General features: G+C 47.3%; 2 protein-coding genes across 2 annotated transcripts; both read left to right on the top strand.

Annotated features, from left to right (window-relative positions):
• The first annotated feature begins 3,216 nt into the window (after positions 1 to 3,216).
• LOC141047903 (uncharacterized) lies at positions 3,217 to 59,471 on the top strand. The gene is made up of 6 exons (XM_073543222.1): positions 3,217 to 3,372; positions 5,981 to 6,077; positions 6,791 to 6,870; positions 30,401 to 30,515; positions 33,246 to 33,468; positions 55,998 to 59,471. Exons 2-6 carry the CDS (start codon positions 6,032 to 6,034, stop codon positions 56,248 to 56,250), a joined length of 717 nt encoding a protein of 238 aa, XP_073399323.1. The 5' UTR covers positions 3,217 to 3,372; positions 5,981 to 6,031; the 3' UTR covers positions 56,251 to 59,471.
• On the top strand, positions 33,473 to 34,934 carry LOC141047952 (uncharacterized; the record flags this gene model as incomplete). Its single annotated transcript, XM_073543328.1, has 1 exon — positions 33,473 to 34,934. A coding segment is annotated over one exon (1,230 nt), but the record flags the coding sequence as incomplete, so codon positions are not given.
• Positions 59,472 to 119,743: the final 60,272 nt, after the last annotated feature.

Below are 119,743 nucleotides of genomic sequence, written 5' to 3'. Positions count from 1 at the left end.
GCTAAACGCTACAACTCCCAGCACGTCCCAGGAAGGAGCTAAACGCTACAACTCGCAGCACGTCCCAGGAAGGAGCTAAACGCTACAACTCCCAGCACGTCCCAGGAAGGAGCTAAACGCTACAACTCCCAGCACGTCCCAGGAAGGAGCTAAACGCTACAACTCCCAGCACGTCCCAGGAAGGAGCTAAACGCTACAACTCCCAGCACGTCCCAGGAAGGAGCTAAACGCTACAACTCCCAGCACGTCCCAGGAAGGAGCTAAACGCTACAACTCCCAGCACGTCCCAGGAAGGAGCTAAACGCTACAACTCCCAGCACGTCACAGGAAGGAGCTAAACGCTACAACTCCCAGCACGTCCCAGGAAGGAGCTAAAAGCTACAACTCCCAGCACCTCCCAGGAAGGAGCTAAACGCTACAACTCCTAGCACCTCCCAGGAAGGAGCTAAACGCTACAACTCCCAGCACCTCCCAGGAAGGAGCTAAACGCTACAACTCCCAGCACCTCCCAGGAAGGAGCTAAACGCTACAACTCCCAGCACCTCCCAGGAAGGAGCTAAACGCTACAACTCCCAGCACGTCCCAGGAAGGAGCTAAAAGCTACAACTCCCAGCACCTCCCAGGAAGGAGCTAAACGCTACAACTCCTAGCACCTCCCAGGAAGGAGCTAAACGCTACAACTCCCAGCACCTCCCAGGAAGGAGCTAAACGCTACAACTCCCAGCACCTCCCAGGAAGGAGCTAAACGCTACAACTCCCAGCACCTCACAGGAAGGAACTAAACGCTACAACTCCCAGCACGTCCCAGGAAGGAACTAAATAAATGCTACAACTCCCAGCACGTCCTAGGAAGGAACTAAATGCTACAACTCCCAGCACGTCCCAGGAAGGAACTAAACGCTACAACTCCCAGCACGTCCCAGGAAGGAACTAAACGCTACAACTCCCAGCACGTCCCAGGAAGAAACTAAACGCTACAACTCCCAGCACGTCCCAGGAAGGAGATAAACGCTACAACTCCCAGCACGTCCCAGGACGGAACTAAACGCTACAACTCCCAGCACCTCCCAGGAAGGACCTAAACGCTACAACTCCCAGCACCTCCCAGGAAGGACCTAAACGCTACAACTCCCAGCACGACCCAGGAAGGAACTAAACGCTACATCTCCCAGCAGGTCCCAGGAAGGAACTAAACGCTACAACTCCCAGCAAGTGCCAGGAAGGAGCTAAACGCTACAACTCCCAGCACGTCTCAGGAAGGAGCTAAACGCTACAACTCCCAGCACGTCCCAGGAAGGAGCTAAACGCTACAACTCCCAGCACGTCCCAGGAAGGAGCTAAACGCTACAACTCCCAGCACGTCCCAGGAAGGAGCTAAACGCTACAACTCCCAGCACGTCCCAGGAAGGAGCTAAACGCTACAACTCCCAGCACGTCCCAGGAAGGAGCTAAACGCTACAACTCCCAGCACGTCCCAGGAAGGAGCTAAACGCTACAACTCCCAGCACGTCCCAGGAAGGAGCTAAACGCTACAACTCCCAGCACGTCCCAGGAAGGAGCTAAACGCTACAACTCGCAGCACGTCCCAGGAAGGAGCTAAACGCTACAACTCCCAGCACGTCCCAGGAAGGAGCTAAACGCTACAACTCCCAGCACGTCCCAGGAAGGAGCTAAACGCTACAACTCCCAGCACGTCCCAGGAAGGAGCTAAACGCTACAACTCCCAGCACGTCCCAGGAAGGAGCTAAACGCTACAACTCCCAGCACGTCCCAGGAAGGAGCTAAACGCTACAACTCCCAGCACGTCCCAGGAAGGAGCTAAACGCTACAACTCCCAGCACGTCCCAGGAAGGAGCTAAACGCTACAACTCCCAGCACGTCCCAGGAAGGAGCTAAACGCTACAACTCCCAGCACGTCCCAGGAAGGAGCTAAACGCTACAACTCCCAGCACGTCCCAGGAAGGAGCTAAACGCTACAACTCCCAGCACGTTCCAGGAAGGAGCTAAACGCTACAACTCCCAGCACGTCCCAGGAAGGAGCTAAACGCTACAACTCCCAGCACCTCCCAGGAAGGAACTAAACGCTACAACTCCCAGCACGTCCCAGGAAGGAGCTAAACGCTACAACTCCCAGTACGTCCCAGGAAGGAGCTAAACGCTCCAACTCCCAGCACGTCCCAGGAAGGAGCTAAATGCTACAACTCCCAGCACGTCCTTGTTCTCTGAGTGTGAAGAGAACCCTGCGCTCCATCACTTCTAGTGATGGGTAGCTCCCGAAGGAGCCGGCTCTAAGAGCCGGCTCTTTATAGTGAATCATATGAGCCGGCTCCTGGCAGGGAGCCAATTGAAATTTAAACGGCTCTTTGCCAGTTCACGTTCCACAGTCAGTCCCCTCTTGCCCCGCCCCTCCCGGCAGTAGTCACTCTGATCTTATCCAGGAGACTGAGAAAGAATGCTCCTCCTGCTGCCGCACATAGCACTGACTCACAGCCCCGCCCCCTCCAATCTGTGACAAGCATTCCTTGCCCTCTTGTGATTGTTTTTAAGTTAACACACACGCTGTTATTTTGGAAATTATCAGGTTTAAAGGGGTAGGCTCAATTCTTGCCTTTCCCGGCTCCAGCGCTGCATTTTCTCTTCTGCCCCTGCCTCCGGGGCCGGAGATGCGACAGGCATGACATGCGCACAGAACTCGTGATTGGCCTCCGGGGACCGATCGCACAGCTCCGTGCTGTCACCGCCCGACCCACAACGGCACAAATTCCTTATCTAAATCCGCCTGGATGCAGATGCGACATGTGACGCTGCAGTTTTGCTGCAGACTGTTTGCAGCAGACAGCCCACAGCGAACTTGCGAAGTGTGAAGGTAGCTTTAAAATGTGGCACTGATAATTAGGGTCTTGTTGCTATTTTGCATGTTCATTTTGTGTTTGTTAGAGTTTTTACAGCAAATAATATAAAATCTGGTTATTCTGGAAACTATTCTGTTTTATGTCATAAATTGGCACATGTGTAGATTTTTACTAAAAGGTATACAATCATGGGTTAACACATACCAGAATTTGGCTTCAAATTTAAAGCCAAAGGTAATAGGAAATGAAGAGCCGTTTTCGGAGCCAAAAGAGCCGGCTCCTTTTGGTGTGCCGATCCAAAAGAGCCGGCTCACCAAAAAATCGCATTTTACCCATCACTAATCATTTCTCCTCACAGCACAGGCTCCTCCCCCTCAGGTCACATGGCTACCGTCGATGTCTCTGCTGCTGAGCTCCGCCCACTCACGTGACTGGTCACATCGTGATGACGTCTTCACAGGTCCTTCACTCCTATATTACCTGACAGGAAAATCTACAGAGAGTTAAGCACAGAGAAGAGGTAATGGCGGGAGATACATGGGGGCTGTGGGAGGTCAGTGGTGTGGGGGGCGCTGGAGATACATGGGGGCTGTGGGAGGTCAGTGGTGTGGGGGGGCACTGGAGATACATGGGGGCTGTGGGAGGTCAGTGGTGTGGGGGGCGCTGGAGATACATGGGGGCTGTGGGAGGTCAGTGGTGTGGGGGCGCTGGAGATACATGGGGGCTGTGGGAGGTTAGTGGTGTGGGGGGCGCTGGAGATACATGGGGGCTGTGGGAGGTCAGTGGTGTGGGGGGGCACTGGAGATACATGGGGGCTGTGGGAGGTCAGTGGTGTGGGGGCACTGGAGATACATGGGGGCTGTGGGAGGTTAGTGGTGTGGGGGGCACTGGAGATACATGGGGGCTGTGGGAGGTCAGTGGTGTGGGGGGGCACTGGAGATACATGGGGGCTGTGGGAGGTCAGTGGTGTGGGGGCACTGGAGATACATGGGGGCTGTGGGAGGTCAGTGGTGTGGGGGGGCGCTGGAGATACATGGGGGCTGTGGGAGGTCAGTGGTGTGGGGGGCACTGGAGATACATGGGGGCTGTGGGAGGTCAGTGGTGTGGGGGGCGCTGGAGATACATGGGGGCTGTGGGAGGTCAGTGGTGTGGGGGGCGCTGGAGATACATGGGGGCTGTGGGAGGTCAGTGGTGTGGGGGGCGCTGGAGATACATGGGGGCTGTGGGAGGTCAGTGGTGTGGGGGGCGCTGGAGATACATGGGGGCTGTGGGAGGTCAGTGGTGTGGGGGGCGCTGGAGATACATGGGGGCTGTGGGAGGTCAGTGGTGTGGGGGGCGCTGGAGATACATGGGGGCTGTGGGAGGTCAGTGGTGTGGGGGGCGCTGGAGATACATGGGGGCTGTGGGAGGTCAGTGGTGTGGGGGGCGCTGGAGATACATGGGGGCTGTGGGAGGTCAGTGGTGTGGGGGGCGCTGGAGATACATGGGGGCTGTGGGAGGTCAGTGGTGTGGGGGGCGCTGGAGATACATGGGGGCTGTGGGAGGTCAGTGGTGTGGGGGGCACTGGAGATACATGGGGGCTGTGGGAGGTCAGTGGTGTGGGGGGCGCTGGAGATACATGAGGGCTGTGGGAGGTCAGTGGTGTGGGGGGCGCTGGAGATACATGAGGGCTGTGGGAGGTCAGTGGTGTGGGGGGCACTGGAGATACATGGGGGCTGTGGGAGGTCAGTGGTGTGGGGGGGCACTGGAGATACATGGGGGCTGTGGGAGGTCAGTGGTGTGGGGGCACTGGAGATACATGGGGGCTGTGGGAGGTCAGTGGTGTGGGGGGGCACTGGAGATACATGGGGGCTGTGGGAGGTCAGTGGTGTGGGGGGCACTGGAGATACATGGGGGCTGTGGGAGGTCAGTGGTGTGGGGGGCACTGGAGATACATGGGGGCTGTGGGAGGTCAGTGGTATGGGGGGCACTGGAGATACATGGGGGCTGTGGGAGGTCAGTGGTATGGGGGGCGCTGGAGATACATGGGGGCTGTGGGAGGTCAGTGGTGTGGGGGGCACTGGAGATACATGGGGGCTGTGGGAGGTCAGTGGTGTGGGGGGCGCTGGAGATACATGGGGGCTGTAGGAGGTCAGTGGTGTGGGGGGCACTGGAGATACATGGGGGCTGTAGGAGGTCAGTGGTGTGGGGGGCACTGGAGATACATGGGGGCTGTGGGAGGTCAGTGGTGTGGGGGGCGCTTGAGATACATGAGGGCTGTGGGAGGTCAGTGGTGTGGGGGGCGCTTGAGATACATGGGGGCTGTGGGAGGTCAGTGGTGTGGGGGGCGCTGGAGATACATGGGGGCTGTGGGAGGTCAGTGGTGTGGGGGGCGCTGGAGATACATGAGGGCTGTGGGAGGTCAGTGGTGTGGGGGGCGCTGGAGATGCATGAGGGCTGTGGGAGGTCAGTGGTGTGGGGGGCACTGGAGATGCATGGGGGCTGTGGGAGGTCAGTGGTGTGGGGGGCACTGGAGATACATGAGGGCTGTTGGAGGTCAGCGGTGTGGGGGGCACTGGAGATGCATGAGGGCTGTGGGAGGTCAGCGGTGTGGGGGGCACTGGAGATGCATGAGGGCTGTGGGAGGTCAGTGGTGTGGGGGGCACTGGAGATACATGGGGGCTGTGGGAGGTCAGTGATGTGGGGGCGCTGGTGATACATGGAGGTTGTGGGAGGTCAGCGGTGTGGGGGGCACTGGAGATACATGAGGGGTGTGGGGGGCACTGGAGATACATGCGGGGTGTGGGGGGCACTGGAGATGCATGGGAGCTGTGGGAGGTCAGTGGTGTGGGGGCACTGGAGATACATGGGAGCTGTGGGAGGTCAGTGGTGTGGGGGGCACTGGAGATACATGGGAGGTCAGTGGTGTGGGGGGCACTGGAGATACATGGGAGCTGTGGGAGGTCAGTGGTGTGGGGGGCACTGGAGATACATGAGGGGTGTGGGAGGTCACCGGTTTTGGGGGGCACTGGAGATACATGGGGGCTGTGGGAGGTCTGCTGTGTGGGGGGCACTGGAGATACATGGGGGCTGTGGGAGGTCAGTGGTGTGGAGGATTCTGGGTAATAATGCTATCATTTGTGTGTCAGGTTCCCTTTAGGTGTCAAGACTTCGCTGTCGAATATCTAGGACACCAGGATATGTACGAGGACGTCATGATGGACGAACAGCCTCGCACATCACCAGGTGAGAGAAGACTTGTAGGCCGTGACCGAGCCCCGTTATATATAATGAAAGATGGATGGAATCTTCTGTGTATCAGAATTTATGTAATTGTTTGTATATTTCACGGTGGAGCCGATCACATCATCAGAAAATCAAGTAAGGGTCTGTGTACACGTTGCGGATTTGGCCCTGCGGATCCGCAGCAGATTCTCCTGCGATGTACAGTACCATTATAATGAATGGAAAACAACAAAGCGCTGTGCACATGCTGCGGGTTCATTTCCGCAGCATGTCAATTCTTTGTGCGCGTTCCACAGCGTTTTACACCTGCTCCATTATAGGAATCCGTGGGTGTAAAAACACAGCAGGTGGAATCTGCAGAAAATCCACAGGAAATCTGCACAAAATCCGCAGGTAAAACGCATGTCATTTTACTTGTGGATTTAGCGAAATCTGCACAGAAAAATCTGCAACGTGTGCACATACCCTAATGGGGAATATTGGTTCCCTCATAAATAATGCTCCATACATTAAACCATCGGCATGTTGTGAGTGACCCTCAGATCTTCAGTGCCGGGCTGACCGTATGAGCCTGGAGCATTTAGAAGCTCTACATTGTTATAAGACCCCGATCCCCAGGAACAGGAAATGATAAGAGAAGTATCTGATATATACAGTAGATGGATCTCCCACCGGTCATGGACTCCACCACTGAGTGTTTGTGTCTCCCACAGATGGGTCCAGGAGGAGAAACCCACCAGAGAGAAGTCCCCGTCCTCAGTGTACCCCGGACCGTGCAGAGGAGGATCATCAGGTAGATGGGGCTGAGCTCTATATGAGTCTGTAGCGGGGATGTTTTGCTCCTGTAGTCGTACTTGTCATAAATTTCCACTACATGAGGGTCACACTCTGGGAAAGGCAATGGATTATAAATTTTGACGTGTAAGGACAGAATGTAATAAAGTTTTACACTTTAAATGAAAGGTGCAGAGTTTAATAATTAGCACAAAACTGAACAACATGAAGAAAGGAAACGACTAAGAGAAAAAGAGAACTGAGACTGATCGCATCATATATGAGTAGGAAGCAGATGTTCATGGCTAAGGCCGCCATTACGCCTGCCAATGCCCAACACTTATTGGTCGTTGATTGGCTGTGGGTTTTTCTGTTGGTGATAATTTAACAGATTGTCCCTAGTCCATCCTTCTGTAGGAATAAGCAGTCATTGTTTTTGGCAGCAGAGATACTGTTTATACTGGACTATGCCCTGATGAGGACTAGGATTTTTGTTTATTTCACCCCATTAAGAAGCATTTTGCTCATTTGTTGAATGATCAGGAAACGACCTGCACCCAGGAATGCGGGTAGGGAATCTAGATTGGTGACTGAACCCCACATGGGCGACACCCCCATGACAGAAACATAAACTCTGCCCTCCTGACAGCACCATCAGAAGGTTGTCCTTCATATCCTTGATGGGGACAGAAACACACAAGAGGTTGAAAGGACACCCCCCCCCCCCCCCCCCCCTTCCACCCCTCAGTGTTTTTCCTGTCCCTATCAGGGAAGGACACAGAAGAAGTCTACTCAGATCTTCCAGTCGAGCGGGATCTCCTGATGCCTGAGGCATGAGGATCGAGATGGGGTCTGTGCATCTCTCCCCTTCCTTCTGCGGGAGGTCCTGCGGCCAACACCCCGCCAATCTAAGCAGTCTCAGCCTGTCTAATCGATGGGTGGCTCCTAGTGTAAGCCACTTTCCCTTCAGGGGGGCTCTTGGCTCTTGCTGCCCATCCCTGTCTGCGGCTCGTGTGCGCCCTGAAGATTGAAAACAGCACTTATGGTTACAGGGGGATGACTCGCAGATCTCTAGTACCCGGCATGTGTTCAAGCGTGGAACGCACTTCCAGGAAAAAAAAGGTGCCGAATCTTAAAATTAATGGGGACATGTGAGATAATACTATTTAAAGTATGTGCAGAGGGGAGCTGAGGTTCCAGTGCATTTAGACAGCCAGCTATGGAAGCACAAACTGCTAGCCGGTCTGATACCCCTGCTGAAACCCTGGTGCAAGTGAGTCATCCGGTTTTGGTCCTCGCACATTGTCACAATGTCTCTTCATCTGAGGTATATTCATAGTCCGATCCTTTTGTTCATTTGTAGGACAAGGACGCCCCTAAAAGTCCATGATGTCATCCGTGGCTACATCAAAAGGGAAGAGATGTGCCATGTGTAATAATAAGCTGCCGGACTCCTATGGGAAACAGCTGTACCCTGAGTGTATAGCCAAGGTGGTTAAAGATGAACACACCTCATTTATGACTGATATAAGGACCATAATGAAGAGAGGAGGTTCAAAATATTGTTACAGAATTATTTACCCCACAATCCACCCGGATGGCTCTCAGGCAAAGTAGACCGAGATGGGAGAACTACTCCTCTGAACTGATTCTATCAGGTTACCCTGAACAGGAGGAAAGGGAAGAATTTGTTGCAATTCTCAGAAGTTTCAAGTCACGTCTACCCTTTTGAGTCTGAGGATCTAAAATTATGTGAAGAAATCCCTAAAGTACAGTAGATATCCCTATAGCTTAGGGTAGCAAAGAAGGCGGCTATCCCCTTTGCGGACTCGTCATGCTTGAAACTTCTAATGAACAGAAAGGCAGGTGCGCTTTAACAGGAAAGAGTTTGTTGCATAATACGCTGATGGGGCTCCCCCCAGGTGGACCTGTTCGCTACAAGAAAAAATTCAGAAACAGAAAAATTATTTTCTCTCAATCAGGAAGACAAGCCGATGGGTAGACTTCCTGTCTCAAAACTGGAACATGGACCTGGCATATGCATTTCCCCCATTTCTCCTCATCCCAGCAATGCTGAAGAAGATACAGGAGGATCAAACCAAGGTGATCAAAATATTACTGTTGTGTCCCAGAAGGATCTGGTTCCCCTTACCGAGAAGGATGTCCATACAAGTTCCCATCTTCCTTCCAGAGAGGCACGATCTACTGGTTCAGGGGCCAATGCACCATCCAAACATGAAGCTCCTACAGTTGTCTGCCTGGATCCTTAGCGGCAGATCTTGAGGTCTAAAGGCCTCTCTGTCTCTATCATGGCAACGATACAAAAAAGCAGGAAACCTGTAACATCGGCACTATACACAAAAACATGGAGAAATTCTGTGCGCAATATCCCGAGGCGACAATAGCCGGATTTTCCCAAAATATTAAGACTTCATCCAAGCAGGGTTTGAGAACGGCCTAAGACCCAGAACTCTGAAAGTGTAGATCTCGGCTCTGAGTGTGTTTATGGACTATCCACTAGCAGGGCATCCATGGATTGAACGATTCATCGAAGCCACAGGCAGAATAAGACCCACGGTTACAGCTGTTAAAGCCCACCTGCCTTTCTGTTCATCAGAGATTTCAAGCATGACGAGTCCGCAAAGGGGATAGCCGCCTTCTTTGCTACCCTAAGCTATAGGGGTATCTACTGTACTTTAGGGATTTCTTCACATAATTTTAGATCCTCAGACTCAAAAGGGTAGACGTGACTTGAAACTTCTGGGAATTACCAGTCTCTTTTCTATGCCCTCCCACTCCTCCAGGACCATAGCTTTACTATGTCTAATAACAGGGAATACTCTGTTTATACGGCTTCCCAAAGCTCCGAACATGTCATGTTTTATCCTCCACCTCCATAGTATTTCTGACGGCTGATAGGAGTGTGTCACTATCTTCCCAAGAGAAAAGGTACTTTTTCTCTTCGGGGGGGGGGGAATTGCAACAAATTCTTCCCTTTCCTCCTGTTCAGGGTAACCTGATAGAATCCAGTTCAGAGGAGTAGTTCTCCCATCTCAGTCTATTTTGCCTGAGAGCCATCCGGGAGGATGGTGGGGTAAATAAATCCTGTCTTTGCCACTAGCCTTGATGTATCCCTCGACCTCATGCCCTGGCCTATGGCCAGTTGTGACCTTTGGTGATTTTGCATTAACTTTGCCAATAGCCTGTGTAGTGCAGCGGGGTGGGTGCAGTGTGAGAGGCAGTGACCACAGGGAAAATTCAATGTTAATGTCAAAAACTCACACAAGTGTGCAGCACTCTCTATCCTCCGGATCACAGCCAGGAAATGAGACAGTCCATCAATGCGACTGGTTGCCAAGGGCGATTGCACCACCGTATCCCGCTGCGGGGTGCCAGGAGTTCACTCTGCTGGGCTGTGTTACTCTCACACAGGCTAATCTTTTGCAGAGCCAACTGCACTGCTAGCTACAAACTCCACACCAACTCTCCCCAACCTTAACTGCAGGGTTTTCTCTCTAAACTGGAATCTGTGGCCATTGGACACTTGTACGATCCAGCCTCGAGGAAACGGACCAGCCCCACTTTTTTCCTGCAGTCTGTTTAAAAAAAAAATAAAAGCCCATACCGGGTTTTCCTGAACAAATGCCTTGGCCAAATAACGACAAGTTTCATGCTTCCTTTTATTTTGCCTTGTGACTCACAGGTGTCCTGCTGTGACCACAAGGTACTTCAGCAGATCTACTAAGCTTCTGAGCACATCCTGGGGGACACTTAGCAACCCTCACAAATAACACCAGTCGCTGCCTCGTGTACCCCCACTCTTGTTCAAACTTATGGGGTTCAACATTTGTCACCATATAGGGGGCCCGTGACAGTGCATCCGCGTTTACCTGTGACTTCCCCGCCCTGATGTTCTGCAATAAAATTTTGCAAAGACGGGAACCATCGAGTGACCCGCGCATTTCTCTCCTTGACATTCCTCATCCAGACCAAGGGTGAATGATCTGTTATCAAGCGAAATGGTCGACCAAGCAAATAATAGCGTAGAGACTCCAAGGCACACTCAATGGCCAGGAACGCCTTCTCCACTACGCTATAGTTTTTCTCTGCTGGGGTTATTTTCCTGCTTAGGTGACCAGATGCTCCTCTCCGTCCACCTCCTGCGACAGGACCGCTCCTAAGCCCACATTAGAGGTATTTGTCTGTACAATGAAGTGTTTTTGAAAGTTGGGGCTAATGAGGACGGGCTATCCGCTCAGCGCCACCTTCATGAATAGGTACGCTTCCTACGCCTGGGGGTTCCACCGAACCATGACTGACTTCTTTTCCTTGAGGAGATCGGTCAGAGGTGGTGTTCGCCCCAAAAAATTGGGTGTAAACCTCCGGTAATACCCAATGATCCCGAGAAACGCTCTCACCTGTTTGGTGGTAACAGGTCAGTGCCAGTTCTGAATGGCCTCGAATTTATTTATTTGGGGTTTAATTACCCCACGGCCGATCACATAACCCAAGTACCGGGCTTCCTCAAGCCTTAACGCACATTTCTTGGGATTCGCCATCAATCCCGCAGCTCTGAGCGAATCTACTACTTGTACCTGATTAAAAACATATGTGACATGCACAAGTGTGAACAAGTCAGTAAGACAATGCTCACACCACCCAATGGCTGAAACACAACAAGACAACACAAAATATCAAATTTGCAAAAATACTCTGCAGTAAAAAACATAAGTGATCAGCAAGTGTTGTATAACAAATACAGGGTATTTAGTTGATACGTTTTTTGCAAAAATTGTATGCCAAGCCGCTTCACCACGTCACGGTAACCCTTCACGAAGCAGTCCCTATCTAATGTATTTAAAACCTGAACATGTGAACAGTGTCTAAATGAACAGGATACTGACAGGCGCCTCCTAGTATATGGGCTTGTGGTGTAAGACAGCTCATTTATGTGCATGTCACACAGGAGACATGTTGCGTTTGGAGAGCACCTGATGTGCCCAAACAGCGGAAACCCCCAATTCTAACTCCAACCCGAACCCCAACACACCCCTAACCCTAATCTCAGCCCTAACCCTATCCCTAACCCTAATGTGAAAATGGAAATAAATACATTTTTTTAATTTTATGATTTTTCCCTAACTAAGGGGGTGATAACGGGGGGTTGAATTACTATTTATGGCTGTTTTTATGTTTGGCAGCTGTCATACGCTAAAAGACACTTTTTATTGTAAAAATAGTTTTTGCATCACCACACTTTGAGGGCTATAATTTTTCCATATTTTGACCCACAGAGTTATGTGAGGTCTTATCTTTTGCCGGACGTTTTTATTGGTACCACTTTCGGGCACGTGACATTTTTTGATCGCTTTTTATTCCGATTTTTGGGACGCAGAACGAACAAAAACCAGCGTTTCATGAATTTCTTTTGGGGGGTGCGTTTACACTGTTCCGCGTGTGGTAAAATTGATAAAGCGGTTTTATTCTTCGGGTCAGTACGATTACAGCGATACCTCATTTGTCTTTTTTTACGTTTTGGCGCTTTTATGCAATGAAAACTATTTTATATAAAAAAATTATTATTTTTGCATCACTTTATTCTGCGAGCTAGAACTTTATTTTTTCGCTGATGACGCTGTGTGGCGGCTCGTTTTTTGCGGGACAAGATGATATAATTTTTTTTTTTTTTTAAGGGGTTCACTAAAGGGGTTAACTAGTGGGACAGTTTTATAGGGCGGGTCGTTACGGACGCGGCGATACTAAATATGTGGACTTTTACTTTTATTGTTTTTGGGTTTTTTATTTACAAAAAAAAATTTATTAGGGATTTTTTTTATAAATTACTTTTACACTTTTTTTTTTTTTTTTTTTTCCCCACTTTATTATATTGTCCCGGGGGGGACATTACAATAAAATGTTACATCGCTGATCTGACAATTTGCATAGCACTCTCAGATCAGCATAGTAACATAGTAACATAGTAATTAAGGTTGAAGGGAGACTTTAAGTCCATCTAGTTCAACCCATATCCTATCCTAACTTGCCCTAACATGTTGATCCAGAGGAAGGCAAAAAAACCCCATGTGGCAACAGTAAGCTTCACATTGGGGAAAAAAATTCCTTCCCGACTCCACATACGGCAATCAGACTAGCTCCCTGGATCAACGCAATATTAAGGAGACTAGTGTATATACCCTGTAATATTATACTTTTCAAGAAAGGCATCCAGTCCCTTCTTCAATTTTAGTAGGGAATCACTCATTACAACATCATGTGGCAGAGAGTTCCATAGTCTCACTGCTCTTACAGTAAAGAATCCGCGTCTGTGAGTATGCTTAAACCTTCTTTCCTCCAGACGTAGAGGATGCCCCCTTGTCCCCGTCACAGGTCTAAGAGTAAAAAGATCATTAGAAAGGTCTTTGTATTGTCCCCACATATATTTATACATTGTAATAAGATCACCCCTAAGCCTTCGATTCTCCAAACTAAATAACCCCAAGTGTAATAACCTGTCTTGGTATTGCAGACCCCCTAGTTGCCTAATAACCTTGGTCGCTCTTCTCTGCACCCGCTCCAGTTCAGCTATGTCTTTCTTATACACCGGAGACCAGAACTGTACACAGTATTCTAAGTGTGGTCGCACTAGTGACTTATATAGAGGTAAAATTATGTTCTCCTCATGAGCATCTATGCCTCTTTTAATGCATCCCATTATTTTATTTGCCTTTGCAGCAGCTGCTTGACTCTGGCCACTAAATGTGAGTTTGTCGTCCACCCATACACCCAGGTCTTTTTCAGTGACAGTTTTGCCCAGTGTTTTACAATTAAGCACATAATTATACAACTTGTTCGTTCTACCCAAGTGCATGACCTTACATTTATCCCCATTAAAGCTCATTTGCCATTTATCAGCCCAAGCTTCTAGTTTACATAAATCCTCCTGTAATATAAAATTGTCCTCCTCTGTATTTATTACCCTGCAGAGTTTAGTGTCATCTGCAAATATTGAAATTCTACTCTCTATGCCCCCTACAAGGTCATTAATAAATATGTTAAAAAGAAGCGGGCCCAAAACTGACCCCTGTGGTACCCCACTGCTAACCGTGACCCAGTCCGAGTGTGCTCCATTAATAACCACCCTTTGTTTCCTATCCCTGAGCCAGCTCTTAACCCACCTACACATATTTTCCCCTATCCCCATTGTTCTCATTTTATGTATCAACCTTTTGTGTGGCACCGTATCAAAAGCTTTTGAAAAGTCCATGTACACCTCGTCCACTGCATTCCCTTGGTCCAGTCCGGAACTTACCTCTTCATAAAAGCTTATCAGATTAGTCTGACAGGAACGGTCTCTTGTAAACCCATGTTGATATTGGGTCATAAGGTTATTCTTCTCCAGATACTCCAGTATAGTATCTCTTAGAAAACCCTCCAGGATTTTACCCACAGTTGAGGTTAAACTTACTGGCCTATAATTTCCAAGTTCAGTTTTTGTCCCCTTTTTGAATATTGGCACCACATTTGCTATACGCCAGTCCTGTGGTACAGACCCTGTTATTATGGAATCTTTAAAGATTAAAAATAATGGTCTATCAATGACTGTGCTTAATTCCTGCAGTATTCGGGGGTGTATCCCATCCGGGCCCGGGGATTTGTCAATTTTAGTGATTTTTAGACGCCGCCGTACTTCCTGCTGGGTTAAGCAGGTGACATTTAATGGAGAATTTTTATCCCTGATCATGTTATCCATCATGGGATTTTCTTGTGTAAATACTGTTGAAAAAAAGTCATTTAGCATATTGGCTTTTTCCTCATCCTCCTCCACCATTTCACCCAGACTATTTTTAAGGGGGCCAACACTATCATTTTTTAGCTTCTTACTATTTATGTAGTTAAAGAATATTTTGGGATTATTTTTACTTTCTCTGGCAATGAGTCTCTCTGTCTCAATCTTTGCTATTTTGATTTGCTTTTTACAGAATTTATTTAATCTTCTGTATTTATTTAATGCCTCATCACTACCTACTTGCTTTATTTCTCTAAATGCTTTATTTTTATCTCTTATTGCGCCCCTTACAGCTCTATTTAGCCATAGTGGTTTCCTCCTATTTCTTGCAGGTTTATTCCCATACGGTATATATTGTGCACAGCTCCTATTCAGGAGGATAATAAACGTCTCCCATTTTCTTTGTGTATTTTTATGTCTCAGGATATCGTCCCAGTTAATTGCACCAAGATCATCTCTCATCCGTTGGAAATTTGCCTTCCTGAAGTTTAGTGTCCTTGTAACCCCTCTACTACACATCTTATTAAAGGATACATGAAAACTTATTAATTTGTGATCACTATTCCCCCAGTGACCCCCAACCCTTACATTTGATATGCGGTCTGGCCTGTTGGATAATATTAGGTCTAGCAGTGCCCCCCCCTCTTGTTGGGTCCTGAACCAGTGGTGAAAGGTAATTGTCTCTCATAGTGGTCAGACACCTATCACCTTTGCTGGAACTGCAGGTTTCGGTTCCCCAATGTGTTTCAGGGTAGTTGAAGTCCCCCATAATAATGACTTCTCCTTGAGTCGCTGCTTCATCTATTTGCTTTATGAGGATATTCTCTGTAGCTTCCATTATTTTTGGAGATTTATAACAAACCCCTATCAGTAATTTATTATTTTTCCCCCCTCCCCTTATCTCTACCCACAGGGACTCTACATTTTCATTAGATTCATATATATTATCACGAAGGATGGGTTTTAAGGATGATTTTACATATAAACATACGCCTCCCCCTCGCTTATTTGTTCGGTCATTTCTGAACAGACTATAGCCCTGTAAATTAACCGCCCAGTCGTGGCTCTCGTCCGGCCATGTCTCAGATATCCCCACCATGTCATAATTATGCTCCAACAACATTAACTCCAATTCCTCCATTTTGTTGGCGAGACTTCTGGCATTAGTATACATGCACTTTATGTATCTCTCTGTACCTCTATTCTTTCTTAAATTATTAACTGTTCTAACCCCACCCCCCCATGCCCCCCCCACCCCCAATGTCATTATTTGTGCCCAGGTCTCTATCTGCACTGTCTTCCCCTCCTATAAAATGAATACCTCCCCCCCTGTCCCTAGTTTAAACACTCCTCCAACCTTCTAGCCATTTTCTCCCCCAGCACAGCTGCACCCTCCCCATTGAGGTGCAGTCCGTCCCTAGCGTAGAACCTGTAGCCAACTGAGAAGTCGGCCCAGTTCTGCAGGAACCCAAACCCTCCTTCCTACACCAATTCCTGAGCCACTTCTTAACCTCCCTAATCTCCCGCTGCCTCTCTGGCGTGGCACGTGGTACAGGAAGTATTTCCGAAAATACCACCTTGGAGGTCCTTGCTTTAAGCTTACAGCCTAATTCCCTGAAATCATCTTTAAGGACCTTCCACCTACCTCTAACTTTGTCATTTGTGCCAATGTGCACCATGACCGCTGGATCCTCACCAGCCCCTCCCAGTAATCTGTCAACCCGATCAGCGATGTGTCGGACTCGAGCGCCAGGTAGGCAGCACACCGTTCGACGATCCCTGTCTTTGTGACAGATTGCCCTATCTGTTCCCCTAATAATTGAGTCTCCCACTACCAGAACCTGCCTGGCCTGCCCTGCTCTCCTATTTCCCCCCTTACTGGAGCAGACACTCCTCCGGCTTTCAGAGGACATGCCTTGCTGCAGCAGTGCTACTCCTGCACTAACACTCCCCTCATCTGCCAACTTTGCAAACTTATTGGGGTGTGCCAGATCAGGACTAGCCTCCCTGGTGCTCTTCCCTCTACCCCGCCTTCTAACTGTCACCCAGCTAGCTGCTTCATTATCCTGCAGCTCCAACCTAGCATCCCCCCCCTCATCTATCCCATTGAGCGTCTGCTCAGTGAGCAGAAGACTCCTTTCCATATTGTCTATGGATCTCAGTGTTACCAGCTGCACATTTAGATCCAGTATCTGGGCTTCCAAATGCACAACGTGCTCACATCTTGCACAGCAGTATGCACCCTCGACCGGCTGTTCAAGGACTGCATACATGCGGCAAGACGTGCACTGGATGGCATTGGCAATAGTGGAGCACATCCTAATGGGGATTGCACCAGACAATAAGATAAGCAAAAATAAAATAAAAAAAAAAAAAAGTATTACTATAACAGCAATTCAGTAAGACCTCCCTTGGAAACTCTCTGAATCTAAAGTCACTGAATTTCAAGTCACACACTTACCACAGTTCGCACTTATGCTCAGGTCACACTCAGCTCGTTCACACTCGCTCAGGAAGAAGATTTAAAAGAGTTTTTTTTTTTTTTCTTCCCCCTTTCACCAGCACACCACCTTGCTGCTCAATGCACTTCCAAAAGCGATCGGACAGGCGCTGCAGAGGCTTCCTCACTGCCTGCTGAGAGCCACCTCCCTGCAGGCCCCCGAAGGCCCTTGAGGCCATCTTGGATCCGGGGGCCTGCAGGGAGGAGACCCTCAGAGCAGTGCAGCACATCGTACTGCTGCGGGGGTCTCAGGGAAGCACGGAGGGAGCCCCCTCCCTGCGCGATTCTTCCCTAATCCCCGGTACACTGTGATCATGTTTGATCGAAGTGTGCCAGTGGTTAATATGTCAGGGGCGGTCCGTGACCTCCCCTGACACACAGTGCTGGGTGTCAGCTGTGATAATCAGCTGACACCTGGCTGCGATCAGCGGCGCTCCCCCACAGGAGTGCCGCTGATCGCTATGATGTACTATCCCGCCCCCAGTCACACGGGCCCTGGTACCGTGGACGGGATAGTACGTCAGATGTTAGAAAGGGGTTAAACTTTTTAAGTTTTTTTTTTTTTTTTTTCATATTTTTTAAAACTTTTTTTTTTTTTTTTTTTTTTTTAAATTTTGGCATGCGTCAATAGCGTCCATGAAAGGCTAGAAGCATCCACAACTTGATCGCCACTGCTACATAGAGGTGATGAGCAGATCGCCTATATGTCGCAGAATTATAGTATTGCTATGAGCGCAGACCACCGGAGACCTGGTTGTGATGGCAACACATCGCTGACCCCCAGTCACGTGACGGGGGTCGGCGATGCTCGTATTTCTGGCCCGGCGGCTGGAAGCGCTGGTTAAATGCCGCTGTCAGCATTTGACAGTGGCATTTAACTAGTTAATAGGCGCGGGTGGATCGCAATGCCACCTGCGCCTATTGCGGGCACATGTTAGCTGTTGAAAACAGCTGACGTTTTTCGGCTTTGATGCAGGCTCACCGCTGGAGCCCTCATCAAAGCGGGGGATCTGACCTCGGACGTACTATGCCGCCCGAGGTCAGAGAGGGGTTTAAGGTCCTGTCAGTGGCTCTTGTATTATCCACGCTGCTCTGCGCGGCCTGGGCATCCGTCAATCCGTCAAATTACTGGTAATTCTCATTTTCCATAAGTGATACTTTTTGGCTTTGCAGTTTTCTGGATCTACAATGTTCACATTCCAATGAGAACAGGGAACATAAAAATAAAATATATATTAGTAATAGTTTGTTTTATGCAGGTGTGCTGCAGGTGTGCTGCTGTCTGTCTATGAAGGACACACAGTGCATCACCCAGCTTTGCACATAAACTTGCCTCTGCACCTAGCATTCACATGGTATGCCTTTCAGCTAACCCCAGCTTACCCCAGTGTTATTTATGACCTTGTTTACTCTGGCTTGATCATATACATCTGGTCCACTCTTAATTGTCTGACCAAAATGAGCAGAGACCACTCCTCTCTGCTTCACACCTGACTGCACTTAGTTGTACATATATTGCAGAGCACAAGTCTGCATAGACTTCAGTCTGCATTGTGATTGCTATAAGTGTGTGCTAGAAGTGTGAAGATTAATTTAAGAATTAAAACCAGAATGGAACCAGAAGGGAACTGAAGGTAACTGGACACAGTCACTGTAAACAATGTTTCTGTTTGTTTTCACTTTCACCCCAATAATCCTTCACTTTCTGCTAATTCCCCTAATCCCTACTCCTAGTAAGGAACTGTTCATCTCTTCTTCAATCCTCCCCATCCACCTCACCTCCACCTCAAAACTGTTCCTTAACATACAATCCTCTGTCTCCAAACACAGACAGCCCCCTCATGCCCTCTCCTGCTCCCACCTGCTAACACTTTCTCTGCTCCTTCTCACTGCTGGCGATATCTCACCAAATCCTGGTCCTCCTCACCACATTCCCACAGTCATTTCTACCTCCCATCCACACTCTATCACAACCTTCCGTAACCTCTCCAACCTTATACCCATTCACCCAGCCCCCGCTTCCCCAGTCCCACTAACAGGAGCTCTGTGGAACGCTCGCTCTGTCTGCAACAAGCTTTCCTACATCCATGATCTTTTTGTTACTACCAAACTCTCCTTCCTCGCCATCACCGAAACCTGGCTCACCCCTTCTGACACAGCCTCTCCTGCTGCACTTTCGTATGGCGGCTTCCACCTTTCTCACACCCCCCGCCCCAGCAGCAAACATGGTGGAGGAGTTGGTTTTCTCCTGTCAGATACCTGCTCCTTCACCCCAATCCCACTGCCACCCTCTGTTACCCTCCCTTTCTTTGAGGTGCACTCTGTGCGCATCTACTCCCCCTCCAACCTCCAACTGGCTGTCATCTACCGCCCCCCAGGGCCAGCCACCACCTTCTTTGACCACTTCCCCACCTGGTTACTTCATTTCCTTTCCGCGGACATCCCTACTATCATCATGGGCGACTTCAACATCCCCATCGACACTTCCCTCTCAGCTGCCACTAAACTTCTATCTCTCACTTCCTCCTTCGGCCTCACTCAATGGTCTTCTACAGCCACCCACAAAGATGGCCACACACTGGACCTCATCTTCACCCGCCTCTGCTCCCTATCTAACCTCTCTAACTCACCTCTTCCTCTCTCTGACCACAACCTGCTCACATTCTCTTCCCTCTTCACTCCATGTCTACAATCCCCACCCCACAAACTTTCACACCCTCGCAGGAATCTTAAACACCTTGACCTACACTCATTCTCTGAATCCCTCCTCCCTCTTACAGATATAAGTTCCTTACACAATGCGGATGACGCTGCCGCTCTATATAACACCACAATAGCTGTAGCTTTGGAATCCGCTGCCCCACTTACACATACCAAAACTCGCAAAATCAACAGACAGCCCTGGCACACCAGCCTGACCAAAGAGCTGAGGCGAGCTTCCAGGGCTGCTGAGCGCAGATGGAAAAGATCCCACTCCAACAAGCACTTCATCGCATTCAAACAGTCCCTCACTACTTTCAAGACCACACTCGCCACAGCTAAACAAACCTACTTCTCATCTCTCATATCCTCCCTGTCTCACAACCCGAAACAGTTATTCAACACCTTCAATTCTCTCCTCCGCCCCCCAGCACCTCCTCCCTCCCCACTCATCTCAGCTGAAGACTTTGCCTCATTTTTCAAGCAGAAAATTGATAACATCAGGGACAGTTTTGGTCAACAACCCCCAGAGCCCTTCCTCCCGACTTCCCAGCCCTCCACCTTCAAAACCAACTTCTCCACCATTACAGAAGATCGACTCTCCACTCTACTCTCAAGATCACATCTCACCACCTGTGCACTCGACCCGATCCCATCCCACTTCATCCCAAACCTCACCACAGTCTTCATCCCAACCCTAACCCATCTCTTCAACCTGTCACTAACAACTGGTGTTTTCCCCTCAAGCTTTAAACATGCCTCCATCACACCTATCCTCAAAAAGCCCTCTCTTGACCCATCCTCTGTATCTAGCTATCGCCCTATATCACTTCTCCCATACGCCTCCAAGCTACTGGAACAACACGTCTACCTTGAACTGTCCTCCCATCTCTCTTCTTGCTCCCTCTTCGACCGCTTACAATCTGGCTTCCGGTCACACCACTCCACTGAAACTGCCCTTACTAAGGTCACCAATGACCTCTTAACTGCCAAGAGCAAGCGACACTACTCTGTCCTCCTCCTCCTGGACCTGTCGGCTGCCTTTGACACAGTGGACCATTCCCTATTATTACAGACCCTCTCATCCCTCGGCATCACAGACTTGGCCCTCTCCTGGATCTCATCATACCTAACAGACCGGACATTCAGCGTCTCCCACTCACACACCACCTCCTCACCTCGCCCCCTATCTGTCGGAGTCCCACAAGGTTCAGTCCTTGGGCCCCTGCTGTTCTCTATTTACACCTTTGGCCTGGGACAGCTCATAGAATCTCATGGCTTTCAGTATCATCTTTATGCTGATGACACACAGATCTACATCTCTGGACCAGATATCACCTCCCTACTAACCAGAATCCCTCAATGTCTGTCCACTATTTCATCCTTCTTCTCCACTAGATATCTGAAACTCAACATGGACAAAACAGAATTCATCATCTTTCCCCCATCTCAAGTGACCCCCCCTACGAACCTATCAATTACAGTAAATGACTGCCCACTCTCCCCAGTCCCACAAGCTCGCTGCCTCGGAGTAATCCTTGACGCTGATCTCTCCTTCAAACCACATATCCAAACCCTTTCCACTTCCTGCCGACTTCAACTCAAAAATATTTCACGCATCCGTTCATTCCTCAACCAAGAATCTGCAAAAACCCTAGTCCATGCCCTCATCATCTCTCGCCTTGACTACTGCAACCTCATGCTCTGTGGCCTCCCCTCAAACACTCTCGCACCCCTCCAATCTATTCTAAACTCTGCTGCCCGACTAATCCACCTGTCCCCCCGCTATTCCCCAGCTTCTCCCCTCTGTCAATCCCTTCACTGGCTCCCAATTGCCCAGAGACTCCATTACAAAACCCTAACCATGACATACAAAGCAATCCACAACCTGTCTCCTCCATACATCTGTGACCTCGTCTCCCGGTACTTTCCTGCACGCAACCTCCGATCCTCACAAGATCTCCTTCTTTACTCCCCTCTTATCTCCTCTTCCCACAATCGCATACAAGATTTCTCTCACGCATCACCCCTACTCTGGAACTCTCTACCACAACATATCAGACTCTCACCTACCATCGAAACCTTCAAAAAGAGCCTGAAGACCCACCTCTTCCGACAAGCCTATAATCTGCAGTAACCACCGATCGACCAAACCGCTGCACGACCAGCTCTACCCTCGCCTACTGTATTATCACCCATCCCTTGAAGATTGTGAGCCCTCGCGGGCAGGGTCCTCTCTCCTCCTGTACCAGTTATGACTTGTATTGTTTAAGATTATTGTACTTGTTTTTATGTATACCCCTCCTCACATGTAAAGCGCCATGGAATAAATGGCGCTATAACAATAAATAATAATAATAACGTAAGAAGCTTTTAAAAAGAGAAGTGTTGATAATTGATAGCTAACAAAATGCAACATGAATGCACAAAAGAAAAATGTAAACCCATCAGTATCTGGTGACCGCCCGTCCCCTCCATCATCAGTATCTGGTGACTGCCCGTCCCCTCCATCATCAGTATCTGGTGACCTCCCGTCCCCTCCATCATCAGTATCTGGTGACCCCTCCGTCTCCTCCATCATCAGTATCTGGTGACCGCCCGTCCCCTCCATCATCAGTATCTGGTGACCGCCCGTCCCCTCCATCATCAGTATCTGGTGACCTCCCGTCCCCTCCATCATCAGTATCTGGTGACCCCTCCGTCTCCTCCATCATCAGTATCTGGTGACCGCCCGTCCCCTCCATCATCAGTATCTGGTGACCCCTCCGTCCCCTCCATCATCAGTATCTGGTGACCCCTCCGTCCCCTCCATCATCAGTATCTGGTGACCCCTCCGTCCCCTCCATCATCAGTATCTGGTGACCCCTCCGTCCCCTCCATCATCAGTATCTGGTGACCCCTCCGTCCCCTCCATCATCAGTATCTGGTGACCCCTCTGTCCCCTCCATCATCAGTATCTGGTGACCCCTCTGTCCCCTCCATCATCAGTATCTGGTGACCCCTCTGTCCCCTCCATCATCAGTATCTGGTGACCCCTCTGTCCCCTCCATCATCAGTATCTGGTGACCCCTCTGTCCCCTCCATCATCAGTATCTGGTGACCCCTCTGTCCCCTCCATCATCAGTATCTGGTGACCCCTCTGTCCCCTCCATCATCAGTATCTGGTGACCCCTCTGTCCCCTCCATCATCAGTATCTGGTGACCCCTCTGTCCCCTCCATCATCAGTATCTGGTGACCCCTCTGTCCCCTCCATCATCAGTATCTGGTGACCCCTCTGTCCCCTCCATCATCAGTATCTGGTGACCCCTCTGTCCCCTCCATCATCAGTATCTGGTGACCCCTCTGTCCCCTCCATCATCAGTATCTGGTGACCCCTCCGTCCCCTCCATCATCAGTATCTGGTGACCCCTCCGTCCCCTCCATCATCAGTATCTGGTGACCCCTCTGTCCCCTCCATCATCAGTATCTGGTGACCCCTCCGTCCCCTCCATCATCAGTATCTGGTGACCCCTCCGTCTCCTCCATCATCAGTATCTGGTGACCCCTCCGTCTCCTCCATCATCAGTATCTGGTGACCCCTCCGTCTCCTCCATCATCAGTATCTGGTGACCCCTCCGTCCCCTCCATCATCAGTATCTGGTGACCCCTCCGTCCCCTCCATCATCAGTATCTGGTGACCCCTCCGTCCCCTCCATCATCAGTATCTGGTGACCCCTCCGTCCCCTCCATCATCAGTATCTGGTGACCCCTCCGTCCCCTCCATCATCAGTATCTGGTGACCCCTCCGTCCCCTCCATCATCAGTATCTGGTGACCCCTCCGTCCCCTCCATCACTTCTTCTTGCAGATCCTTCTGTCTCTTCGTGTGATCCCAGACAGATGGGGTGATGTGAGATCAGAGCTCGGTGGGGACGAATCATCGACTTCAAGACTCCTCATTCTTAATTATATTGGCTGCATGTTTGGGGTCGTTATCCAGCCGCAAAATAAAATTTGAGCCAGTTGAAGGGCTCCTTGATGGTATTACATGATGGGTATGTATCGGTCTGGATTGAGGACACCTAAGTCTTGAAGAAATTCCCAACTCCATATGCTGAAAAGCAGCCCACAAGCTTGCAGGACTTTCCACCTGTGTGACTGCTCCTGCTGACCCTCGCTCGTGTGCCGCCATTCGGGAAGATACTGGCTTCTGCTACAGCCGAATTGATGCTTTGGTGAAGGGCACCTGCTGTCATTTTTCGGCTCCCCAGTTCTGATGTTTTTTTGCAGAGTTGCATCACTCAGCCTTGTTTCCATATAGAAGGTTTGGACTTTTTACTGCAATTCTTCCCTGAAGACAACTTCTCCAAATAGAAGATGGGACTCGCTAGTTGCTGAAGGCACTGACGGACACCTTTTGATTTTGAAGAGCTTTTTTGGCCGACCAATGTGTCTACTGTCCTGAATATGGCCAATTTCCAGGACGTCCACCTGACAGCACCATGGAGGACGTCCTCCTCCTCCTTACAGGGACAGGAAAGCACACGAGAGGTTAAAAGGCCATCCCCACCCCCTTTCCCTCAGTGTTTTTCCTGTCCCTGCACGGAGGGACACGCGAGAGCTTACCGGAGGGGCCCAGGGGATCGTGCGGCCAGTCCAATCCTTCCCCTGTCAAGAGGTCCCGGGGCCGAAACTTCCCGGTGGGGAGTCCCTCGGCTACAAAGGCCAGGAGCAGTACGACGCTCCTGGAGGGAGCCGTTCCTCCCGGTGGGGGGGCTCTCGGCTCCAGGACGGGTTGGCTCCCCGCAGGCGGCTGGCCAAGCGGGCACCGACAGAAGTGGGCGCGGCGGGCCGAGTACCCGCAGGACGGCGCCGACGGCTGGGCACTGGAGGCCGGAGCGCCATAGCAGGCGGGGAGGTGGCTCCTTGCAGGCGGCGGGACCGGGGAACCGAGCGCGATCGCGCGCAGAAGCCCGGCAGGAAGTGGAGGTGCGGCTTACCAGCGTCACATCCGGTGACGTCAGACGCCAGTTTCAAATCCAGGGCGCGCGCGCGCTCCTGGACCACAGCGCTCTCCAGAGTCGTCACAGGTTGTTCCAGGCTGTGTGACTGCATTGGTCGCCAGGAGCAGGATGGAAGGCAACACTGCAGCTGGTGGAGGGGTAAGTGCGCATAGCGCAGACCACCCTCCCCACCCACCCCCACAGCCCAGATCTGATTAGGTACCCCTTATGTTATCAGGAAAAGGGAACCCCGGCAGAGTCCCCCTCGGGGAAGGACCCGGCAAAAGCCACCTCCAAGTCAGTCAGATGTCCGGTGTGCAGAGTAAAGCTGCCAGACACCTATAGCAAGACCCTATGCGGTCCCTGTACCTCCAGGGTCATAGGCGAGGAACAGCCATCTCTACTTTCCGAAATGAGGTCGCTGATAAGGGCAGAGATTCAGGCCTCTACAACCCGGCGTCGATCCCCCCAGCCCTGGGCCAAGTCGCAAGCGTCCAAGGTGGGAGCCAGTCCCAGTATCAGAAGCGAGCCCTAGCGAGGAATCCGATTTCCGAGACTCAGATCAGGAGGAAGAAGGCGAGATCCTGGGGGATAGTCAGGATCAGAACAGGAAGTACCTATTCAGACTGGAGGATACGGACTAGCTGGTACACACGGTCAGAAATACCATGCAGATGGAAGAAGTCCCTAAGCCACAGTCCAGACAGGACTTAATGTTTGGAGGACTGGTGTTCCACAAACAGGTGGTGTTCCCTGTAAGCGAGCACATCAAAGCAATGATCCTGGAGGAGTGGAAGGAAGCAGAGCATCGGTTGACACTCTCCCGAGACTTTAAAAATAGACTGCCCTTCGATCCCGAGGAAACTCGGGCGTGGGAAGAAGTCCCTAAGATCGACGTCCCAGTCGCCAAGGTTACTAAGAAGACGGCTATCCCAGCCGAGGACTCATCCGGTCTTCGAGACCCGATGGATAGAAAGGCGGACGTCTTGTTAAAAAGAGCATGGGCGACGTCGGCGGCCCTGATTAGAGCCAACATAGCAGCCACCTCGGTGGCTAGGTCTATGTTCCTGTGGTTGGGGCAGTTGGAGGAGCACCTAACCAACAAGACCCCGAGGTCAGAGATACTAGCATCTCTTCCTCTCTTGAAATCAGCCACGGCGTTCCTGTCGGATACGTCGGCGGAGTCGGTTAGGTTTGCGGCCAGAAACAGCTCCCTCTCTAATGCGGCCCGGAGAGCAGTCTGGCTTAGATCCTGGTCGGGGGATAACCCTTCTAAAGCAAAGCTATGTGCCATCCCCTTCTCGGGCCTGAGGGTGTTTGGTCCAGCCCTTGATAATATCCTTGAGCTGGTGTCCGATAAGAATAAGGGATTCCCGGAAGAAAAGCCCAGGCGGCCCCAGTCCTTTCGGAGAGGCTCCTTCTTCAGAGGACAGTCGGAGTTTAGGGGTCGGGCGAGGTCTAATAGAAGCTCCTTCAGCCAAAGTGGGAGGAACAGAGGTCCCCCATTTGCATCGACATCTAGATCGAGGAGACAATGACGCCATAGGCATTGGGGGGAGACTTCGCCACTTTGCAGCAAATTGGTCACGAGTCACCAACAATCAGTGGGTCCTCAGAACCATCAGGGAAGGTTACAGGATAGAACTCTATTCTCCTCCCCCCGACAGATATATTGCCCCCACTGTCGTCCGGGAGGACTCCGCAATGTGGTCGGATCTTCAGGACATGTTAGACTCAGGGGTCATAATACCAGTTTCACCGTCAGAAAGAGGGAAAGGGCACTACTCTTCCCTGTTTGCAATCACAAAGAAATCCGGCGAGGCCCGCACCATCATAAACCTGAAGCCACTAAATACTTGGGTCAGATACAGGAGGTTCCGGATGGAATCAATCCGATCCGCAATTCCTCTAATAGACAGGGACGCAGTTATGTGCACCCTAGACCTAAAAAAGGCATACTATCAGGTTCCTATCCATCCCTCATCCCAAGGCCTACTAAGGTTCGCGATCAGCTCACCAGCCCGGACCTGCCATTTCCAGTTCCAGGGTCTTCCATTCGGGTTGGCCTCAGCTCCCAGGATCTTTACGAAGCTGGTGGTAGAGGTGGTGGCCTACCTGAGAGATCAGGGTATTGTGATTGTCCCGTACCTGGACGACTTCTTACTGGTGGCAAGATCCAAAGAAGCGCTCATCCGAGACAGGATCCGAACAACTACTGTGATGGAGTGCCTGTGCTGGGTGATCAACTGGGAGAAGTCGGACCTCACACCAGACACCAGAAAGGTATTCCTGGGAGTCCTCCTAGACTCAGCCGACAGAATATCCTGGCTACCTGAGCAGAAGCAGAAGTCCATTCAGGCCAGAACCAGAGGCCTGTTGAAGCGTCAATGCTCCATAAGGGAAGCAATGGAGGTCCTGGGCCTCATGACGGCCTGCATCCAGTGCGTCCGTTGGGCCCAATTCCACTCGCGGTTGTTACAAAGAGAGATTCTCGCGAGGTGGGACAGGAGTCAGGCGTCGCTAGACAAACCCCTAAGGCTCTCAGGTCGAGTAAAGGAGTCCCTTCGCTGGTGGTTACAGTCCAGGAACCTTCAGGTGGGCGTGCATTGGACAACCTCTCCATACGTGGTAGTCACCACAGACGCAAGTGCGTGGGGATGGGGAGCCCACATAGAAGGAAAGATCTTCCAGGGGAAGTGGCCAGCAAGCATCAAGGCCAGATCCTCCAATTTCAAGGAACTCTTCGCGGTCTGGGAAGCGTTGCGGAGGAACCGGTCGGTACTAAAGAGTCGTCATGTCCGTATTTTATCCGACAATACAACGACAGTGGCATTTCTGAAACACCAGGGAGGAACCAGGCATCAACCACTACAGGCACTGGCGGAAAAGATATTCACGTGGGCAGAACGGACAGTTCGATCCGTGACCGCGGTACATCTAGAGGGTTCCCAAAACGAAGTGGCAGACTACCTGAGCAGACAACAGATCCACCCGACAGAGTGGGAATTGAACGTAGAAATCTTCGACCAGCTTTGTCAGCGCTGGGGGACCCCCAGTATAGATCTCTTTGCAAGCCGGAAGAACTCGAAGGTTCCCAGATTCTACTCCCTAAATCCGATGGACCATCCAGAAGGTGTAGACGCCCTGAGTCAGACTTGGGGAGAATCCCTCTCTTATGCGTTCCCACCACTGGCCCTCATACCGGCAGTGCTCAGAAAGATACGCGAGGACCACGCAAGAGTGATATTAATAGTCCCATACTGGCCGAGGAGAAGCTGGTTTTCCCTTCTGGGAGCCATGGCAGTAGAAGATCCAGTCAAACTGCCCCTGTGGGAGAACATCATCCACCAGGGCCCGATCCACCACCCGGACCCAGCAAGACTCCATTTGTCGGCTTGGATCCTGAGAGGGACATCCTGAAGGCAAAAGGATTGTCGGAGCAGGTCATATCCACCCTACAGGCCAGCAGGAAGCCGGTGACGTCAGCAATTTAGCGGAAGATATGGAAAAGATTCTGTCTGGAGGGTGGCAGGTCCGAGCTCGTGGCAGGCACCCCTGATCTCCCTAACATACTAGGGTTCCTGCAGGCAGGTTTTAATAAAGGCCTCAAGCCCAGCACTCTAAAAGTCCAGGATTCAGCTTTGAGCGCCTTCTTCGATTATCAGTTAGCTGCACATCCCTGGGTGATAAGGTTTATAAAAGCCACACAGCGCCTGCGCCCCACGATTAGGCAGCTCACCCCGCCATGGGACCTGGGCCTGGTACTTCGGTTCCTCTGCTCGGACACTTTCGCCCTTAGTGAGAAGATAGCCATCCCTGCTCTCACTCGTAAAACGGCCTTTCTAGTAGCCATTACCACGGCCAAAAGAATAGGGGAGATCCAGGCCCTATCCACTAAGGATCCATACCTCCAGATAAGGGAGGACAGTATAATCCTAAGGTTAGACCCGGCATTTACCCCGAAGGTAGCCTCTACAAGAAATCTGAACCAGGAGGTAGTGTTACCCTCTTTCTGCGATAATCCCCGAAATGAGAAGGAGCGGCGGCTCCACTCGCTAGACGTGAGGCGCGCAGTTATAGAATACCTAGAGGCCACCAATAGTTGGCGTGTCGACCCGAACCTGTTCGTTCTCTTTGGAGGTAGGAATAAAGGGAAGAAAGCCTCTAAGGCGTCCATCGCGCGTTGGATTACCTCAGTAATCTCGGATGCCTACCAGGCTGAAGGCGCCAGCCCGCCTGATTCCTTAAAAGCCCACTCTACGAGGGCAGTATCGGCCTCATGGGCCGAGCGGACGGGGGCGTCAGTTGATCAAATTTGTCGTGCGGCAACCTGGGCTAGTCTTAATACATTCTGCAAACACTACAAACTAGATGTGTTAGCTGGCCAACAAACCGCATTTGGGAGAAAAGTTCTCCAGGCAGTAATCCCACCCTGAGGAGGTGCTTTGGTACTCTCCATGGTGCTGTCAGGTGGACGTCCTGGAAAATAGGTATTAGACCTACCGGTAATGATGTTTCCAGGAGTCCATCCTGACAGCACGGGTAGTTCCCTCCCTGTTATGTTATACTATGTTGTATTATGTTATATCATATGCTGTAATATGATTGTTTCATTAAACTGTTACTAGCATCATCCACCTTGTGGTACTTGTCAAATCACTGAGGGAAAGGGGGTGGGGATGGCCTTTTAACCTCTCGTGTGCTTTCCTGTCCCTGTAAGGAGGAGGAGGACGTCCTCCATGGTGCTGTCAGGATGGACTCCTGGAAACATCATTACCGGTAGGTCTAATACCTATTTTCTTGGTATCCGTCATGCAGTACCATCCGGGAGGTGTCTGATTGGGTCCAAATTCATTCTGCAGCGGGACAATGACCCCCGAACATCAAGGCAATATAACTAAGAACAATCTTGTAAAGAAAAACTATGAATCCTGGAAGTGATGATGCGGCCCCACAGAGCCCTGGTGTCACATTATCCAGTCTGTTTGGGATCGTCCGAAAAGACCGAAGAATCCGCAGAAGCCTCATACACAGAAGATCTGGGGTTAGCTCTCCTACTGAGTTCCTTCAGAAACTGTGTGCAGGTGACACGAAGAATTGAGGAAGACGCCTGGCTGTCGTATCATACTGAGGGCATTTAGATTTCACTTTTCTTCATTAACAGTTCTTTTTTTTTTCTTCCATAAAATACAAACACTTCTACGTATGGATTTTTTCCACATCTGCACAGTACGGCATGTTATATTTATTAGGGAGAATAACGTCGTCTGTTCAACCGATACCAATAATTTTATAGTTTTTGTTTCATTCTTTCATAATGTCGAGAAATCTTTGTAAGGGGGAAAAAAACTTGCACGGGAGGCAGGAAATTTTCAGTCGTTGACGGGGTAAAATGTTTCAGCGGTTTGGGTAAATGGATGTCCATTTGTCCATCGCTTAAATTTTTGTCCCGTCGAGGTGGAAACAAATGCTTTAAAGAGAAGGGTGACACATATTTACAGCCCTCCTCCATGACACTCATCTGTTGGCTTTCTCCATCTCGCTGCCGTATTGTTCTGACGTTTTACACCTGCTGTATCAGGGGGAAGATCTGACTATTATTAAAGTGGAGGTTAAAGAAGAAGCCGATGAGGTGATGATTGATCCACCGAGTATGAACGAAGGGAAAGAAGGAATTCCTGACGAAGTCTCCGCAGGTAGGTAATACGGAACTTGGAAAGAGAACTCTGCCATTAGATGAGGTGGGGGGGGGTTCCACCATAGCGTTACTTGACTGTAATGTTTTGTGCCGTGATGTCCTGGATCTAAGGAAGCTGTAAAGGCCTATGGAAGCTCTCTCCCAGATGTTAGATGAAACCCATCATATGTAACACTTGGCATTAGTTTTTTGGGGAAAAATGGCTGCTCCGACCACTAGATTAATGCCAGAGCTAACAGAGGTGAGAACTAATGGAGACCATGAGATTTTTGAAGGGTAAGGGATTAAACTATATTAGTTCAAGTCACTTCAATTTGCAGAAGTCTCAAAACCTTCAATGCCCATGAAAAGGCTTCTTAAGGCTGGAATCACACATGCAGTACGGCCATTTGGGTGCAGGTTTTCGATCTAAAGAAACAAGTGGAGCCAATAGGAATAGAAAGTATAAAGGAAGGGCTTGTCCTCCTACCAAATCTATGTGACTTGGCTCTAAAAATGTATAAAACTGCTTGTTTTCAGCTTCACCAGTTCAAGCCTGACGCATTTTACCCCTCTTCCTGACCAGGACCATTTTCAGTTTTTTTCATACGTGCTGCTGAAAGAGAAAAAAGGAGAAGAAAGTGGAGTGGAGAAAGGGCTAAAAAGTTCTTTATAGATACTAAATAAAAACATTGTATATAAAATAAAAACAGATAATAGGCAAAAAAGGGAACCACAAGCATTGAGTCCTAAAGGTGGATAAGTATGGAAGGGAAAAAGGCCAAATCAGTGTATAAACCGCTGTGGTATTTATAACCCCTCACAAAACCATCCAACCAACAGTCAGAAATTCGGCCTAAAGTTACCATTTCTTACCCATTATGCAGGTTGTGGTCCCAAAAAATACCTATAGGAAATCTCCAACGTGTGTTTTCACTTGATATACCATTGATTTATAAAGGGGAGGGTTAAGAAAAAACCTTCAGAACTATATAACCTCTTTATCCCCGGTCACATGACCAGGGGTCAACCAATAGGATCCGACCGTCGGCGCTTGCACAGATCGACGCGTGCACTCGCCAACCATCCCCAGCCATCAAGCGGCCAGTGCACATGTCCAGGAGCGAGGACGTGTTGGTGTTGCCAAGGTTCCAGGACATGCGCAGGAAGAGTAAAGATGCTGGAAGAGAACACTGAAAAGCACACGCGCATACTGATCCCATCGGTAAATGGGTTAGAATGAGCTGAATGTGAATTATCATCTATACAGAGAGACTGGAATCATTAAATGAGTAAATACAGAGGAAAACAGAGTTCAGAATACAGTGATGGAGAAGGCACGGACGGTGAAAAACCTTTTGTACCATTTTGGGTCTCTTGCGTCACTGCAGAGTAGGTGCGGGAACACCCGGCCGTTTACAGTCTATGGTCCGTCTGTAAGGAGTTGTCCACTATTAGACATCTGTTGTGAGTTCATTTTCCGGTCCACCAGTTGTGAGTTCTCCTTCCTGGCTCCCTCTGGTGGTAACTGTAGGTAGTGAGGCTGATTTAATCAGTAGACATCTGCCACCTGATAATGAGGATGACGATTGGACCTCAGAAATCTCAGACTGGATTTAAGACAGCCGACGCCCTAGTCTGGTGCTGGTGATTCCTTCTGGCTTGTCAGCTCTTGGTTTTCAGCTCTGTTCCAGTCATCTAAAGCTAAGTTTTTCTGCTAATGTTCACACTTGATTTTGTTGGTCTATTCAGTTTTTTGTGTGGTCAGCCAGCCCCGGCTGGGGCTATGCTGAATTTCCACTCTTATTTATCTGTATTTGCCAATTTGCTTTTTGTCCCTTACTAGTTTGGCCTCTTTTTTCTCTGTCTCAGAATATTTCAGAGTGCTGATATAATGGGAGAAGTCTAGTGACTTCAGGGTTAATTTTGCTATCAGAAGTGTTGGACTTTATTTTTGTAGGGTTTTTTGCAGATTGCAGACAGTGTCTTTCCTTTCCTATCCTTTCTAGTTAGTTTGGGCCCCATCGTTTGCTCAGCCTATTTTCCTGCCTGTGTGTGCTTTCATCTTGTTTCACCGTCAGTACATGTAAGGGGGCTGTCTTTCCTTTGGGGTCTGCTCTGGGGCAGTTAGTTTTCCCCTTTTCTTGCTTCAGGCTTATTTAGTCCTCCGGCTGTGACGAAGCGTCTAGGTCCATCGTAGGTACGCTCCACGGCTGCTGCTAGTTGTGTGGTTAGGATCGGGGATCTGCAATCTGCATAGTTACCAACCTCTCTGGTTTTCTGTGACAGCTTGTTTTGTTTTTTTTTCTCCTCGGTGACCCATTCACAACAGACATCCCTCTATTATTTGTCTTACTATGCTGCATGAAAAAAAATGGCTACCTCCTCGATGCTTCTCCACTCCGTGCTATGTGTCCCCTAATGATGTCACACTACAGAAGCGCTGAATCCTTCACAATTATGTCTGCGCAGAACAGTGTTTCTTTTACTCGGACTTAATGGCAAATGCTAGAGCCAATGAGCAGCCACATACGTCACGAGACTGGCAAGGGATAACATGGCTCCCAGTGGAGGAGCAGCGCTGGTTTGGCAGGTAAATATCCATTTTTTTATGTTTTAATTTTACACCAAAATATAGAGGAAATCAATAAGTGGTCGTCCAACAATAGGTAATCCCCTTCATTGCTTATACGTTTCTCTATTTTATGATTTAGACAGATTTGACAAATATATCTTTTAATTTTAACAGAAACCCCCAGTGGAAATTCACAAGGAATCTTAGTGTTATCGCAAAATTATAAAGTAGAAGATGATGATATCATGCAGCCCTCCTCAGGAGAAAGCCTTCATGTAAATCCAGGACTTCACAGTCCAGAAAACTCCTCAAATAATGGAGAACCTTCTTCTGCTCAGTCACGGATTGCAAGAAGTCTCACAGGGAAGAAACCGTACACCTGCTCAAAATGTGGAAGGTACTTTCCAGATAAGCCACATCTTGTTAGACACGAGAAAAGTCACGCAGGAAAGAAGTCGCATTCATGTTCTGATTGTGGGAAATTGTTTACAACAAAATCAAATCTTGTTAGTCATCAGAAAATTCACACTGGCGAGAATCTGTATTCTTGTGCAGAATGTGGAAAATGCTTTACAAAAAGAACAAATCTTGTTATACATGAGAGATACCACACAGGGGAAAAGCCGTTTCCATGCTCCGTATGTGGGAAATGTTTTATAACTAAATATAATCTTGTTAAACATGAGAGAATTCACACAGGAGAGAAGCCGTATTCATGTTCCGAATGTGGGAAATGTTTTGTAAGCAAATTTAATCTGGTGGCCCATCAGAAAATTCACACAGGAGAAAGACCGTTTTCATGTTCCGAATGTGGTAAAGGTTTTATAAGTAAAGTTAATCTGGTCGCACATCAGAAAATTCACACAGGAGAGAAGCCGTATTCATGTTCTGAATGTGGGAAGTGCTATAAAGATAGAACAAGTCTTGCCTCACATGAAAGAATTCATACAGGAGAGAAGCCATTTTCATGTTCCGAATGTGGGATGTGCTTTAAAGATAGAATTAGTCTTGGTATACATGAGAGAAGCCACACAGGAGAAAAGCCGTTTCCATGTTCAATATGTGGAAAACGTTTTAAATATAATTCAAACGTTGTTGCACATGCGAGAACACACACAGGAGAGAAGCCATATTCGTGTCCTGAATGTGGGAAATGTTTTAAAACAAAATCAAATCTTGTCATTCATCAGAAAATTCACACTGGAGAGAGGCCGTATTCATGTCCACATTGTGGGAAGTCTTTTAAAGGGAAGGCAAATCTTGTTTCGCACAATAGAGTTCATTCAGGAGAGAAGCCGTATTCGTGTTCAGAGTGTGGCAAAAGCTTTACAAACAAAACAACTCTTATTGTACATGAGAGAACACACACAGGAGAGAAGCCGTATTCCTGCTCAGTATGTGGAAAAGGTTTTATAGTTAAATCGAGTCTTGTTAGTCATGAGAGAACACACACAGGAGAGAAGCCGTATTCATGTTCATTTTGTAGGAAATGCTTTACAGGCAAACAAAGTCTTGTTAAACATGAAACGCGTCATAGAGAGAAACCATATTCATGTTCACTGTGTGGGAAATGCTTTATAGATGACTCAGGTCTTAGTAAGCATCAAAAAAGTCACACCTCAGCGCTGTAAAACTACATTGCTAACCACTGAGTGATTGTGCTGTATTCAAAAATTCATCTACACGGCAAGAGGAGCTAGAGAAGCTAGAGCTAGGATGCAAACGGCCATTGTCGCCTCCGGATCAATAATTCATAATATGGTGAAAGTTTTAAGTTTGTCAGCGCATTTCGGAGTTGATCTACCTTTTTCAGACAGAATCGGCAGCACACAACCATTGACCTTTAAATCTAAACAGTCGTAATATTACAGTCACAATCGCATCCCCTGTTCAGCTGAATACTAATACCTACAACTGCCTGAAAGTTTTCTATTGTAACAATGGTCAAAAACAAAAAAAAATTGCTTACACCTAGGAAAACGATTAAGACCTTTACACAAAAATTTGATTCGAATGAATGTATTACAGTGGCATGTAAAAGTCTGAGCACCCCTGGTCAAAATTACTCTTGTGGTAAACAGTTAAGCAAGTTAAAAATGAAATGCTCTCTAAAAGGCCTAAAGTTAAAGATGACACATTTCATTTTGTATTTTAAATGATATAATTTTTATCTTTACTTTTTCAAAATTATGAAAGAAAATGGGCCAATGCAAAAGTTTAGGCATCCTGTATGGTTAGTACCTAGTAGCACTCCCTTTTGCAAGTTTCACAGCTTGTAAACACTTTTTGAAGTATTTCAGTTCTTGTTTGAGGGATTTTCATCCGTTCTTCCTTGGAGAATTCCTCCAGTTCTGTAAGATTCCCGGGTCGCCTTTCATCCTCTGCTATTTTGAAATCTCGCCACAGATTTTCAATGATGTTCAGATCAGTTTGTGCCTTTTGAGGTCATCTATTGTGGATTGTGATGTGTGTTTTAGGATCATTATCCATTTGTAGAAGCCATCCTGATTTCACCTTCGCCTTTTGACAGATGGTGTTTCGTTTGCATCAAGAATTTTTTTACAATTTCATTGAATCCATTCTTCATTCTACCCATGAAACGTTGCCCGTGCTATTGGATGCAACACAACCCCAAAGCATGATTGATCCACCCCATGCTTAATAGATGGGGAGATGTTCTTTTCCTGAAATTCTGTGCTTTTTTTTTTTTTCTCCACAGATAACCTTTTGATCATTGTGGCCAAAGAGTTTCTATTTTAACCTCATCGGTCCACACAAATTGTCTCAAATGCCTCAGGTATGTTTAGATTTTCCTTTGCATAGTTCGTACTGAATTTTATGGTGAGGGCGAAAGAGGTTTTCTTCTGATGACTCTTCTATTAAGACCATATTTGTGCAGGTGTCTCTGAACAGCAATGTACCACAACTCTGGAGTCTGCTAAATCTTTCTGGATGTCTTTTGTAGTCATGCAGGGGCTCTGATTTGCCTCTTTTTGCAATCTTATGAGCAACACTCACTGAAAATTTGCTTGGTCTTCCAGACCTTATCTTGACCTCCACTGTTCCTGGTAACTGCCATTTCCTAATTACATTTTGACCTGTGGAAAGGACAACTTGAAAACGCTTTGTTCTCTTCTTATAGCTTTCTCCTGCTTTGTGGGCCTCCACCATGTTCATTTTCAGAGTGTTAGGCAGCTGCTTAGAAGATCCCATGGCTGCTATTTTTTTGGCATGAGGTTAGAGGAGGCTGGGTTTTTATAAAGCTGGGAAATTTGCATCACCTGGCTTTTCCTAACGATGATAGTGAACAAGCCGTAACCCTAACAGGATAATTAAGGTCTGAAACCTTGGTCACAGTTATATGAGCACACAAATCCCCTAGGGCAGGGTTTCCCAACTCCAGTCTTCAAGGCACACCAACAGATCATGTTTTCAGGATTTCCTTAGTATTGCTCAGGTGATAATTGCTTCACCTGTGCAATACAAAGGAAATCCTGAAAACATGATCTGTTGGTGTGCCTTGAGGACTGGAGTTGGGAAACCCTGCCCTAGGGTGCCAAAACTTTTTCACTAGCCCATTTTACTTTTTGTAATTTTTTTTCTTTTTTTTTTTTTTTTTAAATAGGGGAAAAAAAATGACTTTTCCTTTTTGAATTTTAGGCAAAGAGTGTCTAACTTTAGCCCTTTTTAGAGATCATTTTGTCTTCAACTTGCTTAACTGTTGACAATAACATTAATTTTCACCAGGGGTGTCCAAACTTTTACATGCCACTGTATGGCCGATACTAGTACAACACACCATGTTGATGTTTGGGCTGATCCTCCCTTTATCCTCCACATCACAATGGTGCCTCCTGGAAGACAAGTCTCTTCCATAAGATTGTTGTAAAAGACATTAGCAGGATGAAAGATGAACCCCGGAAAGACGATTACCTAATGAAAGTAACGCCCTATAATCTGAGAAAATGATCAGAAAAGTAATTCTGAACGTTCTGCATATATTAAAGAAGCTGCACGAATTGTAGGTGCTGCACAATACGGAGACGCCTCCAAATTAGATATTGAAAACCAGTCAAAGGTTCCATTCCATTGTGGCTTCTTCATACACTGGAAACATTTTCTTTGCATTAAAGATTTTCAGTAACTTTATTTTTTTTTATTACCAAAACTTCACAAGTTTAATTCTTGTCTCCTTGTAAATTCTGGGGTGCGATCTGTTACTTCTGATTTGTCGCATTGATTTGTTTCTTCTGACATTCACTTTCCTTACATTGGATGTCACGTCTTTGTGTTCCGATATTGACCGCACTTCGGGATCACTGACCGCTAAGGCTGTGTGCACACGCTGCGGATTATGTGCGGATTCATCCGCGCGGATTTTGTAAAATCCGCAGGTGAAACCGCAGGTCAAAAGACCTGCGGTTTTACCTGCGGATTGCTCTGCGGTTTTGCCCTGCGGTTTTTCATCTCCTCAATGGAGGAGATGGCAAACCGCAGGAGAATCCGCAGAAAGAATTGACATGTCAATTCTTTCTGCGGATTGAAAACCGCGGAAAATTCCGCACCGTCTGCACTGCGGTTTTTGATTCCCATAGGGAATCATGGTACTGTACACCGCAGCAAAAACTGCTGCGGGTCCGCAGCGGCCAAAACCGCTGCGGAACCGCAGCAAAATCCGCAGCGTGTGCACACAGCCTAAGTTTTATCTATTTGGCAATAGCTTCATTCCTCAAAATCATTCAGTTCGTTTTGCAAGGTCTTAATTTTATATATACGCTTTTTTTTTATTTTTTTATTTAGAACCTTTTTATGAAAATCTTTTGAGCAAGTATGTGTATACAGTGCCTTTTAAAAGTATTCATCATACATAGTGGACTTTTCCACGTTTTTTTTTTCACAGCACAAATGTTAATATATTTTATGTGATATACCAACACTAAGTTGTAAGTATCGTATTTTTCAGATTATATGACACATAGAATCATAGTATTTTTCAGATAAGACACACTTTTTCCCCAAAAAATTTGGGGTGAAAATAGGGGTGTGTCCTATAATTCGAGTATACCTTACCGGCCGCGGTGGAGCAAGGTCCTAGGGTCGCTGCTGGAGGAGGCAAGAGTGACGCGTTGCCGCATGCAGGGATGAGGGGGTGTTTGGAGGTGCGACACTGCGGGTGTCCGGTGGTGCGGGGGCTCTACCGACATTTTGTGAAAGCATGGGACTCCTGCACTTCCATGGTTACATTGCGGTGGACTCCGGGAAAATGCCTGCAGGGGGCAGCGCATGAACAGATGGAGATCTCTGCACCAAGATCTCCATCTGCATATGCACTGCTCCTTGCGGCCATTTTCCCGAAGTCCACTGCAATGTAAACCATGGAAGTACGAGGAGCTCCGGGCTTTCACAAAATGTCGGCAGAGCCTCTACACCACCGGACACCCCTTTCTCCCAGTCTGGGGTCCGCAGCATCACCCCACTCCTGCCTCCGCCAGCAGCGACACCACTTCACCGCAGCCACCACCTCCCGTAAGCAAAAAAATGCATGGCTTGTAAGAAGCACCACCGTTTTATTTAAAAAAAAAAAAAAGTTTTTTTTTCCTATTTTTCTGAAAATATGGGGTACGTCTTATAAACCGCAAAATACGGTATTTATAAAGTGTAAAGGAAATTGTACTTGGTTTTCTAAATGTTTTTAAAAAAAATCTAAAAATGAAATTGTGATGTGCATTTGTGCACCCTGTAGACAGATACCCCTAACTCAAATCCTGAGTGACCAATTGCCTCTAGCAGTCACATAAGTAGTACATGGCATCCACCAGGGTTAGGTTATAAAACAATTGCCCAAGCTCTGGACATGTCACACAGCACTGTTCAAGTCATCATCCATGGAAGGAGTATGGCCCAACTGCAAATCTACTGAGATACAGTTAGGTCCATATATATTTGGACGGAGACAACATTTTTCTAATTTTGGTTCTAGACATTACCACAATTAATTTTAAACAAAACAATTCAGATGCAGTTGAAGTTCAGACATTCAGATTTCATTTGAGGGTATCCACATTAACATTGGATGAAGGGTTTAGGAGTTTCGGCTCCTTAACATGTGCCACCCTGTTTTTAAAGGGACCAAAAGTAATTGGACAATTGACTCCAAGGCTATTTCATGGACAGGTGTGGGCAATCCCTTCGTTATGTCATTCTCAATTAAGCAGATAAAAGGCCTGGAGTTGCTTTGAGGTGTGGTGCTTGCATTTGGAAGGTTTTGCTGTGAAGGAAACATGCGGTCAAAGGAACTCTCCATGCAGGTGAAGCAAGTCATCTTAAGCTGCAAAAACAGAAAAAACCCATCCGAGAAATTACTACAACATTAGGAGTGGCAAAATCTACAGTTTGGTACATCCTGAGAAAGAAAGAAAGCACTGGTGAACTCATCAATGCAAAAAGACCTGGGCGCCCACAGAAGACAACAGTGGTGGATGATCGCAGAATAGTCTCCATGGTGAAGAGAAACCCCTTCACAACAGCCAACCAAGTGACCAACACTCTCCAGGAGGTCGGCGTATCAATATCCAAATCTACCATAAAGAGAAGACTGCATGAAAGTAAATACAGAGGGTTCACTGCACGGTGCAAGCCACTCATAAGCATCAAGAATCAAAAGGCTAGACCGGACTTTGCTAAAAAACATCTAAAAAAGCCAGCACAGTTCTGGAAGAACATTCTTTGGACAGATGAAACCAAGATCAACCTCTACCAGAATGATGGAAAGAGAAAAGTATGGGGAAGGCGCGGTACAGCTCATGATCCAAAGCATACCACATCATCTGTAAAACACGGCGGAGGCAGTGTGATGGCTTGGGCATGCATGGCTGCCAGTGGCACTGGGTCACTAGTGTTTATTGATGATGTGACACAGGTCAGAAGCAGCCGGATGAATTCTGAGGTATTCAGAGCCATACTGTGTGCTCAGATCCAGCCAAATGCAGCCAAACTGATTGGTCGTCGGTTCATACTACAGATGGACAATGACCCAAAACATAAAGTCAAAGCAACCCAGGAGTTTATTAAAGCAAAGAAGTGGAATATTCTTCAATGGCCAAGTCAGTCACCTGATCTCAACCCAATTGAGCATTTCACTTGTTAAAGACTAAACTTCAGACAGAAAGGCCCACAACCAAACAGCAACTGAAAACCACCACAGTGAAGGCCTGCAGAGCATCAAAAAGGAGGAAACACAGCGTCTGGTGATGACCATGAGTGCAAGACTTCAGGCAGGCATTGCCAGCAAAGGGTTTTCAACCAAGTACTAGAAATTAACATTTTATTTACAATTACTTAATCTGTCCAATTACTTTTGGTCCCTTTAAAAACAGGGTGGCGCATGTTAAGGAGCTGAAACTCCTAAACCCTTCATCCAGTGTTAATGTGGATACCCTCAAATGAAAGCTGAAAGTCTGAACGTCAACTGCATCTGAATTGTTTTGTTTAAAACTCATTGTGGTAATGTCTAGAACCAAAATTAGAAAAATGTTGTCTCTGTCCAAATATATATGGACCTAACTGTATGGCCATCCACCTAGCTTGACATCCCAAGCAAGGAGAGCACTGATTAGAGAAGCAGCCGAGAGGCCGATGGTCATTTTGAAGGAGCAGCAGGAAGGAGAATCTGTCCACAGGGCAGTTGTATTAGTGATTGACTCCACAAATCAGGCCTTTATGGAAGAGTGGGAAGAAAGACATTTGTGAAAGACCTAAGGGGTCTCATGTAGGGGATATCAGCAAACGTGGTAGAAGGCTCGAGTCAGATAAGACCAAAGTAGAACTTTTGGGGCTAAATTAAAAATGTTATGTTTGGTGGAAAACTAACACTGCACATCACCTTGAAAACACCATCCCCACCTTCACACATGGTGGTGGCAGCATCTTGCTGTGGGGAAGCTTTTCTTCAGCAGGGGCAAGAAAGCTGATCAGAGTTCAGGGGAAGATTTATGGGGATTAATACAGGGCAATCCTGGAGGAAAACCTGTTAGAGGCTGCAAAAGGCTTCAGAAGGGGGGCATAGGTTCACCTACCAGCAGGGCAACAACTCTCAAAATCCTGCCAGAGCTACAATGGAGGGTATAGATCAGAGCATATTCCTGTGAGTGAACGGCGCAGTCACCGTCCAGACCCAAAACCCAGAGAATCTGTGACAAGACGTGAAAATTACTGATCACAGATGTCTCCATCCAATGTCACAGAGCAAGAGGGTAAAGAGGAAGGGGCAAAATGTCACCTCTAGATGTGCAAAGTTGGGAGAGACAGACCCTAAAAGACTGCAGAGAAAGGTGAGACAGACTCCAAAAGACTGCAGAGAAAGGTGGGAGAGACAGACTGCAGAGAAAGGTGAGAGAGACAGACCCCAAAAGACTGCAGAGAAAGGTGGGAGAGACAGACCCCAAAAGACTGCAGAGAAAGGTGAGAGAGACAGACCCCAAAAGACTGCAGAGAAAGGTGAGAGAGACAGACCCCAAAAGACTGCAGCGAAAGGTGAGACAGACCCCAAAAGACTGCAGCGAAAGGTGAGACAGACCCCAAAAGACTGCAGCGAAAGGTGAGACAGACCCCAAAAGACTGCAGAGAAAGGTGGGAGAGACAGACCCCAAAAGACTGCAGAGAAAGGTGGGAGAGACAGACCCCAAAAGACTGCAGAGAAAGGTGAGAGAGACAGACCCCAAAAGACTGCAGCGAAAGGTGAGACAGACCCCAAAAGACTGCAGCGAAAGGTGGGAGAGACAGACCCCAAAAGACTGCAGAGAAAGGTGAGAGAGACAGACCCCAAAAGACTGCAGCAGAGAAAGGTAGGAGAGACAGACCCCAAAAGACTGCAGAGAAAGGTGAGAGAGACAGACCCCAAAAGACTGCAGCGAAAGGTGGGAGAGACAGACCCCAAAAGACTGCAGCAGAGAAAGGTAGGAGAGACAGACCCCAAAAGACTGCAGCAGAGAAAGGTAGGAGAGACAGACCCCAAAAGACTGCAGCAGAGAAAGGTAGGAGAGACAGACCCCAAAAGACTGCAGCAGTGAAAGGTAGGAGAGACAGACCCCAAAAGACTGCAGCAGAGAAAGGTGAGAGAGACAGACCCCAAAAGACTGCAGAGAAAGGTGGGAGAGACAGACCCCAAAAGACTGCAGAGAAAGGTGAGAGAGACAGACCCCAAAAGACTGCAGCGAAAGGTGGGAGAGACAGACCCCAAAAGACTGCAGCAGAGAAAGGTAGGAGAGACAGACCCCAAAAGACTGCAGCAGAGAAAGGTAGGAGAGACAGACCCCAAAAGACTGCAGCAGAGAAAGGTAGGAGAGACAGACCCCAAAAGACTGCAGCAGTGAAAGGTAGGAGAGACAGACCCCAAAAGACTGCAGCAGAGAAAGGTGAGAGAGACAGACCCCAAAAGACTGCAGAGAAAGGTGAGAGACAGACCCCAAAAGACTGCAGAGAAAGGTGAGAGAGACAGACCCCAAAAGACTGCAGCGAAAGGTGGGAGAGACAGACCCCAAAAGACTGCAGCAGAGAAAGGTAGGAGAGACAGACCCCAAAAGACTGCAGCAGAGAAAGGTAGGAGAGACAGACCCCAAAAGACTGCAGCAGTGAAAGGTAGGAGAGACAGACCCCAAAAGACTGCAGCAGAGAAAGGTGAGAGAGACAGACCCCAAAAGACTGCAGAGAAAGGTGGGAGAGACAGACCCCAAAAGACTGCAGCAGAGAAAGGTGAGAGAGACAGACCCCAAAAGACTGCAGCAGAGAAAGGTAGGAGAGACAGACCCCAAAAGACTGCAGCAGTGAAAGGTAGGAGAGACAGACCCCAAAAGACTGCAGAGAAAGGTGGGAGAGACAGACCCCAAAAGACTGCAGAGAAAGGTGAGAGAGACAGACCCCAAAAGACTGCAGCGAAAGGTGGGAGAGACAGACCCCAAAAGACTGCAGCGAAAGGTGGGAGAGACAGACCCCAAAAGACTGCAGAGAAAGGTGGGAGAGACAGACCCCAAAAGACTGCAGCAGAGAAAGGTAGGAGAGACAGACCCCAAAAGACTGCAGCAGAGAAAGGTAGGAGAGACAGACCCCAAAAGACTGCAGCAGAGAAAGGTAGGAGAGACAGACCCCAAAAGACTGCAGCAGTGAAAGGTAGGAGAGACAGACCCCAAAAGACTGCAGCAGAGAAAGGTGAGAGAGACAGACCCCAAAAGACTGCAGCGAAAGGTGGGAGAGACAGACCCCAAAAGACTGCAGCGAAAGGTGGGAGAGACAGACCCCAAAAGACTGCAGAGAAAGGTGGGAGAGACAGACCCCAAAAGACTGCAGCAGAGAAAGGTAGGAGAGACAGACCCCAAAAGACTGCAGCAGAGAAAGGTAGGAGAGACAGACCCCAAAAGACTGCAGCAGAGAAAGGTAGGAGAGACAGACCCCAAAAGACTGCAGCAGAGAAAGGTAGGAGAGACAGACCCCAAAAGACTGCAGCAGTGAAAGGTAGGAGAGACAGACCCCAAAAGACTGCAGCAGAGAAAGGTGAGAGAGACAGACCCCAAAAGACTGCAGAGAAAGGTGGGAGAGACAGACCCCAAAAGACTGCAGCAGAGAAAGGTGAGAGAGACAGACCCCAAAAGACTGCATCCGTAAATGCATCGAAGGGTAGTTCTAGAAAATACTGACTCGGGGGGGGGGGGGGGGGATTGAGGTGGATTGGGCTTGAATACAAATGCACTTCTAAATTTTATATTTGTAAAATATAAAAAAAAACTATAATTTCCTTTACAGTTCATAAATACTTGCTACTTAATGTTGGTATCACATAAAATCTCAGTATTATACATTTAAATTTGTGTGTGTAATTGCGGAATATGTTAGCGCTATATAAAAATAAATATTTATTTTATTTAAAAAATGTGGAAAAGTTAGAAGGAATCTGTCACCCCATTTTAGCCCTATGAGCTGCGGCCACCACCGTCAGGGGCTTATCTCCAGCATTCTGTAATGCATTCTGTAATGCTGTAGATAAGCCCCCGATGTAACCTGAAAGAGAAGAAAGAGAGTTAGATTATACTCACCGGGGGGGCGGTCCGGTCTTAGCCCTATGGGTGTTGCGGTCCGGCGCCTCCCATCTTGTAGCGAATGACGTCCTCTTCTTTACTTCCCGGCGCAGGCGTACTTTCTCTGCCCTGTTGAGGGCAGAGTAAAGTACTGCAGTGCGGAGATGCTGGACCTCTCTGACCTGGTCGGGCGCCTGCGCCCTGTAGTACTCTGCCCTCAACAGGGCAGAGCTGTGCACTGGAGCCGCCACGGGAAGCAAGAAAAGTGACGTCACCACTACAAGATGGGAGGTCCCGGACCCGGACCGCCCCTGGGTGAGTATAATATAACTCGTTTTTCTTCTCTTTCAGGTTACATCGGGGGCTTATCTACAGCATTACAGAATATATTACAGAATGCTGGCGATAAGCCCCTGATGGCGGTTCCGGCAGCTGATACTCGAAAAATGGGGTGATAGATTCCCTTTAATGGAGGATGAAGATGTATATCCGCTCTGACAGATGTTTTGTGTTTTCTCTTTTCTACGTTTTTTTTCCATACATGTTAATTGTACTTTTAAAGTGAATGTGTCAATAAAAAACTTATTCTGTAGCAACTGAAAAAATATAAAATATTTGGGTTAATCAATTTTTTTATGGTCTAAAAATTAAAAAATAATTAAAAGTTTGATATTTTGAACTTTTTAACACTAGAGAGAGGAGCGGGGTCTGCGCCGTGTCTGATGTCTCTCCTCCCTTTCTGGCTGTTTGCAAAAGGATGAGGGAGAAGGAAGCTTATTATCACCCTGCAGAGACTCTGTGCTGGTGATTGCAAAGTTATACTGACATGTGGACAGAGGTGATGAGGTCGGCCGGCAGCGACAACAAATGCCAACACCTGCAAAAAATAAAAAATGTCAAAACACTACACTTAGTTTTGTTTTTAAAATAAATGATTTATATATTCATTTAATGCAAAAATAAAACGGCCTCACATAAAGCTCTGATTACACACGGGCTTGACGTCGTTTGAATTGCTGATGAAGTAGAACAGTCATTGTAAAGTCGGAGTGCCATGCTGATTACAGTAGGGGGGTGTCTTGTTAGTCACTCGGCCCAATAGAGGAAACCTGTATTCCCCCATGAATCGTCACCTAATCCTTGTGCTGCTCTTCCACTGGCCAAATCTCACAGTAACGAGCCATCAATCGCCATAATTGTGAGCGGCCGAGGGGTCCACCACCACTCGCTCATCGTGTATAAAATCTTTTAGGTGCGAAGAAAAAAATTCTCATTCAACTTTCAAAATTTCTGTAATGTAAATGGAGATCTTTCACTCATTCGACTATTAGACCAAGAAAAAGGTGGAAGGAAATTCAAGTTCTAAAATCGGGTCCCAAAGCAACGAGTAGTTCAGCCACGGAGCGTTGGACAAATTTATGGCGTAGGAAATAAATGTTCTCTTCATTCATACCAAGGTACTTCAGACCGAATCAGCGGAAATGTTTGTACAATAGTTAGGTCGTGTAGTTGATCGGCTCATTTGGCTGCACGCAGAGGTAGTCCCGGGAACACTGCGCCTTTAAGGATGCACTTGGTGTATTAGTACGGCATAAACCAAGGTTTAAGCACAAAAAATAAACACGGGCAAAACAAAATGGTAGCACTACGTGCAGTCCTTGCACTAGTGGGGGTCAGCCCACTCAGGGTTAGCAATGTCCTTGCACAAGCACTGTGTGCACAAACACTCTCCTGGACTCTTCCTCTCCAGGCCCTCAACAGCCCAGACTAAGGCCGGGGTCACACTTGCGAGAAACTCGCACGACTCTCGCGTCTCATTACCCGGCACCGCCACCGGCACTCGGGACCGGAGCGTGCGGCCGCATGTATTTCTATGCAGCTGAGCGCTCCGGTCCCGAGTGCTGCCAGCAGTGCCGGGTATTGAGACACGAGACTCGCGTGAGTTTCTTGCAAGTGTGACCCCGGCCTAACCCTGGAGCTCAGCTATTTAAGCTGTGAGAATCATGTGGGAATAGTGGATGAGGGCAGGTATATCTCACCCAGATTCCTTTCCTATGTGGCCTAGTCTGGTCAGTATCGCACCTGCTTACTAATGGATAATGGGAGGTGGATATAAAAGGATGCAAGCTGGTTGTGTGAGTGTCTCAGCCTGTCTGTGTGAGAGACACACATGAGTGGAAGCAGTGCCCACTGCAACTGTGGTTTGGCTGGACGGGAGAAGCCCGCCAGTTGGTAGTTAGGTTGTCCATTGTTTAGTTAGTGCCGGACAGGCAAGGATTTGTTTTATGTTTTATTTCCTTTTGCATTGCTTTCACCGTTAATAAACCTGACCCAGGGTCAGTTATACACGAATCCCAGCTCTGCGCCTGAGTTTCATGCTGAACGCACGTGACCTTTGACCCCAGTAAAGGCGATCTCGGAGTGTTTTATCACATTGTGGTGGAGAACGTGGGCATCACGTTGCAAGCATGAGCATTGAGGACGTGGTGAAAGCGCTGGTACAGTCCACCGCCGTCCAGCAAGAAGCTAATCGGGTGATGATGGCCCAGCTGAAGGAGTTGGTGGACATGACAGTTACCGATCGTTCGCTTCTCCAGCAGGTGGCGCAGCGCTTGGCAAGCTTACCTGAGCTTAACCTGGAAGCCGAGTCGAGAGTGATTCATGTGAGTCGGTACTGGCAGAAAATGACGACTGAAGATGACGTCGAGGCATACCTGACCACGTTTGAACGGACGGCGGTGCGAGAAAAGTGGCCGAAGGCACGATGGGCCGGCCTGATTGCCCCGTTTCTTTCCGGTGAGGCCCAAAAGGCTTATTGTGACTTAGAGCCTGAAGTCGCGCAGGACTTTGACAAATTGAAAGCCGAGATCTTGGCCCGGCTGGGAGTGACGACCGCTGTCCGTGCACAGAGAGTGCATCAATGGACTTATCAGCCAGATAAACCACCGCGGTCACAGATGTTCGACCTGATCCACGTGACGAAGAAGTGGCTATAACCCGAGGTGTTGACAGCGCCAGAGATAATCCAGAGAGTCGTCATGGACAAGTACCTGAGAGCTCTACCGCCAGCCCTGAGGAAGTGAGTAAGCCATGGAAATCCTACGACGGCAGATCAACTGGTGGATCTGGTTGAACGTTACTCCGTGGCAGAAGGACTCCGAGACGACGCTACCCCACCTCGTTCTTCATCATCTCCACGTGGAATCGGTAAGACTGTTCCAGGGAGTAGGGGAGATGGAAAAATCCCTAAGACAGTGGGGGAGGAAAACGGGACTGCCCGCACTGCGAGGCCGAGAGTAACGAACTATGGTCTAAGCAAGGGGCCCGTTAGGGGTTTCCGCTGCCAAGAGTTGGGACATATTGCTGCGAACTGTCCGGTCACTACTGAACCCATGCAGTGCGACCTCACAGACTCTAAAAACCGCATGTCTATGGTTGCATGGGTAGTGAGTGTGAATGCCGGTCAAAAGGATGTGGAAAAACACTTGTGTGAGTTAACTGTTGATGGCAAAAAGGTGGTGGCATTGTTAGACTCGGGAAGTGTGGTGACTCTGGTGAAGGCCAGTCTGGTGTCAGCCCCGACTGGACCATCAGACAAATTTTCTGTAACGTGTGTGCATGGAGACACCTGTTCGTACCTCACCACGGTCATATGCATTACTACTTCCTATGGGTCTGTGCAACATAAAGTGGGACTCGTCCCGGTGTTATTGCATGATGTTATCCTGGGCCGGGATTTTCCCCACTTCTGGCAATTGTGGGAGAATCAGTTGATACCCCAGGGTAATAGTGTACATGATTCTTCTCCCCGGGCGCGTGTGGGTCCCGAACCCCTGGAAGAGGTCTCCCCGGAAGACTCTGGGGAAGAGTCTGCGGGAAATGACCTGTCGTTCCCGTTTTCAGTCATGGCGTGTGATACGGAGGAGACCGGGGAAGAGGAGGAGGCCGACAGCCGTCCACCTCCCCGTTTGCCGGATTTGGAAGTTCAGAAAGATGACTTCCAAAGCGAGCAAATAAAGGATCCTACCCTTTCTCAGGCTAGGACAAATGTAAAAGTGATAAATGGGGTACCCATTGAACCTGGCTCTAGGCTGGCATATCCTTACATGGTTCTGGAGAATGATTTACTCTATCAGATAGAGAAAAAGGGGGAAGATACGGTGCAACTATTAGTCGTGCCAAAACCCTACCGGCGGCAGGTGCTGGACCTGGCCCACGGACATGTGATGGGAGGTCACCTGGGAGTCCAGAAAACCACCGAAAGGATATTACACTGTTTTGTTTGGCCAGGCATGCATCACGATATTCGAGTATATTGTGAGTCTTGTCCTGACTGCCAAGCCTCTGCACCTAAGCCCTGGTTCTGTAGCCCTTTGGTACCCCTACCTATTATTGAAGTCCCGTTTGAGAGGATTGGGATGGATTTAGTTGGGCCCCTTCCACGGTCTGCACGTGGACACCAACATATCCTGGTCATCTTGGATTATGCCACTCGTTACCCGGAGGCCATCCCTTTGCGTAACACGGCCACCAAGACGATTGCCAAGGAACTGGTGCATGTGTTTAGTCGGGTCGGTATACCAAAACAGATACTCACCGACCAGGGGACCCCCTTTATGTCCAGGATAATGAAGGAGCTCTGCAGATTGTTACAAATCGAACCGTTACGCACATCCGTGTATCACCCTCAAACAGACGGGTTGGTCGAACGGTTCAATAAAACTCTGAAGCAGATGCTGAGAAAGGTGATAGACAAGGATGGGAAGAACTGGGACTATTTACTTCCGTATTTGCTTTTTGCCATCAGGGAAGTACCCCAGTCTTCCACGGGATTCTCGCCTTTCGAGTTATTGTACGCCCGACGTCCTCGCGGACTGTTAGACGTTGCAAAAGAAACCTGGGAGGGTCAGGTCACTCCGTTTAAAACAGTGATAGATCACGTCACACAAATGCAGGACCGTGTTGCGGCTGTTATGCCTATCGTCAAAGAACACATGATACAGGCTCAAGGAGCCCAAAAAAGAATCTATGATAGGGGCACCAAGATCCGTACGTTTGCACCCGGAGATAGGGTGTTGATCCTGGTCCCCACGGTGGACAGTAAGTTCCTGGCCAAGTGGCAGGGCCCCTTTGAGATCAAGGAAAGAGTTGGTGAAGTAAACTACAAAGTATACCAGGCAGGTAAACGGAAACCTGAACAGATTTATCATGTAAATCTGATAAAGCCCTGGAAGGATCGGTCTGCCTTGTCAGCGGAGCTGGCCCGTCCTGTCTGCTCGCATGCCGTACCGGAGGTACGGGTTGCAGAGACTCTCTCGGAGCGGCAAAAGACTGAAGTCAGGCAGTTTCTACTTCACAACCAAAAGTTTTTCTCAGAAAAACCCGGGCAGACTATGCTAATGAAACATGACATCGTAACGGAACCTGGTGTCACAGTTCACGTAAAGCCCTACCGAATCCCGGAAGCGCGCCGTGAAGCCGTTTCCTGAGAAGTGAAGGCAATGTTAGAGTTAGGAGTCATTGAGGAATCGCACAGTGCGTGGTCCAGCCCGATTGTGCTAATTCCTAAACCGGACGGCACCATCCGGTTCTGCAATGACTTCAGGAAACTGAATGCGGTCTCAAAATTTGATGCCTACCCCATGCCCCGGGTCGACGAGTTAATAGATCGGTTAGGAAAAGCCTGGTATATTACGACCCTAGACCTAACAAAGGGGTATTGGCAGATCCCTCTGGCTGAGGCTGCCAGAGAAAAGACGGCATTTGCTACGCTGGAAGGTTTATTTCAGTATGTGTATATGCCGTTTGGACTGCACGGGGCACCGGCGACCTTCCAGAGACTGATGGATCGAGTCTTGAGGCCACATAGGCGGTATGCTTCGGCCTATTTGGATGACATTGTCATTTACAGCTTGGACTGGGAGGGGTGTTGTTAAACCCCAGGTTGATAAGATTCAGGCGGTTCAGGACTGGCCACAACCTGTCAACAAGAAGCAGGTGCAAGCCTTCCTGGGGATCGCCGGCTATTATCACCGGTTCATACCCAATTTTGCAGCCATCGCTACCCCCCTGACGGATCTTACAAAAGGGAAAGACTCCGTCATGATTAAATGGAGTTTAGCGGCTGAAGAAGCCTTCCATAGCCTAAAACGGGCACTTTGCTCTCAGCCCGTACTGGTGACTCCGGACTTCCGCAGCGAGTTTGTGGTACAAACGGATGCCTCTGATACCGGTATCGGGGCCGTACTCTCACAAGTGAGGGACGGAGTGGAACACCCAGTCCTCTATCTCAGCAGGAAGCTGAATAAACACGAGCAAAGGTATGCCGTCGTAGAAAAAGAGTGCCTCGCCATTAAGTGGGCTCTAGAGGCCCTCAAATATTACCTGGTGGGCCGAAAGTTCAGGCTGATCACTGACCATGCCCCTCTCAAGTGGATGCACTTGAACAAGGAACGGAATAGCCGGGTGACCCGGTGGTTCCTTGCCCTGCAGGCCTACACTTTTAAGGTGGAGCACCGCCCAGGGGTACAGATGGAAAATGCAGATGCCCTGTCCCGAGTGCACTGTTTGGCGGGTGTCATTGCTCGACCGGAGTGGTCTGAGTAGAGGGGGCGGATATGTGAGAATCATGTGGGAATAGTGGATGAGGGCAGGTATATCTCGCCCAGATTCCTTTCCTATGTGGCCTAGTCTGGTCAGTATCGCACCTGCTTACTAATGAATAATGGGAGGTGGATATAAAAGGATGCCAGGTGGTTGTGTGAGTGTCTCAGCCTGGGGACACAGAGAGCCTGTCTGTGAGAGACATACGCGAGTGGAAGCAGTGCCCACTGCAACTGTGGTTTGGCTGGACGGGAGAAGCCCGCCAGTTGGTAGTTAGGTTGTCCATTGTTTAGTTAGTGCCGGACAGGCAAGGATTTGTTTATTTCCTTTTGCATTGCTTTCACCGTTAATAAACCTGACCCAGGGTCAGTTATACACGAATCCCAGCTCTGCGCCTGAGTTTCATGCTGAACGCACGTGACCTTTGACCCCAGCAAAGGCGATCTCGGAGTGTTTTATCACAAAGCCCAGACCATGTGACTTCTCAACTGATCACGACTGTGACATCAGCAAGGTTCTGTCAGCACACGGCGGTGCCGGCTCTGAAGGTGGAGATATGGGGGGACACTCTCCCATCCGCTCCAGGAATGTCCTCCTAAAAATCAGCTCATAATATAACTTCACCCTCGCAACACTTACTGTGCTGGAGGAAATAACTCGATTTTATATCACTGACGACATGAGGTGTAGTGAAACGTATCTCCCCTCCAGCAGGCTACCAGTGACTTCATCACAATGTATTTAAATCTAATAGTATCGGGTCCAGTCAGAGGAGTAGGAAAGACTGGCACTGGGTGGTCAGATGGAGAAGTCTTTTATTGAGGAGATCAACACATGGCTGCAGGGCAGCGGGTACAGTGGTGGATGACGGCCATTTCGCATCAGTCAGATGCTTCTATGAGTCCCGTTCTTGGACCTGTGGAAGCGTCCAACTGACACGAAACGGCCGTTGATCCTCTCAATAAAAGAAGACTCTTCCCAGTCTGACCACCGAGTTTCCCTCTTTCCTACTTTTTTGACTAGACCCCATACGACGCTGTTTCATTTCTAGTGGAGCAGCGGAGTCTAAGAAGCTGTAATAACGGACATTTTTTGCTGTGAGCTGCATGAATTGATCATTAAAAAAAAATCCTCCCTTTTCTGATGGAAGCCCTCAGCGAGCGCCAGAGGATAGAGAGCAGTGAGTGCAGCAGACATACCTCCGTGCTCTTCGTCGTGTTACTCCAGGCGCTGCAGGGTGGCACCCAAGCAGACTTCTGCTCCTCACACCTGCCCAGCTCCTTACACCAGCCCTGCTCCTCATACATTCCCTGCTCCTCACACCTCCCCTGCTCCTCACACCTGCCCTGCTCCTCACACATTCCCTGCTCCTCACACATTCCCTGCTCTTCACACATTTCCTGCTCTTCACACATTTCCTGCTCCTCACACATTTCCTGCTCCTCACACATTTCCTGCTCCTCACACATTTCCTACTCCTCACACCTTCCCTGCTCCTCACACCTCCCCTGCTCCTCACACCTCCCCTGCTCCTCACACCTCCCCTGCTCCTCACACCTCCCCTGCTCCTCACACCTCTCCTGCTCCTCACACATTCCCTGCTCCTCACACATTCCCTGCTCCTCACACATTCCCTGCTCCTCACACCTCTCTTGTTCCTCACACATTCCCTGCTTCTCACACATTTCCTGCTCCTCACACCTCCCCTGCTCCTCACACCTCTCTTGTTCCTCACACATTCCCTGCTTCTCACACATTTCCTGCTCCTCACACCTCTCCTGCTTCTCACACATTCCCTGCTTCTCACACATTCCCTGCTCCTCACACCTCCCCTGCTCCTCACACCTCCCCTGCTCCTCACACCTCCCCTGCTCCTCACACCTCCCCTGCTCCTCACACCTCCCCTGCTCCTCACACCTCCCCTGCTCCTCACACATTCCCTGCTCCTCACACATTCCCTGCTCCTCACACCTCCCCTGCTCCTCACACCTCTCTTGTTCCTCACACATTCCCTGCTTCTCACACATTTCCTGCTCCTCACACCTCCCCTGCTCCTCACACCTCTCTTGTTCCTCACACATTCCCTGCTTCTCACACATTTCCTGCTCCTCACACCTCTCCTGCTCCTCACACATTCCCTGCTTCTCACACATTCCCTGCTCCTCACACCTCTCCTGCTCCTCACACATTCCCTGCTCCTCACACCTCCCCTGCTCCTCACACCTGCCCTGCTCCTCACACATTCCCTGCTCCTCACACATTCCCTGCTCCTCACACCTCCCCTGCTCCTCACACCTCCCCTGCTCCTCACACCTCCCCTGCTCCTCACACATTCCCTGCTCCTCACACCTCCCCTGCTCCTCACACCTGCCCTGCTCCTCACACATTCCCTGCTCCTCACACATTCCCTGCTCCTCACACATTCCCTGCTCCTCACACATTCCCTGCTCCTCACACCTCCCCTGCTCCTCACACCTCCCCTGCTCCTCACACATTCCCTGCTCCTCACACCTCCCCTGCTCCTCACCTGCCCTGCTCCTCACACATTCCCTGCTCCTCACACATTCCCTGCTCCTCACACCTGCCCTGCTCCTCACACCTCTCCTGCTCCTCACACCTCCCCTGCTCCTCACACCTCCCCTGCTCCTCACACCTCCCCTGCTCCTCACACCTCCCCTGCTCCTCACACCTCCCCTGCTCCTCACACCTCCCCTGCTCCTCACACCTCCCCTGCTCCTCACACATTCCCTGCTCCTCACACCTTCCCTGCTCCTCACACATTCCCTGCTCCTCACACCTCCCCTGCTCCTCACACCTCTCTTGTTCCTCACACATTCCCTGCTTCTCACACATTTCCTGCTCCTCACACCTCCCCTGCTCCTCACACCTCTCTTGTTCCTCACACATTCCCTGCTCCTCACACATTTCCTGCTCCTCACACATCTCCTGCTCCTCACACATTCCCTGCTTCTCACACATTCCCTGCTCCTCACACCTCTCCTGCTCCTCACACCTCTCCTGCTCCTCACACCTCTCCTGCTCCTCACACATTCCCTGCTCCTCACACCTCCCCTGCTCCTCACACATTCCCTGCTCCTCACACATTCCCTGCTCTTCACACATTTCCTGTTCCTCACACATTTCCTGCTCCTCACACCTTCCCTGCTCCTCACACCTCCCCTGCTCCTCACACCTCCCCTGCTCCTCACACCTCCCCTTCTCCTCACACCTCCCCTGCTCACACATTCCCTGCTCCTCACACCTCTCCTGCTCCTCACACCTTCCCTGCTCCTCACACCTTCCCTGCTCCTCACACCTTCCCTGCTCCTCACACCTTCCCTGCTCCTCACACATTCCCTGCTCCTCACACCTCTCTTGTTCCTCACACATTCCCTGCTCCTCACACATTTCCTGCTCCTCACACATTTCCTGCTCCTCACACATTTCCTGCTCCTCACACCTTCCCTGCTCCTCACACCTTCCCTGCTCCTCACAACTGCCCTGCTCCTCACATTCCCTGCTCCTCACACATTCCCTGCTCCTCACACATTCCCTGCTCCTCACACATTCCCTGCTCCTCACACATTCCCTGCTTCTCACACCTTCCCTGCTCCTCACACCTTCCCTGCTCCTCACACCTTCCCTGCTCCTCACACCTTCCCTGCTCCTCACACCTTCCCTGCTCCTCACACCTTCCCTGCTCCTCACACCTTCCCTGCTCCTCACACATTCCCTGCTCCTCACAACTGCCCTGCTCCACACATTCCCTGCTCCACACACATTCCCTGCTTCTCACACATTCCCTGCTTCTCACACCTCTCCTGCTCCTCACACATTCCCTGCTCCTCACACCTCTCCTGCTCCTCACACATTCCCTGCTTCTCACACCTCTCCTGCTCCTCACACATTCCCTGCTTCTCACACATTTCCTGCTCCTCACACATTCCCTGCTCCTCACAACTGCCCTGCTCCTCACACATTCCCTGCTTCTCACACATTCCCTGTTTCTCACACATTTCCTGCTCCTCACACCTCTCCTGCTCCTCACACCTCTCCTGCTCCTCACACCTCTCCTGCTCCTCACACCTCTCCTGCTCCTCACACCTCTCCTGCTCCTCACACCTCTCCTGCTCCTCACACATTCCCTGCTCTTCACACATCCCCTGCTCCTCACACCTCTCCTGCTCCTCACATCTCTCCTGCTCCTCACCCATTCCCTGCTCCTCACACATTCCCTGCTTCTCACACATTCCCTGCTCCTCACACCTCTCCTGCTCCTCACACCTCTCCTGCTCCTCACACCTCTCCTGCTCCTCACACATTCCCTGCTTCTCACACATTTCCTGCTCCTCACACCTCTCCTGCTCCTCACACCTCTCCTGCTCCTCACACCTCTCCTGCTCCTCACACCTCTCCTGCTCCTCACACCTCTCCTGCTCCTCACACCTCTCCTGCTCCTCACACATTCCCTGCTCCTCACACCTCCCCTGCTCTTCACACCTCCCCTCCTCCTCACACCTCTCCTGCTCCTCACACCTCCCCTGCTCCTCACACAGGCCAGGAGGAGGCCATGATGAGGCAAGGAGGAGGCCTTTCCATGCTGAGAAGGAATATTTTCAAAATTTTCAAATATTTTGGAAATAGTTAATTTTTTGTAAGTTGGTACTTCATTACACATGGCATAAGGTGGCAACACTGTTTCTTTCAAATTTCATATATTTCCAAGATGGCAGAGGGTTGCATGTCAACACCGCCTGCTCTTACTGGAATCATACAGTGACAGGCTATATTGGGGAGTGGATTACTATTAACTAGCAACATGCAGAACTTAAGTTCAGTAAATGTAAAAGAAGTCCTGCTAGGAAACCAAAATACTATAATACCTTTTGGTTCTGTAAGATTATTGTTTTTCTAGAAATTTTGCACATATCCTTTGTAGACATTTTCTCAGTAACGTAAGTTACCAAAAAGTTAAAAAGTTTTGTAGGATTGAGAACTAAGCATAAAATAAGTTGCAACTTGCAGAGCTCTTATATTGCATAATGTATGAACTGTTCACTAAGTTTCATGTTGCTGCTAAAAGTTTCAGTTTCTGCATGAAGTAAACTTATTGTAACGTAAGTTACTTCAGCTTTTCAGTGTAAGTTACCTGCCTTTCAATTTTTGGACAACACTTCGAGTCAGCTTTTTGAAATAAATATCATCATTTTGATGTTCATTTTACTTTATATTATAAGGTCATTCTTTGTATTTTTAGAGTCACAATGCCATTAACGCCAGCTGAAAAGATGAAGCGACGACGTGAGAAGTTGAAAGAAACAGGAGCATACGAACAGTACAAGATAAAACTCAGAGAAGCAGTTAAAAAATCCAGAGAGAAGAAAAAGATTGATGTTGGGGCTATGTCGCAAAAAAAGCAGGAAAAAATTAAAGAAGAAGAAAGGAAGAAGGTTCGGGCAAGGGTTAGGAAATGCAGAGAACGAAAGAAAAGTGAAACCGATTCAAAGTGATAAGTCACCAGTGCCATACAAAGCAGCCGCGAAAGTGAGGAGGTTACGTCCGACCAGCACACCAAGAAAGAAGTGTGTAATAAAAAACGATTTGTGGACCTAGTGAAAGTACAAGTTCTTCATCCAAGAGAGCAGGACCAACAGCACTGAAGCCAGTACTGCAGATACAATCACATTATATTACCAAAGAGATGATCTAACAAGTAGAGCTTCCCCAAAAGACGTTGTGACAGTGCGCTCCTCTGATGGTGCCAAGAAAAAAGTGCAGACTCGGCATGTGCACCCATCACTGCAGGAAACATGCAGCTTTTGTTGAAGAACATCCTGATATTGAAATTGGCAAAAGCAAATCTTGTGCTCTTCATCCACAACCTGTGCTGCTAAGTCGTAAGACTCCACCCAATGTGTCTGCAAATACCAGGAGAGTTGTGAGCTTGCTACTGAGGCCTGCCATAAAAGATGCAACACGTTTCCACCTTATGGCCATACATTTATTGACCAAATGAGAATTGCTGGTTTTCAACGTGTGAAAGATGTAAGGCTATGTTCACACGTAGCGGGTTTTTTTTTTTGCGTTTTCGTGGCGACTTTAAACGCAAAAAAACAGCATCCCATGCGTTCCTATGGCATTCCGCACATGCTGTGCTAATGCTGCGTATTTTTTCGTGGCGGAATTGCATCGCGGAAAAATACGCAGCATGCTCATTCTTTGTGTGGCATCGTGGGAAAATCCGAAAATCCGCCCGCATAGGAATGCATTGTTCTGCTTACTTCCCGCATGTAGCTGTGCCCAACACTCGAAAAGTAAGCAGAACATTTGCGGATGGTGCCCAAGGTCCGGAGGAGAGGAGACTGACCTCCAGGCTGTGGATACCATATCCCTGTAAAAAATAGAATTAAAATAAAAAAATCGCCATATTCTCACCTTCCGATGTCCCTCGCAGCTTCAGCAGGCCTCAGCGATGCTCCCGGCAACTCCCGGTCCCAGTGATGCCTTGCGACAAGGACGAGACCACAACGTCATCAAAGGTCATTGTCGCAAGGCATTGCTGGGACCGGGAGTTGCCGGGAGCATCACGATGATCGGGAATGCTGCGTGGGGTGCCGGAAGCTGAGAAAATCACATTTTTTTTATTTTTTTTTATTATTTTTAACATTAGATCTTTTACTAGTGATGCGCATAGGCGGCCTCAATAGTAAAAAGCTGCTCACACTCGTCAAACACTATGTGACGAGTGTGACCAACCTGTCAATCAGTTCTCCAAGCGATGCTCCAGATCTCTTGGAAAACGTTAGCATTCTGCAAGCTAATTACGGTTGCAAATCGCTAGTTTTTCCGCGGGAAATTCGCGGGAATTTAAAATGCGGTTTTCTCGCATATTTCCCACGGAATGGAATTCCGGAATGTGTGCACACAGCCTAAAGGAAACCTTATGTTTAAATTAACTGCAGAGTTAGATGTCCGCGATATTCCTGCTGAAGTTTCATGGCAAGAATGGAGAAATGTTAATGGAACGCTAATGAAAACACGCAGCGAAGGGACTGTTCAAAATTTGTGTATCCTCAGGTCCTTGGACATGTTCCCATAAAGAGAGAACAAGCAGACTCATACACTCAGAGTCCACCGTCAGCTTTATCAGAAACTTGTGATAACTCAGTGTTGGCTTTGCAGAGAACGTTACATGCTTCCGCCAGGGCGAGATTCAGAGTGCTCCCGGCAGCAGTCCCAGGTCAGCACTTTTACAGTGTCCCAGTGGCATTCTAATAAGCAGTTTTGCCAGGCTCTGAGCTCTGATAACTCACACAAAGGACACAGTTATTGCATACATCGATATTCTTCCTGAAAAGCTGCCTCCTACAATCACAACTGCTCATTTTTGGTCTGATGGTCCTTCATCGCAAATCAAAAACAAGTTTATTGTTGCTGCTGTTCAATGAGAAATCTAAAATGAACCTAATTTGGAATTACCTCGCAACGTCTCATGGCAAAGGTCCTGTCCTGGCGTGTACGAGAAGCCATCATGACCAGGAAGGAAACTGTCCAAAATGCACCTGAAGAATGTAGAGGTCCTGGACATAACACTGAGACTGATTGCAGACATTTGGCTCTGGTTCTAAAGCAGTTGGTAAGCCATGCAAAGCCTGTCGAAGGATTTCCAAATTTCATGCCATAGGGTATTTTGCAGGCCAATGTCTATTGTCTATTACAATGCTAATCACTGCAAGTCCCCTGATACTGAACACACAGTGGATGACCGGGTCGAAGCAAATGTATGATGGCAGAGCGGATCGCGGAGCGGGCACTGAGGTTACACGCAATGAGATGAGAGTGAAAACCATGGAACTCTACAGCAAGAATAAAAATACCTGGCAATGGCCATGATGAAATGTATGATGAGGTCTGTCAAATGTTAAGAAAGGTTGATCCTCGGAGGCCCTGAAAATGGGGTCTAGGGACATTTGGGAATTTTGTGATTAGCCAGGACGGTAAATGAGCAGTGAGCACACGCGTCCATCCTTGCTGACGTTCTTCATTAGTTGTGTCTGAATTCATTGGACCGGACCACACATGTAGGCCTAGATTAACATTTACTCTACATTACAAAATATTATTATTATTATTATTATTTATTGTTATAGCGCCATTTATTCCATGGCGCTTTACATGTGAGGGGGGTATACATAAAAACAAGTACAATAATCTTAAACAATACAAGTCATAACTGGTACAGGAGGAGAGAGGACCCTGCCCGCGAGGGCTCACAATCTTCAAGGGATGGGTGATAATACAGTAGGCGAGGGTAGAGCTGGTCGTGCAGCGGTTTGGTCGATCGGTGGTTACTGCAGGTTATAGGCTTGTCGGAAGAGGTGGGTCTTCAGGCTCTTTTTGAAGGTTTCGATGGTAGGTGAGAGTCTGAAAATATGACCGTTGATCAATTAGATAATCACAATTTTCCACTCTGCAAAAATGTTGACAACTGAAGTATGAATATTGATTGATTACATGTGTAGTTCACACCAATGAATTCACACGCAGCCTATGTTTCGTCTAAATAAAGTCAGTTTTTGCCTTCTCAAATATGAACACTTACGAAGCTGATCACCTTCTTTGTTTTGTAACGTAAGTTACTATATTGTGTTGTAGCGTAACTTACCTTCATTTCTTGTAATAAAAACTGTTGCATTTAACTTGAGAGGTTAAAATAAATTTGTTAAAGTTTCTTGGACTATGGTGTTTTAATACAATAAAAATAGTGCTTGTCCCCTGTTCACCAGAACAGAACATTTGGCAGCCTCATGATATGGACAATTGTCTTTCCTTTTTGTGTAGCGTAAGTTACCAAGTAATAACACTGTATTTTGTATTTAATTTGTATTGTTGAAAAATCAAACTGTGTTGAAATCTATTGAGAATAGTGTAATGTACAATACACATTCACTCATTTTTGTGCCTGCCTTCAAAGAACAGTCTGTAGCCATTATTAACTCAGATTTTGGCTTGTGAATGTAACGTAAGTTAGGAGGCCATGATGAGGCAAGGAGCAGGCCATGACTAGACAAGGAGGCCATGATGAGGCAAGAGGAGGCCATGACAAGATCAAGAGGAGGCACCCTGAGGGCTTGTGACCGTTACCTCTGACTCCCGGTCAGGAGCTGCGATCACGAGACTTCCCAAAGTTCCTGCCTAGGAATACTCTGCTGTGCCGGCGTATAAATGACACAGTGTGCACAGACCCTCACACAGTTTTATTTCCTGGAGTATTTGGAGCTTCTGTGTTTTTGTAATCTGCATCAATTCTTTCAGCGCTTTTTGCTGTTTCTTTTTTTTAACCATTCAAATCACTGCTAAAAAAACTTATGAAAAACACATTAAAAAAAATCATCAAAAACGCGAAATTTATCTCATCTGCCTAGGGCACCGAAATACGTAATCCCGGCCCCGGTGTCACTGCTTTCACGCTCCTTCCCTTGTGGATATCTGTGTAATCACCTTGCTGTCCCAGGATGCGAGTTTCTCGTTCTGTGTAAACACTTGTCTGACATCGCTTGCTAGTGATGAGTTACGTTCGCACCGATCATAACAGCTGTACACTGGATTTAGTAGATGTCACAGCTGTTAAGCTATTATCACGCTTTTCTTCTACAGCGCTATCTTATTCCGCAGCGCTGCACAGACATCATCACTGTCCCCATCGGGGCTCACAATCTAGATTCAGTCTGCCTGTAGAGTGTGAGAGGAAACCGGCGATACACGGGGAGAACACACAAACTCCTTGCAGATGTGAAACAACCAAAAAAATCGTCATATAGTGTATAATTCCTCCCATTATATCCTGTGCAGAATATTACAGGCCAAAAGCAATCAATCTGGCAGTAACTTTACCAAGCGGGTAACAGCCACAGAACAGATACCTGGCAGTCGTTCTGCCTATTGTCTGTATTCTGCGATACTCTGAGATCGGACTGAGGGTATACAGGATGTTCTTGTCAGGAACGCCGCACTGCACTTGCTCACTGAGCCAGTGCGCGTGTCCTGAGTAAGGCTGGTTTCACACTTGCGTTTTTTGCGCTGTTTTGTTGCGCAAAAAAAGCATGCGTTTCTTTTCCTATTCTTAACATAGGTGCTCATACACATGCGTTTGTATGCGCATGCGTTTTTTTGTAGTGTGCGCTCGGGCGCACAAAATGCACTCTTGCATTTTTTGAGCGTCCGACTTGCCCCCCCAAAAAACGCATGCGCATGCAATGTGTTTTTTTTCACCCAACCACCCATTATAGTCTATGGGTGCGCTGACGTGCGCATGGTAATGCGGACGTCAGTGCAAAAAAACCCACATGCGTCTTTTTGCAAAAAAACGCATTATGTGCTTTTTATGTGCGTTTGCACTGCGCACGGTGCGCAGCGAAAAAAAACACAAGTGTGAAAGTAGCCTTAGACAAACTGTGCTCAGAGATACCTGTGGAGCAGGCAGCAGCAGAGAAGATGAGTGCTTCAGACCCACAGGACCTGAAGCATGTGACTGCTATGGGCGTGGCCTAAACTCCAGAGAGCTAGGAGCTGCAGGAAAACTCCTAGAATGGTAACTACAGAACAAAGTTACTAATTGGCATAAACAGGGACATAAACCAGATCAGGCCGGGGTCAAAGCACGAGATAGCACGACAATTACCAAAGGGCTAGACAGAACGGATAGTCAAGACGTAGCCAAGAAGTCAGAAACCAGAGAAGCAGATATACAGTACAGAATCAACAGGCAAACTCACAACGGGGGACAGAACTGGGACAGAACTGGGTCAGAACCATATAAGCAAGCTATAAGACAACGAACAGGCACACGGGTCACCACACTCGGCCAAAGGCAAAAGTATAACTGACAGGGATTGGAGTTTCTCAGGGATATAAAAAGCTCTCCCTGAACCAAAGAGAGGCCATAATAATTAACCCCAAGCGTGCAGGTCAAAGCCTGCCCTGAGCTCAAGACATTAACCCCTGATGTGCAGGTCAAAAACCTGCACTGGGATCATGACAGTACCCCCCTCTCAACGGGGGGCCTCTGGACCCCCAGGCTTCCCCGGGTACTTGGCATGGAAAGCCCGAACCAGGTGATCTGCATGTACAGAGTGAGCAGGGACCCATGAGAGATCCTCCGGTCCATATCCCTTCCAGTGGACCTGATACTTCAAAGAGCGGCGCACCCGCCGAGAGTCCACAATATGTCCAACTTCCTACTCCAAGTGACCCTCCACCAACACTGGAGGAACAACAGACTCGGAGTCCTCCTTGACTGACCCCACGGGTTTCAACAGAGATTTATGGAACACACTGGATATCTTTAAGGAGGCGGGGAGACGCAACCTATATGCCACTGGGTTGACTATCTCCACAATCTCGTACGGACCAATTAAATTTGGTCCCAATTTAGCTGACGGTACCTTCAAGTTGATGTTACGTGTGGAAAGCCAAACCTTCTCCCCCAACTGAAACATGTGTCCCGGGGCCCTCTTTTTGTCAGCAAAATATTTGTACCTCCCCTGGGCCCGAGATATTACCCTGGACTTCAGCCCAGAGGTTTTTTAACCATTGGACGGACCCCTTTGCCCCTGGACAACCGGAATCCACCCGTGAAAACTCCCCAAAATGAGGATTAAACCCATAATTGATTAGGAATGGGGACATGTTGGTAGACTGACTCACCCGGTTGTTAAAAGCGAATTCCGCCAACGGTAACGCATCACACCAATCCTCCTGTCTGGCGGAGGTCAGACACCTGAGAATTTGTTCCAGGGATTGATTGGTGCGTTCCGTCTGACCATTACTCTCTGGGTGATATGCAGACGAGAAGGAGAGTGAGATGTCCAATTTCATACAGAATGCCCTCCAAAATTTGGCCACAAACTGCACACCTCTGTCAGACACAACATTCAGGGGTACCCCATGCAATCGGACCACATGCTGCACAAACAACCTTGACAATGTTTCTGCTGAGGGTAGTGCTGCCAAGGGAATGAAATGGGCCTGTTTTGAAAACCTATCCACCACCACCCAGATCATGGTATTGCCCCTGGAAGGTGGAAGACCGGTAATAAAATCCATGGAGAGATGAGTCCATGGCCTATCAGGAACCGGTAAAGGTATGAGTTCCCCAGCCGGCCGGTTATGCAAGCTTTTGGAATGGGCACAAACTCCACAAGCAGCAATGAATTTCTTGACATCGGACCCCAGTGAAGGCCACCAAAAAACCCTGGCTACTGTCTTTCTAGTGGCCTTGATACCGGGATAAGCACTCAGCCTAGACTCATGAAACTCCTGCAGAAGTCTAGGCCACAATAAATCTGGAACAAACAATTTATTCCCTGGCCTGGTCATCGGAGCTAGGGCCTAAGCCCTCAAAATTTTTTGTTCCAACTCTGATGAGACCCCCGCCACTACCACCCCTGGGGGAAGAATGGAGGACGGCGGCTTGGGGGGAGACACCGGATCAAAATTTCTGGACAGGGCATCCGCTTTAACATTTTTGGACCCTGGTCGAAAAGTAATGGAGAACTGAAAGCGTGAAAAAAAGTGACCAACGGGCTTGTCTAGGAGTAAACCTCTTAGCAGATTCAAGGTATGCCAAATTTTTGTGATCAGTGATAACAGTGATAGGGTGGAGCTGCCCCTTCCAAAAAGTGCCTCCATTCTTCGAATGCCAGCTTGACCACAAGAAGTTCTTTATTGCCTACATCATAGTTTCTCTTGTCGGATGAGAACTTCTTGGAGAAGATGGCACAGGGTTTGAGATTAGTCAGGGTGGCCAGACCCTGAGACAACACTGCCCCCACCCCTACTTCAGAAGCATCCACCTCCACAATAAATGGTTTGGACGGGTCTGGCTGGACCAACAACGGGGCGGACATGAAACATTTCTTAAGAGCTGAGAAGGACTCCTAGCGAGTTCTGACCAATTTTTTACATCAGCCCCCTTCCGGGTAAGATCTGTGAGTGGTTTAACCACTTGAGAGAAACCTTTAATGAATCTCCGGTAATAGTTGGCAAATCCCAAGAAGCGCTCGAGCCCCTTGAGATCACGAGGCTGAACCCAGTCTGCGATCGCCAGTACCTTCTTAGGGTCCATACGAAACCCCTCACAAGATACAATCAGCCCCAAAAAAGACAGTTCCTGTACGAAAAACAAACATTTTTCCAATTTAGCAAACAAGTGGTCCTCCCTGAGTCTCTGGAGAACTGTCTGTAGATGTTGTAAGTGAGACTGACTGTCTGGGGAATACACCAAAATGTCATCCAAATAAATGACAACAAAACGACCTATCAGGTCAGAAAACACAACATTGATAAAGTTCTGGAAAATAGCGGGGGCATTAGTTAACCCAAAGGGCATAACCAGGTTTTCAAAGAGTCCCTCTGATGTGAGGAATGCAGTTTTCCACTCGTCCCCTTCCCGAACCCTTATCAGGTTGTAGAGCACCCGGAGATCTAATTTGGAGAACCATTGGGCCCCATATAACTTGTTACATAGGTCTGGGATGAGGGGAAGTGGATAAGTGTTCCTAACCGTTATCTTGTTAAGTTCCCGAAAGTCGAGGCACGGCCGCAAACCACCATCTTTCTTCTTCACAAAGAAGAATCCTGCTGCCACGGGTGACACAGAAGGCCTGATATGCCCTTTGCGGAGACTCTCAGCTATGTACTCCTTCATGGCTTGGCGCTCAGGCCCGGACAAATTGAACAATCGAGCCTTAGGTAACTTGGCTCCGGGTACTAAATCAATGGCACAATCGTAGGGTCTATGTGGTGGCAGCGCCTCAACCTCACTTTTGGAAAATACGCCTTCGAAATCCTTCAGGTACTCCGGAATACCTTCCAGACCGACAGATACAGATTTAACAGAGTTAACAAGAGGTCCCAGGTTACAACATTTATCTTTACATCCCCATTGAGTGATCTCTCCCGTCACCCAATCAATGGTAGGATTATGGCGTTGTAGCCAAGGCATCCCAAGTACCAGTCCTGCAGGCAAGTTATCTAACACAAGACAAGTTAATTTTTCCACATGAGTGGAACCCACTTTCAGAGAAAAAAGTTCAGACCTGAAACAGATACCGTCCCGCGTAAGAGAGGATGAGTTAATTGCTACAAGTTTAACAGGATCCTGAAGCCTGACTGTCCCTATCTTATTAAGAGTCATAATTCTGGCATCAATCAGGTTAACAGCAGAGCCACAGTCAACAAAGGCGGTAGTCTGAACAGGACCATCACCAACTTACAGTTCCACCCAAAGCACAATTTTTGCAAGTGAGGAAAAAGGTACCTGAAGGTCTGGGTAGCCTCCTTGACTACTACCCAGACCTAGTTGTTTCCCGCCACCTTGGAGGATGACGGACAGGAGGGGCAGTCCTTCTTACAATGTCCAGATTCCCCACAATGGAAACACAACTGCTTCTCCTGGCGGCGTCTTCTTTCCTTCTCACAACAGGTGACAGCGCTCACCTCCATAGCCAGAGGAGGAGTCCGGGTCTCAACTCCACTGGAGAATAATGATGTTTCAAGTTGCATAACACCTCTTGCCCGCAGTCTGCGATCCATGCAAACCGCTTGGGTCATGGCATCCTCCAGGGAGTCAGGTGGAGGATGGAGTGCCAAGGCATCCTTCAGACGTTCACACAGGCCTCTATGGAACAGCCCCCGAAGGGCAGCATCACTCCAAGAAATCTCGGCTGCCCAACATCTAAATTCAGAACAGAACCACTCGGCCGAGTGCTTCCCCTGACAGACACTCATCACCTTGTCCTCAGCCAAACGCACTCTATCTGGCTCATCGCAAATAAGCCCTAAGGCCTCAAAAAACGCATCCACAGTCATTCTCTCCGGGGCAGAAGAGGAAAGCAAAAATGCCCAGGCTTGTGGGGACCCCCTAAGCAGGGACATAACCACCCCCACCCTCTGTTTCTCATCCCCAGAGGAGCGGGGTCTCAAGGAGAAAAAGAGTTTACAGCCCTCTTTAAATGCTCTAAATTCATTTTTGTCACCAGCAAATGTATCTGGTAACTTAACCGGGGATTCGGGTGGGACTAAAATGACATCTCTATTCCCCACCTGCTGAAAGCCTGCGGAAAGCATCCCCTGAACCGAGTCCGCAACCTGCCGTTGGGACTGGGCCAGAGTTTGGTGTTCCAAATTTAGCTTCTGCAGCGACTGATTCAAGCATTTCACCTGCTCAGATAACATCACGAAACAATCACTGACCTCAGGGAGACCAGTCAAAGAAAACACTGCGGCAGCCGGCAAAGGTGCTCAATCAGTGAAATCCTAGGTGCAATGCTCCCTGGGAAATACGAACATGCAAATAAAGTCCGTGGAGCCTCATTTAAGAGTCTCAAACACGGGACTAGCCAGATCTCCTCCAGGGAAGGACCCAGTCAAGGGGTGGCTCCTTTCGGAAACCACCATATTAAGTGGCCCTTTAAGTCAATATCCAGCTCTTTACGAGTTTACACATATGACAAGGGAAATACCAAGGCCAGGTATCCATCCACAGACAGCTGTTTCGGGTGTTGCCCCTCATCAGTGTGGAGTAGGATTCTGGCTGCATATTCGTATTTCCCAGGGAGCACTGCACCTAGGATTTCACAGATTGAGCGCCTTTGCTGGCTGCCGCAGTGTTTTCTTTGATTGGTCTCCCTGAGGTCAGTGATTGTTTCGTGATGTTGGTCTACTAGGCATTGCTCCCACCTAGCCAGAATCCTACTCCACACTGATGAGGGGCAACACCTGTCACTCTAGCACTATTTTGCATTTAAAAAAAAAACAGGCCACATATTTGGCAGTGTGGTATCTCCGTACCAGGCCTCATATATCTGCGTGCTCCAAGTTTGGGCATTTTAGGCTGGCATTCCAGTGTTTTTCCTGTCTGTTCTTCTAGTTATATATGGCACTATTTTGCATTTTTTTTAAAAAACAGGCCACATATTTTACAGTGTGGTCTGCGACACGCCTCATAGATCCGTGTGCTAAAAATTTGGGCATTTTAGGCCTAAATTCCATTTTTTTGCTGTCTGTCACTCTAGTTACATACAGCGCTATTTTGCATTTTAAATAAAAAACAGGCCACATATTTGTCAGTGTGGTATCTCCGTGCCATTCCTCATCTATCTGTGCAAAAAATTTGGCCACTTTAGGCCTACATACTTTAGTGTTTTTGCAGTCTGTTACCGTACTTATTGACACCAATTTGATAACCAAAAAAACATTTTTAACTACATTCCGGATAGTTTAAAGTGTGGTATTCCCACACACGTATCACATACAAGTTTGCTCCCAATTCAGCCATTTGTAGTGAATGTGTATAATATTCTAGTCCATTTACAATGGGCAAGGCGCGTGGCAAGGGACTGAAATTGGGCCACCAAAAACACAAAAACACCCACATCTTCTCGCTCGACCTTAGTGTCCGAAGTCCTAGGGGAGCACAGCAAGACAGCACTATTGAAGCCAGAGCAGTGTGAAAAGGTTGTTGGTTGGATAGTGGATACTTCCAGTTACTTATCCACCACCACCAGCACCACCACCCTGTCTTCCACACGGTCAAGTCTGAGTAGCCGTGAATCTGGACCGCATATTCCTCACCCTGATCCTCCTTCCTCCCACCATGCTGAATACCCGGAGACAACTGATCCCACACTCGGACACTCCGAAGAGCTGTTCAGTTTTCCATTTGGAGATTCATGCCTTTCGCCCGGTTCACTTGAAGCGGGGCAAGATGATATTCCATGTAGCGATGCACAAATATTTGAGCAGCCACGGTCACAAGAGGTGGACGATGAGGAGACACAATTGCCGGAAAGTCAGGAGGAGGACCAGGGTGCGGAAGTGGAAGGATGAGTTGGTGGATGATATAGTAACTGACCCAACCAAGCAGGAGGACATGCAGAGCAATGACAGCAGCACACAGGGGAAGGGAGGCATAGCACTCCAACAGGCAGGAAGAAGCAGTGTGGAGTCCACAGACAGAAGGCGTGCAACCGTTCCCCATAACACCAACAGGATGAAAGTTGCCAGTCCAACTGTCAGGTCTTCCCTAATCTGGCTATTTTTTAAAGACTCTGCCGATAACCCCAAACAGGCCATTTGCAACACCTGTCATGCCAGCATCAGCAGGGGTAGCAAAACTACCAGCCTGACCACTAACAGCATGATCAGGCACATGGCAGCAAAGCACCCGACTTTGTGGGCCAAACGCCAGGCTCCAGGAACAGTGTCTGCGGGTGACAACACTGCTTCTTCCAGTGTTGTGCATGCAAGCCAATCCCCTGTCCATGGTGCATGCGAAGATACCTCCTGCCCTGCTCCTGTCATTGCCCACAGTCAAATAGCACCATCATCAAGCTCGTCCATGTCCTTGTCCCAGCGTAGCCTTAAGTTGTCCATACTCCAGTCATTAGAACATAAGCGGAAGTACGCATCTAATGCCCCACAGGCCACAGTACTAAATTCACACATTTCTTGTCTGCTTGCGCTCGAAATGTTGCTTGTGGAGATGGAAGCTTTCTGCAACCTGATGGCGGTGGTCATCCCAAGGTACTCTGTCCCCAGCCGCCACTATTTCTCCCGCTGTGCCGTCCCGGCATTACACAAGCACGTGTTCTACAACATTACCCGCGCCATCAACAATGCAGTTACTCGGAAAGTACACCTAACCACGGACACGTGGACAAGTGCTTGTGGCCAGGGACGGTACATGTCGCCGACTGCACACTGGGTTAACACAGTGGAAGCCGGGACCCAGTCAGACCTTGGGATGGAACACGTCCACCCGACGCCAAGGATTGCAGGCCCTACGTCAATCAGGGTTGCCCCCACAGTGTACAGCTCCTGCACCTCCTCCTCAGCCTCCATCTCCGAAATGAGCATATCAGTCGTAAGATGGAAGCACTGCAGCACTGCTTCAGCCAAGCGGCAACATGCTGTGGTGAAGTTAGTTTGCTTAGGTGACAAAGCACACAATGCTGAAGAGCAGTTGACAGCTCTGAAAGAGCAGGCAGATGTGTGGCTGACACCGCTGAACTTCCAGCTAGGCATGGTTGTGTGTGATGATGGCAGGAACCTGGTGGCGGCTCTGAGGCGAGGCAAACTGACATACATACCACGCCTGTCCCATGTGCTTAACCTCGTTATTCAACATTTTCTAAAACGCTACCCGGAGCTGCTGGATCTGCTGGTGAAAGTACGCCGCCTGTGTGCCCATTTTCGAAAGTCAGCTACAGCTTCAGCTGCCCTTGCCGTGCTTCAGCAGCGATTGCCGATTCCGGCTCACCGACTGGTGTGTGATATCCCCACGTGTTGGAACTCTACACTGCATATGTTGGAAAGGATTTGTGAGCAGAAGGGCAGTTGTTGAATACCAGCATCAACAAGGCCATCGTTATTCAGGTTTGACTCCACACATAAGACCTCAGGAGTGGACATGGATGTCAGACATACGTAACATCCTCCAAAACTTTGAGGCGTCCACCAAGATGGTGAGCGGCGATGACGCCATAATTAGCGTCACCATCCCGCTCATCTGCATTCTGAAAAGCTCTCCGCTCACAATGAAAGAGGATGCATTGCAGGCGGAGCATGAGGACATGGCGCAAGGAACCACACAGGGTGATTATGTGGGGAAGGTGACTTGACAGACAGACGTGACTGGTAGAATGAGGGGACGGTTTGTGCACAAGAGACGGAGATTGACAGGATAGAAGGGTGACAGCTAGGAAAGGTAGATAGGAGAGTGCAGTACCGAGAAATGACCACAAGATGGCAGGGGGGAGTAGCTTAGGACTCAACATCAGCTTATTGCTTGAGAAATGCTTAGTCATGGGGGCGGGTGGATAGGAACCCAGGAGGGGAATTCCTGGTGAGAGAGGGGATAAATAGAACTGGTTAGGGTTCCAAACAGGCTAGTCCCGGGAGGAGCTCGGTAGAAGACAGCGAACAGAGAAGAGCTCGACCAGGGGACTGACAGGAAAGAAGACAGTCAGGGGGGTGGCTCTGACCCGACGGACCGCAGGACAGACGAGGCCCCGGGGGTACCGATTGGACGACTACCTCAGGCAGGTGAAGCGCTGGCGGTAGATTGGTCTAGGCAGCCCCAGCGAAAGGTCCGCGAGGGACGTTACTTCGACTAGAGCAAAGGTGCAGGTACCTGGGCCTGGAGACAGAGAACTGTAAAGTGGCTGTGGTGCGTGGCTGTGGTCGTCAAGAGGACGACGAATAAATCCGGAACTGTTACAACTGAAATCTGTCTCCGCCTCGTCCTTGCATTGCCTGGTGTCTGTGTCATCTGGACAGGGTAAGCAGCGGTCCACCCCCCAATCCCGGCCCCTACCACATTTACACACAGCCCAGCCTAATATCATCCCAACGTGGATTGGTTGACAAAGAAGAGAAGGAGGAAGAACAGGAGCTACTTTCATGTGCTATAGATGGTACAAGAAGCACAACTGTCATACCGTCTGTTCAGCGTGAATGGCCTGAGAAAAGGGAGGAGGACACCATGGTCGGTCGTCCTGTTGGTGAGGCCACGGAAGGCTTGCCTGTTACCATTCTGGCACACATGGCTGACTTTATGTTTCGCTGCCTTTCCCGTGACCCTCATATTGGAAAAATATTGAGCAACAGTCATTACTGGGTAGTGACACTTTTAGACCCATGCTACAAGGAGAACTTTCAATCTCTTGTTCCAGAGGCAGACAGGTGTACTAAAATGGTGCAGTACCAGAAGGCCATTGTTGCAGAATTTTTAAAAAAATTCCCATCTCAAAATGCTGGTGGCAGAGGTCACAGTTTGGACAACCAAGGAGTACAGGCGAGAGAGACTCAACTCCACTCCAGCAGAGGCAGGGGAACACTGGCAAAGTTCTGGGACAGTTTCCTCAGACCCTCCCATCGCCCTGGCCCTGAGGCGCTGGGTAATCTCACAAGGAATGGAATGTTTTCTAAAATGCTGAGGGAGTACTTTGCTGACAGTAACAAATGTCCTCCATGATTCGTCTGTGCCTTTTAATTATTGGGTCTCAAAGCTGGACACATGGCATGAACTGGCTCTCTACGCTTTGGAGGTCCTGGGCTGCCCTGCCGCTAGCGTTTTGTCAGAGCGGGTTTTTAGTGCCGCTGGTGGAATTATCACAGATAAGCGCATTCGCCTGTCAACGGAAAATGCAGACAGGCTGACTCTTATAAAAATGAACAAAGGATAGATTAGGCCAGACTTCTCGACACCACCAAATGATGACAGCGAAACATAACCTCCAATCTGGTGTCTTTTTGGGAGGTGTATTCCCATGCACCTCTTCACACCCACACATGGGTATATGCTTCCTGATTTTGGCTACTTGGTGTCCTCCTCCTCCTTATCCTCCCCATCCCTCGAACACCAGGATGAACGTAGTCATGCTCCAGGTACTCTAGTTTTTGGCAAGGGTGTTATGATGCCAGTCACCAAATTTAAAAAAAATATGTACCACCCCAAGGTTGAATGTTTGTCAGCCCAAGTGTATGGGCATTACAAGTCTAGGAGAACCACTCCTTTAAATTGGGCCTATTTTTAATGAGACCTTCCTCCATGTCTCATCATCCACCGCCACTAGATCACCAGGGTTAGCGTGTTCCATGCTGCTACAGTCAGTGTCCAATTTTTGACAAGGGTGGGTGGTTATGCTGTGCGTAAAATTTGTTATGAAAAAGGTTGAAGTGCACCCCACAGGGGAAGATGTTTGCCATAATGTTGTGAATTCCCTTTCTGGCCTACCTCTAGCTACTGCTAGTTGTGTAGATAGGATCAGGGGTCTGCAATCCGCTTAGTTACCAACCTCTCTGGTTTTCTGTGGCTTAGCTTGGGCTTGCTCTCCTCCTCAGTGACCCAATCATAACAAAATCACCAGCCAAACCGCAGACTCAAAAGAAGGAAAGAATTGTAAATTAAAAAAAAAGTGTCTGAATTTTTTTTATATATTTTTTCCTCTTTTTCTCTGGGGCCGTAGGAGGATTTTTTCTTTAACGGAAATTAAGCATTTGTCTGATCATGTTGAGCAGCTCGCTGCTGAAGTGCAAGGAATTTCCGCCTATCTCGCTCAATCATCTGCTGTTGAATCAAAAATCCCTATCCCTGATGTGTTTTCTGGGGATCGGTCTAAATTTTTGAATTTTAAGAATAATTGTAAACTATTTCTTGTCTTGAAGCCTAACTCATCGGGGAGCTCTGTGCAGCAGGTTAAAATTGTCATCTCCTTGCTGCACGGCGATCCCCAGGATTGGGCTATTTCTCTGACACCTGATGATCCTATTCTGACTAAAGTGGACGCATTTTTTCAAGCCTTGGGGTTGTTGTATGATGAACCTAATGCTATTGATCAAGCTGAGAAAACCTTATTGGCATTGAACCAGGGTCAGGATTCTGCAGAGTTATATTGTCAAAAATTCCAAAAGTGGGCGGTCCTTACTAAATGGAATGACGATGCCCTAGCAGCTCTCTTTCGGAAGGGTTTGGCAGAAACCCTAAAAGATGTTATGGTGGGATTTCCTGTTCCCTCTGGTCTGGATGATTCTGTCATTAGCCATTCAAGTTGATCGGCGTTTACGTCAACGTAAAACTACACGAGAGGCGTAGCCACCTTTTGAACAAACGTCTGAACTTATGCAATGTGATAGGGTTTTGTCTAGGGCGCAACGTCAGGCGTTTAGAAGGCGTAATAAGCTGTGTTTTTTCAGTGGAGATGCCTCTCATACTATTTCTGTCTGCCCTAAACGAGAGAAACGATTTGCTCACACATTTGCCGTGGGCAGTGTACAGCCTAAGTTCCTTTTGGCAATTACTCTGATCTGCTCCTTGTCTACATTTTCCGCTAAGGCTTTTGTAGATTCAGGAGCATCTTTGAATCTGATGGATTTGGACTTTACTAAACGTTGTGGTTTTCCTATGATACCCCTGCGGACTCCTATCCCTTTGAGGGGTATTGATGCTACTCCTTTGGCGGAGAATAAACCCCAGTTTTGGACCCAGGTGATAATGCGGGTCGCCCTGGACCATCAAGAGAATTGTAAATTTTTGGTGTTGCACAATTTGCATGATACAATTGTTCTGGGTTTTCCCTAGTTGCAAACTCATAATCCTGTTTTGGATTGGAAATCTGTGTCTGTGGTGAGTTGGGGTTGTCAATGTGTTCTTAGTGACACTCCTGTTTTCTCCACCTCTCCTCAGTCTCATGATATTCCTGATTTGGCTGATTTTTCTGATGTATTTAGTGAGAGCAAGGCTGGAGTCACACTAACCTGCGCAAAATACGGTCCGTAGTTTACATGCGTAATACGGATGAATGACCCCTAAATAGTGCTCCATAGGCCATCCGTAAGCAAGGTGAGGTCGCGTATTTTGCGCATGTCTGCATCCGTATGTAATCCGTGTGGCATCCGTATGCAATCCGTTTGGCGAGATTTTCTCGCAGCCTTGCAAAATGGACATTTAACGGTTTTGAGGCCTGCAAACAATTTAAATCATTAGCCTGCACCCTATTTAGACACTCAGAAACAGGTGGCTGCCTCCATTCTGTCCATTTGTCACCTTGCTTTCACGAGGTGTGTTGGTGTTCTTTGTGCAGCATGGCAGAGGGTCTGAGATTCAATACAACTGAGCAGGTTCTCTTTACCTGGCTTTTGTCACGGCGCTTTGGGCAACCATACCCTGTGTTATTGGATCCGTGGAGGAGGAGACGCATGTGGGTCCATCCACTTTTGAGGCAACGACTCACAAGAGGTCATTTTCACCGCCTCTATTCTTCTCTGCGGGAGCATCCGGAGAAATTTTACCAGTACTGTCGCATGAGCATTTCCACATTTGATCGACTCTTGGAGACAGTGCGCCCTGGGATAACCTTTCAGGACACAAGGATGCACAAAGCGATATCTGCAGAGGAGCGACGTCTACTCACAATACGGTATGTACTACACAACCACATTCTCTATGTTCAGAATGTGTGGGCTAAATTATGTTTTTTGGCCTTCTTGGACAAAGTTTAATGCCCTCATCTTACTCCAAATATGTTTCTACTTACACACCAGAATGTTAGCTCTAATATGTCCTGCATATCACTTACTCATTGTGCCACCAAATATGTGTGTGTTAAGAATCATAGAATCGTAGAGTTGGAAGGGACCTCCTGGGCCATCTGGTCCAACCCCCTGCTCAAAGCAGGATTCGCTAAATCATCCCAGTCAGATGTCTGTCCAGCCTCTGTTTGAAGACTTCCATTGAAGGAGAACTCACCACTTCTCGTGGCAGCCTGTTCCACTCATTGATCACTCTAACTGTCAAAAAGTTTTTTCTAATATCTAATCTGTGTCTCCTCCCATTCAGTTTCATCCCATTGCTTCTAGTCTTTCCTTGTGCAAATGAGAATAAAGTTGATCCTTCTACAATGTGACAGCCCTTTAGATATTTGTAGACAGCTATTAAGTCTCCTCTCAGTCTTCTCTTTTGCAAACTAAACATTCCCAAATCCTGCAACCTTTCCTCATAAGACAGGGTTTGCAGACCGGTCACCATTCTGGTCGCTCTTTTCTGAACTTGCTCCAGTTTGTTGATGTCTTTTTTAAAATGTGGTGCCCAAAACTGGACACAATATTCCAGATGAGGTCTGACCAAAGAGGAGTAGAGGGAAATAATGACTTCACGTGATCTAGACTGTATGCTTCTGTTAATACATCCTAGAATTGCATTTGCCTTTTTTGCTGCTGCATCACACTGTTGACTCATATTCAGTCTGTGATCTATTAGTATACCCAAGTCTTTTTCACATGTGCTGTCACTTAGCCCTATTCCTCCCATTCTATATATGTTTTTTCCATTTTTATTGCCCAGATGTAGTACTTTGCATTTCTCCCTGTTAAAAACCATTCTGTTAGTTGCTGCCCACTTCTCCAGTTTATTTAAATCTTTTTGAATCCTCTCTCTCTCTTCTCTAGTATTAGCTATCCCTCCTAGCTTTGTGTCATCAGCAAATTTAATCAGTTTACCCTCAATTCCTTCATCTAAATCGTTGATAAAGATGTTGAACAATACAGGGCCCAGGACAGAGCCCTGTGGTACCCCACTTGAGACATTCTTCCAACTGGATGTGCAGCCATTTACGACCACTCTTTGGGTCCGATCACTAAGCCAGTTATGAATCCACCTAACAGTTGCCTTGTCCATTCCATACTTAATCATTTTTTCAATAAGGATTGTATGAGAGACTTTGTCAAATGCTTTGCTGAAGTCAAGATATACTATATCTACAGCATTTCCTTGATCCACCCAATCAGTGATACCGTCATAGAAGGAAATTAAGTTAGTCTGACATGACTTATTAGTTACAAACCCATGTTGACTCTGTTTAATCACTTCATTCTTATCCAGGTATTGACATACATGTTGTTTAATAATTTGTTCAAAGATCTTTCCTGGTATAGAAGTCAGACTCACCGGCCTATAGTTACCTGGGTCCACCTTCTTCCCCTTTTTGAAGATAGGAACAACATTTGCTCTTCTCCAGTCTTCTGGCACTTCTCCTGTTCTCCAAGAATTTTCAAAGATTATAGAGAGGGGTTCAAAAATTTCTTCTGCTATCTCCTTCAGTACTCTGGGGTGTAATTCATCTGGACCTGGAGACTTGAATTCATTTAGGCTAGCTAAGTGTTTCCTCACTATCTTTCTGTTTATAGATATCCTGGATTCTTCTATTCCCTTAATAGGACAGTGAATAACAGTTGATGTTACATTTCTTTGCTGAGAGAAAACAGATGCAAAATAGGAATTTAAAAGTTCAGCCTTCTCAACATCCTGTCTTACCATTTCATCATTTTCATCCTGTAAAAATCCTATAGCATCTTTGACTTTTTTTTTACTTTTGACATATCCCCAAAATCCTTTATTATTGCTTTTGACATCTCTTGCAAGCCTCAATTCATTTTCAGCTTTAGATAATCTGATTTGTGCCCTGCAGGTTCTGCAGACAGCATTATATTCTTCTTTAGATATGCCTCCCTCTTTCCATTTTATAAACATTTTTTTCTTCCTTTTTAGCATGTGCTTAAGTTCTGTGTTCATCCATCCTGGTTTCCTTAACTGCTTCCTATTCTTCCCTCTTTTCGGAATTGTTAACAACTGTGCTTTGAGAATTTCATTTTTCAAGATTTCCCATCCTTCCTGGACATTTTTGTCTTTAAGGATATCCAGCCATTGGATCCCTCCAATTCTCTTTCTGAATCCCTTAAAATCTGCCTTTCTGAAATCTAACCTTGACGTCTGAGTCTTCACAGGTCTTCCGCCTCTAGTTATCCAAAATTCTAAAATAGCATGGTCGCTACCTCCTAGGGTCCCAGCCACTTTTACCTCCTCAACCATTTCCTCCCTGTTTATAAGGATTAGATCCAAGGTAGCAGTTCCCCTTGTTTTCTCCCTTACCTTTTGGAAGATAAAGTTGTCAGCAAGAGAGGATAAGAATTTCCTTGACCTGTTAGTTTTGCCTGAGAGAGATTCCCAACAAATGTCTGGATAGTTGAAATCTCCCATGACAACTATGTCATATTTTTTGGAGAACTTGGCCATTTGATGCATAAAGAGTTCATCCATAGCTTCAGCTTGCACAGGCGGCCTGTAGTAAATGCCTACAATGGTGTCCTTTCCATTGTTCTGTCCTTGTATTCTTACCCAAACAGTTTCCACAGAACTCCCAGTCTCTGAAGCTTCAATCTCTGTGCAGATATACGCGTTTCTAACATACAATGCGACACCCCCTCCTCGTTTATCAAGTCTGTTTCTTGCAAATAAGTTGTATCCTTCTAGTCTTGTATTCCAATCATGTGTATTGTCCCACCAAGTTTCAGTGATTCCAATGACATCATATTTCTTTTCCTGTGTTAGTAGTTCCAATTCTCCTTGTTTGTTGCCCATGCTTTGTGCATTAGTATAGAAACATTTTAGTTTGTGATTGGTTTCTCTTTCTCCAATATTTTTATTAATTAGATTCTTTCGTCTTTGTTCTTCCTTTCCACTTCTAATAGCAGAGTTCTCAATAGCATTTGTCAGGTGTATGGCTTTTTCTGGTCTTTTGCTTCCCTTCCCATGTTGTTCTAGTTTAAAGCTCTCCTTACAAGTGTAGCAAGGCGACTTCCAAATACATGTTTTCCAGTCTTCGTAAGGTGCACCCCATCTCTAGCAAGTAGTCCATCGTATAAGTAGTTCACTCCGTGATCCAGAAATCCAAATCGTTGCTGACGGCACCATCGACGTAGCCAGTTGTTCACCTGCAGAATCTTATTCCACCTCCTTGTTCCATGGCCATCCACTGGGAGGATGGAAGAGAAGACCACCTGCGCTCCCAGTTCTTTCACTTTCTTGCCTAAGTCTTCAAAGTCTCTGCAGATGGTTTCCAGGTCGTTTCTTGCAGTGTCATTTGTCCCCACATGTAGTAGCAGGAATGGGTGGTCATCTGTAGGTCTGAAGAGTCCTGATATCCTGTCAGACACATCTTTAATTTTTGCACCTGGAAGACAACACATTTCTCTTGAAGTTATATCCGGTCTGCAGATAGCGGCCTCAGTTCCTCTCAACAGGGAATCCCCCATGACCACCACTCTCCGTTTCTTCTTCACAACATTTTTCTTTCTCCATCCAGGAGGACTCTGAAGGCGTACAAGGTTGCTGCTTGTTGGCAAAGTCTTATCCTGATGTATTTCTTTATCGTTTTCCTGCGTGAGAGCCTGGTACTGGTTTCTGAGCAGTATGGGTGCTGACTGCCTCCTGATCCTCCTGCTTCTCTGGGTCACATGTCTCCATTCCTCTGTTTCTTCAGGTGCACTTCGAATTTCTTCTCTTTCTGTAACATGAAGAGATAATTCTGCTCTGTCCAAGAACTCTTCACCTTCCTTAATGATCTTCAACGTAGCTAACCTCTCTTCGAGATTTTCCAACTTTTCCTCCAACAGGGACACAAGCTTGCATTTGTGGCATGTGAAGTTTGGCTTTTCCACTGGTAAGTCTGTGAACATGTAGCAAGAAATGCAGCTCACCAAATGGCTCCTGGCCTCTTCCATCTTGAGATTTCTTAAAAACGATGAAAGATGAGCCCAAATTCGCGCGACGATTTTCAGCTGCAACGGCCAAAACCCAGTGATCGTTGAGCTCGCGGAGACTCTTCACTTATCCCAGAAGGCACTGGGAATATGCAAATGATCTCCTCAAGACTCTTCCCCTGGTTTTCCGATTTCCTCTTTTCAGCTGCAACGGCCAAAACCCAGTGATCGTGGAGCTCGCGGAGACTCTTCACTTATCCCAGAAGGCACTGGGAATATGCAAATGATCTCCTCAAGACTCTTCCCCTGGTTTTCCGATTTCCTCTTTTCAGCTGCAACGGCCAAAACCCAGTGATCGTTGAGCTCGCGGAGACTCTTCACTTATCCCAGAAGGCACTGGGAATATGCAAATGATCTCCTCAAGACTCTTCCCCTGGTTTTCCGATTTCCTCTTTTCAGCTGCAATGGCCAAAACCCAGTGATCGTTGAGCTCGCGGAGACTCTTCACTTATCCCAGAAGGCACTGGGAATATGCAAATGATCTCCTCAAGACTCTTCCCCTGGTTTTCCGATTTCCTCTTTTCAGCTGCAACGGCCAAAACCCAGTGATCGTTGAGCTCGCGGAGACTCTTCACTTATCCCAGAAGGCACTGGGAATATGCAAATGATCTCCTCAAGACTCTTCCCCTGGTTTTCCGATTTCCTCTTTTCAGCTGCAACGGCCAAAACCCAGTGATCGTTGAGCTCGCGGAGACTCTTCACTTATCCCAGAAGGCACTGGGAATATGCAAATGATCTCCTCAAGACTCTTCCCCTGGTTTTGTTCTTCTCTATCATTTCCTAACAAGTTTGGTCGGCATGTAATTGATTTTTTTTTACTTTAGCCATTCTAAACTTAACTATTTCTGTTGTTCTACAGCTTCCTGTCCACTGGCCTGTCTTATGCCGCCCTCCACCATGAGTTTCTCATTGGAAAGTCAACCATTTCAGGCATAGTGAGGTCTACATGTACAGAAATCTGGACAAGACTCCATCAAGTGGTCATGCCCGAGCCCAGGATGGAAGACTGGTTAAGGATATCAAGGGACTTTGAGGAGGAATGCCAGTTTCCAAATTGTATTGGGGCCCTGGATGGCAAACATATCAGGGTGCGTAAGCCGCCGAACTCTGGCTCCCAATTCTTCAATTATAAACAATACTTTTCTGTTGTATTGTTGGCTCTGGTAGACCCTCAATACAAGTTTATAATTGTTGACATTGGAGCCTATGGAAGGACGGGAGACTCTAGAGTCTTCAATACTTCCATAATGGCTCGGCGGCTACGCACCAACCAGTTGGATCTACCAACACCACGCCAGCTACCAGGCTCCCCCAAAGAATCAGTCCCTTATGTCCTTGTGGCAGATGAGGCCTTTCAGTTATCGCGCAATGTCATGAGGCCATATCCCCGGCGCAACCTTGACCACAGGCGCAGAATTTTTAACTTGCGCCTATCACGTGCTAGGTGACAGGTGGAGTGTTCCTTTGGGATTCTTTGTGCCAAATGGCGGGTACTCCAGTCTGCCATTCAGTTGAGTGAGCAAAATGTGAATGAAGTTGTGAAAGCCTGTGTGGTTCTTCATAACTTCACCAGGATACATGATTGCTCCTCCTCTGATGGTGTTGTGTGTAGGCCGGACAATGTGCGCAGGGTGAGACCACCTATGAACCTTCAACGTAGACCGCTCTCTGGCCTAAAAGTGCGTGATATTTTCACTAATTACTTTATCTCACCTGAGGGGGCAACTTCTTGTCAAGAGCATGCTGTGTCTATGTTATAATTTGTTTCTTTAATTGTGTCTAAATATATATTACTCAACCCCTTATGATTCTATGAGTGTTTCATTGCATTGGTTTGTGTCTGTTAGTATGTTGTGAGGGATTGTGAAAAATCACACAGAGACGTTAACTAGAGTAGACAAATTTTGTTTTGCCTTTTTTTTTTTGTTTTGCTTAAAGGCAAACATAATATTGCCATAAGACAAATTTTGGCAATGGGCAAAATGACCCTTTGTGCCTTCTTTACCTTTTTGTAAAATTAACATTACATAACAAAACACCAACAAAGATTAGGCAATAACAACATTGCTGCATGACTAAATTAAACTAGATTTGCCAACAAAAGGTGAGCTCCATCACCAAAATAAAGGCTACAAGATAACACTCACATTTCCTCATAATGTTTTCCAATCATAGAAAGATTCCACCATGACAGGCAAGGCTACCTCACAGCTTTCACACAGATATTACCTGTCTGTAGAACAGAGAATATTTAAGCATGCTATACTGGAAAGGATGAAAATACAAAACTCACTTGTTAAGACATAGAGAGAGCGTGATATTCTGAATGCTGGTCGCCTTTTAGCAAAAAAGGTGACTACTTCACTAAGGCCAGCACGCCTTTCCTAGGCATTAGCAAGTGAGTAGTGTATTTTCATCCTTTCATTTTACAGTATAGCGCGTTTAAATATTCTCTTTTGCACACACATGTAATATCTGAAAGGCGTGACGTAGCGTTGCCTGTCATGATGGATTGTTTCATATGTTTGGAAAACATTGTTTAAAAATGTGAATGTTAAATAATGTTCTAAATGTTGGTGATGGAGAACACCTGTTTTTTCCTTTCTATTAGGAGTACCAGTTAAAACTCACTGGACATCTCCCCCCATCAGAATCATAAATCCTCATAGGTTGGGGAAGGGGAACGTGGAAGAACAGCCTGTGGGTGCTGCTGGACACTGTGGCCAACATCGCCCTGTGTGGGGCCATACTGTTGCCCATGATGCTGGAATTGTCCTGCCTCCTGGGACTGTTGAGGATACTGGCCAGAGTAATGATGATGGTGAGGGGCTTCTTGTTGGCTCTGGTAGGCACGTGGCTCATACCCACCAAGATAGCCAGATCGTCCCCAACCAGGTTGGGACCAGCCTCCAACACTGGGTGGGTACAAGTGGCCATATTGGTGGGGTTGGCTTGTGGATGACATTTGGGGCTGTGGAATAGAAGGTTGGGTAGGGGGAGGAAGGGTTTGAGGTGTTGGCCCACGTATTAGGGGCTGTTCGGACCCTGCTTGAGCAAGCATCTGTGTGGATGGTCTCATGCGCATTAAATTTCGTGGTGAGAGCTGCCACCTCTCCAGAAATTCAAATACCTCATATGGGGTATTGGGGGGTGCTTGCATCAAGCAGGATCTGAATACATCCCCTAATACGGAGCCGGACCTCACGGGTAAGGGCACGGAGATAAAGGGTGAGGCTACGTGCATAGGCCTCCTCCCCATCATCTGTAGTTACTCTAGACAAATAATTGAGCACCCCTGTGTCCACATTGGTCCTGCTCTCTTGAATAGTGACCTGGCGCCTTCTTCTTGTTCGCCGTGATGTAAGAGCAGCCTGTGGGGAGTACCTGATCTGGGCAGTTGGGCTGCTGCTCAAGTTGCCCGGCTCTTCCAGGATGGGTGAGGTTGCAGCAGCAGACCGTCCTGGTGGTGTTGTGTGTAGGCCAGCCACTGTGTTGTCCTGTGATGCCTCATCTTCAGCCATCCTTCTTGTAGGGGGAGAAGATGGGCCAGCCACCTCATCCCCTACAGGATCTATAATGGGCTCTGCCTCTGAGGCCGTTCCTCGATCCGTAAGGTTGGATTGAGTTCTGTTATGAAATAGAACAGAGGCAAAAATACATCAATATTTTTGTCCCTGTAAAGTATTTGTGTAATGTATTTGTGTAATGTGGTGTGAGGTATGTACTTACGGTCTCAGATCCAGAATTGGGGCGAGGAAGGACAGCCGGTCATCGTATATGTACTTTCTTTTGACATATCCAGCATCCCCACTCCTGGACCGCTGCTGGCGTTCCCGGCGGAACTGGTCCCGGATGCTTCGCCACCGTTTCATCACATCTTCCACTGCAATGTGACAGGAAATATTGTCAAAATCACATATTTGAGAGGTCACATTTTCAAAAACAGTAGTCTAGGGTGTGCTTTCTACCCATGGTGGTATATGTAATTGGGCAGATACACAGGGTCTCATTAGCTACACTTAAACTAATTTTTTTGGCTAGGAGGATGAGGAGCTTGTGGCCTAACCCCAAATTATGGCTGTGTGAAGCCACGTGTCACATCCAAATGTAACGGCCTCATGAGGCTAAAAGTACATGCACAGGAAGGGGGGTGCTGATTCTATATTCCTTTTTTCTTGCGCGCTAAGGTTACTGATGTTTTGCGTTGCACTTACGAATTTTATGCTGCTCGTCACGTGGTCTGTCACCAAAGTCATGGTACATCTGGCGACAGATGCGCCTCCATGACGCCTCCTTCCTTGTCCGGTTCGCATAATTAGCATTGCGTGGGTCCCATTTTTCGGGACGCTCCTGCACCAGGACAATGAGCATCTCCACATTTATGTACGTGGACGCCATGCTGCTGCTGTACTCCGTGGAGGCGTACTTCCTGGATGTTTGGAGCGCTTTTTGAGCTCATTTGCATGTCTAGGTTTCCTGATGATGGATTGGCCCATTTCCTGTCACCAGCCAAAAGACCTGCGTATTGCTCGCAGGTCACACGTGTGTTCCGTGTGTAATCCGTATTTTTTGCGCACCCATAGACTTGCATTGGCGTACTACGGGCGTAGTACGCTGACAATCGCAGCATGCTGCGATTGGCACGGAGCGTAGGATACGGATGAGAAATATACGCCTGGTGCGAGTGACCCCATAGAGAATCATTGGTCCGTGTCTAATGCGTCCTTTTAGCGCCTCTCACTCGCCCGTATTCCTCGCCAGTGTGACTCCGGCCTAAGTCTGCATCTTTGCCTCCTCATAGGAGTTATGACTGTGCAATTGAGTTAATGCCCGGGTGTAAATTTCCCAAGGGGCGGCTTTTTAACTTATCGGTACCTGAACATGATGCTATGCGATCTTATATCAAGGAGTCATTGGAGAAGGGTCATATTAGACCATCCTCGTCACCTTTAGGTGCTGGGTTTTTTGTGGCCAAGAAAGATGGTTCATTAAGGCCATGTATTGACTATTGTTCCCTTAACAAAATCACTGTTAAATATCAGTACCCGTTACCCCTGATTTCTGATTTATTTTCCAGAGTTAAAAGTGCATGTTGGTTTACTAAGCTTGACCTCAGGGGGGCGTATAATCTTATTCGCATCAAGCACGGGGATGAATGGAAGACGGCGTTTAATACTCCGGAGGGACATTTTGAGTACCTTGTGATGCCTTTTGGGCTCACTAATACCCCTTCCGCCTTCCAATCTTTTATGAACAATATTTTCCGGGACTTTGTGGATAAGTTTTTGATCATCTATCAGGATGATATTTTGATCTTTTCCAGTGATTGGGATTCTCATGTGGAACATGTCCGGACTGTGTTCCAGATTTTGAGGGAAAATTCCCTGTATGTTAAGGGATCGAAGTGCCTCTTTGGTGTACAGAGGATTTCATTTTTGGGATTCATTTTGTCCCTGTTGGCTATTGAAATGGACCCGGACAAGGTACAGGCCATTTATGATTGGGTTCAGCCCACTTCTTTGAAGGCTCTCTAGAAGTTTTTGGTTTTGCTAATTTCTACCGTAAATTTCTAAGTAATTTTTCTGGTATTGTCAAACCACTGACTGATCTGACCAAAAAAGGCGCTGATGTGGTGAATTGGTCTCCAGAGACAGTCTCGGCATTTCAGGAGCTTAAGCGGAGATTCACTTCTGCTCCGGTTCTTCGGCAACCTGATGTCTCACTCCCATTTCAGGTGGAGGTAGATGCTTCTGAGATTGGTGCAGGAGCCGTTTTGTCCCAAAAAGATCCGGTGACTTCTAAAATGAATCCCTGTGCCTTCTTTTCTCGAAAATTCTCCCCATCTGAATGTAACTATGACGTGGGGAATCGGGAATTGTTGGCCATGAAATGGGCATTTGAAGAGTGGAGACATTGGTTGGAGGGAGCTAGACATCAAGTTGTGGTCCTCACCGACCACAATAATTTGATTTATCTTGAATCAGCCAAACGCTTGAATCCTAGACAGGCTAGGTGGGCCTTGTTTTTCACGCGTTTTAATTTTGTGGTCTCTTTTCTTCCGGGCACTAAGAATGTTAAGGCGGACGCCCTTTCTAGGAGTTTCTTTGCGGATTCTCTTATTGTGACTGAGCCTACTGCCATTTTAGGTGAGGGTGTAGTTCTTTCCGCCATCTCATCCGATTTGAGACGTGCCCTGGAGGAATTTCAGGAGGACAAACCTGAACGTTGCCCTATGGGAAAATTGTATGTCCCTGACCAGTGGAGGAAAAGAGTAATGTCTGAAATTCATTGCTCCGCGTTGGCTGGTCATCCAGGTATTTTTGGTACCAGAGATTTGGTGAGTCGGTTTTTTTGGTGGCCTGCCTACTGTGATGACTCCTGGAGTGGACCCTCTGGGTCGTGGCACCAACCCTCCCAGGGCGAGCTGACCTAGTGAGGACCACCCCCTATACAGGGAGTGTCAGGGGCAAGCCCAAGGGGGTAAGGTACCACGACTGCTGGCACTAATTGGCAGGCTCACAGGAGACACGAGTGAGTGTGTCAGCAGGAACGTGTAAAGCGTGGACACAGGGACACGTGGTGTACAGGACGGTACAGGGTGAGTGTACAGAGGCACAGAGAGTACTCGGGAACACAAGGCGTGTACATGGAAGTGCGCTAGCTACAGGATAGTGCAAGACAGGTACACGAGAGGACATATGGCGTGCAGCGACTAGCACGTCCGGAAGTGAGCAAAGCAGGACGTGTGCAAAGGAGCACGTCAGAGTACCGAGTTAGGCAGCAGGTGTGCCAGGAGGTGTAAAAGAGTACAGGATCAGAGCATGTGCCAGGAGGCACAACTGAGCACAAGTCAGAGTACAGGATCAGAGCGTGTGCCAAGAGGCACAACTGAGCATAAGACTGTCAAGGTAGCTATTGAGGGAAGGCTAAATTAACCCTTCATGGTTGATCCAGTGATTTCCAAATTAATCCACAGGGTGTTGCTAGCAACTGGGAATGACCACACGGAGACGGGGGTCTCTGTACGGGAGGATCGAGTCCCAATTTTCCAGCACCTGTGTCCGCTCCGAGGGTCCTTAGTCTTGTTGTCCTCCGGGGGCAGAGGCGTCCCTATTCGGGGGTCCCCACGTTGGGCAGCCAGCTGACGAGGTAGCTATTGAGGGAGGGCTAAATTAACCCCTCACAGTTGATCCAGTGATTTCCAAATTAATCCACAGGGTGTTGCTAGCAACTGGGAATGACCACACGGAGACGGGGGTCTCTGTACGGGAGGATCGAGACAGATCACTAGTCCCCTTTATTTTAGTCACTTCTTTTATAATAATTTGCTTAATTATGCAAAGTTCTCAACTACCAATAGCATCATTTCACTTTATAAGCCAATAATATTGCAAGAAAACCGGAAACTGCATATATGTCCGTATCCAAATAGCCTACAAAGTAGTATAATGGCATATTCTTCAGAATTCTACACCCCCGGTTCCCTTATCTTGCACCTGATGAGAACAGTCTGGTTTCTTGACATTCTGAACTTTTTCATCCTAATTACAAAAATTTATCTTACAGCAACAAAAATAGAGAAACGAAACCTTCAGAGAATGGAGAAAATGAAACTTCAGCTCTGATTTTAGTTTTAACCCTTCACAAGACTGAGCACAGGATCAGAGCGTGTGCCAGGAGGCACAACTGAGCATAAGGCAGAACACAAGATCAGAGCGTGTGCCAGGAGGCACAACTGAGTATAAGACAGAGTGTAGGATCAGAGCGTGTGCCAGGAGGCACAACTGAGTATAAGACAGAGTGCAGGTTCAGATCGTGTGCCAAGAGGCACAACTGAGTATAAAGCAGAGTGCAGGTTCAGAGCGTGTGCCAAGAGGCACAACTGAGTATAAAGCAGAGTGCAGGTTCAGAGCGTGTGCTAAGAGGCACAATCGATTACCAGGCAGAGGACCCAAATACAGCGCACAGCCAGGCAGGGACACGGTAGACCAAGCCAGGAAGTACAATAATAAGGCACCTCCCATAGGAAGAGGTAGCCTGATATAGCACATAATCACTAGGACTTCCGGGTCAAGTCCTCCAATACCATAGAGAGGACAGGCCTGGAGACAGAGCTGAGAAGAGCGCGCGTGCGCACACAGAACATAGTGCACACAGGAACCTAAGCACGAGAGGTGCTCATGGGGACCCGACGGGACCCCGAAGCGGCCACGGCTCTGGAAGACGTGACGTCGGGACCGAGGTCCCGCCCCCAGGTGAGCGCGGCAAGTCAGGCGGCGTGACAGTACCCCCCCTTTACGCCCCCTCTTTTTAAAGCTGGAGAGGAACTTAGACAAAATCTGGGGTGCGTGGACATTCTCCCTGGGTTCCCATGACCTTTCCTCAGGGCCAAAACCCTTCCAATCAAGAACATGGTTCTCCCTCTTACCTTCTTCATGGCCAAAATGTTATTCACCTCAAACTCATCTCCATGCCAACAGGCTGGGGTGTGTGGCCTGGAGAAGGATGAAACCGGTTAAGTACCACAGGTTTAAGGAGTGACACATGGAAGGAATTGGGAATACGGAGCGAAGGAGGTAACTTCAGTTTGTATGCAACATCATTAATACGCCTGAGGACCTCAAAAGGACCAATGTAATGGGGACCCAGTTTGTAAGATGGTACTTTAAGGCGGATGTATTTGGAGGAAAGCCACACCTTGTCACCAGGGAGATATGGAGGTACATCCAGGCGTCTCTTGTCAGCGTGTAGTTTCATTCTGTCCCATGCTTTCTCGAGAGCGGTTTTGGTCTCCTGCCATACCCTGGAGAACTCCACAGACAGAGAATCGGTAGCAGGTAACCTTGAGACAGGAAGTACCGGTAGAGGCACACTGGGATGCTGTCCAAAGACGATGAAGAAAGGAGACTTGGAGGACGATTCACTGGAGTGGTTATTGTAGGCAATCTCATCCCAAGGGAGTAGGCTGACCCAGTCATTCTGATGAGTATTTGAAAAGTGCCGAAGATAGGATGTAAGGATCTGGTTGGTATGGGTCGCTGTTGTGAGTTCATTTTCCCCTCCGTCACTGAGGCCTGGTGAACTCCCTATTCTAGTGAAGGAAGGTAGTGAGCCTGATTATCAGGTACCTGGGACTAATGAAGACGATTGGCTGAGTGGAGTCACTGACTGGATTTAAGGCAGCCTACGCCCTTTCTGCCCTGCGGGTGATTTCTCTGTGGACTCTTGGACACCAGTCTGATTCCTGCTCTCCTAAAGCTAAGTTTTCTGTTTTGCCTTTTTGCATCTAAGATTTGTTTTTGTTTTTCTTGCTTTTTGGATTCTGCCACTCCCTGCTGGAGTGTGCAGTGTTCCTTGAGCTCTGTTTTCTGAAAGTACCTGAGTGCTGATTTAGTTTTTGAAGCTTAGTTGCTTCAGGGCCATTTTTATATCAGCTTGTTGGCTTTTGTCTCTGATAGGGTTTTGGCAGATTGCAGACAGCAGCCTTCCTATCCGTTCCTATCTAGGTAGTTTTTGGGCCCCGTCTTTGCTCAGCCTGTCTTTCTAAGTGTTTTTCATCTTGCTTCACTGTCATTATATGTGGGGGGCTGCCTATTGCTTTGGGGTCTGCTCTGGGGCAGTTAGATTTCCCCTTTCCTTCTTTAGGTCTATGTATCTCTCCGGCTGTGATCGAGGGGTCTAGGTCATCGTAGGAACCCCCCACGGCTACTGCTAGTTGTGTTGATAGGTTCAGGGGTCTGCAATCTGATAGTTGCCAACTTCTCTGGTTTTCAGGACTTAGCTAGCATTTCTGTTTTTGCCTCCTACGGTGACTCAATCATAACAGGTCGCCCCCATCCCAGGGCTGTGGGGTACTCGGTACTGGGCCGGTGTCAGTGTGATGTGTCAAAGCAGCTGTGACCTGGACCGTGGCCCTGGGCGCCCAATGTCAATGGTGGTGTGTAGTTAATGGAATTGAATGGTTCGTGACGCCACCTGGTGTTCGGCAAGGAAGATGTTAAACCGACGCTGCAGACAGATCCTCTGGGACAGATGGTGGGATGCAGCAATGGTGGTATAGCCCTCCACAGGCAGGGCTGTCCCAGGGCAGTGTAGAAGTGGGGACACCTTGATGGTGTAGTGTCCGGCGCAGGGAATGTAGCAGTGCTGGCGGACGCAAGTAGGAATGGAGGACACCAGGGCTTGCAGTTTCAACGCTTTACTCACAGTTCTTGGTAACCACTGGTGCCCGCTTCCATGCCGTGTCCTCCGGGGCAGAGACTCAATTAACCTCCAGGGCAAGTTAGGCTTCTCCTCTCCAACACTCCGCCAACATGTACCTTTCCTGAATGACTCCTCTATTGCGCCTTTAGTGTGAAGAGCTCCAGTACTGTGGTGCTCTGAAGTTCCTCCTGTCAGATGTTCCTAACAACTCTACTTGTATGACAGACAGCTGTGGCCTCTATCGGGGACTCCTCTCTGAGTCCTGGCTCTCTATTCGGTTGCTGTTGTGTCCCAAGTCTTAGATGGGAGTAGTGCATTTACAGCCAACTACTCCACCGGTGTCTGCTGCAGAACCATAAGTGTCCATACAACCTCGGGGACCGGGCCCCGGCCTTGCTCTGAGAACCTATAGGCAGGGTTCCTCTTCCAACCCACAACTCCTCTCTGTTCTCCTACTCCTTCATTCCGCGCTGTTCCTTCTCTCTCTTATGGAAGCTTAGGTTGCAGTTCTACGTCTCTCTCATGTTCCTTTCCTAGGGAGCTTGTTCCACTAAGACCAGTCCTCAGCCTCGCCTGACTGTCTTGCTCCGCCTTGAGCTCCCCTCAGGCTGACCTCTTGTCAGCCTGCTCTCCTCCAGCCTCCTCTCAGACTGATCTGTCATTCTAAACCTTCCCACTCTTTTATATATCTCAACTCCACCCACCTCCCAGCACATCTCGTGTTACAAAGCAAGGAACCACGAAAGGTGCTCTGCTACCCTCTAAGCATGAAGCCACAATGTGGTCAGTGCTGAACTATCCTGTGTGTGGGATGCAGGTGTTGGAGCGAGGAATGGAGTTCCCAACTTACCTAAGTGGTGGGACACTACACCTTAGGAGAAGGTGCAGTACCTCTGTGGCGACTGAGCCTCAGGTACGTTCCACCTGCCCATTGGTTTGGGGGTGATAGGTGGAGGAGAAATCCAATGACACTTTCATGAGTCCGCATAGAGCTCTCATGAACCGGGAGGTGAATTGGACCCCTCTGTCCGACACGATGTGTAGAGGGAAGCCGTGAATTCTGAAGATATGGGAGATGAAGATCTTCGCCAAGTCAGGAGCAGAGGGTAGTCCGGGAAGAGGAATGAAGTGGGCCATTTTCGAGAATCGGTCTACAACCACTAGAGGGCCTGTCACACTAAGCAATATCTTGTGACGTTATAGCGATATTGCTAGCGATATCGCTGTGTGTGATACTTACCTACGATCCGCTCCCCCGCTGGTTATCGCTGATCGGGCGAGAACGTCCAGGACTGTTTCTCGTCGTCAGCTTCCTGCTGGGCTTCCTGTGGAGAGACGAGCGACGAGCGTGGAGCCGGGCGGGAGGACGCAGGATCGCCTAGTGTGACAGGTAAGTAGCGACCCCTGCGATGTCGCTGGTGAGATCTGCCTGTGTGGCAGCTCACTAGCAACCACTTAGCAATGTACCAGCGATCCTGACCGTGTCATATCACGGGTGCATCGATAAGTGTGACAGTACCTTAGGACCACAGTACAATCGGAAGAACGAGGCAGATCCGTAACGAAATCCATAGCTATGTGCTGCCATGGAGCCGACGGTACGGGAAGCGGGAGCAGGAGACCGGTGGGTGGTTGTCTGGATATCTTGTTCTGGGCACAGGAAGGGCAAGATGCCACAAAGTCTTTAACGTCCTGGGAAAGGGAAGGCCACCAACAGTAGCGAGAGATTAAGCAAAAAGTCTTTTTGACACCAACGTGGTCAGCAATCTTGGACGAATGTCCCCAGTTTAACACTCGTTTTCGGTTATGCTCAGCCACAAAGGTTCTTCCCGGAGGTAACATGGTTAACTTGATAGGAGCCACGGTAATTACTTTGGACCGATCAATGACCTGAGAAGGTTCCTCTTCTGTATCAGATGACAGGAATGATCTTGACAACGCACCCGCTCTGACATTTTTATCGCCGGGCCGAAAATGTAGTTCAAAGTCAAAGCGGGTGAAGAATAAGGACCACCTGGCTTGCCGAGGGTTGAGCCTCTGTGCGGACTGGATGTACGCCAGGTTCTTATGATCCGTGAAGATCTTGAACGGATGTATGGCACCTTCCAGTAAGTACCTCCACTCTTCCAAGGCCAATTTAACCCCTTTCTGACATCAGACGTACTATCCCGTCCATGGGACCTGGGTCCCCATGCCCATGGATGGGATAGTACGTCTAGTGCGATCAGCGGCGCTCACGTGGTGAGCGCGGCTGATCGCGGCCGGGTGTCAGCTGATTATCACAGCTGACACCTGGCACAATGTGTCAGGGGCGGTCACGGACCGCCCCGACACGTTAACCCCTTGCACACCGCGATCAAACACGATCGTGGTGTACCGGGGGTTAAAGGGAAGCATCGGCAGGGAGGGAGCTTCCCTGAGCCCCCCACAGCAGCGCAATGTGCAGCACTGCTGCGGGGGGCTCCATCCCTGCAGGTCCCCGAATCCAAGATGGCGACGGGGACCTTCGGGGGCCTGCAGGAAGCTGGCTTCCTCAGTGCCTGCAAAGCCTGTGACTGATCGCGGCAAAAATGCTGGGGTCTCCCATAGACTTACATTGGGCTCGTTGTTCTGTCCGAGTACTCGAGTATTCCAATTTGCTCGACACGAGCACCCGAGCATTTTAGTGCTCACTCATCACTATTTTTTAATAAATTTGCAAAAATTACTCCATTTCTGTTTTTTTCCATCAAGATGGGGTGCAGAGTGTACATTAATGAGAAAAAAAAATGAACTTCTTTGATTTTACCAAATGGCTGCAATGAAACAAGAGTGAAAAATGTAAAGGGGTCTGAATACTTTCCGTACTCACTGTAGGACAAATTTCAAGTGGTCCATTATCAAGGTGTTATGTCATCCGAGTTGCAGTCCCCTTGCACTCAAAAAAATGCTCCACTGCTGCACAACCAGCTTCATGCGGTATGGAGCTATAGAGCGCCTCTACATCCAGACTGGCAAGGTATACTCCATCTTCCACCTGAATACCTTCCAGTCTCCTAAGGACGTCCATTGTGTATCGGATAAAGAACGATAGGGCCAGTAGGAATGGTCTCAATATTGAATCAACATACCTGCGGACATCCTTTGTGATACTTCCTATGCCCGAGACAATCGGATGCCCTTTTCAGGGACTACACCATTTATGCACCTTTGGGAGACTATAAAAAGTGGCCATTTGTGGACACCTAAGTTTAAGAAATAACAGTTCCTTCTTGTCTATCAGATCATCATCAAGTACCCTCAGCAATATCACCTCAAGTTCCTGAGTACCACTGGGATCATTATTGGGTACGACAGGGGTCAGTATAGGGTACCACAAAGGTCACTGTTGTGTACCAGAGGTAAGTATTGAGTACAACAGGGGTCAGTATTGGGTACCTCAGAGGTCAGTATTGGGTACAACAGGGGTCAGTATTGGGTACAACAGGGGTCAGTATTGGGCTTTCTTCTTTTAAACATACTTATTAATGACCTTGCAGGGGGCACAGATTATAATTACATTATTTGCAGATTATACTAATCTCCGCAGAGTAGTCAGCTCAGATGAGGGTAACTTAATATTACAGAGGGATTTACAGCCATGGCCGAGTGTCGACCCCCTTGAAATTGCTCAAGAAAAAGAAGTATTTCTCTCAGACAATATTGCGATTACACGGTTTGTTACACTCAGGTTAATGTCCTTTGAATTAGAACAAAAAAAAAACCAACGTCCAGAGTTACCGCAATGGGAGAGAAGGGGTCGGGGGCAGAACCAGCTACTAATGCAGCCATGCAAGGGCCGTTAGAGCTTCCAATGGTGGGAACAAGTCCCAGCATGTCCGAGCTATGATCAAACATTACATAGAGATCGTATAGAAGAACTACAACTCCCTTTGTGATATCAGAAGGCACTACAGGAAGGAACTAAAACAATACAACTCCCAGCATATCCCAGGAAAAAACTAAACGCTACAACTCCCAGCACGTCCCAGGAAGGAGCTAAACGCTACAACTCCCAGCACGTCCCAGGAAGGAGCTAAACGCTACAACTCCCAGCACGTCCCAGGAAGGAGCTAAACGCTACAACTCCCAGCACGTCCCAGGAAGGAGCTAAACGCTACAACTCCCAGCACGTCCCAGGAAGGAGCTAAACGCTACAACTCCCAGCACGTCCCAGGAAGGAGCTAAACGCTACAACTCCCAGCACGTCCCAGGAAGGAGCTAAACGCTACAACTCCCAGCACGTCCCAGGAAGGAGCTAAACGCTACAACTCCCAGCACGTCCCAGGAAGGAGCTAAACGCTACAACTCCCAGCACGTCCCAGGAAGGAGCTAAACGCTACAACTCCCAGCACGTCCCAGGAAGGAGCTAAACGCTACAACTCCCAGCACGTCCCAGGAAGGAGCTAAACGCTACAACTCCCAGCACGTCCCAGGAAGGAGCTAAACGCTACAACTCCCAGCACGTCCCAGGAAGGAGCTAAACGCTACAACTCCCAGCACGTCGCAGGAAGGAGCTAAACGCTACAACTCCCAGCACGTCCCAGGAAAGAGCTAAACGCTACAACTCCAAGCACGTCCCGCGAAGGAGCTAAACGCTACAACTCCCAGCACGTCCCGGGAAGAAACTAAACGCTACAACTCCCAGCACGTCCCAGGAAGGAGCTAAATGCTACAACTCCCAGCACGTCCCAGGAAGGAGCTAAACGCTACAACTCCCAGCACGTCCCAGGAAGGAGCTAAACGCTACAATTCCCAGCACGTCCCAGGAAGGAGCTAAACGCTACAACTCCCAGCACGTCCCAGGAAGGAGCTAAACGCTACAACTCCCAGCACGTCCCAGGAAGGAGCTAAACGCTACAACTCCCAGCACGTCCCAGGAAGGAACTAAACGCTACAACTCCCAGGACGTCCCAGGAAGGAACTAAACGCTACAACTCCCAGCACGTCCCAGGAAGGAGCTAAACGCTACAACTCCCAGCACGTCCCAGGAAGGAGCTAAACGCTACAACTCCCAGCACGTCCCAGGAAGGAGCTAAACGCTACAACTCCCAGCACATCCCAGGAAGGAGCTAAACGCTACAACTCCCAGCACGTCCCGGGAAGGAGCTAAACGCTACAACTCCCAGCACGTCCCAGGAAGGAACTAAACGCTACAACTCCCAGCACGTCCCAGGAAGGAACTAAACGCTACAACTCCCAGCACGTCCCAGGAAGGAACTAAACGCTACAACTCCCAGCACGTCCCAGGAAGGAGCTAAACGCTTCAACTCCCAGCACGTCCCAGGAAGGAACTAAACGCTACAACTCCCAGCACGTCCCAGGAAGGAGCTAAACGCTACAACTCCCAGCACGTCCCAGGAAGGAGCTAAACGCTACAACTCCCAGCACGTCCCAGGAAGGAGCTAAACGCTACAACTCCCAGCACGTCCCAGGAAGGAGCTAAACGCTACAACTCCCAGCACGTCCCAGGAAGGAGCTAAACGCTACAACTCCCAGCACGTCCCAGGAAGGAGCTAAACGCTACAACTCCCAGCACGTCCCAGGAAGGAGCTAAACGCTACAACTCCCAGCACGTCCCAGGAAGGAGCTAAACGCTACAACTCCCAGCACGTCCCAGGAAGGAGCTAAACGCTACAACTCCCAGCACGTCCCAGGAAGGATCTAAACGCTACAACTCCCAGCACGTCCCAGGAAGGAGCTAAACGCTACATCTCCCAGCACGTCCCAGGAAGGATCTAAACGCTACAACTCCCAGCACGTCCCAGGAAGGAGCTAAACGCTACAACTCCCAGCACGTCCCAGGAAGGAGCTAAACGCTACAACTCCCGGCACGTCCCAGGAAGGAACTAAACGCTACAACTCCCGGCACGTCCCAGGAAGAAGCTAAACGCTACAACTCCCAGCACCTCCCAGGAAGAAGCTAAACGCTACAACTCCCAGCACGTCCCAGGAAGGAACTAAACGCTACAACTCCCAGCACGTCCCAGGAAGGAGCTAAACGCTACAACTCCCAGCACGTCCCAGGAAGGAGCTAAAAGCTACAACTCCCAGCACGTCCCAGGAAGGAGCTAAACGCTACAACTCCCAGCACGTCCCAGGAAGGAGCTAAACGCTACAACTCCCAGCACGTCCCAGGAAGGAGCTAAACGCTACAACTCCCAGCACGTCCCAGGAAGGAGCTAAACGCTACAACTCCCAGCACGTCCCAGGAAGGAGCTAAACGCTACAACTCCCAGCACGTCCCGGGAAGGAGATAAACGCTACAACTCCCAGCACGTCCCGGGAAGGAACTAAACGCTACAACTCCCAGCACGTCCCAGGAAGGAGCTAAACGCTACAACTCCCAGCACGTCCCGGGAAGGAGCTAAACGCTACAACTCCCAGCACGTCCCGGGAAGGAGCTAAACGCTACAACTCCCAGCACGTCCCGGGAAGGAGCTAAACGCTACAACTCCCAGCACGTCCCAGGAAGGAACTAAACGCTACAACTCCCAGCACGTCCCAGGAAGGAGCTAAACGCTACAACTCCCAGCACGTCCCAGGAAGGAGCTAAACGCTACAACTCCCAGCACGTCACAGGAAGGAACTAAACGCTACAACTCCCAGCACGTCCCAGGAAGGAGCTAAACGCTACAACTCCCAGCACGTCCCAGGAAGGAGCTAAACGCTACAACTCTCAGCACGTCCCAGGAAGGAACTAAACGCTACAACTCCCAGCACGTCCCAGGAAGGAGCTAAACGCTACAACTCCCAGCACGTCCCAGGAAGGAGCTAAACGCTACAACTCCCAGCACGTCCCGGGAAGGAGCTAAACGCTACAACTCCCAGCACGTCCCGGGAAGGAGCTAAACGCTACAACTCCCAGCACGTCCCGGGAAGGAGCTAAACGCTACAACTCCCAGCACGTCCCGGGAAGGAGCTAAACGCTACAACTCCCAGCACGTCCCGGGAAGGAGCTAAACGCTACAACTCCCAGCACGTCCCGGGAAGGAGGTAAACGCTACAACTCCCAGCACGTCCCGGGAAGGAGCTAAACGCTACAACTCCCAGCACGTCCCGGGAAGGAACTAAACGCTACAACTCCCAGCACGTCCCAGGAAGGAGCTAAACGCTACAACTCCCAGCACGTCCCAGGAAGGAGCTAAACGCTACAACTCCCAGCACGTCACAGGAAGGAACTAAACGCTACAACTCCCAGCACGTCCCAGGAAGGAGCTAAACGCTACAACTCCCAGCACGTCCCAGGAAGGAGCTAAACGCTACAACTCTCAGCACGTCCCAGGAAGGAACTAAACGCTACAACTCCCAGCACGTCCCAGGAAGGAGCTAAACGCTACAACTCCCAGCACGTCCCAGGAAGGAGCTAAACGCTACAACTCCCAGCACGTCCCGGGAAGGAGCTAAACGCTACAACTCCCAGCACGTCCCGGGAAGGAGCTAAACGCTACAACTCCCAGCACGTCCCGGGAAGGAGCTAAACGCTACAACTCCCAGCACGTCCCGGGAAGGAGCTAAACGCTACAACTCCCAGCACGTCCCGGGAAGGAGCTAAACGCTACAACTCCCAGCACGTCCCGGGAAGGAGGTAAACGCTACAACTCCCAGCACGTCCCGGGAAGGAGCTAAACGCTACAACTCCCAGCACGTCCCGGGAAGGAGCTAAACGCTACAACTCCCAGCACGTCCCAGGAAGGAGCTAAACGCTACAACTCCCAGCACGTCCCGGGAAGGAGCTAAACGCTACAACTCCCAGCACGTCCCAGGAAGGAGCTAAACGCTACAACTCCCAGCACGTCCCGGGAAGGAGCTAAACGCTACAACTCCCAGCACGTCCCAGGAAGGAGCTAAACGCTACAACTCCCAGCACGTCCCGGGAAGGAGCTAAACGCTACAACTCCCAGCACGTCCCAGGAAGGAGCTAAACGCTACAACTCCCAGCACGTCCCAGGAAGGAGCTAAACGCTACAACTCCCAGCACGTCCCAGGAAGGAGCTAAACGCTACAACTCCCAGCACGTCCCAGGAAGGAGCTAAACGCTACAACTCCCAGCACGTCCCAGGAAGGAGCTAAACGCTACAACTCCCAGCACGTCCCAGGAAGGAGCTAAACGCTACAACTCCCAGCACGTTCCAGGAAGAAGCTAAACGCTACAACTCCCAGCACGTCCCAGGAAGGAGCTAAACGCTACAACTCCCAGCACGTCCCAGGAAGGAGCTAAACGCTACAACTCCCAGCACGTCCCGGGAAGGAGCTAAACGCTACAACTCCCAGCACGTCCCGGGAAGGAGCTAAACGCTACAACTCCCAGCACGTCCCAGGAAGGAGCTAAACGCTACAACTCCCAGCACGTCCCAGGAAGGAGCTAAACGCTACAACTCCCAGCACCTCCCAGGAAGGAGCTAAACGCTACAACTCCCAGCACGTTCCAGGAAGAAGCTAAACGCTACAACTCCCAGCACGTCCCAGGAAGGAGCTAAACGCTACAACTCCCAGCACGTCCCAGGAAGGAGCTAAACGCTACAACTCCCAGCACGTCCCAGGAAGGAGCTAAACGCTACAACTCCCAGCACGTCCCGGGAAGGAGCTAAACGCTACAACTCCCAGCACGTCCCAGGAAGGAGCTAAACGCTACAACTCCCAGCACGTCCCAGGAAGGAGCTAAACGCTACAACTCCCAGCACGTCCCGGGAAGAAACTAAACGCTACAACTCCCAGCACGTCCTGGGAAGGAGCTAAACGCTACAACTCCCAGCACGTCCCGGGAAGGAGCTAAACGCTACAACTCCCAGCACGTCCCAGGAAGGAGCTAAACGCTACAACTCCCAGCACGTCCCAGGAAGGAGCTAAACGCTACAACTCCCAGCACGTCCCAGGAAGGAGCTAAACGCTACAACTCCCAGCACGTCCCAGGAAGGAGCTAAACGCTACAACTCCCAGCACGTTCCAGGAAGAAGCTAAACGCCACAACTCCCAGCACGTCCCAGGAAGGAGCTAAACGCTACAACTCCCAGCACGTCCCAGGAAGGAGCTAAACGCTACAACTCCCAGCACGTCCAAGGAAGGAGCTAAACGCTACAACTCCCAGCACGTCCCGGGAAGGAGCTAAACGCTACAACTCCCAGCACGTCCCAGGAAGGAGCTAAACGCTACAACTCCCAGCACGTCCCAGGAAGGAGCTAAACGCTACAACTCCCAGCACCTCCCAGGAAGGAGCTAAACGCTACAACTCCCAGCACGTTCCAGGAAGAAGCTAAACGCTACAACTCCCAGCACGTCCCAGGAAGGAGCTAAACGCTACAACTCCCAGCACGTCCCAGGAAGGAGCTAAACGCTACAACTCCCAGCACGTCCCGGGAAGGAGCTAAACGCTACAACTCCCAGCACATCCCAGGAAGGAGCTAAACGCTACAACTCCCAGCACGTCCCAGGCAGGAGCTAAACGCTACAACTCCCAGCACGTCCCGGGAAGAAACTAAACGCTACAACTCCCAGCACGTCCTGGGAAGGAGCTAAACGCTACAACTCCCAGCACGTCCCGGGAAGGAACTAAACGCTACAACTCCCAGCACGTCCCAGGAAGGAGCTAAACGCTACAACTCCCAGCACGTCCCGGAAAGGAACTAAACGCTACAACTCCCAGCACGTCCCGGGAAGGAGCTAAACGCTACAACTCCCAGCACGTCCCGGAAAGGAACTAAACGCTACAACTCCCAGCACGTCCCAGGAAGGAGCTAAACGCTACAACTCCCAGCACGTCCCAGGAAGGAGCTAAACGCTACAACTCCCAGCACGTCCCAGGAAGGAGCTAAACGCTACAACTCCCAGCACGTCCCGGAAAGGAACTAAACGCTACAACTCCCAGCACGTCCCAGGAAGGAGCTAAACGCTACAACTCCCAGCACGTCCCGGAAAGGAACTAAACGCTACAACTCCCAGCACGTCCCGGGAAGGAGCTAAACGCTACAACTCCCAGCACGTCCCAGGAAGGAGCTAAACGCTACAACTCCCAGCACGTCCCGGAAAGGAACTAAACGCTACAACTCCCAGCACGTCCCAGGAAGGAGCTAAACGCTACAACTCCCAGCACGTCCCGGGAAGGAGCTAAACGCTACAACTCCCAGCACGTCCCAGGAAGGAGCTAAACGCTACAACTCCCAGCACGTCCCGGGAAGGAGCTAAACGCTACAACTCCCAGCACGTCCCGGGAAGGAGCTAAACGCTACAACTCCCAGCACGTCCCGGGAAGGAGCTAAACGCTACAACTCCCAGCACGTCCCGGGAAGGAGCTAAACGCTACAACTCCCAGCACGTCCCGGGAAGGAGCTAAACGCTACAACTCCCAGCACGTCCCGGGAAGGAGCTAAACGCTACAACTCCCAGCACGTCCCGGAAAGGAACTAAACGCTACAACTCCCAGCACGTCCCGGGAAGGAGCTAAACGCTACAACTCCCAGCACGTCCCAGGAAGGAGCTAAACGCTACAACTCCCAGCACGTCCCAGGAAGGAGCTAAACGCTACAACTCCCAGCACGTCCCGGGAAGGAGCTAAACGCTACAACTCCCAGCACGTCCCGGGAAGGAGCTAAACGCTACAACTCCCAGCACGTCCCAGGAAGGAGCTAAACGCTACAACTCCCAGCACGTCCCAGGAAGGGGCTAAACGCTACAACTCCCAGCACGTCCCGGGAAGGAGCTAAACGCTACAACTCCCAGCACGTCCCGGGAAGGAGCTAAACGCTACAACTCCCAGCACGTCCCGGGAAGGAGCTAAACGCTACAACTCCCAGCACGTCCCAGGAAGGAACTAAACGCTACAACTCCCAGCACGTCCCAGGAAGGGGCTAAACGCTACAACTCCCAGCACGTCCCAGGAAGGAACTAAACGCTACAACTCCCAGCACGTCCCAGGAAGGGGCTAAACGCTACAACTCCCAGCACGTCCCAGGAAGGAGCTAAACGCTACAACTCCCAGCACGTCCCGGGAAGGAGCTAAACGCTACAACTCCCAGCACATCCCAGGAAGGAGCTAAACGCTACAACTCCCAGCACGTCCCAGGAAGGGGCTAAACGCTACAACTCCCAGCACGTCCCAGGAAGGGGCTAAACGCTACAACTCCCAGCACGTCCCAGGAAGGAGCTAAACGCTACAACTCCCAGCACGTCCCAGGAAGGAGCTAAACGCTACAACTCCCAGCACGTCCCAGGAAGGAGCTAAACGCTACAACTCCCAGCACGTCCCAGGAAGGGGCTAAACGCTACAACTCCCAGCACCTCCCAGGAAGGAGCTAAACGCTACAACTCCCAGCACGTCCCGGGAAGGATCTAAACGCTACAACTCCCAGCACGTCCCAGGAAGGAGCTAAACGCTACAACTCCCAGCACGTCCCAGGAAGGAGCTAAACGCTACAACTCCCAGCACGTCCCAGGAAGGAGCTAAACGCTACAACTCCCAGCACGTCCCGGGAAGGAGCTAAACGCTACAACTCCCAGCACGTCCCGGGAAGGAGCTAAACGCTACAACTCCCAGCACGTCCGTGTTCTCTGAGGCTGAAGACAACCCTCTGCTGCTCCATCAGTTTCCCTCACAGCACAAGCTCCTCCCCCTCAGGTCACCACAAAGGTCCTTCACCACTTACAATATCACTGCTGAGCTCACGTGACTGGTCGCATGGTGATTACGTCATCACAGGTCCTTCAGTCTGAGATCATCAGACAGGATAGTTTACAAAGGGAGAAACACAGAAAAGAGGAAGCAGCGGGAGGGAGGGGTGACGGCGGGAGCGGAGGATCCTGGGTAATGGCGTTGTTGCTGTCTGGTGCCCGTTAGGTGTCGGGCCGTCGCTGTCTGTGGAATATGGCGGCCGCGCAGCTCCGGTCATCAGCAGGTGAGAGGAGGCTTGTAGGCTGTGACGTCCTGTGAGCCCCGTTATCTGTCATGGCGGTTGGGATTGTTCTTATATTTCATGGTGGAGCCGATCACATCACAGGAGTAATGGGGAATATTATGTGATGGCGCCGAGAATCGCTGACCGTGGGAACTTACCCTTAGGGGAGCGTGGGAAGCTGCAGCCTGTTCCTTTACCCCTATGATAGCGACCGCTGATACGGCCTAATCCCTAGTTATATGGCTTCAGGAGTTGGATTCAAAAATATCGTATTTTTCTTCTCACCATGAAAGCCCCAACTTGTGAGAGGAGATCTGCCCATAGGGACAGGAAACCTACAGATAAGAAGGGGCGGGCCTCCTCGGTTTCCTGTCCTTATGTAAACACTGCGGCACAGCGAGGTCCCGCCCTTGTATCTCTGTAGGTTTCTTGGGTGTGGACACTCTGTCTTGGTACGGTGCTGTCATGGTTCAGGAAAATGCAATTACCGGTTAGTAATTATTATCTTTTGAAGCAGTCGTCCAATCCGTGCGAGCCTGACTGTATGAGCCTGGAGCTTTTAGAAGCTTTACATTGTTATAAGAGCCCGATAACCCAGGACACGAGGTGATGAGAGCAGTCTGTGATAGACGGATCTCCCGCCAGTCATGGACTCCACCACTGAGTGTCTGTGTCTCCCACAGATGGATCCAGGAGGAGAAACCCACCAGAGAGAAGTCCCCGTCCTCAGTGTACCCCGGACCGTGCAGAGGAGGATCATCAGGTAGATGGGGCTGAGCTCTAGACGAGTCTGTACCGGGGTCTGTAGCTCCTGTAGTCGTACATAATGGGGTCTTCCAGTAGACGAGGGTTAGATCACTGTATGAAAGGCGATGGATTGTAAGTTCAGAACATACAAGAAGAAAATGTCATTAAGTTTTACACTTTAGTATGAAAGTTACAGAGGTTAATTATTCACGGAGACAAAACTGAACAACATAAAGCGAGAATATTGCGTAAAAGAAAAGGCGAGCGAAGGCTGATCACCGGATAAATGAGAGAACCTGCGGGAAACACAATGAGCCTGCACCCTGCTGTGACGAAGGAAGCAAAAGTGCACTCAAATGTCATCGGGTTCTCTGTAAACGCTGGTTATGATGAGAAGAAGAAAAGCATAAAAGCCATCTATAGAGCGGCAAGGTGACCCGAACTGGGATGGTCCGGAGCTCTGCGACTCCGTCCTTATTCACACTGAGGTCACATCTGGCACATGGTAAGGTTTTAATATTAGACAGTGCAGGACCATCCGAAATACGGTCACTATTTAATATTAGTCAGTGCAGAACCATCCGAAATACGGTCACTATTTAATATTAGTCAGTGCAGGTCCATCCGAAATACGGTCACTATTTAATATTAGACAGTGCAGGTCCATCCGAAATACAGTCACTATTTAATATTAGACAGTGCAGGACCATCCGAAATACGGTCACTATTTAATATTAGTCAGTGCAGGACCATCCGAAATACAGTCACTATTTAATATTAGTCAGTGCAGGACCATCCGAAATACGGTCACTATTTAATATTAGTCAGTGCAGGACCATCCGAAATACGGTCACTATTTAATATTAGACAGTGCAGGTCCATCCGAAATACGGTCACTATTTAATATTAGTCCGTGCAGGACCATCCGAAATACGGTCACTATTTAATATTAGACAGTGCAGGTCCATCCGAAATACAGTCACTATTTAATATTAGTCAGTGCAGGACCATCCGAAATACGGTCACTATTTAATATTAGTCAGTGCAGGACCATCCGAAATACGGTCACTATTTAATATTAGACAGTGCAGGTCCATCCGAAATACAGTCACTATTTAATATTAGTCCGTGCAGGACCATCCGAAATACGGTCACTATTTAATATTAGACAGTGCAGGTCCATCCGAAATACAGTCACTATTTAATATTAGTCCGTGCAGGACCATCCGAAATACGGTCACTATTTAATATTAGACAGTGCAGGACCATCCGAAATACGGTCACTATTTAATATTAGTCCGTGCAGGACCATCCGAAATACGGTCACTATTTAATATTAGACAGTGCAGGACCATCCGAAATACGGTCACTATTTAATATTAGTCCGTGCAGGACCATCCGAAATACGGTCACTATTTAATATTAGACAGTGCAGGACCATCCGAAATACGGTCACTATTTAATATTAGTCCGTGCAGGACCATCCGAAATACGGTCACTATTTAATATTAGTCAGTGCAGGACCATCCGAAATACGGTCACTATTTAATATTAGACAGTGCGGGTCCATCCGAAATACGGTCACTATTTAATATTAGACAGTGCGGGTCCATCCGAAATACGGTCACTATTTAATATTAGACAGTGCAGAACCATCCGAAATACGGTCACTATTTAATATTAGTCAGTGCAGAACCATCCGAAATACGGTCACTATTTAATATTAGTCAGTGCAGGACCATCCGAAATACGGTCACTATTTAATATTAGTCAGTGCAGAACCATCCGAAATACGGTCACTATTTAATATTAGACCGTGCAGGACCATCCGAAATACGGTCACTATTTAATATTAGTCAGTGCAGAACCATCCGAAATACGGTCACTATTTAATATTAGACCGTGCAGGACCATCCGAAATACGGTCACTATTTAATATTAGTCAGTGCAGGACCATCCGAAATACGGTCACTATTTAATATTAGTCAGTGCAGGACCATCCGAAATACGGTCACTATTTAATATTAGACAGTGCAGGACCATCCGAAATACGGTCACTATTTAATATTAGTCAGTGCAGGACCATCCGAAATACGGTCACTATTTAATATTAGTCAGTGCAGGTCCATCCGAAATACGGTCACTATTTAATATTAGTCAGTGCAGGACCATCCGAAATACGGTCACTATTTAATATTAGACAGTGCAGGACCATCCGAAATACGGTCACTATTTAATATTAGTCAGTGCAGGACCATCCGAAATACGGTCACTATTTAATATTAGTCAGTGCAGGACCATCCGAAATACGGTCACTATTTAATATTAGTCAGTGCAGGTCCATCCGAAATACGGTCACTATTTAATATTAGTCAGTGCAGGACCATCCGAAATACGGTCACTATTTAATATTAGACAGTGCAGGACCATCCGAAATACGGTCACTATTTAATATTAGACCGTGCAGGACCATCCGAAATACGGTCACTATTTAATATTAGTCAGTGCAGGACCATCCGAAATACGGTCACTATTTAATATTAGACCGTGCAGGTCCATCCGAAATACGGTCACTATTTAATATTAGTCAGTGCAGGACCATCCGAAATACGGTCACTATTTAATATTAGTCAGTGCAGAACCATCCGAAATACGGTCACTATTTAATATTAGTCAGTGCAGAACCATCCGAAATACGGTCACTATTTAATATTAGACCGTGCAGGACCATCCGAAATACGGTCACTATTTAATATTAGTCAGTGCAGGACCATCCGAAATACGGTCACTATTTAATATTAGTCAGTGCAGGACCATCCGAAATACGGTCACTATTTAATATTAGTCAGTGCAGGACCATCCGAAATACGGTCACTATTTAATATTAGTCAGTGCAGTACCATCCGAAATACGGTCACTATTTAATATTAGTCAGTGCAGAACCATCCGAAATACGGTCACTATTTAATATTAGTCAGTGCAGAACCATCCGAAATACGGTCACTATTTAATATTAGTCAGTGCAGAACCATCCGAAATACGGTCACTATTTAATATTAGTCAGTGCAGGACCATCCGAAATACGGTCACTATTTAATATTAGTCAGTGCAGAACCATCCGAAATACGGTCACTATTTAATATTAGTCAGTGCAGAACCATCCGAAATACGGTCACTATTTAATATTAGACAGTGCAGAACCATCCGAAATACGGTCACTATTTAATATTAGACCGTGGAGAACCATCCGAAATACGGTCACTATTTAATATTAGACAGTGCAGAACCATCCGAAATACAGTCACTATTTAATATTAGTCAGTGCAGAACCATCCGAAATACGGTCACTATTTAATATTAGTCAGTGCAGAACCATCCGAAATACGGTCACTATTTAATATTAGTCAGTGCAGGACCATCCGAAATACGGTCACTATTTAATATTAGTCAGTGCAGGACCATCCGAAATACGGTCACTATTTAATATTAGTCAGTGCAGAACCATCCGAAATACGGTCACTATTTAATATTAGTCAGTGCAGAACCATCCGAAATACGGTCACTATTTAATATTAGTCAGTGCAGAACCATCCGAAATACGGTCACTATTTAATATTAGTCAGTGCAGAACCATCCGAAATACGGTCACTATTTAATATTAGTCAGTGCAGGACCATCCGAAATACGGTCACTATTTAATATTAGTCAGTGCAGGACCATCCGAAATACGGTCACTATTTAATATTAGTCAGTGCAGAACCATCCGAAATACGGTCACTATTTAATATTAGTCAGTGCAGGACCATCCGAAATACGGTCACTATTTAATATTAGTCAGTGCAGGACCATCCGAAATACGGTCACTATTTAATATTAGACCGTGCAGGACCATCCGAAATACGGTCACTATTTAATATTAGACCGTGCAGGACCATCCGAAATACGGTCACTATTTAATATTAGTCAGTGCAGAACCATCCGAAATACGGTCACTATTTAATATTAGTCAGTGCAGGTCCATCCGAAATACGGTCACTATTTAATATTAGACCGTGCAGGACCATCCGAAATACGGTCACTATTTAATATTAGACCGTGCAGGACCATCCGAAATACGGTCACTATTTAATATTAGTCAGTGCAGGACCATCCGAAATACGGTCACTATTTAATATTAGTCAGTGCAGAACCATCCGAAATACGGTCACTATTTAATATTAGTCAGTGCAGGACCATGCGAAATACGGTCACTATTTAATATTAGTCAGTGCAGAACCATCCGAAATACGGTCACTATTTAATATTAGTCAGTGCAGAACCATCCGAAATACGGTCACTATTTAATATTAGTCAGTGCAGAACCATCCGAAATACGGTCACTATTTAATATTAGTCAGTGCAGAACCATCCGAAATACGGTCACTATTTAATATTAGTCAGTGCAGGACCATCCGAAATACGGTCACTATTTAATATTAGTCAGTGCAGAACTATCCGAAATACGGTCACTATTTAATATTAGTCAGTGCAGAACCATCCGAAATACGGTCACTATTTAATATTAGTCAGTGCAGGACCATGCGAAATACGGTCACTATTTAATATTAGTCAGTGCAGAACCATCCGAAATACGGTCACTATTTAATATTAGTCAGTGCAGAACCATCCGAAATACGGTCACTATTTAATATTAGTCAGTGCAGGACCATCCGAAATACGGTCACTATTTAATATTAGTCAGTGCAGAACCATCCGAAATACGGTCACTATTTAATATTAGTCAGTGCAGGACCATCCGAAATACGGTCACTATTTAATATTAGTCAGTGCAGAACCATCCGAAATACGGTCACTATTTAATATTAGTCAGTGCAGGACCATCCGAAATACGGTCACTATTTAATATTAGTCAGTGCAGAACCATCCGAAATACGGTCACTATTTAATATTAGTCAGTGCAGAACCATCCGAAATACGGTCACTATTTAATATTAGTCAGTGCAGGACCATCCGAAATACGGTCACTATTTAATATTAGTCAGTGCAGAACCATCCGAAATACGGTCACTATTTAATATTAGACCGTGCAGGACCATCCGAAATACGGTCACTATTTAATATTAGTCAGTGCAGAACCATCCGAAATACGGTCACTATTTAATATTAGTCAGTGCAGGACCATCCGAAATACGGTCACTATTTAATATTAGTCAGTGCAGAACCATCCGAAATACGGTCACTATTTAATATTAGTCAGTGCAGAACCATCCGAAATACGGTCACTATTTAATATTAGTCAGTGCAGGACCATCCGAAATACGGTCACTATTTAATATTAGTCAGTGCAGGACCATCCGAAATACGGTCACTATTTAATATTAGTCAGTGCAGAACCATCCGAAATACGGTCACTATTTAATATTAGTCAGTGCAGGACCATCCGAAATACGGTCACTATTTAATATTAGTCAGTGCAGAACCATCCGAAATATGGTCACTATTTAATATTAGTCAGTGCAGGTCCATCCGAAATACGGTCACTATTTAATATTAGTCAGTGCAGAACCATCCGAAATACGGTCACTATTTAATATTAGTCAGTGCAGAACCATCCGAAATACGGTCACTATTTAATATTAGTCAGTGCAGAACCATCCGAAATACGGTCACTATTTAATATTAGTCAGTGCAGAACCATCCGAAATACGGTCACTATTTAATATTAGTCAGTGCAGAACCATCCGAAATACGGTCACTATTTAATATTAGTCAGTGCAGAACCATCCGAAATACGGTCACTATTTAATATTAGTCAGTGCAGAACCATCCGAAATACGGTCACTATTTAATATTAGTCAGTGCAGGACCATCCGAAATACGGTCACTATTTAATATTAGTCAGTGCAGAACCATCCGAAATACGGTCACTATTTAATATTAGTCAGTGCAGGACCAACCGAAATACGGTCACTATTTAATATTAGTCAGTGCAGAACTATCCGAAATACGGTCACTATTTAATATTAGTCAGTGCAGGACCATCCGAAATACGGTCACTATTTAATATTAGACAGTGCAGGACCATCCGAAATACGGTCACTATTTAATATTAGTCAGTGCAGAACCATCCGAAATACAGTCACTATTTAATATTAGTCAGTGCAGGACCATCCGAAATACGGTCACTATTTAATATTAGTCAGTGCAGAACCATCCGAAATACAGTCACTATTTAATATTAGTCAGTGCAGAACCATCCGAAATACAGTCACTATTTAATATTAGACAGTGCAGGACCATCCGAAATACGGTCACTATTTAATATTAGTCAGTGCAGAACCATCCGAAATACGGTCACTATTTAATATTAGTCAGTGCAGAACCATCCGAAATACGGTCACTATTTAATATTAGTCAGTGCAGAACCATCCGAAATACGGTCACTATTTAATATTAGTCAGTGCAGAACCATCCGAAATACGGTCACTATTTAATATTAGTCAGTGCAGAACCATCCGAAATACGGTCACTATTTAATATTAGTCAGTGCAGAACCATCCGAAATACGGTCACTATTTAATATTAGTCAGTGCAGAACCATCCGAAATACGGTCACTATTTAATATTAGTCAGTGCAGAACCATCCGAAATACGGTCACTATTTAATATTAGTCAGTGCAGAACCATCCGAAATACGGTCACTATTTAATATTAGTCAGTGCAGGACCATCCGAAATACGGTCACTATTTAATATTAGTCAGTGCAGAACCATCCGAAATACGGTCACTATTTAATATTAGTCAGTGCAGGACCAACCGAAATACGGTCACTATTTAATATTAGTCAGTGCAGAACTATCCGAAATACGGTCACTATTTAATATTAGTCAGTGCAGGACCATCCGAAATACGGTCACTATTTAATATTAGACAGTGCAGGACCATCCGAAATACGGTCACTATTTAATATTAGTCAGTGCAGAACCATCCGAAATACGGTCACTATTTAATATTAGTCAGTGCAGGACCATCCGAAATACGGTCACTATTTAATATTACACAGTGCAGAACCATCCGAAATACGGTCACTATTTAATATTAGTCAGTGCAGAACCATCCGAAATACGGTCACTATTTAATATTAGACAGTGCAGGACCATCCGAAATACGGTCACTATTTAATATTAGACCGTGCAGGACCATCCGAAATACGGTCACTATTTAATATTACACAGTGCAGAACCATCCGAAATACGGTCACTATTTAATATTAGTCAGTGCAGAACCATCCGAAATACGGTCACTATTTAATATTAGTCAGTGCAGAACCATCCGAAATACGGTCACTATTTAATATTAGACCGTGCAGAACCATCCGAAATACGGTCACTATTTAATATTAGACAGTGCAGGACCATCCGAAATACGGTCACTATTTAATATTACACAGTGCAGAACCATCCGAAATACGGTCACTATTTAATATTAGACCGTGCAGGACCATCCGAAATACGGTCACTATTTAATATTAGTCAGTGCAGGACCATCCGAAATACGGTCACTATTTAATATTAGTCAGTGCAGAACCATCCGAAATACGGTCACTATTTAATGTTAGTCAGTGCAGGTCCATCCGAAATACGGTCACTATTTAATATTAGACCGTGCAGGACCATCCGAAATACGGTCACTATTTAATATTACACAGTGCAGGACCATCCGAAATACGGTCACTATTTAATATTAGTCAGTGCAGGACCATCCGAAATACGGTCACTATTTAATATTAGTCAGTGCAGGACCATCCGAAATACGGTCACTATTTAATATTAGTCAGTGCAGGACCATCCGAAATACGGTCACTATTTAATATTAGTCAGTGCAGGACCATCCGAAATACGGTCACTATTTAATATTAGACAGTGCAGAACCATCCGAAATACGGTCACTATTTAATATTAGACAGTGCAGGACCATCCGAAATACGGTCACTATTTAATATTAGTCAGTGCAGAACCATCCGAAATACGGTCACTATTTAATATTAGTCAGTGCAGGACCATCCGAAATACGGTCACTATTTAATATTAGACAGTGCAGAACCATCCGAAATACGGTCACTATTTAATATTAGTCAGTGCAGGACCATCCGAAATACGGTCACTATTTAATATTAGTCAGTGCAGGACCATCCGAAATACGGTCACTATTTAATATTAGTCAGTGCAGGACCATCCGAAATACGGTCACTATTTAATATTAGTCAGTGCAGGACCATCCGAAATACGGTCACTATTTAATATTAGACAGTGCAGAACCATCCGAAATACGGTCACTATTTAATATTAGACAGTGCAGGACCATCCGAAATACGGTCACTATTTAATATTAGACAGTGCAGAACCATCCGAAATACGGTCACTATTTAATATTAGACAGTGCAGGACCATCCGAAATACGGTCACTATTTAATATTAGTCAGTGCAGGTCCATCCGAAATACGGTCACTATTTAATATTAGTCAGTGCAGGACCATCCGAAATACGGTCACTATTTAATATTAGTCAGTGCAGGACCATCCGAAATACGGTCACTATTTAATATTAGTCAGTGCAGGACCATCCGAAATACGGTCACTATTTAATATTAGACCGTGCAGAACCATCCGAAATACGGTCACTATTTAATATTAGTCAGTGCAGAACCATCCGAAATACGGTCACTATTTAATATTAGACCGTGCAGGACCATCCGAAATACGGTCACTATTTAATATTAGTCAGTGCAGGACCATCCGAAATACGGTCACTATTTAATATTACACAGTGCAGGTCCATCCGAAATACGGTCACTATTTAATATTAGTCAGTGCAGGACCATCCGAAATACGGTCACTATTTAATATTAGACCGTGCAGAACCATCCGAAATACGGTCACTATTTAATATTAGTCAGTGCAGAACCATCCGAAATACGGTCACTATTTAATATTAGACCGTGCAGGACCATCCGAAATACGGTCACTATTTAATATTAGTCAGTGCAGGACCATCCGAAATACGGTCACTATTTAATATTAGTCAGTGCAGGACCATCCGAAATACGGTCACTATTTAATATTAGTCAGTGCAGGACCATCCGAAATACGGTCACTATTTAATATTAGTCAGTGCAGAACCATCCGAAATACGGTCACTATTTAATATTAGTCAGTGCAGGACCATCCGAAATACGGTCACTATTTAATATTAGTCCGTGCAGGACCATCCGAAATACGGTCACTATTTAATATTAGTCAGTGCAGAACCATCCGAAATACGGTCACTATTTAATATTAGTCAGTGCAGGACCATCCGAAATACGGTCACTATTTAATATTAGTCAGTGCAGAACCATCCGAAATACGGTCACTATTTAATATTAGTCAGTGCAGGACCATCCGAAATACGGTCACTATTTAATATTAGTCAGTGCAGGACCATCCGAAATACGGTCACTATTTAATATTAGTCAGTGCAGAACCATCCGAAATACGGTCACTATTTAATATTAGTCAGTGCAGGACCATCCGAAATACGGTCACTATTTAATATTAGTCAGTGCAGGACCATCCGAAATACGGTCACTATTTAATATTAGTCAGTGCAGAACCATCCGAAATACGGTCACTATTTAATATTAGTCAGTGCAGGACCATCCGAAATACGGTCACTATTTAATATTAGTCAGTGCAGAACCATCCGAAATACGGTCACTATTTAATATTAGTCAGTGCAGGACCATCCGAAATACGGTCACTATTTAATATTAGTCAGTGCAGGACCATCCGAAATACGGTCACTATTTAATATTAGACCGTGCAGAACCATCCGAAATACGGTCACTATTTAATATTAGTCAGTGCAGAACCATCCGAAATACGGTCACTATTTAATATTAGACCGTGCAGGACCATCCGAAATACGGTCACTATTTAATATTAGTCAGTGCAGGACCATCCGAAATACGGTCACTATTTAATATTAGACCGTGCAGAACCATCCGAAATACGGTCACTATTTAATATTAGTCAGTGCAGAACTATCCGAAATACGGTCACTATTTAATATTAGTCAGTGCAGAACCATCCGAAATACGGTCACTATTTAATATTAGACAGTGCAGGTCCATCCGAAATACGGTCACTATTTAATATTAGTCAGTGCAGGACCATCCGAAATACGGTCACTATTTAATATTAGTCAGTGCAGGACCATCCGAAATACGGTCACTATTTAATATTAGACCGTGCAGAACCATCCGAAATACGGTCACTATTTAATATTAGTCAGTGCAGAACCATCCGAAATACGGTCACTATTTAATATTAGACAGTGCAGAACTATCCGAAATACGGTCACTATTTAATATTAGTCAGTGCAGAACCATCCGAAATACGGTCACTATTTAATATTAGACAGTGCAGGTCCATCCGAAATACGGTCACTATTTAATATTAGACAGTGCAGGTCCATCCGAAATACGGTCACTATTTAATATTAGTCAGTGCAGGACCATCCGAAATACGGTCACTATTTAATATTAGACAGTGCAGGTCCATCCGAAATACGGTCACTATTTAATATTAGTCAGTGCAGGTCCATCCGAAATACGGTCACTATTTAATATTAGTCAGTGCAGGACCATCCGAAATACGGTCACTATTTAATATTAGACAGTGCAGGTCCATCCGAAATACGGTCACTATTTAATATTAGACAGTGCAGGACCATCCGAAATACGGTCACTATTTAATATTAGTCAGTGCAGAACCATCCGAAATACGGTCACTATTTAATATTAGACCGTGGAGAACCATCCGAAATACGGTCACTATTTAATATTAGACCGTGCAGGACCATCCGAAATACGGTCACTATTTAATATTAGTCAGTGCAGAACCATCCGAAATACGGTCACTATTTAATATTAGACAGTGCAGGTCCATCCGAAATACGGTCACTATTTAATATTAGTCAGTGCAGGTCCATCCGAAATACGGTCACTATTTAATATTAGTCAGTGCAGTACCATCCGAAATACGGTCACTATTTAATATTAGTCAGTGCAGAACCATCCGAAATACGGTCACTATTTAATATTAGTCAGTGCAGGACCATCCGAAATACGGTCACTATTTAATATTAGTCAGTGCAGAACCATCCGAAATACGGTCACTATTTAATATTAGTCAGTGCAGAACCATCCGAAATACGGTCACTATTTAATATTGTTCAGTGCAGAACCATCCGAAATACGGTCACTATTTAATATTAGTCAGTGCAGAACTATCCGAAATACGGTCACTATTTAATATTAGTCAGTGCAGAACCATCCGAAATACGGTCACTATTTAATATTAGTCAGTGCAGGACCATCCGAAATACGGTCACTATTTAATATTAGTCAGTGCAGAACCATCCGAAATACGGTCACTATTTAATATTAGTCAGTGCAGAACCATCCGAAATACGGTCACTATTTAATATTGTTCAGTGCAGAACCATCCAAAATACGGTCACTATTTAATATTAGTCAGTGCAGGACCATCCGAAATACGGTCACTATTTAATATTAGTCAGTGCAGAACCATCCGAAATACGGTCACTATTTAATATTAGTCAGTGCAGGACCATCCGAAATACGGTCACTATTTAATATTAGTCAGTGCAGAACCATCCGAAATACGGTCACTATTTAATATTAGTCAGTGCAGAACCATCCGAAATACGGTCACTATTTAATATTAGTCAGTGCAGAACCATCCGAAATACGGTCACTATTTAATATTAGTCAGTGCAGGACCATCCGAAATACGGTCACTATTTAATATTAGTCAGTGCAGAACCATCCGAAATACGGTCACTATTTAATATTAGTCAGTGCAGAACCATCCGAAATACGGTCACTATTTAATATTAGTCAGTGCAGAACCATCCGAAATACGGTCACTATTTAATATTAGTCAGTGCAGGTCCATCCGAAATACGGTCACTATTTAATATTAGTCAGTGCAGGACCATCCGAAATACGGTCACTATTTAATATTAGTCAGTGCAGAACCATCCGAAATACGGTCACTATTTAATATTAGACAGTGCAGGACCATCCGAAATACGGTCACTATTTAATATTAGTAAGTGCAGAACCATCCAAAATACGGTCACTATTTAATATTAGTCAGTGCAGAACCATCCGAAATACGGTCACTATTTAATATTAGTCAGTGCAGGACCATCCGAAATACGGTCACTATTTAATATTAGTCCGTGCAGAACCATCCGAAATACGGTCACTATTTAATATTAGACAGTGCAGGACCATCCGAAATACGGTCACTATTTAATATTAGTCCGTGCAGAACCATCCGAAATACGGTCACTATTTAATATTAGTCAGTGCAGGTCCATCCGAAATACGGTCACTATTTAATATTAGACCGTGCAGAACCATCCGAAATACGGTCACTATTTAATATTAGACAGTGCAGGACCATCCGAAATACGGTCACTATTTAATATTAGACCGTGCAGGACCATCCGAAATACGGTCACTATTTAATATTAGTCAGTGCAGGACCATCCGAAATACGGTCACTATTTAATATTAGACAGTGCAGAACCATCCGAAATACGGTCACTATTTAATATTAGTCAGTGCAGGACCATCCGAAATACGGTCACTATTTAATGTTAGTCAGTGCAGAACCATCCGAAATACGGTCACTATTTAATATTAGACAGTGCAGGACCATTCGAAATACGGTCACTATTTAATGTTAGTCAGTGCAGGTCCATCCGAAATACGGTCACTATTTAATATTAGTCAGTGCAGGACCATCCGAAATACGGTCACTATTTAATATTAGTCAGTGCAGGACCATCCGAAATACGGTCACTATTTAATATTAGACAGTGCAGGACCATCCGAAATACGGTCACTATTTAATATTAGACCGTGCAGAACCATCCGAAATACGGTCACTATTTAATATTAGTCAGTGCAGGACCATCCGAAATACGGTCACTATTTAATATTAGTCAGTGCAGGACCATCCGAAATACGGTCACTATTTAATATTAGACCGTGCAGGACCATCCGAAATACGGTCACTATTTAATATTAGACCGTGCAGGACCATCCGAAATACGGTCACTATTTAATATTAGTCAGTGCAGGACCATCCGAAATACGGTCACTATTTAATATTAGTCAGTGCAGGACCATCCGAAATACGGTCACTATTTAATGTTAGTCAGTGCAGAACCATCCGAAATATGGTCACTATTTAATATTAGACAGTGCAGGACCATCCGAAATACGGTCACTATTTAATGTTAGTCAGTGCAGGACCATCCGAAATACGGTCACTATTTAATATTAGTCAGTGCAGGACCATCCGAAATACGGTCACTATTTAATATTAGACAGTGCAGAACCATCCGAAATACGGTCACTATTTAATATTAGACCGTGCAGGACCATCCGAAATACGGTCACTATTTAATATTAGACCGTGGAGAACCATCCGAAATACGGTCACTATTTAATATTAGACCGTGCAGGACCATCCGAAATACGGTCACTATTTAATATTAGTCAGTGCAGGACCATCCGAAATACGGTCACTATTTAATATTAGTCAGTGCAGGACCATCCGAAATACGGTCACTATTTAATATTAGACCGTGGAGAACCATCCGAAATACGGTCACTATTTAATATTAGACCGTGCAGGACCATCCGAAATACGGTCACTATTTAATATTAGTCAGTGCAGAACTATCCGAAATACGGTCACTATTTAATATTAGTCAGTGCAGGACCATCCGAAATACGGTCACTATTTAATGTTAGTCAGTGCAGGACCATCCGAAATACGGTCACTATTTAATATTAGTCAGTGCAGGTCCATCCGAAATACGGTCACTATTTAATATTAGACAGTGCAGGACCATCCGAAATACGGTCACTATTTAATGTTAGTCAGTGCAGGACCATCCGAAATACGGTCACTATTTAATATTAGACAGTGCAGGTCCATCCGAAATACGGTCACTATTTAATATTAGTCAGTGCAGGACCATCCGAAATACGGTCACTATTTAATATTAGACCGTGCAGGACCATCCGAAATACGGTCACTATTTAATATTAGTCAGTGCAGGACCATCCGAAATACGGTCACTATTTAATATTAGACCGTGCAGGACCATCCGAAATACGGTCACTATTTAATATTAGACAGTGCAGGACCATCCGAAATACGGTCACTATTTAATATTAGTCAGTGCAGAACCATCCGAAATACGGTCACTATTTAATATTAGTCAGTGCAGAACCATCCGAAATACGGTCACTATTTAATATTAGTCAGTGCAGGACCATCCGAAATACGGTCACTATTTAATATTAGTCAGTGCAGGACCATCCGAAATACGGTCACTATTTAATATTAGTCAGTGCAGGACCATCCGAAATACGGTCACTATTTAATATTAGTCAGTGCAGAACCATCCGAAATACGGTCACTATTTAATATTAGACCGTGCAGGTCCATCCGAAATACGGTCACTATTTAATATTATTCAGTGCAGGACCATCCGAAATACGGTCACTATTTAATATTAGTCAGTGCAGGACCATCCGAAATACGGTCACTATTTAATATTAGTCAGTGCAGGACCATCCGAATTACGGTCACTATTTAATATTATACCGTGCAGGACCATCCGAAATACGGTCACTATTTAATATTAGTCAGTGCAGGACCATCCGAAATACGGTCACTATTTAATATTAGTCAGTGCAGGACCATCCGAAATACGGTCACTATTTAATATTAGTCAGTGCAGAACCATCCGAAATACGGTCACTATTTAATATTAGTCAGTGCAGGACCATCCGAAATACGGTCACTATTTAATATTAGTCAGTGCAGGACCATCCGAAATACGGTCACTATTTAATATTAGTCAGTGCAGAACCATCCGAAATACGGTCACTATTTAATATTAGTCAGTGCAGAACCATCCGAAATACGGTCACTATTTAATATTAGTCAGTGCAGAACCATCCGAAATACGGTCACTATTTAATATTAGTCAGTGCAGGACCATCCGAAATACGGTCACTATTTAATATTAGTCAGTGCAGGACCATCCGAAATACGGTCACTATTTAATATTAGTCAGTGCAGACCATCCGAAATACGGTCACTATTTAATATTAGTCAGTGCAGGACCATCCGAAATACGGTCACTATTTAATATTAGTCAGTGCAGGACCATCCGAAATACGGTCACTATTTAATATTAGTCAGTGCAGGACCATCCGAAATACGGTCACTATTTAATATTAGTCAGTGCAGAACCATCCGAAATACGGTCACTATTTAATATTAGTCAGTGCAGGACCATCCGAAATACGGTCACTATTTAATATTAGTCAGTGCAGGACCATCCGAAATACGGTCACTATTTAATATTAGTCAGTGCAGAACCATCCGAAATACGGTCACTATTTAATATTAGTCAGTGCAGAACCATCCGAAATACGGTCACTATTTAATATTAGTCAGTGCAGAACCATCCGAAATACGGTCACTATTTAATATTAGTCAGTGCAGAACCATCCGAAATACGGTCACTATTTAATATTAGTCAGTGCAGGACCATCCGAAATACGGTCACTATTTAATATTAGTCAGTGCAGGACCATCCGAAATACGGTCACTATTTAATATTAGTCAGTGCAGGACCATCCGAAATACGGTCACTATTTAATATTAGTCAGTGCAGGACCATCCGAAATACGGTCACTATTTAATATTAGTCAGTGCAGAACCATCCGAAATACGGTCACTATTTAATATTAGTCAGTGCAGGACCATCCGAAATACGGTCACTATTTAATATTAGTCAGTGCAGAACCATCCGAAATACGGTCACTATTTAATATTAGTCAGTGCAGGACCATCCGAAATACGGTCACTATTTAATATTAGTCAGTGCAGAACCATCCGAAATACGGTCACTATTTAATATTAGTCAGTGCAGGACCATCCGAAATACGGTCACTATTTAATATTAGTCAGTGCAGAACTATCCGAAATACGGTCACTATTTAATATTAGTCAGTGCAGACCATCCGAAATACGGTCACTATTTAATATTAGACAGTGCAGGACCATCCGAAATACGGTCACTATTTAATATTAGTCAGTGCAGAACATCCGAAATACGGTCACTATTTAATATTAGTCAGTGCAGAACCATCCGAAATACGGTCACTATTTAATATTAGTCAGTGCAGAACCATCCGAAATACGGTCACTATTTAATATTAGTCAGTGCAGAACCATCCGAAATACGGTCACTATTTAATATTAGTCAGTGCAGAACCATCCGAAATACGGTCACTATTTAATATTAGTCAGTGCAGAGACCATCCGAAATACGGTCACTATTTAATATTAGACAGTGCAGAACCATCCGAAATACGGTCACTATTTAATATTAGTCAGTGCAGAACCATCCGAAATACGGTCACTATTTAATATTAGTCAGTGCAGAACCATCCGAAATACGGTCACTATTTAATATTAGTCAGTGCAGGACCATCCGAAATACGGTCACTATTTAATATTAGACAGTGCAGAACCATCCGAAATACGGTCACTATTTAATATTAGTCAGTGCAGGACCATCCGAAATACGGTCACTATTTAATATTAGTCAGTGCAGAACCATCCGAAATACGGTCACTATTTAATATTAGACAGTGCAGAACCATCCGAAATACGGTCACTATTTAATATTAGTCAGTGCAGAACCATCCGAAATACGGTCACTATTTAATATTAGTCAGTGCAGAACCATCCGAAATACGGTCACTATTTAATATTAGTCAGTGCAGGACCATCCGAAATACGGTCACTATTTAATATTAGTCAGTGCAGGACCATCCGAAATACGGTCACTATTTAATATTAGTCAGTGCAGAACCATCCGAAATACGGTCACTATTTAATATTAGACAGTGCAGGACCATCCGAAATACGGTCACTATTTAATATTAGACAGTGCAGGACCATCCGAAATACGGTCACTATTTAATATTAGTCAGTGCAGAACCATCCGAAATACGGTCACTATTTAATATTAGACCGTGCAGGACCATCCGAAATACGGTCACTATTTAATATTAGTCAGTGCAGAACCATCCGAAATACGGTCACTATTTAATATTAGTCAGTGCAGAACCATCCGAAATACGGTCACTATTTAATATTAGACAGTGCAGGACCATCCGAAATACGGTCACTATTTAATATTAGTCAGTGCAGAACCATCCGAAATACGGTCACTATTTAATATTAGACAGTGCAGGACCATCCGAAATACGGTCACTATTTAATATTAGTCAGTGCAGAACCATCCGAAATACGGTCACTATTTAATATTAGACCGTGCAGGACCATCCGAAATACGGTCACTATTTAATATTAGACAGTGCAGAACCATCCGAAATACGGTCACTATTTAATATTAGTCAGTGCAGAACCATCCGAAATACGGTCACTATTTAATATTAGTCAGTGCAGGACCATCCGAAATACGGTCACTATTTAATATTAGTCAGTGCAGGACCATCCGAAATACGGTCACTATTTAATATTAGACCGTGCAGGAACCATCCGAAATACGGTCACTATTTAATATTAGACAGTGCAGGACCATCCGAAATACGGTCACTATTTAATATTAGTCAGTGCAGAACCATCCGAAATACGGTCACTATTTAATATTAGTCAGTGCAGGACCATCCGAAATACGGTCACTATTTAATATTAGTCAGTGCAGGACCATCCGAAATACGGTCACTATTTAATATTAGTCAGTGCAGGACCATCCGAAATACGGTCACTATTTAATATTAGTCAGTGCAGAACCATCCGAAATACGGTCACTATTTAATATTAGTCAGTGCAGGACCATCCGAAATACGGTCACTATTTAATATTAGTCAGTGCAGAACCATCCGAAATACGGTCACTATTTAATATTAGACAGTGCAGAACCATCCGAAATACGGTCACTATTTAATATTAGTCAGTGCAGAACCATCCGAAATACGGTCACTATTTAATATTAGTCAGTGCAGGACCATCCGAAATACGGTCACTATTTAATATTAGACAGTGCAGAACCATCCGAAATACGGTCACTATTTAATATTAGTCAGTGCAGGACCATCCGAAATACGGTCACTATTTAATATTAGTCAGTGCAGGACCATCCGAAATACGGTCACTATTTAATATTAGTCAGTGCAGAACCATCCGAAATACGGTCACTATTTAATATTAGTCAGTGCAGGAACCATCCGAAATACGGTCACTATTTAATATTAGTCAGTGCAGAACCATCCGAAATACGGTCACTATTTAATATTAGTCAGTGCAGACCATCCGAAATACGGTCACTATTTAATATTAGTCAGTGCAGGACCATCCGAAATACGGTCACTATTTAATATTAGTCAGTGCAGACCATCCGAAATACGGTCACTATTTAATATTAGACAGTGCAGGACCATCCGAAATACGGTCACTATTTAATATTAGTCAGTGCAGGACCATCCGAAATACGGTCACTATTTAATATTAGTCAGTGCAGAAAGACCATCCGAAATACGGTCACTATTTAATATTAGTCAGTGCAGAACCATCCGAAATACGGTCACTATTTAATATTAGTCAGTGCAGAACCATCCGAAATACGGTCACTATTTAATATTAGTCAGTGCAGGACCAATCGGCGAAATACGGGTCACTATTTAATATTAGTCAGTGCAGAACCATCCGAAATACGGTCACTATTTAATATTAGTCAGTGCAGGACCATCCGAAATACGGTCACTATTTAATATTAGTCAGTGCAGAACC

The sequence above is a fragment of the Dendrobates tinctorius genome, unplaced genomic scaffold (genome assembly GCF_039654945.1).
Source record: "Dendrobates tinctorius isolate UK_male_01 unplaced genomic scaffold, ASM3965494v1 ptg000130l, whole genome shotgun sequence".
Classification (NCBI taxonomy): domain Eukaryota; kingdom Metazoa; phylum Chordata; class Amphibia; order Anura; family Dendrobatidae; genus Dendrobates; species Dendrobates tinctorius.
The sequence above is the reverse complement of the archived record's forward strand: the minus strand, read 5'-3'. Positions and strand labels throughout refer to the sequence as shown.

Excerpts from the sequence above, each read along its gene's own strand:
- LOC141047903 (XM_073543222.1), top strand. The coding sequence starts at position 6,032 with ATGTACGAGGACGTCATGATGGACGAACAGCCTCGCACATCACCAG. Across the intron at positions 6,078-6,790 it reads ACAGCCTCGCACATCACCAG|ATGGGTCCAGGAGGAGAAAC; the intron begins GTGAGAGAAGAC and ends TGTCTCCCACAG. Across the intron at positions 30,516-33,245 it reads TCCTGACGAAGTCTCCGCAG|AAACCCCCAGTGGAAATTCA; the intron begins GTAGGTAATACG and ends TAATTTTAACAG.